This window comes from Gordionus sp. m RMFG-2023, chromosome 4 (assembly GCF_954871325.1).
Source record: "Gordionus sp. m RMFG-2023 chromosome 4, tfGorSpeb1-WG-v2, whole genome shotgun sequence".
Taxonomy (NCBI): Eukaryota; Metazoa; Nematomorpha; class Gordioida; order Chordodea; family Parachordodidae; genus Gordionus; species Gordionus sp. m RMFG-2023.
Window position 1 is genome coordinate 31,880,773 of NC_088778.1, and position 144,179 is coordinate 32,024,951.

A 144,179-nucleotide genomic window follows, 5' to 3' on the forward strand; every position below is an offset into this window, starting at 1 on the left:
TTTTCGCCAATTAACCCAGCCCTTTTCGTGTTATTATCTACCACTTTCGCTCAGCTTGTCTTTGTGATCGCTTTCTAGGTCTTGTTCCCTTTACCTCCTTGCCAATGGCATCTACCAATCTCCTTTTCCTTCTGTCCAACATGTCTTAAGGACTAAACTTAAGAATGTATACGTTAGAATTTAATTTCCTGCCTAACCCTGCATTCACAGTTAACTCGAATTCGTGGCTAATTATACAAAATAAATTTATGAACCACGGGAAGGGTTTGAAACTTTGAACCACTTTCCCTCCCCTTTAACAAAAATTTCTGGCTAAAGTCCTGACAACGGCGCTAAAAAGAAATTGGACATATATTTCGTAATATTAAAAACTAATGTGACTTCCTTTCATTTGTCTTTCTCAAAATTATATTGTTTATAAAAATAATATGCATCAAAAAAATGTATATATGCATACATATTTTAATTTGTTACCGAAGTCAATAAGTTAGAAGTCTGAAACTTATGCGTACCTTAAGAACCCCAAAATAATTTTTTTTATGATTTGTATTTAACTTTTTGAGTTTTGATATAAAAACTCTTCCAGGTTTAACAAAAAGAAGGGAGGATTAAAATATACCACTTTAGATATTACCTAAGCCAAGTGTATAAGTTATCATGACGATGCATTCATTAAAAGTGTACATCAATGAAAAACAGATGGGGATGTCATTTTGGTTGCCCATATCATTAAATTTTAAACGAGAGGCCAATTTTTTTCAAAGTCTGACGCAAACTTTATTAAAGAATTACCTGATCATCGAGAGATAACAAGGAAGCAAGTTATCAATTTAATAGCAGTTTTTAACATGACAATAATTTACTATATGGGGTTACCAAAATGGCGGGTCCAGCTGATTTGCATTCAACGACGCTTTCATTATGAATGCATCGTCATTCTAGGTATTATTGTGTGTCATTGCTTTACCCTTGCAATATTTAAGTTACGATAATCCGCGCGTCAGACCTGCATTATTTTTATATAAAAAATTTTTTTATAATAAAACGCGTCCAATGAATACGCAAAAAACCTGTTAATATTGGGATGGCAACTGTGGTTTATAGGGTCGGTACAAATGTACCATATTGTCCGGGGCAAAACGGTTAGCAGTTTTATTACCGATAAAATCCATTTTTTTTCTGAACTAATGTACTTACCTTGAATTCATAGTGTCGCGATTGCGTTAGCGATTTAACAGCTGACAGTTTTTTTTTAAAATCTGTTTACGTGATCAATTTTTATTTATTAATATCATTATTTCTTAGATTATTATTATTATTATGAATTTAATTAAAGGTAAAATTTGATCTTCATAAACAGTTTTTAAAAATCGATCAGCTGTTAAATCGCGTCACTATGAATTCAAGGTTAAGCTGGTATCTAAGAGTTATGGAGATGGTAGATAGATAGGTTAAATACGAAATACGGGTAAAAATATAAAATGGGGAGGGAGGGGGGGGGGGTGGTATGATAAAATATGGTTTTTGATAAATTGCGATACTATCATGCTGTTCGAAAAACGTGCCTTATCATTGGTCGTGATATTTGTAAATAAAATATAGCAGTCCACGATGAAGGCCCTCCTTGACGTGAAATAGGGAACATCTGTTATAATTTTTGAGATAAAAAAATAATAATTGTCGATCGCACTCGATCAGACGAATTTTTTTTAAATGGCGTTTAATCTTGAAAAGAATATGTTTAAAATTGCTAAGATCCGAACTCGACGTAAATTGTAATTTCTGCTCGAACGTTCCGAGAGTTCAGCCTGAACCTTAATCAGGTGCGGTTAGGGCTTTGATTTATTGGGTTGAGCCTATAAAAAAACCCGACCCGACACCCGAAATTTTAAAAAAATTTCAGACCCGACCCAACCGGAATCAAATATATTGGCCGGGATTAGCGCATCTCTTAATTAATCACTCTTTTCACCTGTCAAAAATACTGAGTTATCCTAAATACAGGTCAAAAATGGATCCCCTTTCCCCAGTAAATAACCATCCTACATTTCTACCTGGTGGAAGGAGATTTAGACGCGCGATCGAAATTGGAGGGGTAAAGAAAGTTGCGAACACGTTACTGCCATTATACGTAATCGGACAGTATGAGTTTATATCTTATAAATAATTGTCTGAAATTTATAAGGCTAGCTATTTTGCGTAGGCTACCAATATATTTGCCGGAAAGAGTCAAAATTTTATAAAAAGCAAAAGTTGATAGAAAGTAAAGTAAGGGAGAGATGTCAGATAAATAAATTATGATCCAAAATTTAAAAGTTATCAAAGAATTGGTTGAGCGCCTTTGTTTTAAAAAAAAATTTGAGGATTTGATTTAGCCTTAAATTGGGATTATGAGATAATTTTGTTCGCGAACATTTTGACCTATTATTTTTATTTTATATGAAATTAAAATTGCACGGATTAAGTCGCGATATATGCTGGGGGCGGAAAGCTTTATAAAAAATCTTAAGAAGCCAGGCTATGCTTATTTTCTATTAAGTATATCTCTGTTCAATGTGTTTTTTTGCAAGGAATCTGCTATCAGTTTTAGCTTTTAATCATTTTTTGAACGCGTTTTTAACAATTTTAAAATCTGATTTTAAGAAATGTGTTCCATCATGTTTGGAAATGAACTTTTAAAACTTAATACAATTTATATTAGAATTCTTCATATATTTTTTTTTATATAAGGGGCCATTCCACGTCAAATCGATCACGATTCGGCCGACCCCTTTTAAAATTGTTAAAACTTTCTGGAATTATTTAGATAGTTAAGAAAATGAGAAAGCCGTTTAATTTAGCTCGCTAGTACACCAGGTTCCCGAGATATAGGGGCTCAAAGGTGCAAAAAAAGGGCCACTTTGGAATCTGTAAAATTTTTAAAATGCTTATATCTCAAGACCTATTAATAGTAAAATAATATATCAGATTGTAGGTAAAGAAAATCTCTAAAGAGCTATCATAAAACAATAAAGATTGGCGCCAATTTGAGCCGTTAACTTACGGTTTACCTATTTTGCTTTATCTGTGTTTTTAAGCAAAAAAGGCAGTTTGTTTTCGATATTTTTTTATTGCTTTTTATTTAGACACCTTTGTTAAATATATATACGATATCAAAACCTTGGGCGACGCTATCAACTCCAAAAATTGAAGAAAAAAATAGATGACGCTTTAATGAAATTACCGATTAATGGTTAAAATTTTGCTGCTATAACTTATCAATAACCGGATATTTTCACTTTTTATATTAAAAAATTTTGAATTTCTATTAAATATACTAATTAAACTGAGGCTTTAATAATGTAACAAATTTCCAATAATAAATATCTTTCATAAATTTTTTTAATTTTTAAGGTACTAGAATTTCATCGAATTTTTCATCATTAGATGAAGATAATGGTATATTTTAGTCGTTAAAACTTTTTTTACTCTAGATAGTTTTTTCTTCGAATATTTCTTAACACATAAGCGTTTTCTTTTAATGAGAGATTCCCCATTTGATTGAAGGGATATATTAATGTTATCAATAGCCTCTTGATTAATTATATGAGGGGGAGAATCAATATCTACATTGTCATTTGAAGTATAAGGAATGTTTGCTAATTTTTGTCGGCATGAAGAGCATATTAACTTATCTAAATTGAATGGTAAATTTTTTTGGGTCATCCAGGGTAAAATCTTTCTTAGAATTCTCGCGATAATAAGCATATCTCTGTAGATTAAATGGGTTGCAACATTTTAATATATGGTACGTCCATCTGTGATATAGAATAAAATTTTAATATATCTGCACCTAGAATATATGATTTTGCACTCTCCAAATCCAGAATGTAGACAGACTAAATTAATAAGCTGCAGACGGGTTGTAATATTTAAAATTAATCTAACGGACAAGTTAAAAATATCACGCAGAAGTTTTAAACAGTTTATTTTGTAAAATATAATCGATAATATGCCTAATAAAATATTCGTTTTTACTGCAGCTGTTATACATTATCGAGCTAATAAGTCATTCGCTATAGTAGCAAAGTAAAGATCTAAAAAATGTAAAACATTTTAAGAATGGTGGGAGGGGGGGAGGACAGAACTGGAAAATTTAATCACATTTCTTATAAACGTATCAATATTTTCATTTTCCTTAAGAATAATATTTTACAACCATTAGCGCCATCTACTTTTTTCTTCAATTATTTATAAAAATGCATATTTCGGAAAAGTCGATAGCGTCGCCAAGTTGACATCGTATATATATTTATAAAAGGTGTCTAAATAAAAAAAAGAGAAAAAAATTTCGCAAACAAACTCTTTTTTGCTTAAAAATACAGGTGTTTATTTATTTATTTCTTTCTTTTCTTTCTTTCTTTCTTTCTTAGATAGGTAAACTGGAAGTTAAAAACTCAAATTGGCCCCAATCTTTATATTTTTTTTTGATAGCCCTTTGGAGATTTTTTTTTACATACATTATATATATTATACATTTTTTTTACTATAAATAGTTTTTGAGATATAAGCATTTTAAAAATCTTACAGATTCCAAAATGGCTCTTTTTTGCACTTTTGAACCTCTATATCTAGAGAACCAAGTATGCTAGCGAGCCAAAATAAATAGCTTTCTCATTTATATACTATCTAAATAATTCCAGAAATTATTAACAATTTTAAAAGGGGTCGGCCGAAAATGTGTTTCTTTTGATCGATTTGACATGGAATGACCCTTAAAATTGTAAATGATTTCAGCGATTAGCAACAGAATTGTCTACAATCATGATATTAGATATATTCCATAAATGATAAATTATATTTCCGGTAAAATCAGATTTTTAAATTTTTGAATTTTCAAAAAACGCGCTCAAAAAAATGATTTAAAGTTGTAAAAATAACGCATTAATGCTTAGCATATCTAAAAATAAGAGGAAATTTTATCTATATATACAAAGAATTATAAAACATAACGTATTAAGTCAAAAAAAGTATATTTATTAAACAACTAGTATGTAATAATAACTAATAATATAAACCACTATTTTTACGCTTGGCTTGAAATAGATGACAATATATATTAATCAATCAAAAGAGGTAGATTCCCCCATTTTTATAAATAATCAACTGAATTATGAAAAGTTTCAAATTGGTGACAATCGCTGGAACGTGTAGATAATCAAAAATATTAGATTTGTCAAATTTCTTCCTAATGAAAATAAATATTCATAAAAAACATGAGGAAAGAAAGATAAAAACTTGCTACGCTTATACAATATTATAAAAGTGTCTATCATTCGGGATCAAAATCAAGGAAGGATTAGCACTGGAATAAAAAAAAAATTTATATGAATCATCCAAGATTGTAATGAAATTATTAAGCAATCAAATCGTATATGCTTCAACGAGGGAAAATTATCGAGTCCCCAAAAAAGGAATTTGCCTGATTCTCACGTGATCTCGGTTAATCTCTTAGGATCCCAGATTGTGCTCCTATGATAGATTGATCGGTTATAGAAAGTTTGGCATGTGCGCTGGGTTTAGGGTCACGACTCACGACTAATTATTAGATTTAAAGAGATATGATGTTGGTGTCGGCCTTGACTGCGCAAACGCAAACAGATTAAGTCCACCCGCCCCCCCCCCCTCCTCCTTTTTTAAAGGTTGACAAATTTGTTACGATTTATATATACATCCTAGTCGCATAAACTTAGAGCAATCACGAATGTTTGCCTGCTAAGAGATTTGCCAAGGTTATATTGAAGATTAGTTTGTTTAATATATGTTATATATAATCGAAAGCAAAACAATAAATAATTATTACAAAAAATTTTTCATTTCTAGTTATTTTACATAGCATAACTTCAAGACACCAATTAAAGAATACCATTATGATGTGTATTCTAAACTAATATATAATGTAAATTTTGCGAAAAAATACATTATGTGTAGTATGACAAAAAGAAAAATAATTATGCTAATTTTTTACTTTTTAATTTTTCTTTTTATATCTTTTAATCTTTTTTGCTTGTGTTTTGCTGTTTTTCTAATTATAGATTTAAAATATTCTTTTTGTGGATTTTTAGATAAGGATAAAGGGATGGATGCCTTGTATAAATTATATATATGTAAATTCACGTATGAAGAAAGAAAGAAAGAAAGAAAGAAAGAAAGAAAGAAAGAAAGAAAGAAAGAAAGAAAGAAAGAAAGAAAGAAAGAAAGAAAGAAAGAAAGAAAGAAAGAAAGAAAGAAAGAAAGAAAGAAAGAAAGAAGATTATACAACGATTTAAAAAAAATATAATTAAATAAATTTCGATTTTATTATAGGTTTATGTTATAACATTTCTTTTAATAAGTTAAAGTAAATAACTTACAAATGATTGTCCATAACTTTGTCTTATATTTTTTTCTCGTTTTGACGTGAAAGGGGATAACTTTGTGTTATTATTACTTCCTTTTTTTTAGAAATTTACTGAATAGTGTTGTTAAACAGCTCGATTTGAGCTAAATTTTTTAAAAACGGTTCAACCTCAATACTTTGCAAGCTTGAAGATTTTGCTCAATTAGATGGCACAAAAGGTCTAGACATCTATCAGCGCAATCTCGAAGCTTAAGCGATATTTTTTTCTGGCTAAAAATATTGAGTTAAATATATCACCTCCTCTGATGATAAATAGGAGTGTTGTTAAATGGCGCCCGTTTTGAACCGATTTTTAAAAACGGCAAACTCAATATTTTCATCCAAAAAATATTAAGCAAGCCCGAAGATTTCGTTCCTAGAAGGAACAATTTAAACAGTTAACTCTTTTTTAAAAGGAGGTATATCATTAAAATTATTTTTTCTGGCATCCCTTTCCTTTAAGGCCTGGCGTAATTACCTTGCAAAAATTATAGCAAAACTGGTACTAGTTACTAAGCAACTAAAGTTTTCTATCAAAGTTTTCTATCAAAAAACTTACTATAGTGCCTTAAATTGTCTGGGAGATCTATCAGCGAAATCTAGAGGCTTAGGCAATATCTTTCTGAATGAAATATTGAGTTAGCCGTTTTTAAAAATCGGCTCATAAACGAGCCGTTTATCAAACACTAGTGTTACTAAAATCGTATATTGACCCGCTCCACGCTGGAAGGAAACTTGCGTAACCTAAGCTCAACGAAATATGAATATATTTTTTCTTTCTTTAAAAACTACTTTTTCTATTCATTTCATTTGAGAAGATAATATATCTTCTCCTGCCTCATCATAAATTTAGATTTATATATATATATAACCAATCTCATCACTATAAATTATATTATCCTTTTTTATGATAAATTAGAACCTAAAAATTTTTTCTTACAAAATAACAAAACAAGATAAAAGACAAACAATATCTCTATTTAATATAAAAATAATTTTATAAACCAAAACGACAGTTGAATTTTAAATCATTTTTTTTTGTCTAGAAAGAAAGAAAGAAAGAAAGAAAGAAAGAAAGAAAGAATAAAAAAAAATATATATCAAATTTTAAATTTTTTAAAAAAAATTTTATGCCGTTCAAAGGGCCCGTTATTTTTTTGGCATCTTTTGATAAATGTTATAACAATTTTTTTTTCTTTCTTCTTTTAAATGTTTTTTTAAATGATTTGTTCTGTTTAAAATTTTTACTTTCTTTCAAAAAAAAAATGAAATAAATATATTATATTACATATATATGTATCAGAAGAGGCCATAAAAAACTTATTGATTTTTCTATTTTTTTCCTATTTTTTGGCAAATATCAATTTAAATCAGAAATAATTTATTTTTTATTTTCCTGGAGGAGAGAAGTGGGGTAGGTGGTAGTGTTGTTAAACTGCTCGTTTTGAGCCGTTTTTTTAAAAAAAAACGTTTAAACTTAATATTTCATCCAGAAAAATATCACGCGAACCTGAAGATTTTGCTCATAAATGGAACAAAGGTCTATACATTATATTATCGAAATCTCGAGGCTTAGGCTATATTTTACTGGCTAAAAAATTGAGTTAGCCGTTTTGAAAATATCGGCCTCAAAACGAACCGTTTAACGACACTAATGATACTTTAAAAATATCTTGTATTTAAGATACTCTACGTTAGGCAAAAGATACGAGTATCTTTTATCTTGTATCTTTTTGATATTTTGGAAAAAGTTACTAGTATCTGTATCTAAGATTCATTTTTTCCACAAAGAATCTGTATCTGTATCTAGATTTTTTTTTCGGAGGACCTGCCCAACTCTGTCTAGTGGGTGTGGTACACCAAAAAATTATTTTGAAATAGTTATATTTTAACAATTATTTTCGCATTAATTTTAACTATTTAATTATATTATGAAATTCTGTTAAGAAAGTTTTTTTTAATTTCTGGGAAAAAGTATTACTGTTATAAGGGGGTGGGGTCAATAAGTAAACTTAAGCCATTTTAGTTTTGAGTTTTAGCTAATTACAATTTCAATCCTCACAAATAATTTAAAAGTACACGATGATGAATATTTAGAGCAATAGAGTCGTTACGATCAGAATATAACCGCCCTGTTTAACGCGTTAACATCTTGGGACACGCCAACAGATTCCGAAAATGATTGGAATAATACTCCATTTTTGATATAATTTATTAAAAAGTTGTTTATTATTTGACTTTAATCAAAATTTTCTTTATTATCATATATTATGCTCTCAATTAAACCGGTTTAAATTGAGCTCCATACTGTTAAATAAGATTTTGTTATAAAAAGTTCTGTTATAATTAAAAGTCGGTAGAGAGAGCTGAAGGCTAGTTTTATTTTACATCGATTTATTCAAGCTCCCTAGTACAAGTAATATTTCTTATCTTATTTAAAATACATCAGTAATTAATATAATTTAAGTTAGTTATATTTTTTTTATAAATAAAAAGGACACTTAATTAATACTACATCTAACAACGCTTCTTTTTTTCTTTCTTTCTCTTTTTCTCTTTTTTTCTTTCTTTCTTTCTCTTTTTCTCTTTTTTTCTATCTTTCTTTCTCTTTTTTTCTTTCTTTCTTTTTATTTTATTTAATTACAAACATAATTAATCTCGTATGAATACTTTCTTTTTAGGACATTTCACCGGGGATCCAAAGCGAACCTGAACCGAACCGTTAAACCGCTAAAACCGGTATTTTTTATCGAACCTGAACCGAATCTAAACCGCTAAAAAAATCTGGCCGAATGAACCGAACCGCTAAAATGCCTCCAACCGGTTCGAATCTCATGATTTTATGCTTATGTAAGTTATTATTAGATTTCAATAGTATTCGAATTATTTTATCATCAATCACATTTGATTGATAATTTTCGGTCATAATTTTTATAAACTTTAATATATCGTCATTTTACAAATTTTTTAAATATTTTACAAAATATTATTTAAAATGAATATAATATTGACAGTGCCGGCTACCCAAGTTAGTGTGGAAATATGTTTTTCAACAATTAAATTTATACTATCTGCTTATAGATGTAATTTGAGTGAGACGAATTTTGAAAATATATTAATTGTGCGCCTAATAAAAAAAATTTAAGTAAAAAAAGGAAAAAATTGTTTATGTTAAAATTAATCATTGATATATATTTTTTTATTTTTATATTTATAAATTAAATATTATTTTACAATGCTAAATTAAATAAAAATGTAGGTATTATACATGTGTTTTTTAAATTAATGATAAAATAAAAAAAATATTTTCCTTATACATAATTCTAATGTGGGTTTGGATACAAAACTGTTCAAACCGGTTCTTAGAGGTTCGAACCGAACCCATATTTTAATTTTTTGCGAACCGAACCTGAACCTTGAACCGTTATTCCGAATCTTAATTAGCTAATACACTATATTAGCTTAAAATTAAGTGAGCCACATTGGCCCTATATCAAAAAACATTTCACGGTTCTTAATCAATTCGTGTCTCTCTCTCACCATACCAGATAATATTCTTTATCAGGAGGTATTAGCAATATCTGACACCGCATCGGTTAGTGGAGGATCAAATCTCCTAGTAACTGTTGTTACTTCAATCGAATAGGTTACTCCAACTCTAACAACCATTTTGAAGAAAGCCTTTGTGTAATTTCAAATCCGCATCTACAGTTGATCATTATTTACACCCCTATGCTTGAAGATATTACAAAGCAAGTTAACGAAATAGCTCTTCAAAACCCTAAAAAAACACAATATATATATAACGCCTTCTCTAAAGTACCAAGATCATAATTAAACCATAGGCGAAGGTGGGATGGGGTGAGGGAGAATGCGCGTGGTAAATCGCAAAATTATTTTTTTGCATGATAAAAATAATAACTATATTGATTGCGATATAAATTATTTAAAGAGTAATTTGAAATATAAATCGTTACTTTTAAATTGTTATTTAACTGTAAAATTGTTACTTTCTAAAAGCTATTTTTGCACAAACGAAATATATAATTTTTTTCCACATTATTATTTATTAATGTATAAAATTTTTATAAATATTTTCTCTTCATTTGACAAATGATCCTATTAAATATACAACAACCTTGGAGTAATTATGGAAGGAAAAAAATATTGTCCTTAGACTAGTAATTTTATGTAATATTAATTTTATTTTTAGATAACATATAAATATATAATTATTATAGTATTAAGTATCTATAATTATTATAATATTGAATTATATAAAATTATTATAATATTAAGTATAAAATTTATATCTCAAATACAATTTGAATATCTATAAAGTGTGATATACGCCTAAGAGAAAGTATTAAAACAATAAGCTTAAAAAATTTACGAAAGGTGGTGGAAAAATTTGGAATAAAGTGGTAAGCAGAAAAGAAAACGCCATAATCTAAATTTGATCTGGTTACGGAGGAAAAGAATGTCACCTTAGAAGTAGGCCATTGTAAACTTTCACCCGATTGACTTTTGAAGAGTGATGACACATTAAATGGCGAATTTATTGGATTAACTAAATTTTCCTAGTAAAAGTGGAGAGATTACGTAAGAAAATCCTATAAGACAAAGGTATAAGTGGCATCACTAGGGAAGGGGGACCCTAGCCCCCTAGATAATACTAAAAACCTCTAAATATTTTGAAAATGTTAGCTTGAGAATAAGGTCATTTTTTTTTTAAAAGCTGAAAGGATAAAAAGAAATGCAACTTTGACCCCCTCTCCTTAGATTGCAAATGCTAATGATGCCCAGTGGCCCCTACAACGGGGGGGGGATTCGAAGCAACTGCTACAGTAAATTTGAGTGGGGGTACTTTTTTAAAAAAATTCTTTATTATTTAATTCTTTTACTGTTTTGTTACATCCATCATGATCTAGTGATTTCTGGTTTATAAATGTAATAATAACCCCCCCCCCCCCTAGATTACATTTACAGGTGCTTTTCAATCATAGTTGATGGCATATATGATGTTTCGAAATCAGAAGAAATAGCTTTGGTAGTAAGATATGTTGAAAATAGTGAGACGCCGAAGCCTGTTGAAAGACTGATTGACATATATTGTACGGGAAATACCACAGGTCTCGATATTAAGAATAATATAATATTCAAACTTGGCTCGATGAATTTACCCCTTGAATTTCTAGTTGGGCAAAGTTATGATGGCGCCTCAAACATGAGTGGAAGAATCAATGGTGTGCCGGCCTTGATTAGAGCAGAGGCGCCAAAGGCTGCTTTTATTTGATGTTATTGTCATCGATTAAATTTAATCATTGTTCAATTATGCCAATCAATTAAAGAACTTCGAAATGTTCTAGGAATACTAGACAAGATTTATATTTATTTTAATGGTGTAAAAAGATATGAGGTACTCAAAGAATGTCAGTGTAATAATCTGGAAAAATCGCAACGATTTCTACGCATCAATAATACTACTCGGTAATAGTTCCTAATTTATTTCGATTTAAAATGTTATTTTTATTTAGAAGCTGGCTATCATCATATAAAGCTATTGTAAATTTTTTTCTACTTTATGATGCCTTGAGGGCAGCTTTAACAAATTTAAAGGATTCTGAAGATCCTGTCACTTCCACTATGGCTAGTTCTATAGTCTTTAGAATAAAAAAATTTGATTTTATCTTATCACTTTGTGTTTGGATAAAATATTGTTGATAACAAGTTTGGCTTGTACAAAATTGCAAACCATATTGAAGGATATAGGGTTTGCAATAAATCAAATTCAATTGGCAAAAAATTTCTTGATTAATTTGAAAAGTATAATATATTGACTTTTTTATTTTTTAATCTAGTAGATAATATAACTGAATTTTTTAATATTTTTTCAAAGGCACAATATGATAAGGAGAGAAATCTACCTTTTGATTTTGAAAGTTCTAGACTTCAAACATTACAATCCAAAAAAAAAGAGGTATATATACTTTCGAAATTTTTTTAGCTTTAAAATAGGTGTATTTTATTCTGCACTCAATTTAATTATTATGTAGTTTAATGAAAGATTTAATGATGATTCGATGAAATTTTTACATCAAACATCTTTTTTTAAGCCAAAGGGTATGGCACAAAAATCAATTATTAAATAAGATATCGAGGATATCTGTGAATTTTACAATTTAATCAATTTTCGAAGAAATGTTGAAGTTTAGAAATATTTATAAGATGGCCAAAATGGGGAATGTAATTATTAGTCATGACCTAGAGATTCAAGAATCTAAAGATTTGTTAGATTCTGAGAATTGTAAATTTATTTAATTAAAATATTTTTACCAATACATTATTTAGCTTCTTCTGATGATGGTGATAATTCAGGGACTTACGATTCAGATAAAAATTATCCATTTATTTTACCTTATCATCTACTTTAAATTTTTCTGCTTTCCCTAATTTAACAATTTTATATAAATATTATTAACCATTCCTACAACCTCATGTACTGCCGAGAGAGTCATGAATAAAAATTAAATTAATTAAAACAAGACTTCGTAGTACCATGAAAGATTCATTTCTCAATAATTTAACCATATTATCAATTGAAAAAAAATTTATTTAAACAATTAAATATTGATAAAATTATAAATTCTTTCGCTTTCTTTTCCCCTAATTTATCTAAATTTATTAATTTATAAATAATATTTATAATGCATATATTTTATGCATTTTATTTATATTATAATATTAAAAATTGATGCAATAAAAATTATTTTTTGAAATTTATGGGTGTCATAAAATAATTATCATTTTTTCGAGAGGGGGGGCGACTTTTCAGGGGGTATTCTGCTTCATTCGCTCATAAAGTGTAGGGGCCACTGGCCACTTGAAAGGTATATGATTAGAACCTCGAGAACATTATATACTCGTCAGTGGTTTGTTAGTACAGCTTTATTAAATGGAGTTTACAGATGGACGCGTGCTGTCCACGTGACGATCATGCTGTTAAGTGTAAATTGATTTTGTTGAATGGTCATTGGGCTTGACAAACTTTTGCAGGAAAACCCCCAACGTTCAAAAATTTATCCGTGAATCGTGGAATGTTTTAAAAAGTAATAAATCATTTCCTTACACATTTTTGTAACAAGATATAAATTTTACCTTAAAACTAAATTCATTTTAATCGGGATAGAAATTTTTTCATAAATTTAAAAATTTTTTAAATTTATAAAATTTTTAAATTTCTAACATTTTTTTAAATATTTTTTTTTAATTTTATTAACCTTTTCGAATTTAACAACGTTTGAATCTACAAGAGACCAGGGTTAGTCTGCACAAGGGGCTTGTCGGTTCAGCCGATTTTATTTTTTAAAAACCAGTAATGATTATAAACTATTTTGTTCTAAAATAGGTAGATATCTATGATATCCATAATTTGGGGAAGAAAAAGATTTATATTATTTTTGCCATTTAAATTTTTATTTTTGTTAATGGCATGTTTTTGACCTGAAATTTACAATATTTTCACTTTACTACAATTTATTAGGTTGTATTTTTAAAAAAAAAAAATTAATTAAAAGTTTATTAAACATGACCAAAATTGATATTATATTAAAGTTGTTAAAACTCTAACTTTTAATATTTTAGGAAAGTTTTGGATTGGTATGTAAAGGCTTAAATATATGTTAAGATCATTAGTGTTCTTAAACGGCAACTCAATACTTGATCCAGAAAAATATTACGCAAGCCTGAAGATTATCCTCATAGAAGGAACAAAGTTTTAAAAACATATTATCGAAATATCCATGCTTAGGACTTTTTTTTCTGCTAAAATATTTAGTTAGTCGTTTAAAAACGGTTCAAAATGAGGAGCCGTTTAACAACACTAAAGATCATATTATTAATATTACCACTATTGGGGTTAGTAGAATCATCAATTAATTTTTATAATATTATTATTATGGTAAATTCCAAATATATAAAAATTTCAAAGAGGAAAATTTTCACCATAAATGATTATGAAGAAGCAATAAAATTGTATGAAAATGATATGGTCATCAATAAAAGTAACATCTTTATTACAGGTTAAAATATAATATTTTTAAAAAATTTAATATATACAAATGATAATTATGATATAAATTTATCCAGTGTAATTTTTTTAATAAAACCATTTCAATATTAATATAATATTAAGACCTAAATTAACATCTTGCAAACTAACATCTTCATATATATCTAATCTATATATACAGAGTTGTTAAAAGGTTGGAGATCAATGGATCAATTTACCCAGATTTATGATTCCCTCTTAAATTTACGATCGTGATTGAGATCATTTTTTTTAAATATCTGATCCTTCGATCTTTTTAAAAATATATTTATTTTATTTTTTTAATTAAAAAAGTGTTATAAATAAAAATAAAGAAAATTTATATATATAAAATAATTATCATTTTTTTTTATAGATCTATGATAGAAAATTTACATACATCCAGTTAGTGTACGGCCAACTCAATATTTTATCCAGAACAATATTACGCAAGCCTGAAGATTTTGCTCATAGAAGGAACACAGGTCTAGACATATGTTGTTGAAATCTCGCGGCTTAGACAATATTTTTCTGGCTAAAATATTGAGTTTGCCGTTTTTAAAAAAAGGCTCGTCACTACATACAGTTATTTGAAATGATAGATAGAAATGAGAACGTTATAGATTTCCTTCACGCTGTTGAGGATAGTACTACCATATTAGCAGCAATAATTCACCCATCATTTAAGTTTTAATTGGCCTCATATCAATCAGCCAAAAAAATTTTTGGTAGATTAATCGCACATTTTAGAAAACATGCAGGATGTACTATATGCAGATGCTTATTCAAATGATTGTACAGGGAAAAAAAATTAATACTTACTTTGGGAAAAATTTTGCGCAAATTGCACTTTCCTTTGATAATTTTTTTAAAAATTCAAATAATGATTTAATTGATATTTTGTGATATAAAATAAAAATATGTATAACAACACCTTTGCCAGGAGCGCTTGCTTAATAAAAGCTAAATATATTCTCAATAATTTATAAATTCTTTTATTATTTAGAGACTTATTTTGATCATAAATAAATTATTTATATTGTTATATTATTCTTATTACAATAAATTTACACTATATATTTAATTTATTTTTATATTAGAGCACATAAATTTTTTTATACATGTTAAATTGTTATTGACGACATATTATTTGATTAAATTCAATAATTATATACATTCAAATCATATATTAACATTTTTATCTACCATATATAAATATTAGCCAGATGGAATCCATTATTTAAAATAAATTTATATCTAGATTTATATAAATCTATTGTAATTGACAATATAATAAGATTTTCAAATCATTACATTTTAAATAGACAAAACGAAGGATATTTATTTTGGCCTGATAATAAGATCCAATTAAAGTTGTATATTTCAAATTTAGAATTAGATAAATATTGAGTGAATTTTATTATTTATTACTACAAATATTTTTAAGACATTATAAAAAAAAATATAAAATGGCTGCCACTATTGCCTAAGATAGGTTCTAGATAATAAACAAAAATATTTGATGATAAGGAGGAGAAATAAAAAAAATGGTTTAAATATCTAATATAAAGTAACTCTTTTAAGCTTCTATTAAAACAAGCAGAAATAAAAAATCAAAAAAGAAAACACATTATTAATATATAAACAGGAACTAGAAAATTTTTCATGATTCTGAAGATTGGTTTCGATGCAAAGTACGTAAAGGTTAGGCGCATGTGTTCCTGCGCCAGAAAAAAAAGATTGCTATTTGTTATAATTGTATAATATAGATATAATATAAATAAAGCATATATGAATATCTGCAGAAATTTTTTTTTGTGTCTCAATTCAACTAGCCACGTCAAATGATCCGAACTAACCACGGGTTTTGGGTTATATCTTCTACTATAAGACTATACTAATTATTAAATATTTAACTAAAAAAAATATTTTCAGCACATCCCGGACCGGCCCAGATTTCTTTGAAAAAAAATTTAGACCCAACCCGGCCCGGCTTGAATCTCTGATACTAAAATAAGAATAAAAATATATAATATTTGGTTATATAAAATTATTTTATTTATTTCGCATGGAGTTCGTTAATATCTTCTTTTTTTAAAGATTTTATGAATACTGTGAATAGTTCCTTTAGAAACATTAAATCTTTTAGAAAAATTCATTTTTTTAATATAATTTACTTTTAATAACCTCGATTTTATGTTTTAAATATAACGATAACTGCATTATATCTGTTCTCTTTATCCTAGGCATTACTCAATGCCCAAATTACTAAGAGCCAGAATGAGACAGGCTAACTGTAATATATATTTCAGAGACCTGCAGGCCCGGCCCTGTACCTATGCAGGCCTCTGATAAAGATTATTAAGGCGAAGTGCTGTAGTATTAATTAGTAGGGATTTCGTACATGGATTTGTTGTACAATTAGATGCCCGAATTTTTGTTTGACTTTTTTTAAAAAAAATTTATATAATTAACGCTATACGCTCTTGTTATTAATATATTATCTAATTTTATGGAAAAGTCACTGTCCATATAATGGCGTTGTTCCCCGCTTCGGTAGCGTAAAAATAAAAATTACTTCATAATTTTTTTTTTACGCAAAATTAAACTTTTATTTCAAAAAATAAAATATTGTTCGACAAATTATTTTAATTTATATTTCATTTAAAAAATTTTAACCCTTTTATAAATTAAAATAATCGACAAAAATTATTTGAAAAACAATTTCTTTTAAATATGAGAAATGTAATTAATTTTAAGATTATACGTTTTAAAAGAATCCTTATCTGATTATAACTCATTATATATCATCTTATTTTTTATCGTAAACCTTAAAAGAATTATTATAGGGGTGGTAATGATAAAGGAGCAAATATATTATATAATACACTGTTATGAATAATTATTTAATTCGCCAAAATTTCAAGTTTAGAAGAAATGATATAATATATTAATATATAATTAATATCGATTCATAATATATTTTAATAAAATAATAGAGATTAGGAGGAGCGTAGCGGGGTACGCATCATTATACAACGTATACATTTCCAGCAATAACAAAAATAAATTTAATTTTTCCATATATATATATATATAACAAATTTAATTAATTTTAATTTTTTTTTATTATTATAATATTAAAGGATTTTTGTTACAAGAATGATTGAATTATTATAATTAAAAAAAATTATATTAAGCCTTACATCCTAGCAAAGCAGGTAATTATATTGCCCGATTATATTCTGTAAAGAGTTATATATGTTAGCGCCAATGTGTTTTTTTTTTTCCAGCAATATGATATTTTTTCGATTATTAGTCATTTTTAAATCGGATGTTACAGGAAATGTGTTTCAGCATGTTTAGAATACCTATCTTATAAATTTAGGCAGTTATGCCGTTAATCTTTGAGTAATATATAATTTATATAAAAAATCTATGGAAAAACGAATATAAATTATATTAAGTTCGAAGGTTCATGACAAAATTATCTGAAAATTTACAAGGTTGGTATTCTAAATGGAAAAAAAAGCACTTAAGAAATGATTTAAAGTTGAAAAAAATAACACAATTGACTTTAACATATGTACATATATATATATATATAAAAGGTAAAGTATGTACAAGGGGCCAATCAAAATAATTGTGCTATTCCTTTATAGATCATCTCCATTTAGCGGCAGTGCTAATAAAATGGTCCGATTTTAGCTGCTTGCTAGGACGTAGCGTTATAATTAACTTCTATGGTTGTTCTAAGATGTTTTAAAAATGTAAAAAAAAATACCTTTGATATCAGAATTTATTTTGCTGGATAAAGTATCTATGCGGTACAAGCAAAATGGCGCGCAGAATTGGGTAACCCCCCCCCCCCACTCCTCTCCTTCGAGATGATATTAACTTCGTTTCATCACTTCCTTACCCTTCCAGGTGTGATGAGATCCTAGACATTAAGATCGCCACTGTTGTACTTACAAAAATATAGTAGGAGCCACTCCTTTCTCCACACTCCTTGAAACTCTTTCATCAAAAGATTCATCACTTTTTCCAGTGCATTATTATACCTTGAACCTCATCAAATTTTTGTGGGAAAATGTAGGGTCCTAGTATAAGATTTTACCTGCGTACATCTCTTCTTTATATCCTATATAAACATAGATATATTGTTAACTGCCTAAGCCGTGAAATGGCCTAGATATTTATTATATCTTACCCCCGTCTCTAATATTATTCCCGCCACTTTGGTACCCTTAGTATAAATTTAAGATTTGGAACTGCCAAAATAAATGAGAGAAACAAAGTGATTGGCTCTAACATAGGCAGAGCATCGCTACCCGGATGCTAAAAAGAATTTCTAATTAGTTCCGACTCGCGCCATTTTACTCTTCTATTTCTTCTTCCTTCTCCCCCTCCCCCCCCCCTCTCCAACTTACTTCCTAGTTCTATTTCATAATGCATATATTAAGATTTTCTTTTCTTGAAATACATTTTTTTAAATAATTGTTTAAAAAATGTGTAAATTTACAAACATTTATCTGTTTATCGATATCTTTTTAATTTTAAAATAGCTTTAATTTTATATGTTTTGCGCGGTTATTTATATACATATTTCCATTGCTTAAATTTTTTTAAACCGCCAACACACTCCACCCATCCATAGTTTAAATTTTTTAACGCGTCCCTTCTTAAAAAAATCTTGACCCGCCACCCGCCACCCGCCCACTCTCTTAGATAGGTGGACGTAGGTGGGCGGGAAAAACACCTCCCAATGCAGACCTCTATAATAAACTATAAATATTAATGAAGTGTCTATAATAATGGTTTTAAAAAGAAGGGACCAAAAAATTACTCTGAAATTGCGTTTTCAAAGAAAAGGGTAGATTATGCCTGGAGGGGTAGATGAAGAAGAAGACATCTCTAAATAGATAGATGCTCTTAGGATGTTCGGTGTTTGAATATTTTTCCCGGAGACTTTTCACTACCGGGAAGAACCTGATCCTCAAAGATTCCAAAGATGTTGATGAGTACTAAAACCAAAATTTCAAATTTGGAGGTTTGAATATTTAATTCAAAAAAAAAATCAACTATAAATTAATAGATCTTTATTTGCCCAGAACTAAATCTTTAAATATAAACCAAACTTAAAGGTCTGGCTAGAAGTTTATCTGAAATTCGGTTATATTAAACCCATGAGAATCCAGGGATATCCTTATAGAAGGAGAGTGGGGGGGGGGGAGGGTGTTTCCGCCATGGAGGTTTTTAGGTCCACTAATTGTAGGCCTTTGGCTATTTACATAATTTTTATAAAAATAAATTTGGGGTTTTTCCTATTTTTTTTTCTCTAAATATTTTGAATTTGAATCGTTATTTTTGGGAAAGAGAAGGTGGGAGGTTTGTAGGGGGAAATTAAGGGGATTTTTACTACCCCCTAGGTTACGCCCCTGAAATAAATCCTCTTAGTTAACTGTCCAATATTGTTAACTGTAGGAGTAGACAGGATTTTACTGGGGAAGGCGGAAGGGGGGGAACCACAAGGTACGTTTTTTTTCCTCATACATATTATTGGAGATCTTCTTTTTATTTATTAAATAAAAAAACGTGGGTGCCTCTACTGTTGGCAACGTCTTATTCATGATCTTTGGCGGGAGAAACGATTCTTCCTGATAATCATCTCAAAATTGGCCCAATTTCTGGCCGAGTGCTTAGGGAAGGCGGTAAACCGTCAACACTTGTGTAATCCGATACTAGAAGGAATCATGAGTGTGATCCGGCCGAATTTTCAATGCAATTTGATCCTGCAGGTTCCAAGGTTGGCCAGGTGTTAGCTGAAATACCGTTCAGATATGGTTTCCCATAGTTACCCAAATTTCAGATTCCCTAGGTTAACTCTATAGAGGTCAATTAAATAATATATACTATTATAAATTACGCATCATTATCTTAATTTTTAAAATACCAAAAATAAATAAATGATAATGACAAATTCGAGATAAAAGTTTACAACTTAAAATTTTTTTTTCATACAACAGGTATTAAATATTGCTTTTGAGTTTAACTATTTTAGTCTCCTGGCTTAGTAGTAATTTGTTTCTTTTGATATTAAATTTTATTTATCTTGAACCGCAATATGTTTAATCATTACTAGGTAGCCCTTGTTTAGGGCTATGACCCCCAAATAAGGGCTCAGAAAATTAAAATTGCTTGGGTTGACAACTCCAGACAAGGGGATAGATTTATGGGCAGACCGAATCCGGTGTAACATGGATCCACGGGGAAGATTCAGATCCCTTTTTGAATATTGACTATGATTAAGTTCCTGTCATCGAAATTTCCGCTAAATAGAGTCTGAACCCCATTTTGGGTTCGCAGCCTTGATTATTGTTTATAAAATCTTAAATATTTTGCAATAATTAAAATACAACCACAGTAAAAATTCGTTCAAATTTAGTCTAAAAAATTTTTGCTCCCAAAATATGACCAAAATTTTTGAGTGCCAATCATATTCCATTAAAGTCTTTGATAGGAAACTGTCTAAGTTGGGCATAAGATATAGACCCCAAAGTTTGCCAAAAATTAGACAGTTTTTTTTAAAAAAAAAACTTGTATATTGAAAATCAATTATTATTTTTATAAACTTTTGTTGGATCTTTAAAAAGATAAAAATAAATCATTTTTAAAAAATATTATTTTTTTTTCTTTTTCACTTTTTTTAATTCATTTTTTTACAAAATAAATGAATGGCATAATATATAGCTGATCACGTTTCACGTCTTAGGTCACGTGACGATTATAAACATATTACTTAACAGAGGAATCAATAGAGTAATATAAAATTAAGCTGATCACGTTAACGTCTTAGGTCACGTGACGGCCATGAACAATATCACTAAAAAAATAGGAACCAATAGAGTAAAATAAAATCTAGCTAATCACGTTAACGTCTTAGATGACGTGACGGTTATAAACAATATCACTAAAAATTTAGTTGATCACGTTAACGTTTTAGGTCACATGACGGCTATAAACAATTTTACTAAATATAAAAAAAGACGAACCGATTGAATAAAATAAAATGTAGACCAAAAATAATATTTGACCAATGGGATCATCAAACAAATTTTTTATATTTATTAAATGTTGTGGTATGATGAATTGTATGACATATTCCACATCCATTTTATAAATTTTGTAAAATGGAAATTATCATTCAAAAACATGATTTTTATATTTATATAAAAATAAATAAATATATATACATATACACATTACTGTGGTCAGATACAATGTTTAACCTATCGCTCTTGCGAAAGTTTTTTTTTGAAAAGAAATGGAAAAGAAAATCAATGGAAAAGAATATAAATAGAAAAGAAAATCAATGGAAAAGAAAATCAATGGAAAATAAAAGAAATGGAAATGAAGAGAAACGAGAAGAGAAGAGAAGAGAAGAGAAGAGAAGAGAAGAGAAGAGAAGAGAAAGAGTGAAAAAAAATTTGTCATCATGAGTTAAATGATAAAGTGACCTAACTTTCCTGTTTTTTTTTAAATTATCTTATGCTGCCGCGTAGTCTTTGTAGGGGAGGGAAGGAGGGGGGGGGGGTGACAATGCAATAAAAACGCGGATAATTAAAATTATCACTATCGACTTAATGTTGTTAAACGGTTCGATTTGAGCCGAATTTTCAATAAGTGCAAATGCTCTATTAAATCCTGGAATAGTTTTACGCGTAAGAATTTTCTCTTAGATGGGCACGAAAGTTTAGAAAAATCTTTTAGCGAAATTTCGACGCTCATGCCATATTTTTCCTGGCTAAAAGGAGCAGTTTGACAACAATATTATCCACTATCAAGTAATCACGTGTTTAATCAAGTTAAGGAATGCTAAGTGTTCTCAGTGAATGGCAGAATGGCCTGGATACTTCGGGAAGAAGATGCCTTACTAGATCTGGTGATAGAACCCAACGTTTCTTTGCATTTTAAATCCAAAAAAAATTATATAATTATACAAAGAATTTTATGCCATCTTCCTTCACAAAAATGACATTGATTTTAATTTGACATCATACGAAACTCGCGCATAAAGTATTTTATTAGAGCTTTAAAGAAGTTGGGTCAAGAGTTTATGATGAATATTTTTTTTAAATTATATGATTGGTTAACCCAAACTTTCAAATTGTATAAGACAATATTATAAAAATAATTCTCTTTAATCCCATCCCCATTTTTTTTTTAAGAAACATTCCTAAAATCAAGATATTTGTGAAAAAGACTTAACCGAATCTTCGAGATTTCTACTAAAGAGTGAGCCAAACCCTTCTGCCAACTTTTACCGAAATTCTTGAGACTTGAGGGTAATATAGTTTTTTTATTGGTTAAAATATTCATTTAAAAACAGTTTTTTTGAAAAATCGGCTGAATCTAATTCTCCTTAGAGGCACTTAATTCATCTAGAAATCTAAGATGATTTGTCAACATATTAAATCAATATCACGAATCACGATATCCAATAAGATGTGAACAAATGAAAGAACATTTTAGTATTTTTATTTAAAAGAAAAATCATAACTTGACACCAAATACATAGTGTTGCTAATTTAGCTATCTCGAAAAAATAAACAAACATTTATATCCTAAGCCTAAACCTTTTTCTGCCTAAGCTTCTAGATTTCGTTGCTTGGGCGCCTTAATTCCTGTAGATACGTGTTTATTAACTTTAGCCAATCTGGAAAATTACGCTGTTCTACACTTCCGGTTGGGCGGTCCGTTCACCGGGACCTAAGTATCTCCGGTACTCAGGGTAGGTAGCCCTAAAAAGGGCCGTTGTGTTATTGATGGCTCTTCTAGATTTCGTCAAAAGATGGCTAAACCTTACAAATAAACTTGCGTATATTTTTTAAAATGTTATACGCTTAATTTTTATATAAAAAAAATTCCTAATAATAGTTAATAGGGGGTTTCGATTGAGATACAAAAATTTTGGTTGAATCATTAAGTTATACCCGTTGAAAAAAAAATAATCGGATATTTCTAAATAAGTAATTCTGATAAATTTTTATTAAATTTTATAAATGCTCAACAATATATATATATTTTTTGTACAAATTTTTTTTTCCCGGCAAATATTTATTTTATAGTGATTCCAATGGCATATAATCAGGGACGGAGTGAACTGTAGCGAACCGTTAAAATTATAAACCGTTATAAATATCAGAACCATAACCGTAACCGAACCGATATAATAATTTTTTGAAGGGGCAAAAAGAACCTTTATAAAATAAGGTTACACCGGTTCAACCCGGTTCAGTTTTTATATTTTAGGAATCAAAAAAATTTGAATATCCAGAATTATATAAAGTTGCTCTTATAGTGCTGGCGGTTCCCGCAACACAAGTTTTTGTAGAAAGGGCATTTTCGGGGCTAAAATTTCAGTTATCGTCACAATAAACAAATATTAATCCATTTATATTAGAAAATATATTACTTATAAATATATATTTAAAAATCAATTATTTTAAATCTTATATATTTTTTTTATACATAATTCATAGATACTTATAATAAAAATCAATTAGACGATGGTGTTGCTTCAATAAAAAAAAAATTTCTAACCGTAATGAACCATTATGAACCTTTATAATTAGCTGAACTGAACCGAACCTTTGTAAGTTTTTTCTTAAGAACAGTACACCAAAACGTAACCGTTATAATTTTTTACATACTCATAAAATGCATTAGAAAGTGTCATTTGAATGCTAATCAGCTGGAGCCGCCATTTTGAGAACCCATATAGTAATTATTCTCTTGTTAAAAAAAAACCACTATTTAAATTGATAACTTGTTCCTTATTATCATCGATGATCAGGCAAATCTTTAGAAAAATTTGCGTAAGACATAGGAACTAAATTGGCCGCTCGTGTAAAATTTTTTAATAATGATATGCGCAATCAAAATGTCGTCCCCAGCCATTTTTTGTTGATGAATAATTTTAATGAATGAATCGGCAGTCTATCATTGAGTAATTCGTAAGTTCACTCCATTTTTATCCGTTTTAAGCGGATTTGGAAAAGCAGGGACGCCCAATTTTTGAGCCCTAGAATATCCACATCTTCTAGGTTTATATAACAGACATTTTAATCATTTATTAACAATTTATTAAACAGCCTTCTTTTTTTTTCCTTGGGGAAGCATAAAATAGTCCCAATAAAATTTACGAAATTTTAAAACGTCCAACGATAATAATAACTTCAAAAAATGAATTACAAAATTTTATTTTTGTATAAAAATTATCTCCCCCCCCCCCACACCTCCTCACTTAAAAGCAAACGTCAAGCTACGCGTCTGAATCTTATGCGATAAAATAAAACTATAAAATAGAAGAAACAAACTAAATATTAACATTTTATATATTCTACTCCCATATTCATAATAATTATTCTCTCTCTTTGATAATATAATATATATATATAATCGTTGCTCTATTAACGGAATACTTCAAACATTTTTTGATGGACACAAATATTTTAATCTTTGAACATAGAGAAGGAAGTTATTATCGATTTCAAACATATTTTTTTAATCGTTAAGTATTTTTAGTACAAATATATTATAATATGTCGGAGATAGAAAAAGAAAATGATGCTTAGAAAAAAAATAACTAAATAATAATAATAGTCAAGCAGGGCCTTCGTTTATAAAATTTTACTTATTTTTTAAAATTATTTCTACTAATCAGAGATCAGCAGAGGTACCATTTGTACACCCCGGATTTTTTTTAGTTGGCGATTTCAAATATTTGGTTTTAAAATATCCGGCCCGGCTGTTTAGGGCCGGGCCTGCAAACCTCTAACACTAATAAAGCTTCATTTAAAATTGTATATTATTAATTTTTTAAATATGTTAGCTAATTTTGAAAAAAAAAATTATTGTTGATATAGGATAAATTTTTTTTTATAAAAGTGACACAAATGGCAAATATAAGTGTAACTATAAATTGTATGCTAAGATATAATATTATAAAAATAATTAAAATTTATTGAAAGTCCAATTACGATTTTTATTATGAATATGATATATATATCAGTGACCTGCCCGGCTCTAAGCCTGGATACCCAGGCCGGGCCGTATATTTTAAAAACCAAATATTTCAAATCACCAATTATTTAGCTTATAAAAAATTGAAAAATAATATAATATAATTTTATCTGCATATCTCATTATTCCGATTCTCTTGATTTTAAATCTTTTCCCGAAAGTGATTTAAAAAAAATTTTAAAATAACGATTTAACCGGAAATGTATTCTAGCATGTGTCGAGTATTTACCTTATAAATTTCAGCCAATTTCAGTCATAGACATTTTGGTATTTTTTTTAATTTATATGAAAAATCCATTATAAAAAATTAATATAAATGATAACAGTGTGTCAGTATCTTAAGGGTTCGGTTCGTTATAAAATTTTCAGTTAGCCTATGTATCTATTTTTTTTTATGTTCTAATCAGGGACCCATAAAAAGAGCATTTTTGCGTTCCCGTTCCGTTCCAGATTTTGGAACGCTCCAGAAGGTTGCTAAGAAAAATCTAAATATATTTTTTGAATTCTACTTTTTAATTAATCTACAATTCTCTAAAAGATTATCATTTATATTAGTTCTTTATGGTAATTGTTAGTATAAATTTGAATAACAACGTTCAACACTTATATCAGGCAACATGGAGTCGATAATACGATTAGCCAATTCATATAGGATAGGATCCTTTTTTTTCAATTTGATTCCCAGTATTCTAGAGAATTTTTTTGATTTATCTAGACTAGTTGATAGAATATCATCCATTTTTGTAAGTGTTGTTAATATTCAGTTACAAATAGATGCAGTATTCAAATTATGATTAATATTCAAACAAAAATAATATTTTATTAAAATTATTACTTTATTATTTATGTCTTCTAATATACAAATGAGATGAAATCGCGTGATAATTGTAGATTTATCATACTTTAAGGGGTTACAATTGGAGTCATTTATACATTTATTTTTCGTTTTAAATTTCTTAATTTAAAATCTTTTTTTTTTATTTTCTTTTAATTTTTCTTTTAAATTTCATTTTTAACTTTATTTTTCTTAGGTTTGACTGTATAATTAATTATTATATTATTTGCAATGCAATAAAGTTATGGTTATAATATATTTAATTATTATATTTTATTTTTCCTTTAAGAGAACTTTCATTTGTTACAGTAAGTTTTGCTTATATTTTTTTTTGTTTTTTATCCCCTGGACCTTAGAAACATCCCTAATTCTCTCCTTCTTCAGGAATACTAGTATTATATAGTTTAATATGATATTAATGATTATTTTAATATATTATAAATAATAAAAAAAAATTAATGAATTAAATAATAAGAAACTTTAATATAGATATCGCACATGTTAGATTGGATTAAAAAAATTTAATTATAAAAATAAATAAGAAATTTAATTGTATCGTTAGGAACGTAACTAATGTTGTTAAACGGTTCTATTTGAGCCGATTTTTAAAAACGGCTAACTCAATATTTTATCTAGAATAATATTTCGCAAGCCTGAAGATTTTGCTCACAGAAGACTCAAAGATCTAGACATAAATTAGCTGAATCTCGAGGCTTAGGCAATATTTTTCTGGCTAAAATATTGAATTAGCCGTTCTTCAAAATCGGTTAAAAACGAGCCGTTTCACTCGTTTAGGTTTTCTTTCTTCCATATCCCTGATTCTAATAGAATTGTTTAGTAAATATATATATACATATATTTTTTCTCAGATTTTAATTTGTGTGTATAATTATTTTTTTTTCTTTCTCTATTATTTTAATTATATTCTATTACCACTGTAAAATTAGTAAATTACATTTTTCCTCTATTAAAAAATCATTATTTATAATTAATTATACATCTAAAGTTTAAGATTTTTGTTATAAAAAAATGTTATTATATAATTACCATAAAATGCCTGCCTAATTTTTTAAAATTGATCCAAAATTTATTAGCTTCTTTGTGATGTCATTTTTAAATTAAATTTAATCTTATTTTTAATTTATTTTTAATCAACTAAAGGTTTCTTTTACCACCCTAATATTGGATTAAAGTGAAATATAATTGTTAAATTATTAATTTTCTTTTATTATTGCTTTTACTATATTCAGTAATTTAATTTTAATGACTTGTTTAATAGCAACGAAAATTGAGATCTAAACTTAATTAATTGAATATATACATATAAATAAAATAATTTTCATCGAATTAGCTTTTTAAATGTATCTAGTCATGTATAGTTTTAGTCAAACATTTCTTTAATTTTATGCTTTTCTTCATCTATGTTTAAGCGTTTGTTACCACAAAATATTTTTAATTCTCAGAGCTTTCAAATCGATATCAGAAAATTTGCAAAAAGTTTATTGTTTTTCAGGACACTAAAAGCCAATTTCATTATTGGTTATTAAGGTATTTTTTGGTTTTTTATTACTGAACAAATTATATCATTTTATTTATTTTTTTTGACATCAAAAATATCAAAATATATTGAATAATAATGGCATTTAAAGATTAAATATTAATTTTATATACTGGTAAATATGGGGAAGGAAAAAAATATATATATAAATAAACTGGTTTAAATTTTATTCTCCCCTCATAAATAAATAATAATTAACAAATTAGACAACAAATTTATCTTAAATCAATATTAATTTATGGAATGATACAATGTACCATTAATTTGATAACCTCCTCATTTACTTGCGTGTCAATTTTCTCCATATCTATTTCTTAAAGTTCAAACCCAAGTTCGGAATAATTCAAGAGGTGTTGTTAAGATAGACTTTAGCCATGCTGCGTTACTTTAGCTTAGCGCGTTACTTTCTTTACGAAAATATGTTTTAAGGTCCAGCGCTACTTTTTTTTTTTGAAAAGTATCTTATGTTAAATTCGTCACCCTTAAATTAAATATAGTTGAATCTAAGATTATGAAATTTAATTTTATATTTTTAATTATCATTTTTTTTTATGTTTTGAAATTTATAAATCTAAAATTGCCCAATCTATTCGATAATAAATGCTAATCTATCTGAAAATACAATGGTTTGAGGCGAACTATGAGTGATAATGATGACGATGACGATAATACTAAGAGAAGATAATCTTGTGGTTGATAATATTGCTATGGGCATTTTTTGTGTCTCTTTTTCAAAAAATTTAAAATACATATTAAAGTAATAATGTTAATCGCAACGTATTGAACCGATTTCCAAAAAGCGGATAACTTAATATATGTATATCGTCAACGAAAACATTTGGCTAAGTCTCTAGATTTCCGATGATAGATCCCCACACCTACGTGCCTTCTATGACCAAAGTTTTCTAGGCTTGATCAATATTTTTCTGGAGATAAAATGTTGAGTCTCCAAACGATGCCATTTAACAACACTAAATTAAAATATTCTGACGTTTTAAAACAAATCTAGTAGTAATAATAGTAATCTTATTAAAAAATATAATACATTATATATATATATATATATCTAATATAATATACTTTTTTAAAAAATAATTAAAATTACAAATATATTAATTTTGGAAATAAAAAATTTTATTTTTACGTTATCTTTATAAAATTAGCATAACGCAAAATTGTGTTTTAAATATACTAAATTTTAATTATATTTTTGCCATTTTTTAAAAAAAATAGGAAATCGAAAATATTGATCAGTGAAATGCAAAATAATTCAATTTCATTTATTGGGCGATGTGTTTCCTTGAATTCATAGTGGCACGATTGCGATCGCGATTTAACAGCTGATTGATTTTTAAAATCTGTTTATGAGATCGATTTTTTTATTAATATTAATTTTATCTTTAATTCAAATTTTAAATAATAATCTAAGAAATAATGATTTTAATAAAGAATAATTGATCTCATAAACAGATTTTAAAAAACTGTCAGCTGTTAAATCGCGATCGCGCCACTATGAATTCAAGGAATAAAACTTAGGCTGGATTCATAGTGGAGATGGATCTGATTTCACGTCAAAACATCTAATTTGACGGCATCCGACAAGGCTTTCATAGTGATTTCTTTTTAACGTTCCGACTTAAAACAGATTAGACGTTATTTTTTTTTAAAATGAACCAATATTCTTTAGTTAAATTATATATGTTCTCAAAAATATAATTAATTATTTTAATAATATTGATATTTTGCCATGGCAAAATAATATTTTAAACTGATATTTATTTATTCAATATTTTGTATATAAAATTTATGTGTATTAATAAATTCCTCTATACTATATTGGTATATATTTTATTTTAATAAAAAAATATCATTAGTCATCCAAGAACTTGTTCATAAAATCAATGTTTGGTACCAATTAACCATGTTTATGATTTAAGAATTCTTAAAAAAATATATGCATATAAATAAATATTGTCTGCAATTGTATTCAAATTAATACTTGGTTAATGGGTAATAATAAGATTTATTAGAAATTGATACTCTGATTTATTAACCCTTCAATACTCCGGTGGGGTATATGAAACCCCAGGCATGCTAGAAATGATATTGCATAAAAACAGTTAAATATTATTGTCTGGATTTTTCAGTAGCTTCATCAAATATATCTTAGAATCTATATTCCAAATTTCATACATTTCGGTTGAGTAGTTTTTAAGATATAAGCATTTTGTGACTGATTGAGGTTTGTGAGACCCCACCAGAGTAAATTTGTATGTTCTATATTTTTTCATATTTGAATGTATTAGTGTAATTTTTTTTTTATATTGAAGAATAAAGATCCATGTTATGAATTATCATGATTATATGATATATAAGTTAATTTTTTCATTTAATATTTTAAATTTAAAAAAAGTTAGCTTTTTTTAGAAAATTTTGGGACAAATTATATTACTCCTCATCATTTTTATTTAAACTTAAGAAATATAAATAAATAATTATTTTATTAGGTTTAAGGTTAGTTCTATCTTATATCCAAATATTAAATCTAAATAATGAAATATATGCATTTAAAATTGGGGTCTATTAAACCCCACTCGAGTATTAACTTGATTTTTTTCACCGGAGTATTGAAGGGTTAATGTGTCATTTTTTAAAAATTAGTTTGTAGAAGAAAAGCATTTGCCTGAAATGGTACTTAAAATGATATAATTATAGGGATCATAATGCAAATATAAAATTTATTCATTTAGCAATTATAATAATAAGCAATGAAGGATTAGGTGAGGTACAATAAATATTATAATATTTTATTTTCATTATATGTAAAAGATACAATGCCTAATCTGACCATTAGACCCTTCCCCATCAGCTAAGACAGACAAAACAATTCTTCAACAATTGAATCTAGAATTTTAAGAGACAAATTAAAATTTTTTAAACTCTTAACTATTTTTTTATATATTATTGTTAACTATATCAAATATGTAATTGATTGTTATTATTTAAAATATTACCTAATAAATATATTTATATAATTAAATATAATTGTGTTTAAATTTTTAAATCTTAAATCCCAGAATTTATTTGACAAAAAATTTAATAAAAAAATGAATAGTTAATGAGTTCTTTATTAATGATATTAAAATTTCTATATTATTAGAAGCACTTTGTATTAGAAGGTATATATATTTTAATAAATCTAATTTTCTTTATATGTAAAAGATACATGGCCCAATCTGACCACTAGACCATTCTCTATTGGCAGAGACAGACAAAACAATTCATCAACACAAATAAAAATATTTATAGTCTTTTATTTTTTTATATATCATTGTTATAAATAATGAATTGTATCAAATATAAAAATGATTATTGTTATTATTTAGAATATTACCTAATAAATAAATTTATATAATAAAATAGAATTGCTGATTAAATTTTTAAATCTTTATTCTGATCACCTTATAATTTAAAATCTCAAAATTAGACAAAAAATTTTTTTAATGATATTATAATTTCTATTTTTATTATTTTTATTAGAACTAAGTATGTATATTTTAATAAATTTAATTTTTCAATCCTTTATAATAAATTAGGACACTATTTTAATAAATAAAAACTTCATGAATATTTATTTTAAATACTAAAAGATATCTAATAACAAATTTTGATATTAGAATTAATTTTATTGAGGAATAATAATACAATAAAATTATGTTATTTATAAATAATATATATACATAATTTATTCAATAATGCTTTTAAATATTTCAAGGGCAGTGTCGTCATTTTCCACTATTTGTTCCATTCGTATAAAATTATTTATGCTAAGTGAATACATGAGTTTCATAACCTCAGATTTTAAAATATACTGGCTATGTATACTAAGCTCATCAAGCCCTCCTTCCAATGATTGTAGTAACAACCTTGATAAAATATAAGCTTTTAAAGATAATTAAAATTTTTACCTATTTGGAGATAAAAATATATTATTTTTTTATTTGACTTTTATATTAAAAAAAAGCATTTGTATAATATTCATTTGACTTTAGATATAGTTAAATTTGATTGTTGTATGCGTGGTGTTAAAGTTATGTTCAAAATTGATAATGTTTCATTATAAGGCCATGTTGATTTATATGGTGGCCAAGCTGAACCACTTGGACTATCTATTGTTTTTTTGTATTCCTTATTCTGATAGTCTCTTAAATTATTCCATTTAGCTTTAATTAAATCGTCACCTAAAAAATATATAATAGATTTAATATCTATCTACATAATTATTGCAAATGTTAGTTTAATTAAAAAATTAAGATTTACCTGATTGACCATATTGCAATCCTCCAAAATTTGGTTTTTTATGTATATCTTTGTACATTTCGTCTGTTTTGTCGTAAATAAATCTTGAATCTTTTATATTAACAATAAAATCATATATATTCATATTCATTTTTAAAAAATTATATCAAAAATTCAAAATGTTTTAACTTCAAAATTTGCCGGATCCAAATCTTAAATCGGAAGGTAACGGAACGGAAGCACTATGTCTCCACTATGAATCCAACCTTAATTTGAGTTCGAATTTTTTAAATGTCATTCATTCATTCATCTCACTTCCGTTTCAATCTGTCGCGATAGGATCGAATTTACTTGGCGGACCAAGTCTTGAAGGTTTCGAATAACGAATTAATTTTTTAATACGATATTCCTGATGATACATTACAACAATAATAACTCACAATGATTTTAATCCGCCATATGTTAAAATTATGAGAATATAAAATTAAAATATATAAAAAGGATTTTAGTTCCTTACCAATGAAACTGGTGTAATTGGATTTATAAAATGGCAATGGAGAGCCTTTGTCTAAGCCTAAAAATCTTCCCTGGGGGTTCATCAGTGTGATTATATAAGAGAACCGAGTTCCTTGAAGAAGGTTAAAAAACGGTTACCAAATGTGGCTAATGTGGAGGAGATTATAAGGTAATTTATTAATTTTTATCATATATAATTTATAATATATTATTATAGTAGAATATATATAATATTTTATAACATATTAAATATAATAAAAAAAAATAATTTTCGCTATATAGTAAGTAGTAGTCTATAAATAATTTATATATCTATCTCGGTTATCAAGTGTTCATTTTGTGTTTAAATAAAGTCTTATTTCGTATTTATCATAGATAAGTTTGAGATAAATTATTTTATAAATATGATATGAAGCAAAAATTAGGCGTAAGATAATGAATTTTTACTTAATGTAAAGTTTTCCAAGTGTATAAAAACGAGGGAAAAATATAATATCATATAATTAGATTTTTATACATTACACGACCATGGATCTTGTGTTGGTTATTTGGGGCTTTGATTTCAAAAAAAAAAATACTCAAGCATAGAAATTTTACTAGTAGATGGCAGAAAGATTTGGAGATCTATTAGCGACATTTAGAAGTTTGCAAACATGATTTAAAATTTGTTAAATGGAGTTTAATAACACTGCGTGGATCACTAAGAATGTTAGCATTTTTCCTTTTTTTAAAAAAATCTATTATGGGAATAAAAAAATTACCAATAAAAAAACTCTGTAAATTGTATATTATACCCAATTGTATTATTTGATTTTTTTTGGATATAATTACTCCGGACACATGGGCATACAGAGCGGGAAGGGGGGACAGGGAGACAAATCCCCCCCTCCCATCCAAAAATTGCGGATGCCGGATATATTTTTAAAAATATTATTGTTTATATTAATTTATATTTGTTAATATTTATTCGTATCTAATTTAAATATATATTTAATTACATTAATTATTCACATTCATAAGTTATTTTATCAATTAATTTCGATTTCAGGTTTTCCGGCCTAATATTTACTTATTATTTTCAAATTTTTAGTGGCCTAATATTTATCTACCATTTTCAAATTTATAGTCAAATAATAATTATTTCTGAAACTCATGGTCCAACTGGGAAAAAGAAATTGCAACCTTGTTCAATGAGATAGAGTCTCTGCCATCAAGTAGTAACAGCTTTTAAGGAGTTAGAAGAGCCAATTATTTGCTATTACTGAAATATATTCAATGGCCTGAAAGTAATATTTCCTCAGAAGCAAGAAAATTATATTAAATGCTTATTCCAAATTTTATTTCTCATTAGAATATATTATTTAATTATACAACTATTTTAAGTATTACTTTTCAAAAACATGACACTGACTTAATTAAGAAGATGAGAATAGCGGAGAGCATTTTATCAGAACTCAAGGAAATTAGGGCCAATGTTGAAGAATAATTTCATATTTTATTGTTGAGTCAAAAGCAGAGATATACGTGTTTAATATTTGTCTCCCTCGACTTGTAGCAAAACAAGCTCATCGTTAAAACATTAATATAGGATCGGTAGAAGAGTATATCTTAGATACAGATACATTTATAACCCAAATAAATGAATTTATAATACATCATGCAGCACTTACTATTCTGCATATATTACTTCCACCAAAAACTTTCCCAAGCTTTTTCAGATGGTGATAGAAAAAAAAATATTTGTTAAATTTTTATTATGAAGATGTTAAAGTATCTTATGATGCCTTACTAGCTGAATAACTATGTTTATAAGATTAACTATGGTTGATATATCCAAAAATGCTATGGATGCTCTGCATTATTTTAAACACATTTTAGATTAAATTCCCAATGTATTAAAAGGGTTTATAAACTCTTCCCATTAGTAAACTAATGAGAGAACATTCTCTTTTTTCAGAAGAATAACAGAGGCCTGCAGGCAGGCAGGGCCCGGATTTTTTTTAAAGATTAATTAAGGTCCGGCTTGGGTATTTTTTTTTAAAAATTTAGGCCCAGCCGGGGTGTTTTTTAAAAAAAATTTCGGGTGCGGCCCGGGTATATTTAAATAAATTAAAATACAATCCGGCCTAGGGGCCGGGCCTGCAGGTCTCTGAAAAACATACCAAGAAGTACAACATCTGAAAGTAGATTGAAAGGTTTGGATCTTTTGAATATTCATACATAGGCATTTGACGACAAGCAAGGATGGGATAATTGAGCTCAATCCCAACGAAGATTGGATTTTACATTGTAAATATATAACATACAAAATAAAATTATTCCTAAGAAACATTTTGTGTAAAGGCTTAAAAAATAGAAATTTCTTTTTTAGGTCATTTAAGTGATTCTTTACACATAATTTTTTTTATAATTCACATTTATTTAATATTGTGTATTAGGAATAGTTATTAGTCCTAATAAATTTATGCTTGATATTTTAAAAAAACAATAATATTTCTTTAAAAATTTTATTACCCCCCCCCCCCCCTAGACCAAATTCCTGCGTAAGCGCCTGTCCCGACATATGAATTCAATTTTTGAACTGACACTAATTCTGTCTACACATATAAATTAAAAGTAAATAAATATGATTTCATCGAAAAACATGCGAAAACAACGAATCATTGAATTTATGGGAAAAACCTTTTAATGGAATTGGTATTTTTGTTATTGTTTTTTTGAAATCATGTTTTTATAGTTATCATTATCGCCCATTTTGTATTCGACATTTTTTTTAATTAGATAATGGTATATATATACATATTATTTTTTAAAATATATTTCCTAATATTTATGCAACACCATCCAATTTGTTACTGATGACGTAATAACTTTCTCTTCTTCTATGAATTTTTTTTTTCCATTTGTGAATTGCGATGCCTTCCTAATATAAATTTGGCGGTAATATTGCAATTTAGAAATTAATAGCCATCTAAATTTTGTAATAATGCGCACCGCCATCTTATCGGGAAGGGGGGGGGTGGGTGGTGATTAGGACATTAAAAGTTTTAAAAGAGATTTATAATTCGAATTATTTTATAATTTAGTCATTGTGTGGGAGTGCGGGACAGGGGGGTTAATGTATTTATAGCAATTTTTAAATTGATGAAAATTAAATGTATAACAATGACATATAATAATACCTAGACTGACGATTCATTCATTAAAAGGCATTTTTAAGCGTCGTTAAAAGCAAATCAGCTGGACCCGCCATTTTGGTAACCTTTATAATAATTATTTTCATGTTAAAAACTAATATTAAATTGATAACTTACTTTCTTATTATCTCGATGATCAGGCAATTCTTTAATAAAGTTTGCATCAGATATAATATAAAATTAGGCTCTCGTTTAAAATTTTAATATTTATTACAGTAACCAAGATGGCGTGTCTAGCTGATTTGTATTGATGTACACTTTTAATGAATGAATCGTCAGTCTAGGTATTATTATATGTCATTGATGTATAATATGAAATCCTAAAAATAAACAAAACAAAACAAAAAAAAATACATATATCGTCTACTTGAATAGCCGTAGTGTTCTATATTCATTTTAAAAGATTTTGGGGAAGTAATGGGTTAGCACAACACGATAATCGCAACTTGGGCTCCTGTCGTACGCGTTTTTTTTTTGAAAAAATAATTGTGTTCTTTACACTGCAAATGTTCCAAAGACTGATTCTCGAGGTATTCAAAAAATTTAATAACATGATCCCAAGACCCCTAAAATAATTAATATCCGAAATACCCTTTAGCCAAAACATTTATGCTAGCATCAGCAGAATACTCTATCTGGGGTTTTAGTTATTCTGAATTTTGCGTGCATTGATTTTTTTTTCAGCACGATTCTATAAAAATCCTACTGTCGAACAGCTCAACCCTAACTCTCGAAAAATAAATAAACATTGGAAAATTGCGAAATGTAATTTTGATCCCATTTGTCATCAAAACTCTAATTGTTCATGGTCAGAATTTATCGCACAATAGGCATTCTTATCTATGGTTCCATATAGCAAAGAAAATAGTTCCACAAGGAACGGGTCAAATAGTTACGAAATAATTTCAACACCTGTTTAAATGTCCAATTTAATTATTTTTTTAAAATAATATCTAACTCTAACTATATAAAGATTTAGTGATTCTAATTCCGTTATCCTTTTCTTCTTCTTAAGAATATAAAAAATAAAATATTTTTGTTTTATTTACCTCGGGGAATGTTCATGTCGTTTCGAGCTTCATTACTTAATAATTTAATTTCTCCACTCACTATCGAAAGTGTCGGGCCCTATTGGTCGTACAAAAAAATTTGGAGGCAGAGCAGACATGACAATAAAAGATGGCCGCGACGTAGAGATTTAATGTCTCCGAATAAAAATGTCGAAAGAAAACACGATCGACTTCTTTATAATATAATAAAAAGTCAGTTTTGAATTATAAGTATAATAAATCTAGGGTTGGATGAAATAAAAAAAAAGGATTAAAATGGTGCTTGTAAACATCGAAGCGTTTTTGTTACGCGAACATTTTTCCGCGTTAAATAAAAAGGTCGTAAACTTCAATTTTTTTTATAACGAAATATTTTATAGGAACCACTTCCTACTCAAATTTTTAAGCAAGTAATATGAGATATACAAGGAAAAACAATTAATTTTGTTAAGAGGTAGAGATGAAATTCGAACCCGCCCTAGAATTTAGCGTTTACCAATGTCTCTTTTCATGAATTTTCGAACTTTCTGGAAATATAGGTCGGGTTCGGGTTAAAGGTAGTGCTGTTAAACGGGCCAATTTACGGCCAATTTTTTTAAAAAACGACCCCGATTAAAATTTTTAGCCAGAATATTTTGCTAATAGAAGGCGGAAAGATTTGGGTTCCCATTTGCCCAAATCTCGAGGTTCTAAAATCTTAATCGTTCCTTTTTTTTAACAAGAGTATGTTAAGGAAATTTATAAGGGTTCAGGTTCTGTCATAGTTCATATTTTTTTTATGCAGGAATGATCCATTCATCTTTATCATCCAGAAAAATATAAGATAACATTTTTAAAATAAAAACTCTTATCAATATTATTGATTTTAAAAATTAAACAAAATTAAAATTCTAATCTTCAGATGGTAATCTTTTTATTATTTTATAATGATTAGGCAACAAAATGAGTAATTTTCTTGTTACCTTTTAAAAAAATAGTCATTATTTTTTAATTACATACCATTATTACCAATATATATCATATATCACTTTACTAACCAACTGATATTATATACTTATATTATATATAGAGAGAGAGGATGTCTATTTAAAATTCTTCTTTCTTTTCGACTCTTTTTTTGACTTAAAAACCCTTTAACCCTTCACAATTTATACTTTATTTATCCCTTTCCTTTCCTTTCCTTTCCTTTCCTTTCCTTTCCTTTCCTTTCCTTTCTCTTTCCTTTCCTTTCCTTCTCTCTTCTCTTCTCTTCTCTTCTCTTTCTCTTCTCTTCTCTTCTTCTTCTTCTTCTCTTCTCTCTCTCTTCTCTTCTCTTCTCTTCTCTTCTCTTCTCTTCTCTTCTTCTTCTCTTCCGTTTTCTTTTTTTTCTTCTTTCAAACCTTAGAAAATGTTATATTCTAAAAACTGATGTCGAATGTCATTATCCGATTACATTTCAAAGATTCGAGAATCCGGAATATAAATATTGGATTGTGTAAAAAGGGAAAACTGAAAAAAATTTGGTTATTCAAAAAGTTTGGAAAAAGGAATATCACGTGACTCCCTTTCAATTTTATGGCGGGTAAAATTTCCAGTTGTCAATTCTCTAAATAATAATATAGAAGTAGAGTGAATATCTCTCATTCCAGGGCTGGGATCTTATGAACGACAGTGTCGTGGATACAATTTTGAGGAAGCTCTTCTTTATTAATAATGATTCTTTCTTTCCTTATCGCATGAATACGTTCACTGCACTAGTATTAGGATATATGTCCCACCCTTTAGGATTAGGAGTACCGACCCAGCCTAATATTAATTACTGGTGAAACAAAGGGTCAATCACGGGGGTATTCTTTATAAGCCGGTGTTTATAGGCGCAAGTTTTATTTTGTTCCAAACAAAATATGTCGCTTGTATTTTATATCTTGTTATCCCTTTAGAAAATCAAAATAATCATTTAAAATTATATCTAGGTCGGATGATTCCTCCAGGCATACTTTAACGAGGTCTTGATAGATAAGATTGTTAGGGGGGCTTGTCTAAGGATATGGCGCGCTAAAACTCCATTCTCCTAAATTCTATCATGCTATACAAAAGAAGGGTATAGCACCTAGCCCATAGCATACTGTTGATTGTATTAGTAGGGAAGAAGGTTTTAGTGATATATTTTAGGCATCATATTGTATGAGAACAAAATATAAAAATGTTGTTCAACAACCTGTGCCTGATTATAGCCACCATGTATTTTTTTTGTTCCAAACAATGTATGTCACTTGTTTTGTACATTTTGTTACAAAAAAAAATTCATTTAGAAAATCAATAAACAATCATATAAAATTATATCTAAGTCCATTTCCTACCCAGTTTAGAATCGGCACACGCAATGCTCTAGATTTTTTATTTAGAAGCCTCCCTACTCATATAGTTTGCGCAAATCCGCCGGCATCTATAACTGTGAATGCAGGGTTTTAGAGGTAATATTAAATTTATGATTCATAATAACGTTGGTTTTTTTAAAAATATTTCTAAAAAAAAATGTAATTAAATTTATAAAAGGAAACAAGAGAAAAATTTTTTTTATTATTTTATGATTCCTTCAAAAAAAATAAAATTATAATTATATAAAAACTGAGCAAGGAAGATGTTGTTGAATGATATAAGGGAAATGAAATGAAAATCTGTTTTATTTTATTATTTATTCAAGAATATTTATGTTTATGTTTTTAATTTATATTTTTAAGAAGCTAAAGAAAAAAAAGTAAAATTCAAAAAAATATTTAAATAAAAAATATATATAAAATAATAATAAATATCAATTTCAAATTAATAAATATATTTAATTTCCTTAATAATTTTTCCCAAGCAAAAAAAGGAAGCAAATATTTGTTAAATTTTTTGGATTTCTTTTTTTAATTTTTTAATTTTTTAATTTTGAAATTAGTTAATTATTTTTAAAAATGAAATTATCCACACTATTACAGCATAGGAATGATGATGAATGATGACTTTAATTATAGTTATTTCTCATTATAAATTATTCGGAGTTGTCAGTGACATTTTGAAAATTTCTTTATGGCAAATGGTGACATATTTCTAAAGGTAAAAAAAAAATTTGTTTTAACGTGATATTTGATATTCAATTTCAACGTTGATTTGCCATAAAATAAAAATAAATTAATTATTTTTTTATATTTTTCGCCTTTATTTGCGCTATCTAAAATAATTTTAATGTTGTTAAAGAAGGCTGACTCAATATTTCATCTAGAAAAAAAATAACGCAAGCTTGAAGATTTTGCTCATAGAAAGGAACAAAGGTCTAAGGCATACATTTTCGAAATCTCCAGTCTTAGGTGGCTAAAATATTGAGCTAGCCGCTTTAAAAAATTTTAGAAAATTAGCTCAAAATGAGCCCGTTTAAACAAACACTGATTTCAAATGTCAATATTTCTACTTTATATTTGTTTTTTGAAAAATTTCAAATATATTCTCGAATCGGGAATTTCAAATATTGTCATAGTGGGATGTAGTGAGTGTTATTAATTGGCTCGTTTTGCTCAATAATTTAGCCAGAAAATTATTGTAAGCCTCAAGATATCGACAATATATATCTGGATCTTTGTCCCATCTATGAGAAAAATCTTCAGGCTTGGGTAATATTTGTCTGGATGAAGTAATGAGTTAGCCGTTTTTAAAAATCGTCTCAAAAGCCGTTTAACAACAACTAAGTGGATGATATGTTAAGTGTAGTATTTATTGGTCGAGGAATTGTAAAGAATATAATATAAAAGGGACGGAGCCAAGGAAGGAACGAAGTAATGTTTGCTAAGCGGTTCTATTTGAAGTCGATTTTTAGATTTTTAAACAAAACAGTTAACAAATCCATCAGGTTTGCGTAATAATCTTAAGAGATTAAATTTGAATCAGCCGTTTATATAAAAACCGACATAAAACGAGCCCTTTAACAACACTAGGAATGAGGGAAATGAAGGTAAGAGGTAGTGTTGTTAAACGGCTCGTTTTGAGCCGATTTTTAAAAACGGTTAACTCAATATTTTATCTAGAATAATATTACGCAAGCCTGAAGATTTTGTCTGCAGAAGGAACAAAGGTTTGAACATCAGCCAAATCTCGAGGCTTAGGTAATATTTTACTGGATAAAATATTAAGTTAGCCGTTTTTAAAAATCGAACACTAGCTAAGAGGTAAGGAAAAAGAAGGTAGAAGTGGGAGTAAGAGGGTAAAGTGAGGAATAAATTTATCAATTCTCGTATCAAAGAGAATTTAGACAAAACTAATCCTAAGTTTATGCCCGTTAAAATTAAATTTGTTAAATTTTAGACGTAGAAATCGAATTGAAAAAGAAAATATACTATATAAATTTCCACAAGGAATAATTTAAATACAACATAGGAATAATTTCCAGTATTTACGAAAAGTTTGGGTTTTGTGATTTAACCAATATAGAATTTTTCGATTAATATCAAAATTTTTTAATTAATATGAATAATTAATATTCGAATTTTTAAATCGAATAATTTTGTTATTCGTATTGTAATAAACAAATCAACCAATTCCAATATCAACTAACGAATATGAGAGCTTCTCTTTGCCCCCCCCCCCTCTTACATGTTTTTTATTATTTGTTTTTTTTTAAATCGTTTTTTACATTGGTTATTTTTTTAAATATGATTTTAAAATATTTATTCAAATTCCTTATTGTTTATTCTTAATATTATTTTTATTTGTTACCTTTTAATATTTTGAATATAAAAAGTTTGTTTTATTTTAAAAAAAAATAGATCAGTTATCATTTAAAATTAAAAATAAAATATTGAATTTTTAATTGAACTTGAAAGCTTTGTAATAATACTTATGTACAATTTTTTTTTAAATTGATCAAAAGTAAGCTAGTGTTGTTAAACGACTCGATTTTAGCCAATTTTTAAAAACGGCTGACTCAACATTATAGCCAGGAAAATATTGTCTCGTCGAGAGTTCGCTAATAGATGTTCAATCTTATGTGCCATCGATGAGAAAAATTTTTAGGGCCTGCATAATATTTTTCTGGATAAAATGTTGAGTTAGCCGTTTTTAAATAATCGGCTTAAATTGAGCGTTTAGAAATTAACAATAGGACAATACTTGAAAGAGGGGAAATAATAAATATCAATTTCCCTGACACAAAAAATCGTTGTTTTGACTTCATGAATATGAATTTAAATCGAACTTTGACAGGTAAATGACGTTGATAATAAATTTGATCTTATTAAATGTTTTTACATTTGTTAATTGTTAAAGATAAGATTGAAGAAGGAACAAAAAATGACGTAGGTTTTTTATGTATATCATGAGAATATAGTGAATGTAATTTTTTTCTTTCTTCTTCCTCGAAAAGAACATATGATTTTACCTTAATGACAATTCACTACCTTTATATATTTTTTCTAAAATTTGCATTTTAAATGCGTTAGAAAAAAAAATAAATTTCGCGGTCTGTCATGTGCCATCACTTTTGCGCGTGCGCTTCGAAAAACTAATGCCCAAATTTATAAAAAATAAATAAACTTATTTATTAATAATTAAATAAACCAATTAAAAACACTCGCTAATTATAATTATTTTATTAATATTTTAAAAATACGAATCATTTTACATATAAATTTATTTATACATTTCAAAGATCTTGCATAGGTACCATTTGTTCGGCCCTAAAAAAATTTCAGGCCCAGCCTGGATATATTTAAAAAATTTCCCATACATTGTAAGTCATTTTTTTTATTTAGTGACAATTTGAAATTTATGGCAAACTTTCAGAATTTATCAATACGACATATATATATAATTTATAAAAGTTTTACGAAAAACGTTCATTCAATTTCTTAACCGCAAAATAAAAATTGAATTAGGTAATTATGCCTGAAAATCAATAAGTATTTTTGGTTTTTTTTAAAAAATAAAACAGTTCATATGATATATATATACTATTTTATTTTTGAGAATGATTTTAATATAATATGGTTTTCCTTGATGTTTTAAATCTTAAAAGAATTATTAACGTCTAATTTATTCGTTTTTATTAACAATCTTGGTAATTTGTTTTTACCCCCTAAAAAAAATAAATAATTAAATTAACATAAATGAGTGAAATCTTTTATATATATACTCGAAAATAATCGATATATCATGACATAAAAAATTAGCGATCTCAAAGCGAAGGGGTGAAGACGGGAAAGGGATTAATGATTCTCAAGGGAAGGAATGAGAGGAAGGAAAGAAAGAAAGAAAGAAAGAAAGAAAGAAAGAAAGAAAGAAAGAAAGAAAGAAAGAAAGAAAGAAAGAAAGAAAGAAAGAAAGAAAGAAAGTTTAGATTTCACGACCTCATACATTTTTACTAATAACCATTCTTTTATATTATAAAATAAATCATCTTTTATAAAAATCACATGCTTTACACAAAACAGCTGTAAATGTTGATTTGTTAAAAAAAATAATTAAACATTTTAACCAATTTTTTTAAGAATTAAATGCTTTATCTCTTCTATAAAGATATTTTTTAAAAAAATAATTGTTTTCAAGTTATTTTTTAAAAAAATAATTGTTTTCAAGTTATTTTTTAAAAAAATAATTGTTTTCAAGTTATTTTTTAAAAAATTCATTTGATGAAAGATAGGGGACTATTTAATACAGGTCCACTTAAGGCCTTATATCCGATGGTGTCATTTTGCATCCGGCCGAATATAAAAACTCGAATAATTTAATTTCTGTGACTTTTGAACTTATTTTTTTGTGGATTTGTAATCTATTAAACTATTACGTATTTCACATTTTTCGAGGATAATTTTCTCTCCGCGACATCTCAATACAATATTGTATACGGATATTAATTCAGCTATGGACTCATGGGTTAGATAGTATTTTATTTTTACCTTATCGGTAAAGGCAATTACTATAGTATATATAGTATAAATGTAATTATCTTTAGGTTTGTTTCTTAGTTTTTATTCGAGCAGATTAATTACTTTTTGTTTCGCCTTTTCTTCGCCGTTATTCAACAATGAATTTAACCCCTCACCCACCCCCAACCACCTATTGTAGGTCACAAATAATATCGCTTTCACTTTTTTTGTTTTCCTTTCGTAAAGGGGTGGACACTCAAGTCGTAACGCCTTGGCTGGGCACCAGGAGTATACATTCCTGATTCACTTCTTAAGCCTGAAGAATAAAACAGTAAATGATTAACCCATTAGATTCAAAGATTATTCATAAGTTTTTACTGAGTTTAGATGTGTTATCACAAAAATATCATTTTCTTTTTTAATATTGGATGATTCATAAATGGAATCATTAGGCGAATAGTGATTAACATTGTAGTCATGGTAAAAAAAAATCATCTCCTCATTGACTGAAAGGTGCCCCTTGAATATCTAAATTGCTGTACATTTATGATCAAAGCTTACAAGGCTCAATTTCTATATTCAATCATTCGTACAATAAGTTGTGTTGTCACTGTCAATTTTATTTCAAATCTGGAGAGCGGCTTTTGGCACATTTTTTAGTATTGAATGAAACGACAATTTATTTGAGATCAATCACTCGATTATTCTGTCTAGTGTATAATTGCGTTTTTATGTATCGATAATTTGAAAGGAGTAAGGTACCTTAAAATAAGCCAAATAATTTAATAGGATAAGTCCTAAAATTGGTAGGATGAAATAAAACTTAAAAATTTTAAGTTACTCTAAACTATGCGTAACATAAGAAACGCTAACATTTTCCGTTTTTCGGTTATTTAACTAATGATTAAGTGTATTATTTTTTGTTGATGTTATTTACAAATAACCAAGGTAAACAAGGAAGGAAAGTTCATCAAAGTTTACTAAAGCAGCTGTCCCTACTCATAGAAGAACTAAGAGTACCCCTAACCCTAAGGGGTGAAAGATAACATACTAATTCTTATTCGATTGACATAATTACGAAGAGTAAACTATTCGATTCGTTCAAAAGGATTATTTTGAATAGGCCTAAATGTTCCCTTATAAATCGTTAATCTAGATTAGTATTAATATCATTGGTCACATCTATCTCTATTTCAATTTTTTTTTATGTCTTAAAATCAATATCTTAACTATATTATATTTAATGAAAAATATATATCAAATATAATTATCAATATTTATCAGAGACCTGCAGAGGTACCATTTGTACGGCCCGGCCTGATTTTATTTTTCAAAAATTTTTTCTGGCCCGGCCCAGGTTATTTTTAGCGGGCCGGATTTTTTTAAAATATTATATATTTATTTTTGATTTTTACAGCTAATAATGGCGATTTCAAATATTTTGTTTTAAAATATACGGCCCCCGGCCCGGATATTTTTTTAAAAAAAATTTCTAAGCGTTGATAGCACAGGTTAGACATTTCTATTTCCGCTTTTGTCGATGCCGTGACACGCCAAATGTAATGACATCATTTTGCGTTCACTCAAATCCGCAGGCATTCCATCTAGACCTGAACCAACGGGCATATTTAGAACCGACGGTAAATGTTTTGATGGAATATCCTCAATTCCTTGGTCAAGGGTTCAGCCTCCTGTTTAGGGACTTCACTCGTATTTTCAAATGCGCCATCCAATCACAACGTCGATGTCCCTCGCTCTCGCAGAAAACATTTCCATAAATTTTTCTTATTCGTTTATACCCATGGCCTGCTCCATTCTTACCATCTTCGGCAGCAAAGCTCAACAAAGAATTGTGGAAAGGATTTGCTAAAAGACTGATATCAGCCTATCACGACAAAGACTTGCTAATTCGTCTAGCTATCTAAGTTTTATCTCTTTCATCGAATAATTTTCCATGCCCCATTTATACTTTTCTTTCAGTCTCCTTCCTAGTTTCTCTCAACTATATTTCATTTTTTAGACACACTCTTTTTGAATTCCTTATTCTTTTTTCCTAAATTTAATTTTTATATCGCCTCTATTAATTATATCCTAGAAAAACAAATTTAGTTATACCCTATGCCATTACCTTTTCATTATATGATTATTAGCTATTATTCAAGTAAAGAAACCAAACCAAAGTTTAAACAAAAAATCGAGATTAAAAAAATAATATTTTTATTAAAAAACTTAAACTGCATGAATTAATTTTCTGTATCAAGAACCTGCAGAGGTACCATTTGCACTGCCCGGCCCAAAAAAAATTACCGGCCCGGAATTTTTTCCGGTTCAGCTCCGGTATATTTAAACCGGGCAGGTTGCATGTCATTGATTAATATAAAATTCGTAATTTAGATAATTTTTTATAAAAAACTTTAAAAATATAAAAAAAAAACTAAAATTTATTTTAATTACATAAGCAAAAAACAAAAATTGACTCTAAAATAGTGATTTTAATTTTAAAAAAAAATTTAAAAAATCATCGATTTTAATAAAGATTTAATTCTCGATTTAAATAAATTTTGAATAAATCGCATCACACAAACCCCTAAAAATCTCATTAAATTCAAAAAAAATTATATATATATAATGATAAATCTTAGAAATAAAATAAAATTTAATTTAATTGTCAAAATAAATTTTCACGTGATAAATTATCCGCTAAATTTCTAGTTTGTAATTGTATATTAAAATTTTTTTAAATTTAAATATTAATTAAGATGGTGGTAATAAATTTTAATTTAAAAAATGGCATCCAATCCATCCCTATAATCCATTTCAAAATTCAACTAATATAAAAGAAAGAAGAATGATAAGAAAGGAAGAAAAAAAATATAATAATGTCAAAAAAGAATTGGTAATAAAGAACTATAAAAGAGTATTAAATATAATTACTAATTAAGTAATAAAAAAAAATAAAAAAAAGTAATTTATTAAATAAAGATCAATTATTATTTAAATAAACATCCTTTTCTTTTACATAAATTAGTAAGAATGAGCTGAGGGAAGGAAGGGAGGGAGGGAGGAAGGAAGGAAGGAAGGAAGGAAGGAAGGAAGGAAGGAAGGAAGGAAGGAAGGAAGGAAGGAAGGAAGGATAAGAATGATTATAAAAATGAAATTAATAAGAGAAAGCTGATAGAAATTCGGGAATTTTTTTTAAACTCATTTCTCGTTCATGATTATTTAATTATTAATTGATTTATATTATTCTTGATATATTTTATAAAAAAAATAAAATTATTACCCAACAAAGTCCAAAAACTCAATGAAAATTTTCAGGCCCGGCTCGGATTTTTTTAAAATATATTATATTTATTTTAGATTTTTATAGCTAATAATGGCGATTTCAAATATTTGGTTTGGCCGGGCCTTCAGATCTCTGATATATATTTATATATATTATACCAAAGATACATTACAAAAATTAGCAAAAAAATTAACAATTTTGCGTACGTAAAAATAATAATTTTAAATTTTTATATCAACAAGAAAATAAATTAACTTTTATACAATTTAACGATTTTGATTTATAGCCGCAAAAAAACAATATACAAAAACAAGATAATATAAAAATTATAAGCAATATAGACCTTTAAAATATAAAGTAGAATAATATTACTACACACATTATTTTTAATCGACGTGCTAACCATAAGATGGTGCTACAGCTGACTTGAATGCGTAAATCGCCAATAGTATATATAATACACATTGTTGGAACTGACTTAAGGGATTGAAGAGTATTTATAATTATTTTTCTTAGCCTTTATTACCCCCTACCCCTCCCGTAAATTGAATTCGATATCGAATTAAAGTTCAAGAATTTTTAACTCTATTTACCGGAAATGTTAATAACAGAAACATATTGAGTGACTTTCTGAAAGGTATCCTATACCCGGTTCCTAAAATGCTCCTAAATCGTTTCCGGTTTGGTCTGTATTCTCTGTTTCTAAATGTCGGTTTGGGATTGACAGTCCTTATTTTTTTGGAAATATAATGGAAATTCGAATTGAATTTCAAGAATTTTTAACTCTATTTACCGGAAATGTTAATAACAGAAACATATTGAGTGACTTTCTGCAAGGTATCCTATACCCGGTTCCTAAAATACTCCTAAATCGTTTCCGGTTTGGTCTGTATTCTCAGTTTCTAAATGTCGGTTTGGGATTGACAGTCCTTATTTTTTTGGAAATATAATGGAAATATAAAACCAAACTGATCGAATCGTTCAAAAAAAAAAATAATACAATTTTAAATGTCCGAATCCAGGTCTGTTGAAACTGAAGAATGTAGTCAACATTTTGAACAAGTAAATCACGTATAACATGTCATTAATTGTTTGTTTAATATTTGAATTAGTGATCTGCATCTAATTTTTCAAGCCCGGCCCGGCCCGAAATTTTTTTTAAAAAAGTTTTGCCGGCCCGGCCCGAACCCGAATTATGTTTGGGAGCCGAAGGTACCAGGTTCAATCCTGGAGGAACTGTAAAATTTTCAGGTTTTTCTTCGATGAACTGATGTGAAAAGACATATAATAAGATGAATTTCTGAGCCTATAAATTCCACCTCGGCCAGACAGGCTTGAACAGCCGGGTTCTAGGATACTTGTCCCATTACCCATTTCTTCATATTGGCTCATAAAGTTAAAGCCAATATGAAGAAATATAAATTAGATAAAAGAGATAGCATGAATAACATAAAGTGGAGAGAGATATTGAAGGAGCTTAGCACTAGAAAAGGGTAAAAGCTAAAATGGGAAAAAAAATATCATTTATCAATTCATTGATTGATGCCAAACATTCAAGTTAGAGATCTGCAAAGTAAGGCCCAGCCCGTACCCGGCCCTTTTTAAAAAAGTTTTGCCGGCCCGGCCCGGCCCGAACCCGAATTTTTTTTTAAAAAAATTTACCCTACCGGCTCGAATTTATTTAAATATAGAAATTAATTTTTATAATTACTCAAAAAAAAAGACATATGTTATTATATGTCGTTTAATTTCAATAAATAAAATCAAATATTTTTATTTTACATAAAAAATTCAATTATAAAATTGATAAATTTAGGTATATTTAAAAAGATTTCCAAGGTCCGACCCGACCTAGCCCGAATTTTTTTTAAAAATATTAGGCCCGGCCAGAACCCGATTAGTTTAAATAGAATTAGCCGGGCCTAACTTTGCAGATCTTTAATTTGAATGTTGGGCATCAATCGATAAATTGATAAATGATATTTTTTTTCCCATTATAGCTTTTACCCTTTTCTAGTGGTAAGCTCCTTCAATATCTCTCTCCACTTTATGTTATTCATGCTATCTCTTTTATCTAATTTATATTTCTTCATATTGGCTTTAACTTTATGAGCCAATATGAAGAAATGGTTAACGGGACAAGTATCCTAGCACCCGGCTGTCCAAGCATGTCTGGCCGAGGTGGAATTTCTAAGCTCAGAAATTCATCTTATTATATGTCTTTACACATCAGTTCATCGAAGAAAAACCTGAAAATTTTACAGTTCCTCCAGGATTGAACCTGGTACCTTGGGCTTCCAAACATACATCATAAATAAATATCATACCAAATTCAAACTATTCATGCACTTAAGCTACTATTTCCTTCAATTCACACATAATAAAGATCACAAAGGATGCGTGCAAAGCAAACCTTCCTTTTTTTCCTCGCCAATAAAAAAAATGTCTTATTTTTATTATTGGCAATTCATCAAAAAATAGGTAATTTTATTTTTAAATAAAATAGAATCACTCTTATTATAATTGCACAATAAAATTTTAGTTATCCTCATTTAAGTTATATAATTTTTATTTATCGATATTGAGAAATATCTAAGTAAAGTTTGTAAAAAAAATTAATCAGATATGTTTTATATAAAGATAAAGGCATTTATTTATTTTTAAAAAAAATGATAAAACTACTAAAATATTAAAACGAGTATATAAAAATACGTAAAATTTCTAGTTGTTAAACGGCTCGTTTTGAGCCGATTTTTAAAAACGGCTAACTCAATATTTTAGCCATAAAAATATTGCCTAAGCCTTGAGATTTTGCTGATAGGTATCCAAACCTTTGTTTCCTTCTACAAACAAAATCTTCAGGCTTGCGTAACATTATCCTGGATGATATACTGAGTTAGCCGTTTAACAAACACTAAAAATTACTCCCGGTCTTTAAAAATGTTACTGCAAAAAAACTAATCTTATTTTTTTTTAAATATTTTTGAATACCTTAAATTTAACATGTAAAAAAAATTTTTTATTGGTAAAATTCTTATATAGTAAAAAAAAAATGTTTTACAAAATGTCATTATAAAAAAAATAAATTTATTTTGAAAACATGTTATATGTTTGAAACGCCATACTTTTTAATTTATCTGATGATGTGTTCGATAATAAAATCTATTTGGCTCGAATACTTGAAATTTTGGACCTTAAAATAGTGATAAAAAAAATTTAGATATCTTTTAACCAATAATACAGGATAAAAAAAAATTTGAATTAATAAATTTAATATATATTAATCAAAAAAAAATAGAAAAAATGTATTTTTAACTCTATAATATATGTTCAATTAAGTTTAATACAATAATTTAAAAATAATTTATAATAAAATATAATTCTATAATATTATATCCGCAAGTTGGCGTTTGTTGTTTTCAATATTATTTTAATATATTTTAGAGCCCTATAAGGCTTCGAATATCGTTGTTAACTGGACCGATTTGAGCCCATCTTTAAAAAGTGCTAACTCAATAAGCTGACTCTTATGTATGGCTATGGATAAGGAATCACCTATCTAGCAGTAGTATATATTCATTATTGCTTGGGGCTTAGATGCTTGAAAAATTTGTCTATTACTTTGATGGAAATAAATCATTAATTCGGGAAAATATTAAAGATATATATTTTTATATGCTTCGACTTTGACTGTCAGGTAAGAACACTTAACGAAGGTTTTGGTCATCATATCTTCTATTAATGCCAATAAGTTGATTATCATTATCTAATTCAAGTATTCGAGTTATTTTTTTTTAAAAAAATCATTTTATCCAATTGGCTACATAATGTAGATCATGCCAGCAAGATATGCTTCCACTAATTCATCGTATAGAATATATTTTTTAAATTGGCGAATATATAATAGAAAAAGTTTTAAAGTGCTAGAAGATTTGCTGTATCAAATGAAAACAATCTCGTAGGTACACACTTTATAAGATTTATTCATTCGACAACATGTGCATATCTATTAATAATTTTTTTTGACGTTCTTTACTTTATACATTAATATTCTGAATTTTAATGCATTTCATAGTTATTGATTCCATGCACTTTTATAGTGGTAGTTACAGTGTGCTGGCGGAAATGATTCTAACGCACTTTTTAACTGCAGTTACAACCTGCTGAAAGAAATAATTCGTTAATTTATTTAGACTCTGTTATTATGCCATAAATTTTACAAAATTTACCCTGGTAATAACTATCAGAAATTTGATAAAATATGAATATTTCCATAAAAAAAAATGAATTTTAAATTTATTAAAATTGACATCTTACAAAAATTTTATGTTTTTGACATTTTTATTGGGATTTTAAACATTTCGCGGGGATTCTAGTTCTCGTTTTTCGGCGGGACCTAAATTCATTTAGCGGGTCGGGCAACATAAAGCGGGAATGTGGCAGGGATCTACTCACAACCCACGCCTCTTCTTTCTATTTTGATAAAGAATTTTAGGTAAGTTATAGTGAGCACAAATTGAGCGCTTCAGCTACGGTGCGCACTATTAGATTAAAAACGAAATTTTAGGTCTTGATGATTTAAGATAATAGCGATTTAAGCAGCAGGTTTGCGCTTAGGGGGATGGGCAACCAATGCCAAAATAATTTTAATATTATTTTTTACAAAATAACCTCTTTTCCCAATCTTTAACATGTACTATATTACATGAAAACTGTTTAAATAACGGAATATAGTATAATAAGAGTAATCCAAATTAGGTTATCTTATTTTATTAGCGCAGATATAATCAAATAGTATGATCGGTTTTTATAAATTAAATTAAATACAAGATTATAAGAGAATTACATGTAATAAATGTGGTATATTAATAATGAAAATAAGTGATGATATATATTTTTTGCTAACGATAAATTAGAAAACTTTTTTTTATTTAAATTTAATTAGTTTCTTTATTATTCATGTTTATGATAAAATTTAAAAACGATTACAATTTACAATAAATTAAAATACTATAAAACACTATAGAAATACTAAAAAAATTAAAAAACTTAATTAAGTTCCCAAAAAGGAACCATAATTAAGTCTAAAAATTTCAATAAATTGGTATATCAAATATATGAATAATCATATATATATAATATCATCTTGTAATATTATTACCTGAGGGGTTGATATATAACATAATATAAGATGATATATTTATATATTCTATTATAATATTATAAAATATATATAAAATATAATATATACTTCATCATAATTTTTGTCCATTTCATATGTTAAAATATAAAATTAATCAAAATAACGTAAAAAGGATTTTTTAAAAAAAGCTGAGTTAGATCCTTAGGAAGGAGACTAATGAAATTGATGTAATTCGATTTATGATATGCTGCCTAAGGTAAAGAATCTTCCCTGGGGTTCATCAATAATTTTATGAATAGGAGATGCGAGAGCCTTGAAGAAGATTAAAGCACGGCTTTCAAATGTGGCTAATGCAGGGGAGATTATAGATATAAAAATGTGTTCATTGGATATTTCCAATTATTTATTAATTATGGATAGCTTCTGATGTCCAAGATGTTTGTGCTAAGATTTGTAGGGGCTAAGGGTTTTATAAATGGTGCCAAACTGAAATCGACCTCTCTTCCAAACAATTTGGGTAATGCCATCTGGACGTTTTCCATCAGATCTAGATAGATCACTTGGTTTTAGGATCTATGGAATCTGCTCATGTTTAAGGGCACGTTTAAATGGCACAATGATTATGTCTAGGAATACGTCCTTTAAATGTACGTCAGTGTAGTCTATGTCGTCTTAAAATCAACAGGAACATTACGTTCAGGAGCAAAAGTAAGATTGGGTAATTGACGATGGCATGAGTGACTTCATTTTTAGTGAGTTGTAATTGAAGATTAACAGAAGAAATAGCCTCGAGTAACTTGTGCCCAGAGCCATTTAGCAGTGACGAAAAGAGAGGACAATTTAGGGGGTTGCATGCTTGATAGTAGAGTTTCGACGCAGCAGGCAACAACCGGGATGTCTCATTCCTTTTGCTTGCAAGTGGCAGGTAAAAGGGTTTTAACAAGAGTTCGAGATATCCATAGATCTACTGCCTTAATGTACGGCGAATCGTCTACAAGGAGTGAACGGCAAGAATAGGAAGCAACTTGGGATAAAAGTTGTTAAAGTTGGATCAGAAGGAGATTTGTTGGAAGAGAAGCTTGAGACCAATCAATTTTTTCGAACTTAAGATTTAGGATCTCTTTGGTAGGTTCCTTCCCGTTTTATTTACATTCAAAGGACCAGGATTTTTAAAAACAGGAGTAGACTTTAGAGCCTAAAGGATGCGCGCTTTTCTAATAAATACTAATCAGAAAATATTACTAGAAAAATGAAGAATTGATATAAATTTTAATTGTAAATAAAAGGTTCATTTATTTTTTTTAAAAACCCATAAATTTTAGATAACATAGCATATGGGGTTGTTATATAAATATAGTAAATCTACAAAAACTTTTATTTTACAGTTTGGCGCCAAAAGATGTTTCAAAAATAACAAAAGAACTAAATATGATAGAGGCGATTTCCTTGTGTTAAGGAATTGATTATATTTTCCCAATTGTTTATGGTTACTCCGATTATTTAGTATGATGTTCTGACACATGTGAGTCTTGTAAGCAAGATGATATAGACAGCGACATTATCGACTTAAATGATTCAGTTATGCTTATAGAAAAGTATATGAAGCCGATGAGTTGAAGATGAGTTTGTGGGTAAAATATTTATCAGGAATAACGTCAATACAAACGGAAGAAAACTTGAAAACAGTTCTAACTATGAAGTTGAAAATGAACCTTACCCATGATCTTGGGAAAAAATGTGATATTGAAGTATCAAAATATAGGTACGTTTTCATTCTCCAGAAAGAGCAAATTTTTGAATTAACCCCATATCAGTCTTCAAATAAAGCCCAAATTTCCAATTAACCCATAATTCTTTGACGGGATATCTGCTAATAATAAACATATATATTATTTTTTTTAAAATATATTATTTTTTATTCTGGTCGCTATTTTTTTATTAGCTTAGAATAGCGAACGCTAATTTTGAATTATATTCATGATTAAGAGGAATATTTTAAAAAAAATAATATTATTATTTACTTTTGAAAGAAGCGTTTAAACAACACTGCTTATCCCTCAACTTGCCACGAATTTCAGGCAATTTTCGTCATGATGATTTTGCTATTTTTTATTGATTCTTTCTATAGATTTTAGGGTATTTTAGAACTGCTCCTTGTCTTAAATCTCAAGGTTGAGACTAGTGTTGTTAAACGGCTCGTTTTGTGCCGATTATCCAGAAAAATTATTAAGCAAGACTGAAGATTTTGTTCGTAAATGGCACAAAGGTTTAGGCATATATTAGCGTAATCTCGCGAGCCTTAGGCAATATTTTTTTTGTGTCAAAGTATTGAGTTTGCCCTTTTTTAAAAATCGACTCAAAACTAGCCATTTAACAAACTCTAGTTGAAGACTATTTTGGGGAATTTGAAGCCAAAACGCGTATTATTTTTTTTTAAGCTTAAACATTCAAGGATTTAAATCCATAAAAAAAACAAATGATTTTAACCTTGGCTTACAATTATATGTTTTCCATTTTGTTTGAAGAGAGAAATACATCTTGTTTTGGAAAATGCCATAATAAAAAGAAAAGCGTCTGGTTAAAATACATTTTTTTTAATTAGCTTAAATAAACCTTATCCCCCTTAAATTTTAATTGCTTAACTCAATCCCGAACATCATAATTTTTAAATAGCTAATTTATTTTATATAACTTTATTGGCAAAAAGTTGATTTTTTTATTAAAGATTTTAATTTCGAGTTTCAGGCCCAGATCTAATGTTTTAAGTCTGTTAATTTATAAAAAAATTTGAATTTTTTTAATCATTTTATACTTAACGCTCTCTTATTTTGTTCAAATAATTGGTTTTAATTAAACATAGCTTTTGAATTTTAAAAATTTATACTTAACGCTCTCTTATTTTGTTCAAATAATTGGTTTTAAATAAAACATAGCTTATAAGGAAATTATTTAGTAATCTCAGAGGACGCTAATGAAGGATTTTACCTTCATCAGCAGAATTCCCTGGAAATCTGCTGGTCCAATTTTTTTTTATCATTCACTCTTCTCTAGTGTGATTTATATCCTTTAAAAAAAAATTTTTTTTTCCTCAGTTCTTTTTTATACATATATATAGTTTTGTTAAATTACCTAATTTTGACCATCTCTATAGTGTTTTAGTCAAGATTTTAGACCAAAAAATTAAATTAAGCTTATAAAATGAGCCTCAACTTGAAGATTAATTAGAATATATCTGGATAAAAATATGGCTACGCTGTTTTATAGTTAACTAAAGATAAGGTAGTTTTAACAACACTACACATATATTTTTTTTAAATTCATTTTTTTTAATATTAATTATGTTTATTTTATTTTTTTTAAGATCTATATTTTTAATTATAATTTTATAAAAAAGAAAAATTTGTGAAAATTTGTTTTTAAATAAAGTATTATATATTTTTTTTAAAAAAAGATAAAAAAGTAATGAAGATTTTATAATTATAAAAGGCGGCTAAGCATAAACGATTATGTGATAGGCTGGTAACAGAATAGAAGTAGTGTACCATTTGTTCAAAATATTTTCAAAAAAGCAAATTTTATATTTTTTAAGAATATATTTTTGTATTTTTTTTTGTCAGCGCAGAAATAATTTAAAATTTTTAACAAAATTTTTAAAAAGTTTGAAAAATTGTGAGATCACAGGCACGCACGCAGGAATTTGGTCTAATGGTGAAAGGGGGGGGGGGATAATAAATTTTTTTAAGAAATATTATTGTTATTTAAAAATATTAAGCATAAATTTATTAGGACTAATAACTTTTTCCAATACACACGGCATTGAAAAACGATAAAATAAATGTGAATTATAAAATATAAAATGAATATAAACCACGATATGAATCAGAATAACTTAAAACCAAAATTGAAATTTGAATTTTTTGAGCCTTTAAAATTTATATATAAAAGTATAAAAGTAGTAGTATATAAATGTTGGAAATATAAATTAACACACAAATATTAGTTTCTTAGGAATAATTGTGTTTTGTATGTTTTGAGCTAATTTTTCAATTATCTATCCTTGCTTGGCGTTAAATGCCTATGAGTATTCAAATTACAAACCATTCAATCTACTTTCAGAAGTTGTATTTCATGGGCCGGACCGTATTTTAATTTTTTTAAACATACCCGGGCTGGGTCCGATTTTTTTAAAAAAAACAGCCGGGCTGGGCTATAAATTTTATTTTCAAAAAAGCCCACTGGGTACGTTTTGGAACACTTAATATGTGATAATTGGTCCACACATAAAATAGAGGTCTAAATTAGCGATCTGCATCGGGCCTAATTTTTAAGCCAGGCCCGAACCCGAAATATTTTTTAAAAAGTTTTGCCGGCCCGCAAAAAACCGGCCCGGCCCGCCCCGAATTTATTCAATTATAGAAATTAATTTTTATAATTACTCAAAATAAATGATATATTTATGTTATATGGCGTCCTAGTTTCTATAAATATAATAAAATATTTTTATTTTACATTTAAAATTCAACATTAAAATTGATAAATTTAGATATATTAAAAAAAAATTTCCAACGACTAGTAAAAAAAAAAATAAGCTCGTTTTCTAGTATAAATATAAAATTAAATTTTATTTACTGTTGTTATGTTACTAGAGGTTATAAAGTATAGTGATTTATTGATAAGATCACATCATATACGTTAATAATTTGGTAAAATTAAAATTGAATGTTTATGAGATTTTTTATAAAATTTTAGGAATTTTTATAGAAAAAAAAAATATAATATTTGTTTTAAGTATATTATATAAATTAATATTTTTAGATTAATAAATATTACGATGGTACATTCCTCAGATGAACCAGTTTATCTTATTTTGAAACACCGAGCTATTAAACAAAAATTGGGATCAAGTTGGTTAAGAGTAGTATTTACTGTTGTTATGTTACTAGAGGTTATAAAGTATAGTGATTTATTGATAAGATCACATCATATACGTTAATAATTAGGTTTAAAATTGAATATTTATGAGATTTTTGATAAAATTTTAGGAATTTTTATAGAAAAAAAAAATATAATATTTAATTTAATTATATTATATTAAAAATTAATATTTTTAGATTGATAAATATTACGATGGTACATTCCCCAGATTAACCAGTTTATCTTATTAGGAAACACCGAGCTATTAAACAAAAATTGGGATTAAGTTTGTTAAGAGTAGTATTTGCTGTTGTTATGTCGCATAACTTTAGCCAATTCCAATAAAGCTTAGCCATAAGTTCAACCTCAACTTAAATATTGGAACTAAATCTTTAGGATAAAAACTTTACAGAATCATTTTGGAATAGGTCAAAGTTAGGTGATTTAATAACACTAGTAGTATTATTGTTTTTTTTTGCAAAAATGATTAAAATTTGGCCCTTGTGTCTATAATTTTAGTCATTATCTCTGATCAAGGCCTAGAAAACACTAAAATTGCTAAAAAAAATCGCGAATAATTTTTTTTTTCTATAAAAAAAAGTATTCTTTATTTTTTTTTTGCCACAATAAATTTGTAACATCCAAAACCTTATTTATAACTATTTTTAATTATTACGGCATTTACACATTTAAAATTTATAATTCCACGGGGAAATTATGTTACAATTAAAACATTTAATTTATTAAGGTTGTTAACCATTTATCGACTAAAAAAAATACATTATAAAAAAAACAGAATTAGGCCAAAAAAATAAATAAATAAAATAATATTTTTATCAATTAAAATTTAGTAGTTTGTTTTTAGTTTATTCATTTTTTATAGGAATAATTATGCCATGTTTAGTTGGACTTGGAGATCGATATAGTTTGGTAATTAGCTGTTGTAATTAAAGAGATACATAAAAACATTTAAAAAAATATATATTTATATAGATATAGCTAGTGTTGTTGAATGACTCGTTTTGAGCCGATAGGGCGAACTCAATAATTTAGCCAGAAAAATATTGCCTAAACCATGAGATTTGGCCAATAAATGTCAAAATCTTTGTTTTCTAATACAAACAAAATCTTCGAGGCTTGCGTAATATTATTCTGGATGAAATATTGAGTTAGCCGTTTTTAAAAATCGGCTGAAAACGAGCCGTTTAACAACACTACATATAACCCTAACCATAATATATATATATAACCTTAGCCCTAACCCTAATATATATATAATATAACCCTAGCCCTAACCCTATATATATTATATATAACTCTAGCTCTAACCATTATATATATATATCGCAGAGGTATCATTTGTACGACCCGACCCGGATTTAAAAAAAATTTTCAGGCCCGGCCCGGTATTTTAAAAATAGATTTTATTTATTTTTGATTTTTACAGCTGATAATGGCGATTTTAAATATTTTGTTTTAAAATATACGGTTCGGCCCGGATATCCTTTTTTAAGAAAAACTCAGACCCGACCGGATATATTTAAAGGTCCCTGATATTTATATATATCCCTAACCATAATATATATATATCCCTAACCCTAATATATATATATATATATTAATTAAAACTTAAAAATGAATTTCTTTTAATGAAATTCGATTTCTTTTTCCATTTGCATTTCATATAAACAAATGATATAAGAATATATTTTATTTAAAATAATTAGTGACAATGACACATAATAATATCTATGCTGACTGTGCATTCATAATAAAGCAGTTGAAAGCGTCGTTGAATGCAAATCAGCTGGACCCGCCATTTTGGTAACTCATGTAGTTGATTATTCTCATGTTAAAAAACTGCTATTAAATTGGTAACTTGCTTCCTCATTATCTCGATGATCAGCCTATTCCTTAATAAAGTTTGTGTCAGACATAGGAATAAATTGGCCTCTTATTTAAATTTTTTTAGTAATTATATGGGTAATCAAAATGGAGTCCCCAGCTGTTTTTCATTGATGTACACTTTTAATGAATGCATCGTCAGTTCTAGGTATTATTATATGTCATTGAAATATATGTAAATATCAAAATTCGTCAAAATATAAAAGATGGCGAGATAAACGTCCCGAAATTATGGGTGTATTTGTTAGAAGTAGTCATGAACGAATCATGAAGCTGTGTAAGAAGGCAGGGTTCTAGACCTAAATTCGGGTTCAGGAATTTAAACTCTTATTTATCTGGAATTTCGATAAAAGGAAACTTAATCGAAAACCGATTTTCTAAAAGTGGTCCGAACCTCCCCGGGTCCATATTACCCCGATTTCAATGGGTTGCCCATAAATCGGTCTAAAAAATGCCCAACTAAACAATTTTAAATTTCTAAACCATTCGGATCCAGAACCCTGGAAGGAGGGATAGGTTCGGTGTGGTTATTGTTTATACATTATTCGATCATGATAAAAAATTAAATGTTATCAGCTGATTTATATTAAACGACGTTTCAAAATGCATTTTATATAATGAATAAAATATGGTATGGTGAAACTGAAAATCCTTTTATCTGAGTAATAAGAATAATTGTATCTCTAAGTCCAGCGCGGATTAGATCTAGTTCCCATATCCGGGCACTCCATTTTGGGAGCCTAGCTATGGGCGGAAAAATAAATCCGTCGGGTGGGGAGGGGAGAAAGCAAATTAAGATAAGACCTTATAGTATATACTAATTATAGGATCATCCGGAAATTAAATATTGCACATCTTCAACATCATTCTATAATCACGTGAGAGGTCTCTGATGATAATTTATGAAATCAATCCAAAAATAGCTACAAAAAAAACTCCCATTTCATTTATATTATATAATAATAAATTTTCATAATATTTTATGAATAAACTATCGAAAAAATAAATGAGGCCTTTGGCGTTGTTTTATATAAACATATTTATATATTAAAAAAAATATAGAAATCATAAAAAACTAATATTTATTTAATGCATATTTACGTAATATTAAAAAATAAATTTGTAATATTTTTATTAGTCAGTCAATATTTTTAAAAATTAAAATATATTTATTTTTTTTGCAATGAAAGTGATCAAGTTTTTTTAGGCTAAACCTATTTGTTGGTTATTTTCTAAATCACGTCATATTTTTTGGCGATTCAAAATGGAAGAATGGAAGGTAAATAATGAATTTTTATTTTCTTATATAATCTTCATATATATCATATCTAAATTAGTCTCGAACGATGGGGTTGTATATTGCTTAAAAAATTTGTTTTTGGCGGGGGCGGGAAAAGGGTTCATATTATATATGCTTATTTGTTTTTAATTGTAAATCATTTTTTTTGGGCGCGTTTTTTAAAAATTTAAAAAATCTGATTCAACCGGAAATGTATTTTAGCGTGTTTAGAACACCTATCCTACGAATTTTCAGTGCCATCAACTTTTAAACCTAATATTATTTATATTGTTTTTTTTTCCTTTTCCATATATTTTTTACGTAAATTGTAAATGAAAGGTTAATTTTACAATTAATAAGATAGGTATTCTAAACATGCTGTTTCCGGTAAAATTAGATTTTTAAAATTTAAAAAAAAACTCGCATAAAAGTATTATTCCTTCGACTATAAATCACATTATTTGAGCAGTTTTTTCCGGAAATGGATTCCATCATGTTTGGGATACCTAACCAAACCCAAATGAATTTCAGACATTTTTCCCATGAACCTTTTAACTTAATATGATTTATATTAGTTTTTTTCAATAGATTTTTCATATAAATTACGAATGACATAAAGGTTAACGGGAAAATTATCTACAATTCATAAGATAGGTTCTCTAAATATGCTGAACACGCTGAAAAAAATGGTTTAAAGTTGGAAAAATTTACACAATGCCGGGAAAAAAAGACCCATTCAGCTTCTGGCAAGGCCAAAGATTTCTAGGTAGCCAACAAAAAGGTTTTCTTTTGAGTGGGTTTTCGCATCAAACACGGTGTTAAAAAAATGAAGACAAAAAGATATAAGGTTTTAATGGATATATAAATATAAAACCCTCCATTATAATAATGAATAAATTCCTCTAGATCATAGAAATGAATGTCCAACAAATTTAATAATCATCGATATTAGTGTTGTTAAATGACTCTTAACTCAATATTTTAACCAGAAAAAATATTACCTAAAGCCTCGATATTTCGATAATATACGTCTAGACCTTTGTTCCTTCTATGAGCAAAATCTTCAGGCCTGCCTAATATTTTTTTCTGGATGAAATATTGATTTAGCCGTTTTTAAAAATCGGCTCAAAACGAGCCGTTTAACAACACTAAATTTGTGAATCGAGAGCGACATTCGTAAATAATCGCCTGACCACATGATATTTAAATATTTCAACATGTTCCTAGTGTTGTTAAATAATTCAATACTTTAGCCAGAAAAATATCGCCTAAACCCCAAAATTTCCACTAATATATGCCTGGACCTTTGTTCCTTCTATGAGCAAAATCTTCAGGCCTGCCTAATATTTTTTTCTGGATGAAATATTGATTTAGCCGTTTTTAAAAATCGGCTCAAAACGAGCCGTTTAACAACACTAAATTTGTGAATCGAGAGCGACATTCGTAAATAATCGCCTGACCACATGATATTTAAATATTTCAACATGTTCCTAGTGTTGTTAAATAATTCAATACTTTAGCCAGAAAAATATCGCCTAAACCTCAAAATTTCCACTAATATATGCCTAGACCTTTGTTCCTTCTATGAGCAACCTGTCTAATATTTTTTCTGGATGAAATATTGATTTAGCCGTTTTTAAAAATCGGCTCAAAACGAGCCGTTTAACAACTCTAAATTTGTGAATCGAGAGCGACATTCGTAAATAATCGCCTGACCACATGATATTTAAATATTTCAACATGTTCCTAGTGTTGTTAAATAATTCAATACTTTAGCCAGAAAAATATCGCCTAAACCTCAAAATTTCCACTAATATATGCCTAGACCTTTGTTCCTTCTATGAGCCAAATCTTCAGGCCTGCCTAATATTATTTCTGGAAGAAATATTGAGTTAGCCGTTTTTAAAAATCGGCATCGACACTAAATAGATATCTAAAACAATTAAAAAAATTTTTTTATATAGATATAAATCAGAGACCAGCAGGCCCGGCCCGGGTACACATGCAGTGCCGTATTTTATCGCTATCATTAGCTACAAAATTTAAAAATAAATTATAATATATTTTTTAAAAAAATCCAAGCCGGGCTTGAAAATATAAAACCCGACCTAGGCCTGTGTAAATGGTATTCCCCCCCCCCATTGCAGGTCTCTGATATAAATTTAATAGACAAGAAAAATTCTATGAATCTTTCATTTCTTCGTTTTCTTTCCGCCGTGTTGAAATTTTTTAAAAGATTTTGAAATCCATTCGACGATAGGGTTCAAATCAATATTTATGAACCACGAACTTGACAAATTTTTGTCCACTTTAAACTCGCCAGGTTATCTACACCACGATCAAATTCGTGTATAAGATGAAAGTTCTTTCAACACGTGACAAAACACCGCGTGATTCACGAGGAATTTTTCATTAGGAATATCTGCATCGATATATCGTACCGAAGCCCGGCAACGTTTCATATTTATTTAATTTGAATCGTCGGCAGATTCTTTATATTCTCGCGCCAAATAAGCGCAATCTAGATTTTTAGGACTAATGCCATGTAAATAATACCTATAGAACTGACGATGCATTCATAATAACGCATTTGAAAGCGTCGTCGAATGAAAATCAGCTGGACTCGCCATTTTGGTAACCCCATATATTAATTATTCTCATGTTAAAAAAAAAAAACTAGATCAGGCAATTCTTTAATCAAGTTCGCTTCAGACATAGGAATAAAATTTAGCCATCTCGTTTAAATTTTTTTAAAATAATGATTATGGGTAACCAAAATGGCGTCCACAGCTGTTTTTCATTGATGTGCACTTTTTTTTTAATGAATTGCATCGTCATTCTTAGGTATAATTTTTATTTTTTAGAATAAAGAATTATAAATGGAAAGAAATTTTTAAAATAAAAATAATAATTTTAATTAAAAAAAAAAATTTGTTCTTGCTAGATGAGATTTTATGATGCTTCCTAGAAAAAAAATTGTAAAATTGGCAAGTGTTTGTTAATAAATGATTCGAGTTTTCAAAACGCGGTTAAACCCCAATATTTTGGCTAAAAATGTTACGCAAGCCTGGATATTTTTCCTCGCGGAAGGTAGATAAGTTTGGATGTAGTGTTGTTAAACGGCACGATTTGAGTCGATTTTTTAAAAACGGCTAACTCAATATTTTAGCCAGAAAAAAATATTGTTCTAAGCCTCAAGATTTTGTTAGTAAATGTTCAAACCTAATCTTAAGACTTGCATAATATTTTTTCCTAATAAAATATTATGTTAGCCGTTTTTAAAAATGGGCTTCTTTCTTTCTTTCTTTCTTTCTTTCTTTCTTTCTTTCGTATTTTAATCGATTCTTAAACACTAGTTTAGACACATCTCTTCGGCCTACAATTGGAGTGCTCCACTTGCGCAAATGTTTAAAATGAGAAAATTACCATTAAAGTTTTCTAAAATTTGTTCAATTTTTGACAGAGCTACAACAACTTTGGAAAAAATTAATATTTTTTACATCTATTTTATATATATATATATATATATTGGGAATAAATAAGTTATTATCCACTTCTAACTCAAAAATTTGGAAAATGTCGGGTGGAGCACTCCAATTCTAGACCGACGATCTATTAACGAAATCTTCGAATCTCGCGTAATTATATTTTGGCTAAAATATTGTTTTTTTATAGCCGTTTTTTTTAAAAAAATTGAGCCATTTTAACAAACACCTAAGAAAATTGGTCCATTTTTTTTATAATATAACTTAATTTTGGATTTTATAATAGTATGTATCAAGAGACCTGCAGAGGTACCATTTGCACGACCCGGCCCGGCCCGATATTTTTAGAACCGGCCCGGTCCGGTTTTTAAAAAAATAACAATTATTTTAATTTGTGTAGTATGACATTTGTTCCTTCTATGAGCAAAATCTTCAGGCTTGCGTAATATTTTTCTGGATGAAATATTGAGTTAACCGTTTTTAAAAATCAGCTGAAAACGAACCGTTTAACAACACTAAATTTGTGAATCGAGAGCGACATTCGTAAATAATCGCCTGACCACGCAGATATTTAAATATTTCAACATGTTCCTAGTGTTGTTAAATAATTTAATACTTTAGCCAGAAAAATATCGCCTAAACCTCAAAATTTCACTTAATATATGCCTAGACCTGTGTGCCCTTCTAGGAACAAAATCTTCAGGCTTGCTTAATATTTTTTCTGGATAAAATGTTGAGTGTCGTTTAATAACATGTTCCTAAAATAATTGATTTTTTATTGTTAAATATCAGATCAAATAATGAATTTTTTTTTTAAAAAAAAGGGTACATCGGCAAAGAGAACCCAAGGAACTTCGATAAAATAAATAATCCTAATTTTGATTTATTTCAAAAGTTAACCGATTAATCTTAAATAGTTGGCAAACCCGATTACCATTACCGCTGAGCTGACCGATACCTAATCTAGTAAAGCTGCGCTCTCGGATTTGGTCGGGCGAATTAAAAAAGAGTTATAACGGCCAGATCGGTCAATATATACATAAAAAAAATTTCGGCCGCAACTCAAAATTTATGCATAACTGATGTTTTTCGTAAAATTTTGATTAGGCCACCTCGAGGCATTAAAATTTTTTGATATTATTTTTTTCGATAATTCTAAAGCCTTAATATTTTGATTATATTATTTAATTATACTATTTTGAAAATATATTTTAATATCTTATTTTCTATAATTATCATATCAATTGATATATATAAATGACTTGTTGTAATAAGAAATAGGTAGGATAGGCATAGGATTAAAATATAAAGAGAAGCCTTAATTAACATTGGAGAAAAAAAATTGATATAGTAAATTTAAAATGTAATAGCTGGAAAGTTCATATACAAAATATTAACAGGCTGTTACGGAGGTTTCTTAAAACTTTAACGGGCTGGGCCTGACTTTTCGTAAAATTTTAGCGGACCGGGTTACTTGGGCAAAAATAGCGGGTCGACTCTACAAGGTCTTTTCAGATTACATAGATATATATTCCCTTCTCATTTATTGTATATAGATTTATTAAAATAAATAAAATTAGTTTTATTTGTTTTTTTTTCATTTGGCTGTGTTCAGAATCATTATTTAAAAAAATTTTTCAAAAAATTCAAAAAGTTTCAAAACTTTCGCAAATTTAAAATTTTCTTAGTTTTATTTATTTATTTTCATTAAAAAGTTTCGAAACAAAATTTAATTTTTATCTTTAAAAAAATATTCAATTTGTCGCGATTTCGGTATGACACATTTATAACGTTATAAAATTTTAAAATAGTTGAGCCTGGCGGATTTCTGATCTAGGCATCGATTCTCTGAAGATTAGCATTTATAATTTTGTATCTCGGGAAAATGACTTTCAACACTTATGGTTAGGTAGTGTTGTTAAACTACCTATCTTTATAGTCAACTATAAAACAGCGTGGCCATATTTTTATCCAGAAATATTCTAATCAATCTTCAAGTCGAGGCTCAACTTAGAAGCTTAATTCAATTTTTTTTAGTCCAAAAGGCTTGACCAAGACACAATAAGAAATGGTCAAAGTTAGCTAATTTAACAATACTAATTCAACAAACGGCGTAGATTGTTATGTGAAGCGAATAGAAATTTTTATTCAAATAAAAAAACGAATATTTTTGATGACTATATATATAATAAATCAAGAAACTTTTTGAGTAGTGGTAAGGTGGAAAGAAAAATATCAAAATAAATTACAGCGATTTTAAAACTGTTAAATGCTAAAAAAAATATTTATATGAAAAGTGTCTAAAAATGGATATTTGAGATACTTAAATTTGTATTTAAATAATGATTTATTATTTTTTTCTCAAATGATTATGTACTCCAAAAAATTTTTCGATAAAAATTAATGTAAATTTCTACAGGTTTCTAGTGAACGGTAGATAGATAGAAAAAAAGGAAGGAAGGAAGGAAGGAAGGAAGAAATAAAGAAAAGAATTAAAAAATCTCTGGCATGTTGCTAAGCCCCTAGTATACCATTCAAGGGGAGTTCTTTCGTGAATTACAAAATATGATTAAAGTTCATTTTTTTTTCCTTCTTCATCCTTTCAAAATCGCAAAGTTTTCATAAGTGACTATTCGTCCTCTGCTCTAACCTATCTGTCCTCCTTAATTGGGGTTACAAAAATGCTGCTCAAAGGATTTACTATAACAAGAATCGAATTTCAATTTATAATATTACCTGAACCTGAAGATTTTGCTTAGTGTCGGTTAGCTCAATATTTTAGCCAGAAAAATATTGCCTAAACCTCAGGATTTCGCTAATGTTTCAAACCTTCGTTACTTCTACAAACAAAATCTTTAGGCTTGCATAATATTATTCTGGATAAAATATTGAGTTAGCCGTTTTTAAAAAATTGGCTCAAAACGAGCCGTTTAACAACACTAATTTTGCTCGTAGAAGGAAAACAAAGGTTCTAGACATATAATATCATCGAAATCCTGTGAGGCTTAGGAAATATTTCTCTGGCTAAAATATCGAGTTAGCCGTTTTTAAAAAAATAGGCTCAAAACTAGCCGTCTAACAAACATTAGTGTGTTGATCAACTAATTCCAAGATAAATAAATTATAAAATATTTTATTTAATATATCCTTTATTATCTTTAAAAATAAAATAAAATAAGAATGACAAATTTTTTGATATTTTAGACAAATATATATTTATTTTTTAAAAAAAAATGACCTTCTAAAAATATATAAATTTAGTTTTATTTTAATCGAAACAAATATTAATTTTTTTGTAATTTTTGGATTTTATTTTTTTTCTATCAAGATTAAGAAAGAATGATGGGAATAAATAAAAGTTGACGAGAATTTATGTTTTATAGTTATTTTAATTTATTATTTTAAAATGAGAAATGATTATTGATTTGATATGTTTTATAAATTTTTCGTTAGAGATCAGCGTATGTTGGCCCGACTGGTACCCGGCCCGATCCCGGCCCGGCTCGAACTAGCTTTAAAAAAATTGGGTTCGGGTTGGGTCGGGCCTAATATTTTTTAAGAAAATTCGGATTAGAAATTTATTTAAATATATCTAAATTTTATCAATTTTCATGTTGAATTTTTTATGTAAAATAAAAAATATTTGATTTTATTTATAGAGATTAGACGGTCATATAACACATATCCTTTATTTTGAGTTATTTATAAAAATTTATTTCTACATTTATAAATCCGGGCCGGGACCAATTTCGAGTTCGGGCCGGGCCGGTACGATTTTTTTAAAAATATTTCGGGTTCAGGCCGCGGGCTTGAAAAATTAAGCCCGATGCAGATCACTATTTAACGTATATTCAGATCCAAAAAAAAAGGTTTTCATAAAAGAAAATATTATTTCAAAAAAGCGAGCTTTTTACACAACATTTTTTAGACTTTACATAATTTATAAATTACTTGCACGTTACACCTTTGTTGGAACTGGCTCGGGAAAACTAGTGTTGTTAAATCATTTTTAGCCGATTTTTTAAAACGGCTAACTTAATATTTTATTAGGAAATATATTATGCAAACCTTAAAGATTTTGCTCATAGGACGACACAAAGGTTTAAACGTCCATTAACGAAATCTCAATTAGTCAATATTTTTCTGGCTAAAATATTGAGTTAGCCGTTTTTAAGAATCAGCTAAAATCGAGCCGTTTAACAACACTAGGGGAAACCTGACTCTGGAACTGGTTCTTGGAAATTCTAGGATGTGTTTCAGGTCCTCCGACTCTAGCCATCGAACGCGCATTACAGATGTTTCGCCGATCATTAACGGAATGTTCAAAAAATGAAAAGAAAGACATTTAAGGTTTAGGCTGTCCATTTTCACTCTTTTAAAATTTTAGCTCGCCCTAACCAATATTATCTCTCCGCGAATTCGGGTTCAGAAATTTAGAATATTTTGGTTGGGCATTTTGAGACCACAGACTAAATAGAAACCGATTTATGGAAAACCCATCAACCAGGGGTAATATGGACCAGGAGCTGGATCGGACATATTTTTTTTAGAAAATCTGTTTCGATGAAGTTCCCTGTTATCAAAATATCCTCTAAATTGAGTTTAAAAATTCTGAAAAACCAAATTCTGGTTCATAACATTATTTGTCATATTTACAAGTTACATCTTTTAAGGTAACCTGACACATTTCTTTCACTAATGATGTAACGAACTACTTTAAAACCAACACAAGGGGCTTTTCTTCATATTGTTTTTTTTTCTTCTTCTTGATTTTCTAAGACATACGATTTTTTTTTGACACAAATTGGTTCCTAACAGCTAAAATCTTTCACTCCCAGTTGACATGTACCTTATATTAATCCAATCCCTATCAGATTGACGGGTTATCGGTAGAAATGATTAATGATTTTAATCGAATAATTTGAATAATTCATTTTATTCGAAAATAATTTGTATTCTGTTGCACTATTTATTTCGACTCATATTTTGAACAGGTCTTCTCCATTATAACATATTATTCAATCGTCACGGAGTTTTTTTTTTTAATATAAAACTATAAAAAACAAAATCATTTTTAGATTTATGCTTCATAAATATTTATGAATTTACAGGAAAAATCTTGTAGAAAAAAAAATTAAATATATATTATTCAAAAGTATGAGATTATCTATTTTATTATAAATAAAAATTACTCTGACTTTAAGCTATATATATAATATGTACGAAATTTCTTTTTGAGATTTATAGATTTTATTTTATACTATAAAATATAATATAATATATATATTTTTTCTATATAATAATAATTTCATTTCTTCCTTTCCTTCACTTCCTTCCCTTTTTTCTTTCTTTCTTTCTTTCTTTCTTTCTTTCTTTCTTTCTTTCATTTATTTTCTTATTTTTTTATATTCCAACACATAAAAAATATATGGAATATTTAGATTTCCCATAAATTTTTTATATAAATTAAAAATGACTCAAGGGTTAACATGCAAAATTGTTTTATAATTTATAAGATAGGTATTCCAAACATGATGGAAAACATTTTCGGTAAAATCAGATTTTTAAATTTAATAATAAACGCAAAAAAAAATAATACATTGACGGAAAAAAATATATTGACGCTTACATATATATCTTATCATAATAATCCTCAAAAAACGTCAATCAAATTTAGCCAATAGTGTTTTTTAAAACGTATTTGTCCAATAAAAATGATTATAGCTGATTCCACGTCATTCTTGACGGGCTATCAGCTAGTATATATAATATATAATATAGTGAATTAAAATTAAGTATTTTACTAAAATTACAAATCGATTATAATTACGAAGTAGCCTAAAATAATTCCATTTTTAATATTCCAAAATTGCTGAACTTCAATGTCAATGGCATTCTAGCGCACTCAAAAATAAACAATTTTTTTAAAAAAAAAAGACGCAATGAGGTAGTGATCTGTAGGAACTAATTTTTCGAGGCCGGCCTGACCCGACCCGACTCGAAATAAAAATTATTTGTCCACCTGGGTCCGGCTCGAATAAATTTAAATATAGTAAAAGATGTCAAAAAAATTTTTTTTGATGACTTTGTCTCATTGCGAGAATCTTAAAATACATAAATTTATTTGAAAGAAAAAAAAATGTAATACTTATTTAGAAAATTTTAAGCCCGACCCGGCCCGGTCCGAAATTATTTTTTAAAAATAGACCCGGTTTCGTTCCGGGTACGGGCCGAGCCATGATTTACGGATCTACTATGAGGATCATTATTCGAAATTTATATGTGCAAAAATCAATAAATAACAAATTTAAATTTTTTGGCGTCACAGGAGCGGACCGAGATCTCCAATTTGAATGGATGAGTCATAAAATAAATAAAATAAAAAATTCACGTAAAAATTTATTATATATATATATATTATTTTTTTTTTGTTGACGAATAGATTTAGGGTAAACAATTTTTTTTTTTTTGTTGTGCTAAAAGTTAACGGAGATAAATTTATTATTTATTTTTTTATTTTTTGTCCCCCGCAAAATGTCTAACTTAGTTACTCAAACCTTTAACGGCACTGCATTTAGTCGATCCGCCTGACTTGCGTTTTTTATTTATTTTTAGGTCCAGGAATTTGTTTGAAGCTATTTATTTTTTTTTCGCCGATTTCTGCCCATATTTCCGTTTTAAAATACTTTGTTAAATTATATGAATTTGTCTCTAAATGAATATTTTTTAAACTTCCACGTATAAATTCTATAGTTATAACCCTTGATTTATCGCGACAAATATTCGTATGTTTTATACATCTATAATTTTAATCATTTAACACTAACACATACTCTAAAATTTTATACATCTATAATTTTAAACATTTAACACTAACACATACTCTAAAATATAGAAACAAATACAAATATATGCATCATAAAAATTTACTTTATTCACATTAATTTATATTAATCTTACAATCATAATCATAATATAAACATATTAAGTATAAACTCTTGAACAAAAGATCATCTGATTTTAACTACAACCCAACTCCTTCAAAAGATCACTTTTGATTGACATTTCATACATATCATAATATTGACATTTCATACATATCATAATATATATATATAAATATATAACAAAACTACAACAGAATGCATCTCAAAAACCGGGGTACTAGAACTTCAGAAATTCCTAGAACTTAACTTGTTTAAATCCCTAAATTATCTCCATAATTCCAAAATCGATTGAGACTACCAAAAACTATTTCCATAAATCTCTTAAAGATAGTTGAAAGAGAGAGATCTTCAAAAATCTTAGAATTTTCTCGAATTCATGAACAGGAATAGATTCAGTAAAATCGATAAAATTCTTCCCAACTTACTTATCCCAATTTTTCGCGATATCGTTATCGACGACTCCGTAAAGTAAACACTTTTGAAGAGAAAGATGTCGTTTTCCGAAAATGTCATTAAAACGTCGTTTTACGAAACTACTTCGACATTATCCGAATCGCCGATTATCCAAAATACTCCCGCTAAATTTCAGTCGACCGGGTTTACACCTGACAAAGATTACGTTCGTTACATTTACACCCCCGAGGTTTACAAGTACCCTTACAAATCTGAACTAGATTGCCTCAACAGCCAGCTTCCCCAAGCCTACCACTTGGAAAGTAAAAATTTTTCTATATTTAAAAAAAATATTCTTACTCTAATTTCCCCTCTTCTTAAAATATAATTAATTTCGAGCACGCCCAAGATTCTATTTTAGACCCCTTAGCGGGGTTCTCATTTTTTCCCCCCAGGATTTATATAAATTTTTTCAATTTTACAGCCTTTTGCCGGGGGGAATAAATTTGTCATTTTTCGATCATAAAAAGATTTTTCTTTTTTAAGCCATGAAAATCACAAAAGATTCGAAATTTTAAAATTTGATCAAAATTCCTTGCATTATTCTTTTTAGAAAAGTATTTCAAAATTTTCCCTTGACTTAAGAAGTATCGATAGAAAATCTTTTCTTTTTGGTAGATTTTGAGCTAGAAAAAAAAGAAGGAAAGATAGAAAGAAAGAAAAGAAAGAAAGATACCTCGCAAAAACATTTTTTTTTATAGAAAGAAAACTAATTTAAAACAATGAAAATTGATTTATTTATGATATATATATAAACGAAAGGGACATTTTTTATAATGATAAAAAAATAATAATTACATTTCAAAAAAATTCATTTAACATTTTATACATACATATTGAGTTGTAAGAAAGAACCAAAAAAAAAACTAATATATAATATATTATGGAAATACTTTGGACCATTTTCTTTTCCCCTGATTTTAGGTTTTTAAAAAACATGATAGTTTTTAATTAAAACTTTATTGGTTTTGGATGATAAAAGGAAAAAAAACACACAAACCACAAAATTATTATTTAATAATTGAATTTTACGAAAATAATTAAATTTCGCAATTGGTTTTTAATAAAAATAAAGAAAAAATTAGTGATTTTGAATCAGCCAACACTGACCAACCTCCAATCGTGGTCAAGATTACCCCCCTAAAAAAACTGACTAGAATTTCTAAGTTTAGCCTACTAAGCCGTTTTAGAAGCTGGCCGTTATAATAACATCACTAAATAAATAAAAAATGTTTCTTGTTTTAATAAAAAAAGAAAGCAAAGGTTTTTTTTTAAGAGTTAATTTTTTTTATAAAATAAAATGAAATTTTAGCAAAAAAAATATCTAATAAAATTCACTTTTCTATACCAAGCTTTTAAAAAATTTTAAATGGATGATTTCGTTTTTTATAAAAATATTTTGTATCGAAGCCAAAAATAGCCAAATTTTGATTTTTATATAAATTTAATAAAAAATATATATATTAGAGTTAATTAAAACTTGATTGGTTTTGAGTAAAGATGACCACAATTAATAATTGAATTATTAAAAAGTCGTAAAAATCGTAATTGTTATATATATATTATTAAAAATTTCTGTTTAACTGGAGGATAAAAAAAAAATAGACTGAGAGTTATTGTTACGCGAGGGGAAAGGGGAATCAGCATCCCCAGCCTACACCGCCCCTTATGATTTTAAAATGATTGACGTATGTCAGTTTTTTCCCCTTAACTAAGTTAAATATTTTTTTAAAAGAAATTATAAACCATATCGTCGGCCTATAATTGGAGTGTCCAACTCGACATTTTCTAAATTTTTGAGTATATAGAAGTGGATAATAATTTATTTATTCCCCAATATATATATATATATATATAAATAAAAACTTGATTTAAAAAAAATATTTAATTTTTGATAAAAGTTATATAACTGTCCAAAATTGACCAATAAGCTTTTCCTATATTTTGATTTAATGTTTGCGCAAGCGTGGAACACTCCAATTCTAGGACGGCGATATATTATACATTAGAGAAAGAAACAGAAATATATTGATCAAAAAACTTTATTGGTTTTGATGATAAAAACGATGAAAACAAATTTAATAATTAAAAACTGAACACAAAATCATAATTATTTAATTAAATAAATATTATAATTATATTAATTATATAATATTTATAATCTAAGTATAAGCCAAAAATTTGTGAATCCCTCATCTAAAAATTAGCATTTGGATTTGCTTTGGGTGTGGCCACTGATATTCTCGACTCCTGCGCATCCTTAATCGCGTTTTTTGTTTTTGTCATTAATTTTTGCTGTCTTTTTATCGCTTGAGATCCAAATATCTTAAAAATTTTAATGGTTTGCTCCTTTTTTTTTGAGGTAAGATGAAAAATATATTTTTTCATTTGATAATACTAGATCAAATCTTTTAACGTGAAACATAATCGGGACCGATTTTTCTTAAAGGGATCAACTCGCCCCGGTTTAAAAATACCATGGGGTTGAATGCTCCCCCACCCCCCTATCCTCTTGAAAAACTTTCCTTTATTCCTTGTAAAATTTTATTTACCTCCTCCAGATAAATACCCCCCCCCCCCTCCCTCTTCCAATTTTATTCAAATGGCGGTAACATCTTCACGAATGGCGGTGGCATCTTTATAACTACCATCCCTCCCTCCAATTTCAAATGACGATATTGCATATTATACCTCTCCTCCCTAGTAGAAAGCCTTGGTCACGTTCAGGGATGTGAACCCGAACTGATTAAGCATTTTTGATACCGCAGACCAAACAGGGACCGATTTATGGACAACACATCGAACCCGGGGTAAAACGGACCCGGGACGGATTCGAAACTCTCAGAAAATTGGTCTCGATTAACTTCCTGTTATCAAAATTTCCGCTAAATAGAGTTGATAATTCCCGGGTTCGGTTTCACATCCCTGGCCACCCTCTTCTTCCAAAAATGAACTAATTTTCCGCAAACTTTGAACACTGCTTTAAAAAAATATATATAGCTTTTTGTGATATATTTTATTCTTTTATTATTCATACTTCTAATCTTCCTAATAATCTTATAAATTATAAATAATCTTTAGAAAAATGTTTTTTCTATCTTTTCATATTAAAAAATGTCAACTTAATATTTTTTTTTTGGTTTTTTGTGAACTAAAAAATGACTTTTCTCTTGATTTGTTTCGATTGCAAGAAGTGACTTCAAACAAAGAATATTTTTATATATAAAATTATCACCGATTTATAAATTTTTAAGAATAATGTCTTCCTTTTTGATCTATACATTTTTTGCCTTACGCCATAATCAGAGTCACCCTGCAACCCCTCCTCCCCCCCCCTGCACGAAGATGGATACTTAATATTATAGTATTGACAAAGGGTGTAATTCCTTACCCTTCTTCAGTGTTAGGAATAAGGAACCCTTCGTCCAGATGAATTCTTCTAGAAATTTGCAAAAATGAAATTTCTTATTCTTTCTTTTTATTACTGTACAATCCATATCAAATCTTATCTTCGTTCTCAATCTATATATCGCATTGTACAATATTGCGATATATTTTAGGACTATGGATGGATGTTTAAAAAAAAACACATAAAAAAAACAATATTTAATAAAAAAAAAATTTATTCGCATTTTCTCCCCCCTATTTATTTTATCGATCATTCCTTAGATAAAAATCTAAGAATCGAGTCTGGCCCAAACCGAACAAAATTGTATAAATTATAAAACATGCCTATATATTTGTGCAAATATTTAAGAGAAAAAAAAAACTTTTTCACTAACGGGTCCGATTAAGATTTTAGCTAAAATAATATAATGTAAAGCATCAAGATTTGGCAAATAGATGTCCAAGCATTTCTGCTAGGTGTGAGCAAAATATTTAGGCTACTTACATAATGTTATTTTGGGTTATAATCTTAGTAAGGCCGTTTTTTCGAGTTTTTTATCAAAACTAACTTAACCCCTACACCCAAACCTTAATTCGGAAACTCTTCCTGTAATGCAAAGAATAGGAATTATATATATATATATAAATTGATATATATATATGGGTTATATATATATAAATTATATATATATATGGGTTATATATATATATATTTTTTTTGGTTTAGTTTATTTGTAATAGCTTGCCCAACTGTGTAACTAAAACGATTTATTCGTGATTCGATTAGTATTTTACGAATATAAATAATTGGATCTAATAAATCAATAATGGGGGGGGGGGCATAATTCAACTTTCTTTTCTTTTCTTTTCTTTTCTTTTCTCTTCTCTTCTTTTCTTTTCTTTTCTTTTCTTTTCTTTTCTTTTCTTTTCTTTTCTTTTTCTTTTCTTTTCTTTTCTTTTCTTTTCTTTTCTTTTCTTTTCTTTTTTTTTTTTTTCTTTTCTTTTCTTTTCTTTTCATAGAAATAAACGAACATGAAAAATTATAATATTTTGACATCAACAAGTAAAACATCATAAAATTTGAAAATTATTGCTTTATTATCTTGTAATTAGCTTTAAATAACATCCTTAATTAGTCTCAACCTAGTTGTAAACTTATTTAAAATTTGTTCCCATATTGTAAACATGAATAGAAATAACTCAGCTAATTATAATCAATAATTTCGTTTTTAGTATAGTTAATTATTATAAAATATAGCAATCAAAACCTATGTCTAATATTAAACATTCTATTGATTGCCACGCTACAATGTTATTAGTTTTTAAATCAATATTTATTCTTTCTTTGAACTAAATCGAAAAGTCTTATTTTTACAAAATTTAATTTAAAAAAAAATATCTATTATAATTAAAATATTCTTGGTTATGATGTTCATTAAGAGAAATATTGGGGTAAATGATAGTTTTCAGAATAATTTGTGGCGAATTCGGGTTTAGAAATTTAAAATTGTTTGTTTGGGCACTTTAAAACCACAGACGAAACAGAGATAGATTTAGGGGCAACATATAAAACCCGGGGTAGTATAAAATAGGGCCGGTTCGAACCTCTTTTAGAAAATCTGTTTTGATTAAGTTTCGGTTATCGATATATACGCTAAATAGAGTTTTAAAATTCCTGAACCCGAATTCAGGTTTAGAACCCTGGTTAAAAGGATTTTCCAATATTCTATTTCCATACATTATCTCCCTCCCTTCACCACCAAGTAATTGTACATAATGTCTTATTGGAATACGGCATCTATGGAGTGATCATGATTTCTCAATTCTAAATCATTTACTGAGGTCGATTTTGCAAATTTGACAGGATTTTCCAGTTAAGGGTAAGGCAAGATAGGGAAAGCAATATATATATAACCTTGCATGCTGCTATACATCTAACCACGGAAAGATTATATTATATTGCATAATTATTAGTTAAATGAACATAAGCATATTTAATGTAATATAATAATAAAAAAAATTATTAGTATAGTCGATGCAACTTAATAAAAAAATTTTTTTTATGTATATATTTAATTGGTTTGGCCTTATAAATTAAAGATATCATAATTTTTTAAAAGCTTTATAATTATATTTAAATAGCCCGCTAATTCGCCAAAAATGGCCAGCGATTCGGACATTTTTTAATTGGTTGATGACAAACGAATCAGAAAATTTGGCGCGTGAATCAGAAACATACCTTTTATTTTAATGTTCATATGATTCTCGAATTTTTCTATTACTCTTAAAATATGTTTAAAAATATATATATTACTAAACTTTCAAATATGAACAAACGATTGGTACATAAATGACCAAAATTGAATAAAGATGAATACTCCAATTCTGCCATTATTCTTGATGGGAAAATTAAATGATATAGAAAATAAAATAACTAATTGTTGTAATTATGTATTTTTATATATAATATTTAATGTCAATCAAATAATGTTATTCGTAGATTATATATATATATAGTCTTCCATAATATCTTAATGAAATCATATGTTATACACATGTCAAACATCAATAATGATGTCAATCACTATGGATTAATGAGATAAAAGTGATCATCTAACAACCAACTTCTTTGTCGTATAACAGTTACATCTAATATATATAATCATATATAATCTAATATAATATATATAATCTAATATATATAATCTAATATATATAATCTAATATATATAATCTCCATAATTAAAACATAATCGTTTTTGTGTCTCCTAATGTATTTTAAATTTAAGGAATTTTTTGCTCTTCCTTGAATCGAACACAAGCCTCCCGTTAGGCATATGCTTTATCGCATGCACCAACTTGAATATAAATATAATTAAAATATTAGTTATATATATATTAAAGTTTCAAAAGTACATGCTTTACGCATGCACTAACTTTAATATAATTATTTAATATATTAATTATTCATATAAAATTCTACCGTTTATTATTATTACTATACTAGCTGATTGGATTGGATTGAAGGGTAATTATTTAGTTTGTGTGTATGGTAATAAATATACTTTATTTATAAATTTTATAATTAAAATTTAAGAGAAAAAGAGGTAAAATTGTTGCAATGTATACAGTGAGCATGTATTAGAAATATCAAAATTTAAAAATGTGATGGAAATCATATTGGGTAAAATTTAAAATAGAGGTGCTCTAAGATTTTTGAATTTTAAATATGGGTTATAGATTGCTGAAATTTTTTTGCAGACATAGCCAGGCCTGATCAAAAAACCATGTCCCATGCAACTTTCATAAATTAATTAACAGTTGACATCTTTGCTTGTGCATTGAATGCACTGAATACACACCTAATATTATACATATTCCTGAATATTTAGAATAGAAATTTTTTAAATAAAACCTCATAGGATAGAAAAATTTTGTATATTTACTCATAACTTCATAATTGTCATAACTTATAACATTTTTCATTAAATGTATAACCTTTTTGTTTTACCTATATATAATTTGACTATGATTGAAGTTTACCTCCTATTATTTGTTAACTTAGACATATCTTTTTATTTTTTCTATTGTAATTTAATAACAATTCCTTAAATTTAATTTTATATTTTGTAACTTAGTAATAAATCATTTGGTTTGTTTAAAATTTAAATTAGGATGAACATATTTTCAGAATGATACTTTAATATGTATTCATGAATTTCATATAAATACCAGAGCTCACCAGTAGAATCATAGGTAAATCAGATATTTACCCTTCATTTGATGATAATTTTAAATTAGACAGATTTAATTCTTATAAACCCCTTACATCAGACCTATTTTTCTGGATCAAAATAAATTATTTGGGTTTTCCTTGGCTTGGGAAATATTTTTCACTATTAATATGGACTTGGACATAGCTTGACAAACATTTTTTATAATTATTATAGTCTAAGATTCCTGTAAATTTTTTAATTTTAAATAAGAGCTAGAAATTGGCCTGAAAATTTCTTTTGAAGACATGGCAAAGCCTGATCAAAAAACCAAGGCCCATGCAACTTTCATATTCTGATTGTATTTTTAAATGCATTGTGACTTTTTATATATTTTATTTCAGTCCTCAACTTTCAAAATTATTATGGTCTTTTGTGGGTTTGAGAAAACCAAGTGCGGACCTGCTTGGGAATTTTAATATTAGGCATAGGTGTAATATTTAACACAGAATATTTATATGGCCCTCAGATAAAATCTAATTTAAATATATTTTTATTCAAAAAAATAGTATTCACTCTTAGTCTTAATGGGTTGGCCTTGGTTGGGTTGAGCTGGGTTAAAATAGACTAAAAATAGATATGGTTTTTAGCAGTGACGAAGCGTCAAGTTTACTACTAGGGAAGCCATCAAAAATTTTTTTTTATTTTTTTAGTCAAACTCAAACCATAAAAACATTAAGATTTATAAATAAGTGGTATTCGTCTATAAAAGTTATCGCTAGATTTTAAATTTTTTAATAATTTTTTTTTCAATCGAAATCAAAGATAGATTTGATAATCGATTTTGGCTCATCCTGTTTCTGCTATATAATTTGATTCTTTTTAAAGATGAAAAACTCCGTTCTGCACTTGCTGTTGTTGAAGCCAAAGTTAAGATGAATTTGCATAATTTAAAAAACTCTTTAAAACTTTTCATCAAATCGGTGCATATTAAAAATTCAAGTATTTCATTAACATTTTCTTTCTTTCTAAATTCAATATCCCGAAACACTACATAATTCGGTTTCCAGCTTGTGTAAGTCAAAAAAATTGAGAATAAGTGTCGTTTAAATTAACTAATAAATATTTGGGAAATCGATTATTTGGAATTTACTAATAGTAATTTATTTTTTGGTGTAAGACATATGAAATAGAATTAATCAAATCATTTTGAATATTGCTTGATAGTACAATAAAAACTGCACTATTTCTAAATGATGTTTCAATAATAAATTTTCTTCCGCGATCAAATTAATACAATATAATTTCCTCTATTTACTGAATTAGAAGATTCATAAAATATCGTGAAATTAGGTGATATGTAGATTTTAAGAAACTAAGATATTAAAAAAAATAATTAGCACTAGGAAAGTTCGCCACGGTTCATTTAGGACAGACCGAAGCAGACCCGTTGGGTATAAATGAACGAATGTTGTAGGAAGGGATCCCTACGTCTTTCTTTCTTTCTTTCTTTCTTTCTTTCTTTCTTTCTTTCTTTCTTTCTTTCTTTCTTTCTTTCTTTCTTTCTTTCTTTCTTTCTTTCTTTCTTTCTTTCTTTCTTTCTTTCTTTCTTTCTTTCTTTCTTTCTTTCTTTCTTTCTTTCTTTCTTTCTTTCTTTCTTTCTTTCTTTCTTTCTTTTTTATTTCTTTCTTTCTTTTTTCTCTCTTTTTTTCTTTCTTTTATTTCTGATTTGGCGACTTACCCTATAATATTATATAACAAATAAATTTATTATATATATATATATACTTATATAAGAACCATATTGCAACGCCTCTTACGATTCTATCCTATGCTGGCCTCCCACCAAAGCGGGCGTTTTGATTATGCAGTCCTGTCCCCCTCTCAAGGGCATTGACCAATCAAGTAAAATTTATATTTTCAATTTTGTCACTCAAATAATCAATTATCACATATCCTCCCCCTTCCATTTTTTTTGTTTACTTCGCAGTTTTTTTTTCTCTAAATATATTGTTTTTTGATAAAATTTCAAACTGATTACATCAATTTGAACGAAATTTTTTTTTGACAGCATTCCGACAGCTTAAATTCCTCTTTATAATTTTAGGAATCGCTGAAAATGAATAGAATATATGATAATAATTCTCGCCCTCTTTTTGGGTACGGCTGTTTTATAACTTTTTTTTCTAAAAAATTTGAAAAGTTATATAGGACCGGACAATTTTTTTAAAAAAAGCGATAACTTTCCTCTGGAAAGACCTCTAATTTATAGATCGAGAGCGGCGTGTATCGATGCAACTAAATAAATTAGCGTGAATATGTTTTAACCAACCCCCCCCCCCCCCCCCACCTCCTCTAAATCAGTGATTCCGGGATCTCTCTGATGACTAAGCATAAAATGATATTTTCAATTATAAAATGGAGGGTCTCCTTCCCCCTTTAGAAAAAAAATATCTAAGTGAACCAATTGTTTCGTAATCGTACCAAACCTACCCCATGTTAGAAAGCCCTTGGAAGGGCTTTAAAATAATCTTTGATTCCGTATTTTCTTTCTTTCTATTCTATTGTTTCTTTCTATTCTTTCTTTCTTTCTTTCTAGGGGAGACTGGAGTTAGATAAATCCCCGGGGCTTGGCGAACCTCTTAAATCTCATTTTGAAAATTTAATATATTATGTTTTAAATTTTATCCTAATATAGCTTTTTTTATTTAGTATGCATCTTATAAGGCTAAAAAAAAAATCTTTTATAAAAATAAAATATGGTAACTACTATTTGTCGTGTTCGTAAACAAAGTCGTAGAGGAAGAAGAAAAATGGAATTCTATTTTATATTCAAGGTTTAATATAAAGGTTTTGCAACATTTTGGCCATTTTTGCCTACTAAAAAAAAATAATATTTTGACAAATTAGAGTTATTATAAAATATTGTCATTTTTTTTTGTTCAAAATTTGTTGACATTCACCACAAGTTAATCATTATTCTTTAATATAATAACCTTGCAAAAAAAAATTGAAATTTTCAAATATTTAGCTTTTTCTAATTTCTAACCCGATTATGTCACATTTTTCTTATCTCATTTTTGATTACGTAACAAACAAACACATCAATTAATCGTTACAAAAAAATAAAATAACGTAGGGGGGTTATATCACTTTTTAGGGTTCGGTTAACTAAATTATTAAACTCGGTCTCTTATTTGGATATCAAATCTAAAATGGGCGCCATTGTTTTTGAAACTTACCACACGGGAAATAAAGAAGTTGTAATAAAAAAACATCCTACCTTCAAAATATCGTAACACGCAACACGCCAAGATAAGTCCTCGAATTATTTGTTTCCCACCTATCGATCTTATTTTTACAGAAAGGGAAGAAATTCTACTTGAGGTGAATTGACCGTAATTTTTTGTCAACCACCAGATTAGAAGACTTGGCACTACGCTCCTGAGACATGGCCTCTGTTTCTGTACCGATTATATGATCCAATATTCTTTTAGCCAATCATAAAACCCAAAATTCAGGCGGGAACGTTATGTGTGTTTTGTATTTTATCGACCAATCCTGTGTCTAAGAACTGTATCAACCTCCTCAGCTATATACAAATATAAAAGTGTTAGAAAATTTCGATTATTAAAAATAAGAAGCCTTTGTTTAGTCAAAAAAATGATAGTTGATTGCTTGGTTTATCGCTTTCGTATTTTTTATATGGTAAGTTAATAGAGATAACAAAAAGAAAAGATTGGGGGGAGGGAGTAAATTTTTTTTGAACATTTTGGTCATAGATGGCACCAGGGTTTGGATATCAATTAGCGAAATCTAGAGACTTGGAACATTCATTTCTGGCTAAAATATTGAGCTAACCGTTTCAGAAAATCGGCTTAAATAGAAAGAAAGAAAGAAAGAAACGTTTAACAACACCATTGACGGGTTTACCTGCTAGTAAATAAAATAATTATTGTAATTTGTTTTTTTTTTTGAAACCAGTCACGAAAGATGATGTATTTTTTTTTTTAAATATAATTTTTTAGTTTTTACAAATTTATCTGACCAAAAATAAAAAAAAATTATTTATTTAATATTTTTCCATTTCTCTTCTCTTATCTAATCTAATCATAATCTTTTTTAAAAATGAAATGTTATACCATCTATCTTCCCTTCATCCTTCTTCTACATTCAAGAAAAAAATGTTAGAAATAAATAAATAGCAGAAGAAAAAAAAACCTTACATATTTAATCTAATTAAGTGTAGCTGAAAATCGCAAAAATTTATTTTTTTAATAAAAATGTATATTATATTATTTAATGTTGTTGTATCGATTTTTTTTCTTTCCCCTTCTTTGTTATCTTTTCTTCTTTTATTTTTGGGGAAATGAAAATCAGATAAAATATAAAATTAATATTCCTTAAAAAAAAGTAAAATCTTTTCTTGGAGTGGTTAGGGAAAAAGATAAGGATTTCTCTTGGAAATTCTAGGGAGTCCGCTAATTCGGATCCATCTTCAGGCGCTTTCCAGAGAAAATCCGGTCACATTCCAAATTTGAGCAGCTGTCTTTTTTTAAACCCCCCTCCCCCCCTAGCCTAGCTAAAAATTGACTTAACGGCTGGCCGGGTCGGGTCTTAGAAATTTTTTTTTAAAATATTATATCTTAAATTAATTTATCAATTTTATATTGAATTTTTTTATCTAAAATAAAAAATATTTGATTTTATTTATAGAAACTAGACGACATATAACATATAATCGTTTATTTTGAGTAATTCATAAAAATTAATTTCTATTATTTAAATAAATTCGGGCCGGGCCGGGCCGGTTAATTTTTTCAAAAAAAATTACGTGTTCGGGCCGGGCTGGGCTTGAAAAAACTGATTACCCAAACTATATCTGCAAGAGACATTTTTGGTATTTACGGTACCTATCCTTCTGATAACTTAGAAGCAGGAGAAATGCTTTTGAGAATTTTTCTGCAGAAAAAAAACGTTCATAGAAATTTTCTGCAAGCAAAAATAAAATAAATAAAAGTTTTCTATGAACTTTCGACAAGTTCTTAAATATTTTTTTTGGCATTGGTCTTTTGGAATTATTATGTTGGTTAGGCCTATTCAAAAAACGAAATATTCTTTATTTCTTGAATTTAGACGGGGCCCAGAGAAAACTAAATTTCTTAGCTGGCCCGAAAATTGACCGAGCGGTAATAAACCAAATTTCTTAACTTGCCCGAAAATCTTGGCATTCTGTGGACCTCTAATAAGGAGGATACTTCACTTAACCACAAATTATTAATTTTTTTCTTTCGAAAATTCAAAGGAATAAATCAATTTTTTTATTACTTCTTGACAAGGAGGGAAAATACCAAAAAATAAATTATTTTTACGATAGGTTTTTTTTTTGGACAAAAATTATAAATTATATATAGTATATATTTAATATATGTACAAAATTTAATAGTTTTTAAAGTGCAGTGCAAGAATATGTGAAAATATATATATATAAAATATTAATATTAATGCATTAATTATTATATATAAAAACTTTAATGTCGCAATAATTACATATAATTATTGTTAATAAATTAAACGAGAATTAATGATAGTTTTTTTTTTGGTTAGTTAAGTTATATTTAAATCTAACTGCATAAGGAGATTTATATATATGTATATATATATATATATATAAAACAAATTATTAAACTAACTATTAAAAAATTATTGATCGATTATGGTTTTTATTATAATACGCTAATATATCCATTTTATACATATATATATATATAAAACAGAAATTGTTTGTTTTAGAAAATAAACTATTGATTTATATATATATTTATGTAAATAAGAGAGAGAAGTGAAAAGTTTTGCTATATAAAACTCAGATATCTCCTGGCCGGGCCTGCCTTATATTTCAAAACCAAATATTTGAAATCGCCATTATTAGCTATAAAAATCAATAATAAATAAAATATATTTTAAAAAAACCCGGGCCGGGTCTGAAAATTTTTTTATAAAAAAATCCGGGCTTCGGTCAGTACCGGGCCGTACAAATGGTAGCGGGTATCCGATAAAATTATTATTTACTGGTTTACTTTTCATGGGTTTTTTTTTAAAGTTTTTTAAGATGGATAAACTAAGTATTGTTAAACTACTCCCGTTTCCGCCGATTTTTTTAAAAATGGCTATAACTCTTTATTTTATCCAGGAAAATTATTACGCAAGCCTGAAGATTGACGCTAAGGCCATAGTGTTGTTAAACGGCTAACTTCAATATATTAGCCAGAATAATATTGCCTTAAGCCTCAAAATTTCGATAATATATGTCTTGTACTTTGTTCCTTTCTATGAGCAAAATCTTCAGGCTGGCCTAATATTTTTCTGGATGAAGGCTCAAAATGAGCCGTTTAACAACACTAACATAGATGGACCAAAGATAACTTTTATTTCTCAAATTTTTTTAAAAAAAATGGGGGAAAAAAACAGCCAAAAAAAAACATGCATGTTTTATAAAAAAATCTATTCGAAATTCTGATATTATATTTTAAAAAAAACAAATTTATTTTATAGGTTAACTCTGACAACAGAAGGAAGTTATAGAATGATTGTGAGGTGACAAAATTTTAAAAAATTTTAAAATTATTCGTAGATTTAATATCTAAGATAAATTGTGAATTAGTGTTGTTTAACGGGTCGTTTTGAGCCCATTTTTAAAAATGGCTAACACAGTATTTTATCCAGAAAAATATTACGCAAGCCTAAAAATTTTGCTCACAGAAGGAAACAAAGGTTCTGACATATAGTATCGAAATTTCAAAATCGGCTGTCGAGATAAAATTTGCAGCAAAATATTGAATTAGCTTACTAGATTCCACTATAAAAATTTTATTTTTAATAACAAATTTTTTTAAAAAAGGAGATAAAAATTACGTAATTTTTTTTTTCTCCCCCTTTACAAAGATGAATTAATCTTTTAGAAGATTTGTATCTAGATTTGTCACGGCTAACTCAATTCCAATACGACAATAATATTATAAAATCGAATTTTGTCATATTTTTTTTATATACCACTTATATTACAGATAGAATGCTGACAAAAGCCATATTTCTTTCTTTCTTTCTTTCTTTCTTTCTTTCTTTCTTTCTTTCTTTCTTTCTTTCTTTCTTTCTTTCTTTCTTTCTTTCTTTCTTTCTTTCTTTTCTTTCTTTCTTTCAATGAATAATTTGTAACTAACAAAAAAAAAATTCTGACAAACCCGACCTTTCATTTATCATTTCCCTTATGAAGATTTAAATGTCAACTTTTTATTTTTTTTAATATTATCTATAAATATATTATTTTAAAAGAAACAAAAATTTAATTTTTAAGAAAAACGTAATTTTGAGGTTACTAAAAATAGAAAAAATGTAGTTAAATTTTGAAAGTATTGATTTGTATGTTTCTGTCTGAGGAATTAGGGAATTAGGAATTCCCTATCTGAGGAATTAAGAATTAATTCTCTTGGTTTCTGATTGTTTGTGATTTGATTTTGATGCGCTAAATTTTTTTTTATTAAAAGCTAAATGTCCGCTTAAAAAAAATACGGGTAAATTAAACGAAAGCGGGGAAATATAAAAAAAAATGGATGGATTGCCTACTTTGAAAAAAATAAATAATTTAATAATCAGATGGAACATTCCAATTTTCGAACCCAAAAAATGGATTATAAATCTAAATTAAACTTTCATTTCTTTTCTATTTATTTAAAAAAAATAAATTCTGCGCCGTTCTTTGGAATTTGAAAACTTTTCATCTCTGACGCCATTTTAATTTAAGGCGCTCACAATAAAAAATGATTAAAAATTTCAAAAAAGCGGATTCGGGCTGAGTCAGGCCTAATATTTTATAATTTCGGGTTCTGGCCGGGCCGGGTATTTATTTAAAAAATTTTCGGGTCGGGCTTGAAAAATTAGGCCCGACGCAGATCACTAATTCTCATTTCCTTTTTTAAAATTATTATTTTTTTAAACTTAAACGACAAAGAATATGCATTTCGTAAGTGTTCGTTCACCGGAACTTGGATAGATAAATACCCTACTAGCACGTCGACGAAGGGTTGGACGAATTACACCCTTTGCTTGAAACCGGAGGCGAGCGAGCTCCTCAACAAAGTTAAACCACGATTGGATGTACGTATTGCTTTAACACTATGATTATGTGTACTAACTAACCTGACCCGTGACCCGGTCGAACCCACCCAATCCATGGGGTCTGGTCGGGAGGGTTGGGTTTTTCGGGGATGAGTGAGATCTCTACCATACACTTATACTATGTCACGTTTTATTTATAAATTAATATACAATGTTTCTTCGAATCTTATAGCTATTCTCGAGCGTTACTCACGGAGCCAGGATCATGGAAATGGTTGGATTAAGCCTGTCGCTCATATCCCTAATAGCGGCCATCACGATTTTCTTCAGTTTCAGGTTGTGTGTTTTTATTTCTTTGGAAGGGGAGAGACCGAGTTTAAACCAAAGTTTGGAAACTTGAAAATGTCCACCGGATATCGAAATATAATTTATGAGCGTTTTTCAATCGCGTAACTTCTTTAAACCTATTTGAAACACTTTTTTTAAGTGCTAGTCTTGATAAAGGTTTATTTTATAAAAAAAATGTTTTATAGCCAATTAGATAAGGAGAACATTTTAAGGTGCGTTGAAAAAAATCTATAATTTGTTTTGGATGGTAAGGCGTTCATTGGATGATCTATAAATATAAATATGCTCATTGGACCGTATGTTTATTTCTTAAATAAAAATATACCGCTACTGGTCATTCAAGCCACAAGAACCAAAAAAATAATCTCTTTTACGACGCTAGAGAAAGAATCGCGACGAAGTATATAAAAATACAAAATACAGCGTATTAGCTTTTGTATACGCCGCAACTCAGCGCGGTTCTTGGCGAAGAATACAAAAAATATCGCGTATTTTGTATACCTTGCCCACAACTAAGCGCGAATCCGTGGCGGAGAATACAAAAAATAGCGCGTATTTAATATACCTTGCCCAATTTCGTGGCAGAGAATACAAAAAAATGCAGCGTATTTTGTATAATACCCCGCGTATTTGCGCTATTTACTATTGGGGGTGGGGGGGGGGGTTTAAGAATACTATTTTTTTGCATACTTCTTATAAGATCGTGAGAAAAGTATTATTGATAAATAATAATTATTTTTTTAAAATTAGGAATTTGAGGAATGACCGAACAAAGATTCACAGGCACCTTTTCATAGCCATGATAATACAAGTATTAATTCGATTGATTCTATATTCCGACCAATACGCCACTAAATCTATCTACATGAGCGACGTTACTGTTAAATCTTCCGGACATAAAGGCATAGATAATACGGTATATTGCCAATTATAGAGGGTGCTAAACCAGAGGCCTTCAATGGGCCTTAATTTTTAGACCGAGCCCAGCCCAGACCCCCGGCCCATATTTATTATTAAAAGAGAAATTTCCAAACCCATGATATGTTTCAAAAAGATTTCCCACAAGACCATATCCATAAATTTATTTATTTTTTTCATTTATTTAATGAAAATCAAACAATATTTAAGTGTATTTAGGTAATCATTTTGTTATACAAAGCTAAAAATTTATATTATCATTAGAAGAAAAATAAAAAATTTAATTATTAATAATTTTAAGCCAAAGCCCAGGTCGAGCCCATTAAAAACAAATTTTTAACCCAGGCCCGGTCCATGGGTCGGGGGCCGTTCTGGTTTATGTAGGTCTCTTGCTACTAACCCTCCCCTCCAATTTTGATAATATATATCTTCTATATATTATATATTTGATAAAAAAAAATTATTAATTTTATCTTAAAATTTACATGTTGTGATAAATTATATTTAAATGTTCATATGTTTACTGTTCTGAAGCGATATTTTCGTATTACAATTAGTTCAATTGACCCTTAAAGTTTTATTTATTTTTTTACTATTCTGAGGGGATATTTTGTTATATCTTTCTTTCTTTCTTAAAGAGAGAGAAGAGAAGAGAAGAAGAGAAGAGAAGAGAAGAGAAGAGAAGAGAAGAGAAGAGAAGAGAAGAGAAGAGAAGAGAAGAGAAGAGAAGAGAAGAAAGATGAGAAGGAAGAAAAATAAAAAGTTATCTTTGACCTCTATATTAACAAAGAGAAACAAAAATTACCTATATATACTATACAGTTCAATAATATCAATAATTTATACATTATTTCAGACTTCGGTTATTTTTTTGTTTATTCGCTTAAATATAATATTTATTTTACGAAATTAGTTATAAAAAATAAAATTCACCAACCAAACCTTGTTAATTCTATTCTATCAAATACGAACTCTTAACCTTCCTCAATCTCTATCACTAGTGTTGTTAAACGACTCGTTAAGCCAAATTAGTAAAAAGAGCTAAAAACAATATTTTAGCCAGAAAGATATTGCCCTAGATCTCGAGATTTAGCTAATAAGATGTTCAATCCTTTGTGTCATCAATGAGCAAAATCTTCAGGGGTTGTATAGTATTTTTTTTTTCTGGATAAAAATAAGTGAAATTAGAAAGTTTTTTAAAATCGGCCCAAAACAGAGCCGGTTAATGACACTATCTACAACAACGAATTTTTAAAAAAATATATTATATAGTTGATATTGTCTTTAAAAAAAAACATTTATTTTGATTTGACCATAATGCTGCTACAAAGGGTGTAATATGATTATTATTATAAACACAATTCACATAATTTAACTATTTGTTGTTTTTTTTAAAACAAAAACCAATTCATCATAAGGAGATATTATGCGAAACGTTTTACATATTTCTCGAATACGCTAAAACCGTTCTTTTCATGTGGATGTTGGTGGAAGGGTTCCATCTGCACAACATAATCGTTGCCTCCGTCTTCGAATCCAAACCCAACATGTGGATATTTAACTCGATTGGCTGGGGTAATATAAATATAGTCTTTTTTCCCAATTCTGATATATTTAAATAATATTTATATATTATGTCGTAACGCGATTCGGAATCCATGGGGATTCTTAATCTCTTGATTTTAAATCCTTTATTTAAAAAAATTTAAAATCCGATTTAGCCGGAAATGTATTTTATAGCATGTGTAGAGTATTTACCCTATAAATTTCAGTCAATTTTGTCATGAACTTTAGAACTACTTCTAATTTATATTAATTTTTATATAGATTTTTCATATAAATTTTAAAAAAATACTAAAATGTCTAGCTGAAATTGGCTGAATTTATATGGTAAATACTCTACACATGCTAGAATACATTTCCGGTTAAATCGGATTTTAAAATTTTTTAAACGCCCTCGGCAAAGGATTTAAAATCAAGAGATTCGAATTCCCATATGCGACACATATATATATATACATATTTTGAAAATAAAGCATTAGAAATAGATGAGATTTATTATACTTTTCTTTTGTATTTTGTGAAAAAGATGTTTTTCTGCACTCTATTATTAATAATAATTGCCACACCCGGTCCCATAGATTATAATATCGCTAATAACGAGATATAACAAAACAGGTTTTACTTTAGGATAATCCATAAATGGGTAGCTATTGAGCCCTTATTTTTAATATTATATTAATTCTAACCTAGTTGTCTATGGTTTATTAACCATAACTTCACCCAGGAGGCTTGTTTTACTAGGGAATCTAATAATAGAAAGAAAGAAAAATATAGTAAAATATAAGATGGCTCAATGGTAGCTTACATACCAAGCATTATTACGAGGGGTTTTAAACAGTATAATAACAAAACCATTTTTTCAATCAGTTTAGCCCTAAAATATATATTTTTTTGTAAATCTATCAATTCAAATACAATTACTTTTACTTATTTTTTTATTGTTAAAAAGGTGTTCCACTGATCTTGACTGGCGTTTGGGCCGGAATATTTTCTAGAGTCCAAAATAAATCCAGGTAACAACTCTCAATCATTTTATAATTGATAACTTTAACAATAAAAACGGGGCCTCTAAATTCAAGTTTAGGCAAAATATTGTTTTCTAAATATCGAAAATTTTGCCAAACAGATGTTCCAAACATTATCTTCCATCTACTTGGCGGGCCAAATATTCTAAGCTCGTTTTCCGTGTTTTTTTTTAAAAAAAATATCGATTAATTCAAGCCCATTTTAACAAACATTAGATTTCTTTAAATCACTCTATATATTTTTTTTTTAATTTTTAGCTGTTGGTACCTATATTCGTTTTCCAAATACTATTGGATCCTGGAAGGTCCAAGATTAGCAGTTATCATAGTAATAATTAAAAAAGAATATATATATTTTGTGAGCCTCCTATAAATTAGCAGAGTTGTTAAAAGATACTTTTTAAATGGATCTAGATACAGATACATCGTCTAAAATAATATCTAGATACAGTTACAGATACCACATTTTTATATCTAGATACAGGATCTAGATACTTGTATCTAGATCCTTTAACAACTCTGGTAATTAGTGTTCTTAAAAAGCCCCGGTTTGGGATCCATTTTTAAAAAACTGGCCGATTCAAGATTTTAGCTAAAATAATATTTTGTGAGCCTCGTATAAATTAGTGTAGTTAAACGGTTCAATTTACCGTTTAGCAACCTAGTTTGCTATATGCACTAGGGGGGGGGGGATTAAATATCTATTGGCGACATCCTCGACGCTTTAAGTAATATTTTCCATGACTATAATGTTGCTGGCCGTTTAACAAAACCAGTATAAATAGACATCCAACAAACCTTTCTGCCCATCTCGTGAGCTAAATCACCCAGGCTTAGATCATATGATTTTGGCTAAAATCTTAATCGCGGGTCCCTTCTTATAATCATTAACTTTTTAAATTTAAAAAAAAAACGTAACGCGTCCCCCTTGTTTAAATTGACGTTGCCTTTTTTTATTAATTATTCCGTCGATTTCAAAAATTATAAATAAGTTTTCTAAAAATAAAAAGGATTTGTCTTTTAAAATTATATTATCGTCTGCCTTCTTATTTTCTTTAATTTTGGAAAATATTCCGTTTTTGAGATAATAAGTAAGTTATATTTATATAACATTTTTAATTTACATAGCGAAGAATCAAAAAAGTATTTGCGCTTTTTTAAATGGTTGATAACGCCAAACGGTAATTTTGCCAATATGCCTCGAGGCCATTTAAAATGCATTATTTACGCTTACAACGCATGCGTTTGAAAGGCACAATTTGTGCGCACTAGTTAATCACCTGTTTTCTTCAAGATTTTCAAAGCGCATTTTCATTTTATATACGGACTCGGGTGATATAAATTTATGGTTCTAATTAATTACCATAATTATTTCGATTTTAATATATTTTAAAATAAATATGAAATAAATTATTAAAAAAAAATATATATATTGTAAATAATAAGATCATGATGGTTCATGTCGCCTATTAGCCACCAAAATTTTTAGAAAGATAACATGCTAACTTGGGGCTATTTGAACACCCTAAATAAACGATAAACATTATTCAAATTTTATTATTTAAAATAAATGGTAAACCATGTTTAAACTTAGACCCAAAAACTTCCCCACCATGTGTACAGAGTTTGCAGGACACTTTGAAATCTAAAAAATTTCTCTTTATTATGTAAATATCTTTAATATAGTAATTCATAAGTTCGACTTACAAAAATGTCTGAAATTCGCAGTAAGGATATTCTCGAGGTATGCAGGAATGCATTATATTTAAAAATTTCCCCTTCCGTCTATGATTTAAAATTGAGAGAATACGATTCGCCCATGAATTCCATCTCCCAGCGACATGTGTCATTTTTTATTATATTTTGACTTAGGTTAATCTTATCTTTTTGCTCAACATAATACGAGTTCTCGTTTCAAAACTTAGGGATACGCGTTCTACGGAGGCGGAACAGGCTAAGTATAGTATATATATATATATTATTATTTTTTTGATAATCTTTCTATATGTCTAAAATATTAAAAAATAAAATTTCTCATTGGAACCTCCATTTTTATAATATACATATTTTTTAAAAATACTAGTGAGGTTAAATTGCTTGGTTGGGGCGAATTTGCATTTGTTGTCGGGGTTTTGGTCCAGATAATGAACCAGAATCAACCCTATCATATGGGTCCCTCTGGTCGACCAAATCCATAGACCCGAGCACCGATCCTAAGAGTTGCTAAGTTAGAAGTAAAACAGAAGAACAATTTTTTTTTTTTTAAAAATAGATATTATTATAAGGAGGATAATTATTTCTACGCTAATAATTGAAATATTCGTCCTCTATCCATAAAATAAATACGTTTAGGGTAAAAATTCACAAATAAAATATAATAATAAGTTTTTTGGGTAGGCACTCGGGTTGTTTGGGGTCGATGCTTGGGTCTATGGATTTGGTCGACCAGATTGACCCATTTGATTAGGTGGGTTCAAGTTCATTTTCCCGAACAAAAACCAGGGTTCATTGTCATGCAAAAACAACCATTTAAACACACCATAAAAAAATGTATACATACTATAATTTCAAAACTCTTTTAATAGAACTATTAAAATAATCATTTATTTTTTAAATGGGTACCTATTATTTTCTAAGGATCAACCACTTTCATGGCAGGGAAGTTTTGAGACAACCATAGAAATAGTCATCAGTTAAATTACCTCAATATCCAATATGTCGCATCAGATATACACCTTTCCTCCTTACCTTTAAAATTATTCATTTTCACAACCAAGGAAAGCCGTGAAAGCCGCCATTGTCTTGCTACCCCTCTTGGGTATAACCAACAGCTTGAACCTGGTTCCGACCCCATGGAATACTGCACTTTTCATCATTTGGACATATGGAGCTTATTTCTTGATTTCCTTCCAAGGATTCTTCGTTTCACTCATATACTGCTTTTGCAATCAAGAAGTAAAAAACATACACAATTCTTTGTAGCGGTTTTTTATGGATGTTTTAGATTAAAATTTTATATTTTCTTGCAAATCCCAATAATCATTTATATAGTAGCACATAACCCTAACATCTTTCTTTCTTTCTTTCTTTATATATATCTTTCTTTATTTCTTTCTTTCTTTCTATCAAGTTTAAAATTGCTCTAATTCATACCCATAATATATTTTGTTTTTGACACAAAATATTTCTTTTAAAAAACATGTGATTTTAATTACATTTTAAAAGAACAGAAATATTATAATATCATTTTATTGAAATGTGATCTATTTTATATAGGATTTTTAAATTAAAGAAAATATTAACAATTTTTCCGGTATGTAAATATTGTTTATTTTTGAAAATAATTAGATTTCGAAATTATTTTATTTATTTATTTACGGAATAAATTATTAAATGTAACGTCAAACAAAATGGGTTTTGAGGCCACGGAAATGGTTGACAAATTAGAAAGATATTAATTTAAAAAATAAAATCCCTAATAATTTTTATGAAATATTTATATTTGCACAAGTTGCAGATTAGTATGCTTATATTATACTCATAGAGCTCAACTCGGGGTCTTCTGGCCTAGCAATTTTTACTCGATCCGGTCCGAAAAATATTTTTTATACGGGTTGTCCGACCCGACCCGAAAATGGCGTTTCATGATTTTTTTAAAATAAAAAAAAATGGAAAAAATGCGTTATAATTTGCGTATAACATAAATATTGTTATAAAATTGGTATAATTATTATAAAATCTTCCTCGAAATTTAATTATCGCGAATCTCGATAACCAATCAATAACATTGTCTTCCGCGAAATATAATTACCTCGAAAACTTAACCACGAATATTACCGCGAATGATTTACCTCCACTATAAAAAAATAAATCTAACGAATTCAACGATAATAAATATAAGCCATTTTTATGTATAAAATTAAAATATTGGCCTAAATAATGATCTTTTCTATTTCACGAATGTTTTGTGATTCTTTAAAAGTTTTACGAATCGTGAAATTTTATATAAAATATAGAAATAATAAATTATTCACGTCAAAACATTTTGAATATTTTAAATGGAAAATTTAACAATACTCTTGAAAATTTAATGGAAAATTCAGGACATGTTTCGTATCTCTTCAAAACTTACAAAATTTATGCAATTTTTAAAACTTTTGAATAGTTTATTTTTTTTTATATATAGGACTTATCTAAAAACTTAAGGTTTTCTTAACCTTTATCCTAGTTTAGAATAATCAAACCCAATAGCCAATATAATAAAATCTTTGGGTTACATTCTGGCTTTAGAGCCCGTACTTAATTTCGATAAATTTAGTGTTAGGCATCGGATAATGGACGCTAAAAAGAAATTGATGTATTAATATATCTAGATGGAGGAGACATAGAAAAGGGAAATTATTTCACGAATAACGCGGGGCTAGGTGATATTGAGAAGTCTGACGGTTATTTTTATTTCCATTTTAGCCTTCCCTCTTCGGGAGGTACGGTTTTTATTAATTTAACCCAAACCAATCTCGTATGGCGCATCAGCAGTTTAGGTTGGAATACGAAATGGTGTTTGTTACCGTTTTCGCTTACGGAATTAGACTTTCGCGGTAATCAACATCCGGGTAAATACCTCGATGGGATAACTATCATGATTATTTAATAATTTTAAAAAAGGTTACTAAAATTTTTATCCGTTACATAAAATAAAAAAAAAAGGTTGGGGATACTCTACGCGCAGCTTGGAAAAGACGGTCTTTCAACAAGAATCATCAAAACGCAAGTAAAAGCAACATATGCTTTACTTCGACTTCGAACGTCGAAGTAAATTTATTTTTAACCAAAAGGTTCACTAGGGGGGAATAACTTTTGTTAGATATGTGTAATGTAATGTATATATGTTTGTCTTTTTTTTTGTAATGCGATATATATTCCGGGTCGCTTCCTGATTGGTGAAATTGATCCCTTCCCTATACGTCATAATTTATCATATATACTATATTTATTTAGAGGAGAACCAGAAATATATCCTTCTTTTATTTAAGTGACAATTACAATTCATTTTTTTTTTTAAATTTATAACCAAAGATAGATAGATTTCGTTTTGCGGGTATTGTGATTGAATCAGGAAATAGGAAAAAGTTATGAATCGGAGGATTATTAATTCGCAGAATACGTAGTGCCCGATATAACAAACTGTTAATATTATAAAGACAAGTCTATTATTATAAAAGAAATCCAAAGGAGAATGGCTTAGCCATGACTAGCATCTGAGAAGTGATCCTACTAGCTAGGATATCCGAAAGATTTGCCTTTATAATATAATCAATACAAGTCTTTTCAGGGCTATTAAACACCAAATAGTCATTTTTGGGGTCAATCCTTACGTCCCGATTAACTAATAATACTCTCAGAAAAGAATGTATGAAGCACACTAAACATCTAGAAAAGACTACCACGTGTTCTATGATAACCGATACAATATTAACTTTCTCACAGCCATATGGTATCCAAATTTCAAAGCAAAATGGATAAATAGTAGTTGATCCTTGCGAATAAGCCAATATTGGTTATCAATATCTTTGGTTGGAGTGCGATAACGATCTCAAATGTCAATCTCCTTCTAGATGTCCTATTAGGTGAGATTATCAAACCAAAAACACAGAACTCATATACGATAAAAAGATCGATGTAGCATTTTAATCTACTTCTTGTGACAGGGACCTACCAGGTGTCGTCCCACAAATGGTACACGAAAAAATTATAAAAACTTTATTACGCGGTACGACCAAGAGCCAATTGAATACTTCGACGTGGTCCCCAACTGCGGGCGAAAGATTAAAATGACCTATAGTAAATGAAAGAATTGAGACATTCGATGACGTCACAATTTATTTGGGGTATTGTAGTTTGTGAATATCCAATCTCACACGATTTGACTCGATTAATAAATATCGAGTAAGTCGAGAAATATTTTTACAGTTCTCAAAATCCGTTAGGCTCGACCCGGCTAATCAGTAATACTACTCACGTGACAAGTGATGTGATATAGGGAATATATAAGAATTTTCATCTATCGCGGGGTCGGAAATCGATTCAAGTTATCGATCCCCCTCCAACGATATGATTATATCCGGGGATTCATTAAAAGAATCTGTTTCAGAGTTACAACTGAACATCGAAAAGAGAGCCAAGTGGACCCCATTGAGGTCGAATATATCCCATATGTATAGAGACCCCCTAGCGCAGAAATTGAGGGATGACACTCGTTAGCCACATTATATGCGCAATCATTTAAAATTTACCCAAACGAAAATCAATCTATTTTTTTTACAGGGAAATTAGCACGAGATGACTATTTACCAGTAAAATTAGCTTGAAACTGTAAAAACGATGACCAACTACGTAGAGATAAAATGTTCATCAAAATCCTTTATTATAAAGCAAATGATGCACGTTGACAATATGGAATAGTAGGAAGTAGATGATCCTGGTCTCAAAATTTGTAGTATGACTGATTTTTGATCTTGTCAGATTAGCTATCGGATGTCAAAGTGTCTTAGTAATCCTTCTATTTTTCGATCTTTTCATTTCCTGATTCTACCAGAATCTCCTCCCAGAAACAAGTCTTATATAGAATTATACCCTTGATTATAATTTGAATTATGAATAATAACTTTAAATAAAAGCTCGATGGCTGGTTCTCCCCTCCTAAAAACATATTTATAATACAATGTTCGCGCATGCGCTCCAATTAGGTACTCAGCCTGATTATATGCATGTGCAGGCTAAGTATATTTATATTAAATATTCAAATTCGTCTTCTCCGCGTTCTGTATTCTGATTATGATAGTAATAATGAATGCTTCAAAGTTTATCATAATAAAGCTATAAAACATTCAATATTAGGTAAGTCTTCCTAAAAAAGAACGTTGCAATTTGGTATGTATTATTAGTATATAACATGGACAAGCATCAGTGAAAATAATTTCTCTTTTAAAATATAAATATTGATAATCCAGTGAAAATTATCTAAAAAATGGTATTGGGTACGGGCTAGATTCTAAAACTTTGACTACAGATAATGATTCTAAGCTCAAGCTAAAAGAAATTCTATTTTACTTAGTAATTTATGAAATAATCATCAGTCTTTTCATATTTGAGCATTTACTAGATGTTTTTTAAAATCGCTTCCCCCAAAAATTCTGACTTCTGTCTCAACGTGGTGGGGAGTGGCAACATCTATCTTTAATGAGGCATAACTCAACCCCAGTTTAAAAACTGTCATGTGATATCTCACTCAAAATTATTTATTCGAACTTTGATATTTTCCACATTTATTATAAATTTGGGGATCTTGGCCTCCAAAAAATGTTCATACATCTTTAAAATTATTCAATAAAAATGCATAAAACTTTGTGGAAACATAATTTGTCATTAAAATAAGAGGTTACTTGAAAACCCCAGAGTCAAAATATCCAAAGATTTTGTTTTTGTAGAGTAGAAATTTTAAAGATTCCTGGAGTGTTGTTATACTCCTAGCATACCATTTCAGGGGTTAAATATAAAATATCGAAGTCTATTGATAAATATCAATTTAAGTATTACGTAGAATATTTTAAAACAAGGTTAAATATAAAATATCGAAGTCTATTGATAAATATCAATTTAAGTATTATATAGAGTATTTTAAAACAAAATATGTTTTCTTATTGGATAAAAAAAGAAATTAATCCGAACCGCTATCCGGTTCCGGTGAATTGAGCCGCCATGACTTGCCCACTAACATAACGGATATTTAAAAAAACAAAACAATATTCTCTCTAAGAGTTATGCCCCCGCCCGCTATGGGCTAATATTGATTATAAGCCCATGATGGCGTTGTCAAACGGCTAACCCTTTACCCCCCCCCCCAAATATTACGCCATCCTCAAGATTTCGTTAATGGATGCCCAAACCTTTCTGCCATCTATCAGCTAGAGACCCGGTAGGCTGGGTTTTGGCGCCTAAAATTATTAAATTTAAATTTCACTCATTTAAAACAGTTGCTAACTTTTAGAAATTATTGCCATTCTTTTTTTCTTCCCAAATAATAATAAATATTTTCGATATTGTAAACAAAATGATTTCCTCAAATGCACACTTAAATATTGATTTGAGCCGCGCTTGGGAATTTTTGAAACTTATTTTGGGCTCGGGAATTTTTTCTTCTGATATTAGATATGAACCGAGTCTAACTCCTAAGAATAATTTTTTACTGAGGGTCTGGACCGGGCTTGGTCAGAATATTAAGGCCCACCAAGGTTTCAGCTATGAGCAAAATCTCAAGGCTCGCCTAATTCATTTTGGCCAACATGTTGGGTTAACGGTTTTTAAAACTCGAGACTAATATTGTTAAACGGTTCGTTTTGAGTCGATTTTTCAAAACGGCTAACTCAATATTTTAATCAGAAAAATATTGCCTAAGCCTTGAGATTTTGATAATATATGTCTAAACCTTTGTTCCTTCTATGAGCAAATTCTTCAGGGTTGCGTAATATTTTTCTGGATGAAATATTGAGTTAGCCGTTTTTAAAAATCGCCTCAAAACGAGCCGTTTAACAACACTACTCGAGACGTTTAACAACACGAGTCCGTGGTTAAAAAGCCCATTCATGCATAATTTATAATTATATTTTATTTTTTTTTGTTTAAATTTCTTTTTTAGGAGGAAGTGAAGGCTCCGTTGTATCGAGACATTCGATCGTTGTAAATATTTTTAAAAAAAATTTACGCTTCCGCTCCTTTCGGCTTATTTTTTTTTTCTTAATAAAATAAATACTAACATCTTCCGCCAGCGTGAGGATTACTTCCGCCCGTGGAAATGGTGGGGGAGGAGGAGGGGGGGAATCAATATAAAATTCGTGTATTAATGTCGTCATATTTAACGTTTAATGTGTGAGTTCAAGTGTCATTTTTTGAAGTCAGTTATATTAGATTGGCAGCTTGGTATTTTAGTTGATGTTATTTATAGAACTATAAGTGCAAGTTGTTCTAATGCTTTAACAAGTTTTTTTGTAAAAAAAAAATTTTGTCATTATACACTCAACTCTATAATTCTCGGAGAGCGCAGACCCTCCCGCCCCGCCTCTCCCAACTCATGAAATATTAGGACCTCCCCCGCTTTCTGCTAAATATTTCAGATTTTGCGTTTTTGACCATTTTCATACACTCAGAAGGTAAATTGTTAATAATAATAAAATTAATATTTATATAAATTAAAATTAATGTTTTTTTTAAACTAATTAGCTTATTTCCCCAATTATTTATATTGCTATCTATGATTGCATATATTTTTTGTTCATTAAGCTAAGTCGAGTTCTAGTCTCCATAATTCACCATAAATGGATGATTAAAAAGTGATTTAAATATGAAATTTTAGGTCTAATCAGAACGATACATGCAATTTCTGAACGAAATACGCGAAAAATATATCCCCCGCCACTTCCCCTCCCTTCTAGTTCTCCTTAAGAAAAAAAAATTTCTAGTTAGGACCCTGGGAATACTTTTCTTGTGTAGTCTTCAATTATAGATTGAAATGTGCAATGCCCTAAACTTTCTAAAAAAAAAATTTCTCGCTACAATTATTTCACAATTTATGCTATCGATTTAATGGCACGGCTTTTCTTAAAACAACATTATAATATAACGCAATAATATGTAACCATAGATTCTTGTATATATTTAATATATGATTTGATTCGTAAATTTTTAACAATTGAGACCATTTATGTTTTATAGTAAAAAGAAAAATAATAATATAAGCATTATAATAAATGTGGCACAATACTAATTCATTCATCATAAAATTTTTTTGGCATCCCTTTAAAATAATTTATTTATTTATTTTTTCTTTAAATTTATAAATATAAAAATATTTTATAAAAAATAAAAAAGGGAAGCGATCATCCGAGTGGACAACATCGATTCGAGAGTATAACTATCCCTTTAAGAGGATTAAACAGTGCCATTCGGACATCATCCAATCCATCGGCTCTCAAAGGAAGTTTTTGCTCGGGAAAATGGGGAGGTGGGATAAACACGACCTCCCGTTCGATAAGGAAGGCCCTATCCCTCCCAGATCAGCGTCGGTCTACAATAGCCGGTACATTGATTTCGAGATTACGCAAGCTTCGTCCCTCACAAGACCACATAAGGGGCACCAAAATGGGAACCTTATTTCCGGACCTGGTCACAACGACGGTAAAAACGGGCTCGAAGAAGCGAGCAGTCGCTTCTGCAGGGCTAGGTCCGAGCCCCTCGATATTTACCAGGTTAAAGCGAATAGTAACGGGACAAACAAACTTATCCAGCCGAAAAAATCGCAACTCCCCACCTTTTATTGAAGGAGGAGGAAGAGGAAGTAGTCTTAATTTTGACGCCGCGTCTTGTACTAGGCCTCTACTAATTAGGGGCGGAAGTATCGCCTATGGGAATAAAATCGATGTTTCAGAACCAGATTCAGGTGATATGGTAGATTATAATATATTCGAGGAGATGAATGACAAGGAGCCTCGAGAAAGCGATTGTATCGTAACACAACATCCTTTGGATGAAGGCGGAAAGCGTTTCATTGAAGGGGGTCCTTCGCCACTAAATTATATAAAATCCCAACAATCCCATTTACCGAGATCTAACTTATCAGATGAAAGTAATAAATTGGTAACTAAAGATCGTCCGTGCAAGTCATCACCGATATTTAACGTCATCGCGCGAAAAATAAAAAACGGGAACGATTCGCTTATTCGTAAAATTTATAATCTACAACTACCGGAAGCTAACAGAAAGAAGAAAATCTGGATTCGGCCATGTAATAATGCGTGTGACAAGGCCGATCTCATAAACGATGATAAAGAAACTCTTTCAACCAGCTCAATCACGGGTGATACCATTCCTCCTCAATCTCCCGGCCTTCCCCATGGGTCGTCAAATTTTAACAGACCTTCGCATAACAATGATTACGCTACAAAAGACATCTTAAACGCTGATAGATCCTCCATGGTTTCCCTGCCTACTTTTTATTTTTCGTCTTGTCCCTTGGTGGCTAACATTTTAAAAAACCCGGTTAAATTTTCTCGGCACAATGCCCATAGCTCTTTGCCCAATTTGAAACGGAAGGTGCACAAACCATGTGATTTGAATAATAAATTCGATTGCTCGATAAAAAACCGAAATACCTCGGAGAACAAACAGGGAACCACCTACCAGGGCGTCCGGGTTTACGAGATGCCTGGGTGGACAGGTTATTACAGGGGTGTCGGGGAAACTACTCTCTATTTCGAAGAAGACCTCAAAAAGATAAAAAATGGCGGTTCTGCCGAGACCGCTTTCACTTATATATCTAACACCCCTACACCTAGTCCACAATGATTACATTTCTACAACCCCCCCCCCCCCTCCCCAAATAGTATTCTATTATTTTGAAGAAATAAAAACTCAACATTTAAATGTTTCCTCATCATTACAATTACCGATTTTGTATTTATTTATTGTCATATTTATAAAGTCTGAATTTTGTGTTAATAAACCCGATGGAATTTTAATATATAATGTCGAAAAATTAAATAAAATTGTACATTTTTTATTTTAATAATTAATTTAAATTTTATTTTATTTTTTTAAATCGTGATCTATTTGTATTTATATTTTTTTTTTTATAAAAAAATAATAAATGTAATTATTTACAAAATACCACACACCTTAAAGCATGGGATTAAAAAGAAAATTCCCTCTAGTATCGTTGTACCTAGAAACTAGTGTTGTTAGATGGCTCGATTTGAGCTCGATTTTCTTTCTACCTTTCTCTTCTCTTCTCTTCTCTTCTCTTCTCTTCTCTTCTTCTTCTTCTCTCTCTCTTCTTCTTCTCTTCTCTCTCTTCTCTTCTCTTCTCTTCTCTGAAAATGGCTGACTCAATATTTTAGCCTGAAAAATATTGTCCTGAGCCTTGATATTTCGTTAATAGATGTTCAATCAAACCTTTGTGTCACCTATGATGAGCAAAATCTTAAGGCTTGCTGCATAATATTTTTCTAGAATATAATGAGTTTACCGTTTTTATAAATCGGACTCAGAATGAGCCGTTTAATAACACTACTAGAAACTTAAAAGACATCACTTTATTTTCCGGATTAAAACTTCATTTAAACTTGCTTTTAATTACCGTAGTAATATAACTTTTCAGTGTAATAGATTTCTCTTATAATTTATTTGAGCTAAATATTATATAAAAAAGCAGCAAAAAAAACATTCTTAAAAATCATTTTGACGAAATTTTGAAAAATACTAAAAGATTTATATATATTTATAAAATTAATTAATCTTATTTTTTTTTTAAAAAAAATTATCAATCTGGATTGTGAAAAATAACAAAATATTTATTAAAAAATTTGCATTAAAATAATTGATAGATAATAATTTCCGGAAGATTTTAAGCGGAAATAAAAATACGCGGGGAAAAAAAATCAGTTTATTTTCATCTTCAGTTATCGTTTTGACTCCAGGAGTCTTTTTTTTAAATATTAGGTATTTTGACGAGTGAATAGTGATTGATAACTGTCTTAATAATTCTCCATCATATTCAGCCTTATAATGCTATCCCTTGATCTTTAAAGTTTTAAGTTTCCATTTGTTTTTTTTTAAGTCACCCTATAATGAATATATCTAACGCTGCCAATCTATTTAGATCCTTTTTCTCTTCTTAACAGTTAGACCTATATTTCAGCGTACGATATTTAATAAACTTTAGATATACATATTTATAGAGTTCCATCTCGTTTCTATTTCTTGCTAAATGGTAGTGTTGTTAAACGTTACGATTTGAGCCGATTTTTAAAACCGACTAACTCAATATTTTATCCAGAATAATATTATGCAAGGCTAAAGATTTTGCTCAAAGATGCTCACAACGATTTGAATATCTATTAGCGAAATCGCGAGGCTTGAGGCAATATTTTTCAGGCTAAAATAATGAGTTAGCCGTTTTTAAAATTTGGGTTCAAAGCGAGCCTTTTAACAACACTACTAATAGGAATGGCTCAACTTGTTGTTTGCAGTAGATTGATGATGTACTACTTTCATATAAAATTAAAGAATGTCAGATAAGGCACTCACCATATAGATAATTATATGATTTAGTTCAAAGAAATATCAGATAGGTTTCAAATAGAAAATTGTATGATTTTAATTTAATGAACAAGAATTTAGTGTCGAGTTTAAGAAAAATATATTGATTGCCAATCACGTATGGCGATTTTTTTTTTGAAAAAGATCGTTACGCCCAATGATGGCTCGAAATTCAAAACTTATTTATATTTAGGCTATGAGTCACAATTTATTCATCCTAATCCTATCTATCTAGTTTCAAGTTATGTAGCGATTAATAGGATTGGTACTTTTTGTTTGGCCAAGCATAGGTTTTTACAATAGTATCATTTTGTTAGATTTCCATTTCAATGATACTACTCTAAAGAAATTGAAAATCTATATACTTTTCATCTTCCTCGTTAAAAAAAAATATAGACTAATATTATTAGTGAATGACTGTTGTTCTTAGTTGTCGCAAGAGATTTAATTATTTAAAAAAATATTAATAAACAATAATATATTTTTTTTAACTGGTTATTTTGGTTTTTTTTATTTGACTAAGTGGCTGATATAATATATTGACATTATGAGCACCCAAGTAAAGGGATTGGAAATTATCTTGTATTTACCAAGAAAAAAAACTCAATGAATGTGATTGGATTATATTGTGATAATTACCTCAGGAAATGAATTGGGGATCATTTCGCAGTTCACGCTACCTTGTGGATAATCTAATTTGATTGAAATGAATCAACAAATATTTATAATTATAAATTAATTTCCCTTGATTTTAATATCTAATTTGATTATAAATTACCGCATCCATCCCACGATAAAAACATCTGGTGACTGAAGTATTTCCAGTAGTATTAAACAGTGTGTGCATTAAAAAATAACAATTTAGATATCCAAACCGAAGCCACCCGACTCTAGAAGCCTAAAAATATTTTTATCCCATATACCTTTAAAATATAACCTTTACATAGGCCGGGCCTTATTTTAATTTTTCTAAATATACCCGGGCGGGGCTAAAAAAAATGGTTTATATATTGAATAATTAATTTCGAATAAATGATAAAATATTAATATTTTCAGTTCTACGCTTCGCAATTATCCAGTTTTGTCTATATTCATTTTATTATAAAATTATTAAGAGGAATCTATAGATAGACGGTCTGATAGTGGATGGCATTTGGTATAACACACCGCATATAAAGAAGTGCAAAACCAAAGTTGTTTTTAAATTATGCAATATAGGCATATGCCTTTAAAAATGTGATTAAAACATTCTAACATGTCAAATGCCTTTAAAAATGGATCTATAACATTCTAATAATAATATTGGTAAAAGGTAAGATCTCGCCCCCACCCCTTCCTACCTATATGAAAATCCTGGATATGCCTTTGTATTATTCGAGACCATGTGGTTCTATCATAATGGCGGCGTGGCGCAAGATCGTCAATATAAATAGGAGTGGGATGATAGTACGCGAATCAGAATCAACCGGACAGAAAATATATTGAAGGAGAACCGTTCTCCAAACCCTATCTATACCCAGTGTCTACATTATAAGATATTCACTAAATTCAAACCACCTTAAAAACCTATAACCCACCTAAAAAAAAATTTAGCGCCTTCGGCGGTTATATATAAAGATAAAAATGATCACACCTTTTAATTATAATGATACTCCTTTCATAAATTTCAAAAAGAATAAATTTAATTATTAATGACAACTATCAAAATATTATGAACGTAAAATATCATTTTTTAGAAAATGAATTCAATTAAAAACTTCCATCTTTACAATGTGTTGAATATGTTGATCGATGTTATTTTATTATTTATTTTGGCAATTGATTTATTTTATATTATATCAATTTGTATTTAAATTTAATAGCTGAAAATTAGATATTAACATTTTTTTTTATACATCAAATTTGTATTAGTTATTTTTTTATTATTGTTTAAAAAAAAGGATATATAAAGGGATAAAAAAATGTAATTTAGGATTGAAAAATAAAAATGTAATTTATCATATAATAAAATTTAAATTATGATTAAAAATAAAATGTGATATCCTATCAAATAATAAATGTGGATATTAATTCAATTCCAACACAATGAATGCATTATTTGGTATGAATGATTTTTAGATAGAATCTCTAACCATTAAAAATTTAAATAAAAATTATAGGAGAAAGTGATCCAGAAATTGTTTTATTTGGAAAATAATATCTATGATTGTCTGCAATATATAAATTTATCGATGTTTAGCAATACCACTGTATTATAATATTATTTGATAAAAGAATTTTACAGCAATACATTTTGCCATATTTCATCTGAAAATTTATTAGATAACCCCCCAATAAATTTAACCTACCCCTAGTCTACTTCATTAAATGCTTACCCCCTATCTCCCTCAGAAATATTTGATGCAAACTGTATCTAACCCCACCACTCATGCATACGCTTTCTATACCACCTGTATTTAAATTTAGAATTTGGCTGCGATACTTCCAAGAGATGGATGTACAGACTTACATATCATCTTTTATTAAAAAAAATACATAATATAATATTGATTTTAAAAAAAAGCGTAATTAAAAATAAATATAAAATGATATATTATAAAAAACGCGGAATTAAAAAATAAATTATATTATGAAATCTATTTATAAAACGCAAAATTAAGAAACGTAAAACGCTATTATCTAAAACGCAATATATATAATATTAAAAATAAATAAAAATAAAACGCGACCAATTATTTATTTTATTTCTATTCAATATTTGATAAATTTATTCTGATTCAATTATTCTTAATCAAATTTGTTATTCGTTAAATTACTTCTATTTCGTTTACTCGACGAATCTTATTCCATAACGACGTTATTCAATAATATCTGCCCTCACAGCAGGCCAAATTACTGCCACATAATTTTGGTTATTGCACTGTTATGTCCATGGGTGTATGAGTGAATCATTTTATGAAATTGTCTTCATAAAGTGTGATGAGATACTATAATATCCAACAGGTAGTTATGTTAAATTATTTTTTATATTATTGATTTTTTTGTGGGTAGTGGGCAATATTGCCACGCACGGGGGTGGGTTAAACCGCCTCCTTGCGGTGTTGTAACTTCACTCAGAATTTCAGAATTCAGATAATAAAATTTAATTTTCTGCCAATTAATAATATATTCGCTGAGAAATCAACATAACTATTAATTTTCTCAAAGATAATTATCATTTGTTTTTATTTATAATTTTTCAAATATATATTTTATAAATTTAAATACAAGACCTTGTTGCCTTCGAATTTGCTTTGTTTAAGTTTTAGCATGTATAATACTTATATTAATTTATAGATAAATAAAGTTGTTAATCGATATTTAAAAAAAAGTTTGAAATAATTCATAGTAACCGATTTTTAAATATTATAAAAACTGAATAATATAAATATAAATTAATGATAAATTATTTACAATATGAGTAAATAAATATGAAATGCAGTAAACGTAGTAACAATAATGACATATTAATGTCATCGATTGAGTTAATATGTCATTGTGTAGCAACTAAAATTCTTTTTTTATTTTATTCGAGGATTGTTTAAAAACATATGATTCGATTTATAACAAAATAACCTAATCGTGCCTTTGAACATGAAATCCCAGATTATCAAGACAAAACCATTTACTGGTCAAAAGCCAGGCACAAGTGGTCTGAGAAAGCCTGTTGATATATTTATGGAAGAGCATTACACTGAAAATTTTATACAGAGTATATTAAGTGGCGTTTTTGGAGATGATATTACAGGCAAAACATTAGTGGTAGGTGGAGATGGTAGATATTACAACAAAGAAGCCCTACAAAAAATTATTCAGATGTCTGCAGCAAATCAAGTATGCTTAAATATAAAAGAAAACAATTTATTGAAATAGTCAATAGAGATTTCATATTTCTCTTTGGTTTAACTTAGACCTCAACTATTCTGAAAATTAATTCTTAAAAAAATATGTATTTTAATAATTAGATTGAAAAGCTAATTATTGGCCAAAATGGAATATTATCAACACCAGCAGTTTCATGTGTCATAAGAAAATATCATACAGATGGTGGTATAATACTTACTGCTAGCCACAATCCTGGTGGCCCTCACAAAGATTTTGGGATTAAATTTAATACATCAAATGGAGGTTTTGTTTTTAATAAAATTATTCTTATATACATATTTTTAGAAGAGGGAGGGGGGAGTAGAATTGGTTTGACGTAGAATTAAAATTATATTATCATAATGATGAGCTCAAAACAGGGGCAAGATAAACTTAAGATCAAAGCCTATATCTGACCAAGTCCAAAAACATCTGTGGGATCTACTAGACATCCAGTCCTTGTTTGCTAACCCAATATTTTAGCCAAAAATATCACGGAAGCTTTGAGATTTCATTAATATATGTACAAAATCTTTCCTTCTACGAGGAAAATCTCTTAGGTATTTTCATGAAAATTGAACCGATTAACAACACTACCCAATAGCTAAAAATTTTCAATTGGGAGGGGGAGTGGGTCAAGAGCTTATTTTGGAGTGATCAATATAAAACAACTATGCAAATGCCAATAGGTTCACTAGGGACTTGAGCTCCCCAAAAAATTTGAATTTTTTTATACCACTAAAAAAAAGCTAAGTAAGCTTTTAAAAAAGAGGTAATTTTCAAAATACTTTTAAAAAATTTTGAGCCCCCTGAGATTGTAAAAGCCAAATACGCATAGAAAATATTTTTGATAAAATTTTTTCAAATTAATAATATTTAAATAAGAAAAGATTATTAACATTCAAAAATAACCATTTTAATACATCGATTACAGTTAAATAGCAGAGTTGTCTAGATACTACAAGTATCTAGATACTAGAAGTATCTAGACCCAGTATCTAGATATAAAAATGTGGTATCTGTATCTAGATATTATTTTAGACAATGTATCTGTATCCTGATCCATTTAAAAAGTATCTTTTAACAACTCTGTTAAATAGTGATAAGTGTTATTAAACGGTTCGATTTGAGCCGATTTTTAAAAACAGCTGACTCAATATTTCGTTCAAAAAAAAATAATGTAAGCCTGAAGATTTTGCTCACAGATGGCACAAAGGCTTACATCTGTTAGCTAAATCTCAAGACTTTGGAAATATTTTTCTGGTTAAAATGCTAAGGTAGCCGTTTCTAAAAATAGGCTCAAATCGAGAACCCTCGTCGTGATAATGATGTATGATGTTGGTCGGCATATTGCAACTTGCTAAACGAAGAACAAAAAATATTAAAATGCGATAAGATCTATTTATTTTTTAACGAAATCACGTGGTCGGCTATCACCCCTTCCCCACCCACCCATGACGGAACCACCTAGTTGGCTTTAGAAAAGGCATAGTAAATAAATCACGTGGTCTGGTTCGATCTACTACAAATATTATCCTCCCAAGGACGGAACCACCTAGTTGGTTTTAGAAAAAAAACAGTCTTTGCTGGACTCGAACTCAGTAGTATCGGAATCTGATATCCGCGCTGAACCGAATAGGTCACAGACGCTACTCGAAAATATCGAATTTATTTGTATATAATAAAGGATAAAAGTATTATTTTTATTTTATCATTTAACTAAATTTTGTCTTTTAGTTCATCATTTCTTATCAATTATCTACGCCTTACTTAAAGATGTATACTCCTATGACGAGCGCCGCCTAACATTTAAATAAATACGTGTAAACTTTAGGAGATGGGGCAAAGTATCCATATAAAATTTATTATACAATTTACTTGAGATATTTCCAGAGGCGGCGTACGCGCCACTGCGGGCCTCCATAGCTCAAAAATAAGATTTTTTTAGTGGTTCTTATCTAGGGGGTGGAAATTTGTTTAGCAAATTTTATTTCTTAAAGATGTATACTCCTATGACGAGCGCCGCCTAACATTTAAATAAATACGTGTAAACTTTAGGAGATGGGGCAAAGTATCCATATAAAATTTATTATACAATTTACTTGAGATATTTCCAGAGGCGGCGTACGCGCCACTGCGGGCCTCCATAGCTCAAAAATAAGATTTTTTTAGTGGTTCTTATCTAGGGGGTGGAAATTTGTTTAGCAAATTTTATTTTAGTCAAAATTAAAATCCCTTCCCCCCCCCCCCGTCCTCTTCCACTCACCGGAAAAAGCTAATAATTTTTATATAATAAATTAACAATTCAAAAATAAAAAATCTATTTTAATAAAAAATGTAACATAAGCCAAAGGTCTGCAACCTTAAAGATCTCCTATAGAATTTGTAGAGTAAAAAAAACCAATTTAATAGTCCCCCCCCCCCTATTCCATTCCCCTTAGCAAAAAATCTGTGCTCTAAAAATTGATTTTTTTTAAAAAAAAATAAACATCAAATTATCTAATAATATGATAAGATTAATTCCAAAATATTACAACTTATTGATGTTGGCTTGCGGAGCTATAAGCCTTATGGCCTCCTTTTATCAACTAATTTATTTAAGTTTATCTTTTTAATTATTTTTATAAATTCATATTTTGGAGAAGAAAATTTTTTTTTATTTTAATCACTATTTTACTTTTAAAAATAATTAACTGATTAATAAAAAAAATTTTGGCACTAAAAAAAATATACATTTTTTTAAAGTATGATTAAGTGTCAATTCAATCACAACTCGATATTGATTATGTATCTTCTGAGAGTTGGTGGGAGAACGAGGTCGTCTCTAAGTGTTACTCTGATGACTCTGAAACCAATTTTTTTTTAAAAAAAAATAAAAATATTTTGCCAAAATTTGAATGCTGAATAGAATTTATCGACAATTATCTCTAACCTATATCCATATTTTGCAGAGACCTTGCAAGCCCGGTTTTAAATACCCGGGCCGGACCTTATATTTTAAAACCAAATATTTTATTCGGACCGGGTCGAAAATATTTTTAAGAAAATAAAGTACCTCTACCGATCTCTGATATTTTTAACATTCAACCCATCAAAAAAAATTTTATTTTTGGGGGCTAAAATATTTTTCTAGTACATTCCACGAAATACAAAAAAATATATATGAACCAAAATTCTATTTTAAAATTTATTTTCAAAATATTCAATATTTTTATTTGAATTTCAAAAACAAAATTATTTTTATTACTTGTTATCTATATTAATTATTATTAATTTGGCGCGGAAAGCGGGAAAATTATATATGCTCTAGGAAACTAAAAAATTTACGAGCCGCTATGCACCGTTTTTTACGGTTCCACGTCGATTCAGCTAAACTTTTATCCCGAATCCTCAGCGAATACTGTTCCGCCAAGACAATATCGCGAAACCTTTATATTAAATACATTACAGCTAAAAAAATTTATCGCGAAAATTTTATGGAGAAGTCATTATCGCGAAGACAATATAGCGAAAACTATTATCGCTAAGATATTAGAGCGAATTTAATATCGCGATGCTTTTATTGGTGACCATTTTTTTTATTGAAAATTATTTATATGATCATATTAATTGAAATATATATTTTAAAAAATTTTTCTATCTTGCACAATGAAACTCAGGGCTTTTATTGATATGTTAATCATTGAGTTCATTTATTTGAACCTTGATCCTTATTGGCGAAATTGATATTCGGGTTGCGCCAATATCTTTTGTCCGTGAAGTATACTTAATATTTATAAAAAATTCGACCAATCAGTTTTGCCACTCACTAACTAATAACAGAGTTAACAAGTTTAAGTTGAAACAAGGGATTTCCCTAATTCAAATGATTTTACCATTCTTTATAGATATTATTTTTTTTTTGTAAAATTTTTTCTGTTTTACTTAAAAAATACTAATTATTAGTTCAAAAAATTTTGATAGGAATCTTAATCTAATGATATCAGAGACCTGTAGGGGTATCATTTACACGGCCCGGCTCGGATATTTTTTTTTAAAAAAAATTTTTCAGCCCGACCCCGGTTTTATATTTAAAGCCCGGCCCGGATTTTTTTTAAAATATATTATAATTTATTTTTAATGTTTATAGCTAATGATTGCGATGAAATACGGCACTGCCCGTGTACCCGGGCCGGGCCTGCAGGTCTCTGAATAATATTAAGACGCAGGCTTAAGTAGTGTTGTTAAACGGCTCGTTTCGAGCCGATTTTTAAGAACGGTTAGCTCATTACTTGATCTAGAAAATTATTATACCCATGCTCATAGAAGGAACAAAGGTCCAGACTTATATTATCGAAATCATGAGGCTTAGGCCATATTTTTCTGGCTAAAATATTGAGTTAGCCATTTTTAAAAATCGGCTCAAAACGAGCCGTTTAATAACACCAGGCTTAAGTATGAAGTTTGCCAAACTTTGGAAAATATTTTGATGCTGAAGCTTAAGCCAATATGTAACGCTTAATTACTATACAAGTAGGTTAGTTCTGCAACGTATATTTTTTTTCTCCCTTACTTGCTCAGAATTAGAACTACTTAAAGTAATTTTTACTGAATTCCCTCCAAAAAAGATGATTTTTGCTAAATTTTTTGAAATTGTAAATATAGTTTTATTGGTATTGGGTAAAATATATAAAAGTTACTATTTTATATATATTTAAATTTTTTTAAAAAAATGAACGTTATTCCTCACTAATATGAATAGAAATATCACATAAATAAGACATTATTTATATTAAAAAAAATATTCATAAATCCCCATTTTCAAAGCATTGGTCATATAACATCCAAATTATTATTTTGTTTTATAAAAATCTGATTTAAATGTTAAAAAAAAGTCCGGTTTATATATCGAAAAAATTCGATTTTTATCAAAAATCAATGATTTTAAAATAACACCCTTTGCTATATAATTTTGAACACTATTGCGTAGTATATACGCAGAAATGACCTGCACCTTTGTTTTTCAAAATGTGGGGGGGGGGGGTCCTTTTCCTATTTTGTCCCTGTCAAAAACATATAACCAAACTTTTTTTAAAAAATATATTTTCTTAGTATATTAATTATGGTATAATAATTGATGATACGTTTAATACTAACTATACGATTTATCATATTTATCAAAGACCTGCAGAGGTACCTAAGGCACGGGTCTGGACCAGACACGGCTTGGGTATTTCTTAATAACATTCTTCAGGCCCGGTCTGGCCCGGCCCAGGTATTTGAAAAGAATTTTTTAGGTCATAGCCGGGTATATTTAAAAAGGTTGCTCTGCAGGTCTCTTGTATTTATATTAGAATAATTCTTTAGTTATGGCGGGTAGATCATTTTTTTTTAAATTACGTTTATTTAAAAAAAATAAATTAATCTAACCTCGCAGTATCGCTAAAATCGCCTTAAACCTAACTAGTGTGATATTAAATCACCTAACTTTGACCAACTCCATTTTGGGGTGTTCAAGAGAATCGCCCTAAAAAACTGACTTAAACGTCCAAGTTTAGCCTCAACCAATGACATATATAATACCTAGACTGACGATTCATTCATTAAAATGCATTTTTAAGCGTCGTTAAAAGCAAATCAGCTGGACCCGCCATTTTGGTAACACATATAGTAATTATTCTCGTGTTAAAAACTACTATTAAATTGATAACTTGCTTCCTTATTATCTCGATGATCCGGTTAATTCTTTAATAAAGTTTGTATTCAGATATCGGAATAAATTAGGCTCTCGTTTTAAAATTTTAATAGTGATTAGTGTAACCAAGATGGCGTCTCCAACTGATTTGCATTGATGTACACTTTTAACAATGAATCGTCAGTCTAGGTATTATACATGTCATTGGCCTCAACTTAATGATGGAGACAATTTTTTTTAGACTAAAAACTTGGCTAAGCCATTTTAGAGCTGGCCCTAGTTAGATAGTTTAACAACACTGAACCTAATTTTTAAATACTCCCAAACGGCTTAGCCTGTCCATTTATCCGGAAATCGAAATATTCTCAATCTTCAAATCTATGCTCGATTATGCTAAAAATCTTGAACGAAAACTTATTTAGAGAGTTGGTCAAAGAGATGATTTTTAACGACATTAGAAATTCTGATGATATTGTAATACTCATTTTTTTTAAAAAAAATAAAATAATTTATAATATTTAGGACCAGCGCCGGAACAAATAACTAATGAGATTCACCTCTTCTCGGAACATATCAGGGAATACATCACTGTTCCATCCTTGAAAGTGGACCTGAGTAAATTGGGCGTCCAGAGATTTCAAGTGGATGGTCACGGGTTTACAGTCGAAGTCATAGGTTCTTCCATTATTTATTTTTTTTAAATTTTGTATTTCTTTAATTTCTTCTTTTTTTTTCTCCCTTTTCTGTACTCAATTTTTAAGTAGAAATTTTTTTTTTTACTACTGCATTACCGTCTACCTAAAGAGAAAAAAAAATCATTTAAAGGCAACCATGCTTCCATTCCCTTATATATGTTTATTCCGTACACCCGTAATAGCCATCTTACCCCCCCCCCCCCCCCACTCCCGACCGTCAAAGATCTATTGACTTTCCCCAAGTCAATGCTACTAACCCCCCCCCCCCCCCACATCTCCCATGATCATTCAGATATGTATATTGAGGTACACCTTGAGCGATTTTATTGACGCCATCAATCCGACCCCTCTTTTCTCCCCTCTTGTTAGTGGGCTTTGCCACCCCTCCTTTAAAATATATGGCGGCAAATTAATCCTACCCCCTCACCCCCCCACCCCCATTCGTATAATATAATCACTGCTTACCTTTCTATATTATTGTCGCCAATAAAATGTAGATTCTGTCAGGGATTACATCGAGATGTGCGAAAAAATATTCGACTTCGAACTCATCAAATCATTCATTGGATCAAAGGAGAAGCCTTTCACTCCATTGTTCAACGCCATGCATGGAGGTTACATTTAAAAAATAATAATATTTTCCTAATGTATCATGGATTATTATCGTTAATGGTAAAATAAAAGTGGTGGGCCCATATGTCCGGGGTATTATGGTGGATATTTTTGGCGTGCCGAAAGAACTGGCCATCAACTGCGAGCCCAAGGAAGATTTTGGCGGACACCACCCAGACCCTAACTTGACGTACGCCAGTGATATGGTAAACATCATGAAGACCCATTCTATACCCAATCACCCGCATTACGATTTTGGTGCTGCCTTCGATGGTGACGGGGTACGTCTTATATTTCCATACAATTATTGGAAAGAAAAGGGAGTCACGTGAAAGATAAATTAAATAAATTACGGAAAAATAAAATTAGGAAATAGGAATATAATTTATTTTTTGAAAAAAATTAAAATCCCTCCTCTTCCCAACTTCCTCGCTCATGTAGGATCGTAATATGATCTTGGGTGAGGACGGGCTGTTCGTGACCCCCTCGGACAGCGTCGCCATTTTGGCCGATAACCTTTCCGCGTCAATGCCTTACTTCAACTCCGCGAAAGGTGGACATCCAATCAAAGGATTGGCCAGATCTATGCCAACCTCTATGGCTCTCGACAGGTTTTTTTTTTACTCATTCGCCATATTTCATTCGTATTTTTTTGAAAAAACATTAAAATTCTTTTCTTTATTTCTTTTTTAATTCTTTTTATTTCTTCATTTTATTTTCATTCTTTTATTTATTTATTTTTTTCATTTTTTTAAAAACAATTTCCTCATTATCTAACTTAATTTTTTTTTTTTCAAAAATAAAAATGCGAGACAATTACAAGGTTTTAACAAAAATCTTCAAATGAGCAATTTGAAGAAATTTTCCCTCCAAAATTTTGAGTAAAAAAATCTTCACATTTTTTTGATCTTCAAAAGAGCAAGGATCTTTGAAGATTTTTTGAATTTTGAGCAAATGTTAAACCCTGGCAAATTATTATTTCCTCTAAACATCCAAAATAAATTAAAACTTTTATCGACGGTCCTATAAAGCCCATGTCGGTATCCGGCCAAAAGACAGGTTAGTAGAATACAGGCTCTTAATATATTTTATGTAGGGTAGCCAAAGCTTTGAACGTCCCGTTTTTCGAGGTACCCACCGGATGGAAATTTTTCGGTAATCTCATGGACAAGGGCACTCTTTCATTGTGCGGCGAGGAAAGTTTTGGAACGGGTTGCGATATTATTAGGTAATTTTATTTTGTGTTTCTTTCCTTATTCCAGTTAAATGAATTTTCTAAACTCATAATGAATGTGTAAGGTACTAAAGTTATAACATTTGCCCATCCACTCTTTATAAAAAAAACGCAAAGGAGGTGGTTCATAGATTTAACGGATAAGCGTAAGTTTAATAAGAAATGTTAAGGTAAGTAGTGTGGGGGGGGGCGTATCAACTAGGTAACAAAACAAATATGCATTTTTTTCCCCCACTTTGATTGACGTTAAACGGATGATGATGGAATAAATATGCAAAGGAATTGGTAGGGAAATAAAGGAAGGAAAGAAAGAACGGAATAAGAACTCAAGGTGCATATCTAATACTCGATTTAATGATATCGATTATCAATTTCCAACGAATAAATATCGAAAATAGCATTTAAAATCAAAATAAACCTTTAAATTTTAATATATTTATATAGGGAAAAAGATGGGTTATGGGCTTGTTTAGCCTGGCTATCTGTTCTGGCTCAAACCAAACTACCCGTTTCTCAGATACAAATGAAGCATTGGACTAAATACGGGCGCAACTTTTTCGCTAGGTATTTTTTAATTATAATAGCCGTTTGCTAAATTGATAAGGCAAAATTGTGGCGCTAAGAAACTTTAGTTCCCCGCGCATAACACAGGACCGACCATACTCGATCGACCCGTCCTGCCTGAATCTGATTAAAGTCGGTTTTATACTATTCGGTCCATTTTTCTTCGTAAAGATCAGTTTCTTACATTTTTATAGTCTATATTTTACTTATATTTAAATCCTTTTTTCTAAAAAAAATACCTTACCAGGTTAGTTTATTATTTTTATATATGTTGGAGTTAAAAAAATAATATTATAATCAGAATTGTTAACGCTCTTTTTTAAAAGTAGCTAGCTCTCGCAGCTGCTCTTACCCAAAAGGAGCTAGCTTCCGCTACCGCTACTACATTTTTAAAAGGAGCTAGCTTCCGCTGCCGCCACTACATTTTTAAAAGGTGCTAGCTCCTGCTCCAAGTAATGGAGTGCCACTCCATAACCGCTCCTTTGATTTTCATTTTTTAGAGGGTATACGAAATAAAATCTTATTTTTTTTTATCAAAAAGCTTTATTAATATTAGATTATATATCAAAATATTTATAACCTTTTATTAGCTTTTAAAAGTAATAAATTTTAAATTAGAATCTATCAAACATCCACGCCTCTCCCCTAAGACCTGTTTTGCAATACTTGCATGTGTGCCTTGACTATATGTGCAATAATGACCATGTCCCCCTTTAGAATCAACTAATATATTACATTTTATGTATGTAATATGTATATGGTTGAACTATGTCGCATCCAATTCGATGGTCTATGGCAACTCTTAATTATTCATCTGATGTGAATTTACTTAGGTTACGACTTGTTAATGCTTCCAGCCATTCATAATCACTAATGCATTCAGCATTTTTGTAATAGTTTAATATATTCAAGGGGGGTTTAATGAGAGTATTTAAAAATTTTTTTAATTAAAGGTTCAAAAATTGATTGGTGTGTTAAAATTGTGGGTAAAACAGCTTCAGGTGGAGCTAAAGATATCCAAGCTGTCAAGACCGAATTTAAAAAAGGTTATCTTTAGGAGTGATAAAAGAAGATATCATGGCGTTGTTCATCAAACGCGTTGCCAAAAATTAAGAAAGAGGTACTATAAGATTTAATGTATATAAATCTAAGCCACCCATTTTCGAAAATAATTGTGAGAAGCCCCAGTTAAAATCTTCCATGTTGGAAAAACTGCTTATAGGTGAACCAAGAAAATTAATTTCACTTTCCTTAATGATTTTAAACCCCTGTTGAGGACTTTTGAATTTAAAAAGCATATTTCAGATTTAGCATTATTTTAAGTAAGACTTATGTTTAGAGAATTCTGCTCTATATAATCTATCTTTGCTGAAATATTTTTAGAAGATCCGCAGATGGTGTCATCATCCAGATACCATATGATTATGTCTAAGTTAAGATAGTTTTTAAAGAATGAATTAGGTTATATATGCCTAAGCTTTTGATGAACAACGCCATGATATCTCCTTTTATCACTCCTAAAGATAACCTTTTAAATTCTGCCTTAACAGCTTAGATATCTTTAGCTCTACCTGAAGTTGTTTTACCCACAGTTTTAACACATCAATATATTTGAACCTTTAAATAAAAAATTTTTTTTTAAATACTCTCATCAAACCCCCCTTTAGAATACATTCAACTATTACAAAATGCTAATTGTATTGGTGATTATGAATGGTTGGAAAACATTACCAAGTCGTAACCTAGATAACCTTTTATCAGATGAACAATCAAGAGTTGCCATAGGCCACCGAATTGGATGTAATATGGTTCAACCAAATACATGCATCAAATTTAAAATATTAGTTGATTCCAAAGGGAGACATAGTGGTAAATTGTATATATAGCAAGGCACATTAGCAAGACACGCAGCGATTAATTCAGTAATTAGCCCTTCTCTTATGTGGGTCCGAATACCAAACATCCTGGATCCTGCTAATTTATCATTAGATGATGGCCTGAGGCCAGAGAGTTTCACTTCTGTGCCTTGGTCTTTAGGTAAATCCTTAATTTGGGACTTTACATGCGTTCTCCTCATTTCCAAAAAAAAATGTAAATTCTGTCAATTAAATATTCGAAATTAACAAATTATATTATTTTGTCAATCGTTATCTCTTTCCCTTGGACACAATGTCATGCGAAACTTTAAAATTTTAAAAAAATATATAGGCGGCAAAATAAGAGCCCTTAACATCAGAAACCCAAAGAATTTTTTTTTTTTTAAAAAAACAAAATATAAAAATTACCATTTAAAAAATATATAATTATTCATGTTTTTTGGGAGGAAATTGCAGTCTCACCTCCGTTTTTTATAGAATGAGTTTTTTATAAAATATTTTTAAGGAATTATATGTGTATCATATCATATCATTTCAGGAAGGAGAAAAAAAAATTATTTCACATTCAATCGTTAACATTTAAAATTATCTTCTTTTTTATGTCAGATAAATGCAAATTTTATCGTTTTAATGATTTATTCTGGTTAAATCATCCAAGGAAAGTACATTTCTTATAGGCCTTTCAACAATTTATATGGTTTATCCAAATTACGCCAATTTCAGGAACGAAGTATAAATTACATACAATAATAGCCCCTTCCCACACAGACCTTTATATAATATTTTTATTTAAATCAGAGGTCTGCAGGTCTAACCCTAAGCTCGAGTACGGCCGTGCCATGGTTTAATTTTTTTTTTAAATATATACCTGGGCCAAGCCTATAATTCCTTTCTTAAAAATATCCGGGTCGGGCCGAATATTTTAAATCTCAATAAATATTATACATTTGTTTAAAAAAATTCAGGCCGGGTAACCGAATACTCCTTATTTTAATAGGGACCCCGCTAGTAGTATGGATCCTGATGTCGACGCATCCACGTGGGCCCTAGGTAGCCAAAGATAACGTAGAGTAGACAGGAAGCTTCTAGGATAATAAGTGCTATTATCCCCGAACACCAACCTCTTAAATTGTCAGATATCCTTAATTCCGATCATGATGATAGTTTGAGGATTGTGGTTCAGGGATAATAAATGTAATTTATTTCAAAAAAAAGGCAAACGGTACCCTCTGCAGGTGTCCGATTTAGATACATAAAATATTTAAAAGATTTTAGCTTTTAAATAATATTTCAACAATTAATGTGAATTTGTCACATATTTATTACGCCAATTTTTACGATTGACTAATGATTAAAATGCCATTATCTTCCTATACCCTTGATCGGTTCAACTTGAAAATTTTTGCGCGTTTATTAATTAATTCTGCTGCTATTCATAAAAAAAAATACCGATTTGATTTTATGACCATTTTCGGGTTTTTGACATTTAAAAACAATATTTAACGTTATATATCTTTAAAAGGCCTACAGGTTATATAAAAGAAATTTAAATGACCGATATTTTTGCCCAAAATGCCCCATTTTCTTTTACCTTTAGAGGCCCGCATCTCGGTCGCTGTTTGGGAGGCTAAAATTTTATTCCCCCCCCCCTTAGCTATAATATATGCAAAATATAGTGTAAAAATTTCAGAAAAAACTGAAGGGGGTCGGTTAGAAATCCATGTCGATTTGTCATGGAATTCACCATATTTATATATGTGTTTATTTCTCTACACCTCTAATTAATTTTAACCACTCTTCCAATTTTTTTTTTTTAAACTCTTCCAGCAAAGTAGGGGATATAACTGTGTTATGTATAAAAGTTTAAATAAATTACAAGTTAGACAGACAACCCGTCAAAGAATGATGGTAATTCGGAAGCTTCCACTTTATTTTTACGGTGAGTGCATCCGAAATTTGCTCTTTTCTTGTGAGGATTGATCCAGAAAATTTAACACTATTTGTATGAATAGGTTGATCCATAAAATTTGACACTATTTGTATGAAGAGGTTGGTTGATTCAAATTTTCCATTATTTTAATCAAAATATACTGTAGTGAAGTATAATATTTATTATCTTCAAAATTAGTGTTGTTTAAAGGTCGCTCGTTTTTGAACCGATTTTTAAAAAGGGCTAACTCAAAATTTCATCCAGTAAAAATATTACGCAACCTTGAAGATTTTTCTCGTAGAAGGAACTTTGTAGACATATTATTATCGAAATCTCGAGACTTGGGCAATATCACTTCTGGCTAAAATACTACTGAGTTAGCCTTTTTAAAAAATCGGCTCAAAATGAGCCGTTAAACTAGTGTTAAACTATCTTATCTTTAGTCAACTATAAAACAGCTTAGCCATATTTTTATCCAGATACATTCTAATTAATCTTCAAGTTGAGGCTCACTTATAAGCTTAATTTAATTTTATAGTTTAAAAGCTTGACTAAAACACTATAGAGGCAAAGTTAGGTAATTTAACAACACTACGTTTAACAACACTATCTTTCAATTATGAAAATATTTGTGTAATAACTATTTTTCTAACATATCGATTTTCATAAATAACTCGAAAAAGTGTCATTTTTATGCAAAACCTTAAATAAATCTTTCTTGGCTACGTTTTTTTAAATATAAATTTAGTATTTGCAATTTACGATCCCCCCCCCCCTCTCCAAAAAAAATAACTTTACTGCTAAGGCTAGAGTTTTGCGTACACTATCTTCCAATTGCCATCGTATAAAAGCACTTCACCTTGCAAAATTAGACTAAAACTTAATATTCATAATCGAAAAATTTGACTAGAAAAAAACTTTGAGCCAATTTGTCGACCTCGACTATAAAATTATTAATTTTATTACATTTATTTTATTGTAAAGTTTTGTTAAAACATAAAACATTAATTCTTACTTACCTAATTTTTTTTTTAAAAAAAATAAATATATATACAAAATATTAGATTTTTGCGCCAGCCAGGCGCTCAAAATAAACCAATAAAAAAAAATTAAAATAAATTAATAATCAAAATATAAATTAAATTAGAGACGACTAATTTGGGCGCTAAAGTTTTTAGCCGATTTCCTTAAGACCCTATATAGTCTTTGTCGGAAAAACTAGACTAATTAACCGCACTACTTATATGGGACAAAAAAATTTTTTTTTGAGAGATGTACGAAATGGATAACTTAAAATTAAGTATATTCAAAACTTCGTTAAAATATTTCAGTCAAAATAAGGGAAAATTTATTGAATTCAAAGTGTCTCATCAAAATAAAGATTGATTTCTTATTTATAGTTCATTATAAAATAATAATATGTAAATTTCTATCATGTCATACACTGGGGAGACATCCCACAATTAAGTGGGCACTCCACCACCCTATAGAGGGCGTCTCTAGTGCAGTGAATTTGCATTCACTATTTGGCAGTAATTTACCCTACTGTCAGGGCCCGTTTAATTTAAGAGAACTTACGGTATCTTGTGGATAAAGCTGGTATCCACTAAATTGATAAAGATATATCTTAATAGTAGGGTAAGAATTAGAAATAACTAATAATGATATAGGTAATATAGAAGTGTAGACTAAAAGGAAAAAAAATTATATGTAAATTTCTATCCCCCATCATCAAATAAAAGCAGAAAATTTAGAATAACCTGCCATTCTTATTCGTGACATATGTTTGGCATGTGGAATCCATAGTGATTTGGAATTTCTTTTATTTTAATCATTTAACTGAGTGGGAGAAAATTTGAAAAATCTGGTTGAACCAGAATCGTATTCTAGCATGCGTAGAGTAGAAAACAATTTTGCCGTAAACTTGTGGAATTACTTTTTATGATATTGAGTAAAAAATTTTAAATATAAATAAGAGGAACACCCGAAATCTCTTGGCGCCAAAATTTGTGCGAAATATATGGACGACACTATATATAGCATTATAATAATTTCCTTGAATCCTTTTTTTTAAAATAAGATACGATTACGAAAATTGCGATAGCGAATCCTGCCACAAAATGATGGAACAGTATGAAAAGGTTATAACCGACCCCGGTTTCGTGGGTAAAACCATAGCGGCCAAAAAGGTTACTTTGAGCGATAATTTTTCTTACAAGGACATGACCGATGGTACGATCACGGCTCGTCAGGTATTGAAAAATTTTTTTTTTTAAAAAAAACCTTGTCTCTTTATTTTTCCTCTTTTTTCTTCTATTTATTTCTTTTATAAATCTTTCTTTTATAGCTTTTATTTATTTTTTTTCTTTTCTAAGTTTTTTAAAAGAATGCTAAGAAGAAGATTAAGCGAGGCTATGTGGTTATACACTGAATAAACATATTTTTGGGAAATATATATTCATATGTGCGAAAAAAAAACTAAAACAAGGGTTTGCGCGTGATTTTCGATGACGGGTCCAGAATCATTCTGAGGCTGAGTGGAACCGGAAGTACCGGTGCCACTGTTAGGCTTTACGTGGAATCCTACGTTAACGACAAATCAAAATATCACGTGGATGCTCAAGTTAGTAATAATTTATCCTAGCTCTGTACAAATGGCCATATTTTTTTTAAAAAAAGAAGTTTTGCCTCGATCTTAAACGATCGTGATGTTATTTAACGTTTTTTTCCGGAGTTCTCATATGTCGTTTATTTTTAAAAAGTCTTGACCCAACCCTAAGAGCTTGTTTTCTTCTTTTTTTTTCCCAATGCATCGTATATTATAAACGGATTTTCCATGGAGATTATAGTTGGGAAATTTCTATTTTTATTTTGCTATTCAAGAATATACAAAGAAATTTATTTTTGTTATAAGCTAATTCGGCAATAAGATATTTTCATATTTATTAATGGTTAGTAAATTAGAAATAGAATCATAATCGTGCTTAATCCTTTATATCACACCATTTGGTTTGGCTTAAAATAAATGTGCCTTCAAAATCATATTTAAAAAAAAAGAATAATTCATGCAAATCATAAAATATAGACCCCCCTTTTGGGAGGAGGGTGGGCTATAAGAGTTATACCACTATGACAGTATGTATAAATAAAAACGATTTTGAATTTTTATTAGGTGACATCACATGCCATGCCATACATTTCCACTCAGAACGGACAAAGATGTTGAGGTGCCATTCAGTTATGACACGTTTCCCATCTAACTGATAAGACGCCTTTCCCTTCCTAGTAGTGTTGTTAAACGGCTCGTTTTGAACCGATTTTTAAAAACGGCTAGCTCAATATTTCATTCAGAATAATTATTACGCAAGCCCTGAAGATTTTGTTTGTAGAAGGAACAAAGGTTTGGACATCTATTAAGAAAATCTCGATATTTAGGCAAAATTTTTCTGGCGTTAATATTGAGTTCACTACTTCCTAGGTTTATTTAAGCTGTGCCCCCATCTACAGAACATCACATCCTTTTTTTTTTACCCCACAAGGGACATCAAATAATAACGATAAGTAGGATCCACAACAGTGACATTTATCGTTAATGTGTTATTTTTTCAACTTTAAATCATTTTCTTGACTTGAGCGCGTTTTTTTTATATCTCTTTGATAACGGTTAGGAAAAAAAATTGAAATTTAATAATTTTTACCCTGTTTATGAATTATGGGCAAAGAACTAATCCGACGATCAAATGACGAAAAATGGTTATTCGTTTTTTTATCAAATAATATATTATTATAAAAATAGAAAAATAAACATTTGTAACCCCTTTCCCCCCATACCTTAAAAAAGTTATACCCGTTTGTACCGCTATGAATATCGAAACTGATTTTCGAACGCAACCGCTATAACCGCTGTGATATAAAGGGTTGACCCGGAAAATAAGGGACATTAAAAAAATTACCGCGACAGCGGTCTTAATCCTTTTTCGTTTAACCTTTTGTTTTTTTTTGCAGGAAGCTCTCAAACCTCTGGTTCAAGCAGCCTTGGAGTTGTCACAGTTGAAACAATTTACTGGACGGGACAAGCCAGATGTCATTACGTAAGATGCACCCTTATCCAATAATATTCGCGATTTCTGTTATTATTTTTTTCATCCGCTGTCCGTAGACCTGAACTTAGATAGAATTTAACTATACTGATTATATTGCGTTTGAATTATACTCTATTTATACCCATTTTCGCATTAGTTCATTTTTTTAATTAATCGTTTTCTTTATAAGCAGTAAAGCACAAAACCCAGATAATATCATGTTTATGGCAATAATAATGTATATAAATATTTAAAATCTATTATAAATTTGCAATTGAGAATCATTTCTTAATGCCCGCAATTAAAGAATAATCATATATATATAATATCTTTTCTTCGTAATTGTAAAAAAAAAAAAAACAATATGACTTATATTATTTAAATAAATTCCTTATGGTTTTGATGTTAAAGTCATATTATACAAATTATTTTGGATATTCAATATTAGAAAAATTGAAAATTTATTTAATATATTAAAAATTATAATAGTAAAATTAAATATATATTATGTATACGAATTTTAATTGGAAATAGATTGTATATTACAAATTGTTTATTTATCGCACAAATTAAAATATTTTTTTAGAGAAAAATCTAAATGCAAATAAAATCGACTGTATTATAGTGTTCTTTCTGGCCTTTTATTTGAATATATGATGAGACACAAATTTTGGAATAAAATAATCAAAAAAAATGATGAATAATTAATATCTATTTAATTTTTGTTTTATGAATAATTTTATCTTTTTTGACATTTTTACATAACCTTTTTTTTTTCTATAAAATTTAATCTTTATCTTATCAATATCTTTTATGAAATTAAATTTTTTTTAATGGACAATTTTATTTTTGATATTAATAAAAAAAATCATCTAAGAAGCTGAAATTTCCGAAAAATATATAGATAATTTATTATAATATATTAAACGCATCGTTGTGATAATTGATTTATTAACAAACAGGTAAGGTCTTGCCCTGTAAATTGTTATATCACTCTATTAGTCAGTATTCGGGATGATAATGCTTCTAAAGTCGTCGATATTGGGGAGAATTCGTCTGTGTAGAATATTGAATTATAATATTTCTTTATACTAAGATGTGTAACTTTTTTTTATTAAGATATTAAACTTCTATGATAAATTTCTATTTTTCTCTCAATTAATATGTATATATATATATATATATATATATATTATCATATAAATTACGTTTAATATATTCAATTTACATTATATCAAAGTTTAATTTAATATATCACACGATCGCCTTTAACAGTCATTATCTAAAATGGAAAATTATATTAAGGCTTTAAAAAATAAAAAAAATAAGTCGTTACGAATATGTAACATGATTGATACTAAGGATTAAAAATGAAGAATTAATGAAATAAAATGTTTAATTAATAATAAATATATATATACATATATATTAAGTAATTTTATGTATATACATGGTGTATTTGTCATTATGATTCATAATTTTGGCAGGTGAAGGTTGTATTTAATATCTGGGATTTTATAATCCTTTGCAAATATAGGTTAGTCTGCTAAAAATATAAATATAATAAGGTATATTTTATCCTATTTTTCTAAGAACGTTCCAGAGCCTCGAGCGAACCACTTTTTAGCCGGAACAGAAACGCAAATTCTGTTATTCCAGGTCCCTTCTTTAAAGGAATAACAATTAATCATTATTTTTATTTTAATCGTTTATAATAATTATGTACATAATGTGTATATATTATAATTTTAACAAATAAAAGTCTACACCAAGTGGAATTGTGAACATTTCCCTTGACGAAAGCGATGATTCACTAGATGAGAGGTTGGAAATTCCCTTTTTCAACGGAATGCCCGTGTTATGGGCATATCTCACCCTTTTTCTTCAAAACGACTAACCGATAGGCTAAAAAAAGGGGCCCAATACTTCAAGGAGTTAAGTCCATTTTCGGCGCTCAGTTTTGAGGCGCGAACCAAGTAAGACGAGACGATGTTCAAATTTGGTACACCTATTTCTTTTAACAATGCAAACTAACCCAAGCTCAGCGTCCTCAGAAGATGGAAAAAAATTGGAGGCAACTTGCCCCAGATTGATTTTCCCTTACTCCTTTCCAAAAAAAACACATTTAAAAAAAATTGACACGATATTTTTCCCCCAAACATAGGATCCACCCAAAAGTGTTAAATCGTCAAAATGCATAAAATAAAATATTTTAATTCAAAACATGTCTAAACTGATTCTAAAAACGTTCTGACAGAGGAACTTTGTCAGGGAAAAAATGTAAAGTGAATATTCTGAAACTAATTTACCACTTATAAACTTTTTCGTACAGCTCCAAAAAACATCTGATTAAATAACAATCATTTAACGTAGAATATTCTAATCTTCGATATTCGATTTCTGTTTTAATTAACTCGCGTTGTTTAGTTCTTAACCTGATTAGCAAAATTAACTCAAAATTTATTTAGTTACTTTTTAATAAAAAAATAAATAAATAAAATGATTCATTTTGCCTAATCAGATTTTTATTAACTAGACTGACGATGCATTCATAATAATGCATTTCAAAGCGTCATTGAATGCAGATCAGCTGAACCCGCCATTTTGATAGCCCATAAAGTAATTATTCTCATGTTAATAGCTACTATTAAATTGATAACTTGCTTCCTCATTATCTCGATGATCAAGAAATTCTTTAATAAAGTTTGCGTCAGACATAGGGAATAAATTGGCCTCTCGTTTTAAATTTTTAATAATGATATATGGATAATCAAAATGGCGTCCCCAGCTGTTTTCATTGATGTACACTATTAATGAACGCATATTCATTATAGGTATTATTATATGTTATTGGGAGAGGGTAATAATCTCATTTTGTGGACTTTTCTCCCGGGCAAACTTATCTTTGTCTTTTAAAATAAATAATGGGCAATATTAACCTAATAGACTTATATAAATTTAGTTTTAAGGGTGCGCTTTTGGTTCAACTTATTACTAAACAGCTGGCTACATAATTTCGGCTAAATTACGTTAAATAGTTAAAGAAGAGAGGAAAAAAACTAATAAAACAAAAAAAACAAACAATAAAACGAGAAAAAAACTACTTCACCAAACACTTAAAACAAACTACATTGTCCTAGTTTAAACTCTGTTTAGTAAAAATATCGAACGGGTAGTGCCTAATTTCTTCTTTTTTTTTGACTGAATTTTAAAAGATTTGTAGTTTTTAGTAACTTTGATTTATATATTTTTTTTGGGAGGATAGATAGGAAGAAGGTCATTCATTTTTTATATATTTGTTTAAGGGGGTTATAGATGATATTAAAAAACCTCTTCTTTATTTATTTTCCCTAAAAATGTGCCTTAAATTTTGATAAAATATCCTTTTAAAAGCTCTATATATAAAAAGAAAAAAAATTTAAAAAAAATTAAACAGGCCAAAATTTAATTTTAGAATATACTTTTGATAATTTATATAAATATTAGATTTATATATTATTTATTTTTTTAAAAATAGGAAGTTAACTATTAGATATTAAGCTTATACTTTTAAAATGCGTATAAAAGTTACGATATACACTATCTTTCAGTTGGCAACCTTATTGATATACTATAACGAAAATGTTATTCCAGCCGTTCTAGGTATAATATTGATTTTAGTTATATATATATGTCGTATGTGGATATGGAATCTGAGGGAGATTTAGAAAATTTTAAAATCAGATTTAAACAGAAATGTATTCTAGCATGTGTAAGAGTATTTACCCTATAAATTTCAGCCAATTTCGGCCATAAACATTTTGGTATTTTTTTTAATTTATATGAAAAATCCATTATAAAAATTATTATAAATTAGGAGTATAGTTTCTAAAGTTCATTGTATAATTGTTTGACACATGCCGAAATACAATTCCTGTAAAATCAGATTTTTCAAAATCTAAAAATCTCTCTTAGTAAATGATTAATCAAGAGATTCCGAATCCCCACGGATTACATATCCCCTTTCGATATACATATTTATATTTTAAATAAAACATATTGTAAATAACATTATATAAGAACAATAAAAATATTCCATTTTTTTTGGGCGTATAATAAATTATAGAAATCGTAGGGCTTTTTTTTAAAACCCTTAAAAAAATTTCAACTCTCCTTCTTTGATATCGTAGGATCATGCCCGGAAACTAAGGATAATCAGGATAAAACTTGCGGAAGGAGTCTTAGGAGACCCCTGAATCCTAGATGCCATCTTATATATCAACATATCGTCAAGGGACTAGTGTCACGTGCTGATTCCTGGCCTTGGATGGTAAAATAAATTAATAACTTTATTTTATATCACTCAGCATCGATGTGTAATCTTTTCCGGTATTGTGTTATTTTTGCAAACTTTGAATCATTCATTTTAAAAATAGGATTTCACCCCGAATATATTCTACCAGATTTTGAAATGCCCATCTTTATGAATTTCGGACAATTTTGCCGTTAACCTTTGAGTCATTTATTATTAATATAAAAAAATAATGTATGGAAAATATGATATAAATTATATTAGGCTTAATGATTTATGAAAAAATTGTCTGAAATTTATTAGTGTTAGGTATTCCAAACAAACATGACGGCATAAGCCCGCTCAAAAAAATGATTTTAGAGTTGAACAAAAAATAACACATTGTAGCTAACATATATATTAACTAATGGAATATGACAAAGTATTTAAAATTTTCGATAAGTGGCTAACAACGCCCTAATCATGTAAAATGAGCGTAATTCGCAGAGGTCGAATTTCGCCGCGGAAATTCGCGCTAACTGTCAAGGCGGGGTTTATTTGATCAAATACATTTAAAAAAATTTTATTCTGAAAATAAAATGGAAAAAGGTAACGATCATAACCATTTCCTGGCATAATGGCAGTTACTATAAAGGACTGTGTGGTGGGGTTATAATCAGCCCATTTTATGTATTAACCGCTGCCCATTGTTTCGATAAAAAGTAACATTTCGCATTTTATTTTCTATTATATCGAACCCTTTTACCTTTCGTCATCTCTCCACTATTCTTTCCTTTTATAATTTTGAATTACCATCTGATTATACGATTACATTTAGTCCCAAGTTTGACGGCGTGACCGTCAGAAGCGAGCGCCGTATAACGAATGACAAATTCAAGACAAAGAGCGTTTACAATTACACTAGACATCCTTTATACGCGAAAAGATTACCCAATCACGATTTGGCTCTGATAAGGATCCACGAGGAATTCCAAATTGCGGAAGATCACTCCATCAACAGAGTCTGTTTGCCTAGCACTAAAGATGAAAGCGTATACGCCAATTCCAACTGTTATGTTATGGGATGGGGGCAATACGAAGGTGAAAGAATGTTAGATTTCGTTTATTTTTACAAAAAAAAAAAAACTAATTTATATAGAATATTATTTAATATTTTTGTTTTAAAAACTGGTTATTTAAATTATAATCCCTGCCTCCACCCCCACCCGCCTAAAATGCTAATTACAATTTACAATGAAATCACCCATATTAGTTACTATGTTGTTAATTTTGAAAAATTAATTTAAAATATAATTAAACTATTATTATATCTCATTTAACAACACACAAATTGGCCATTTTTCTGAGCGTTCGAACGCTTTTTTTTGTATATTTCACAGAGAACTGCAGATAATCATTAGCGCGGCACAACCCGACCCGGGTTTCATTCTCAAGCCCGAATCCGGGTCGAGTTTAGGACCGGTCCTGCAGGCCTCTGATATTCCATTATGGGGTGATATCAATTTAAATTATTTGGAAATATTTATTTTACTTTATTTTTATTTATTTTGCAAAAGCGACTAAGGCAGAAACATCGGTCACCCTAAGGGAAACGTGCATGAAGTACGTGGACAGGGGAAAATGCTCCGAGATCGAAACTCTTAGTAAAAATATGAAGAATATTATCAAGAGGTCGCCCATATTTTGCGGAATGCCCGTTAATGATCAGGACGGCTTTAACGGTCTTTGCGGTGAAGTAAAGAAAAACAATTTTTTTTCCGTCTGACTTTTAGAGAAACAAGAGATGAGTTTAGTTTTTTTATTTTTTGACACAAGTTTATATTATTTATTTATCTTTATTCAGTGTTGTTGGAAAGGTATTTTATAATTAAAATGTAACTGGTTACATTTCCAGTTACTTTGTAAATTTCTATTAATGAATATTCAAATTTTAAAGTATTAGGCAAACGGATTCGTGAAAAAAACCGACCAGTTTAAGGAATCCATTTTCTTACGACAAAAGACTTACTACCGCCATTATTCGCTCTAACTATCTAAGTTTTAGCTCTTTATATTTTATTCTTTCCTTCTCTTTCATAGTTTCCATTTTATTTTATTTCCCTTATCCTTTTCGAAAATTCTATTTCTTATATTTGTTTCCACCTTTACAAATTTTATCTTAGAAAAAACAAATTATATTTATATGCGCTTATTACCTTTTGATAACATATTATATCAGCAAGAGATCTGTAAATGTAGTCACGGCCCGGATAAAAAATTCGGGCCGGGTCGGGTTGGGCTTTGGAATTTTTTTAAAAATATATCTAAATTTATCAATGTTATGTTGAATTTTTTATGTAAAATATAAATATTTGATTTTATTTACAAAAACCTAGACGCCATATAACATATATCTTTTATTTTGAGTAATTATAAAGATTAATTTCTATATTTAAATAAATTAGGGCCGTTTTCTTTCTTTCTTTCTTTCTTTCTTTCTTTCTTTCTTTCTTTCTTTCTTTCTTTCTTTCTTTCTTTCTTTCTTTCTTTCTTTCTTTCCTTCTTGGGCCTAAAAAATTAAGCTCTATGCAGATCACTATTATCAGCTACTATCAAATAAGGTAACCCAACGACCGTTAAATTTTTTTTTGATGTTTTTATAATGCAAAATAGATTTTGTTGTTATCTAACAAGCTTTAAATCGAAGGGAATTGAAAATTTTACAAATTTAAAGAAAGAATCAATTTCACCTAAAAAAAAATACTATTAAACAATATATTATTTTTAAAATGTTGCTTATATTTACCATTTTTTTGTTACATTTTTTAAAATTATTTTGTAATTACTAAATTTTGTTTAGTTATCCTTTTTAAATTAGCTATAAATAGATTTTTTTAAATTAAATAAATTTTAGTATTTTTATATTAAAAATTAAAAATTAATGATCAACAAAAATCAAAAAAAATCTTTCAACTATTAAATAAGGTTTGTTTTTTTTAAAAAAAACGGTGTATTCAATTTAAGTGTTTTTTTTAAAAAAAAAACGATTCTCCTGAAAATATTTTGCACAGCCTTGGATTGTAAATCTAACAAACAAAAGATACAGTAAATCGAAGATCTGTAGGATGCAAGCACATCCTTCAACTAGTCCCGGAACGGGCCAAAAATTAGCGAGATTTTTTATTCTGACTGGAGTAAAAAGAAATTATAAAATACGGAGCTTATGTGAGACCGGAGCCATTTTGATATTTTATATTTGTAAATTATATCAATTAATCAGTTGGAAAATCAAATGTAGAGCGTAGTTCATCTTTAGCTCCTATTGCGCAGATTTATCAATCGGAAATTTGCAGAAGAACCTATTTCTAGGTTCTGAACCTGTATTTTTTTTTATAAAAATCCGCTACAATTTTGTCAATTTATATTTTCTAACCGGGTAGGCTCTCGGTTTTTAAATGGTTTACGGGTTAAATTGAAAACATATGGCATTCATTTTGGTTCTTTGGGGTTTTGTTTGTGGGCGTTCTAGGTCTGCGAAATATATATATCGAATGATAGATTTATGAATTTCCTAACATACCCTATTCAAACCCCCTATCTTTAACAACGCCAAATCCATATCCTCTAAGAAAATTAAAATAAAGCTAATTTTTCATATTGTGAATCATTTCATATATTTGCATACGATACACTATTCGAATACATGGAAATGGATTATCGGGTTTAGCATACCACAACAAATAATTGAGCACCCCCCCCTCCAAAAAAATGATATTATTTAATTAAAGGAAGAAAGAAAAAAAAAGAAAGAAAGAAAGAAAAAAAAGAAAGAAAGAAAAAGAAAGAAAAAAGAAAGAAAGAAAGAAAGAAAGAAAAAAAAAGAAAGAATATTAATAAATATAAAAATATTTTATAGGGTGATTCTGGAGGTCCAATGGTTTGTGAAAAAAATCATACCTACACTCTATATGGAATCATATCGAAAGGGATCTCGGACATTTGCATCTTTTGTGATGTTAGGCGAAATTTGGATTGGATTACATCATCCACATTGGCACAGGGTTAAAGAAAATTGTTAGCGTAAAAGTGGAACTAAATGATTAGAAATGTCAAAAATTAAAAAAAAAATATGTCATTCATCACTCATTATATTCTGAACCACAATTCGCGGAGTTATTTAATAAATCGCATGTTGTAACATAGCATTAAGAGTTAATATATTATAATAGAATTCATATTTGTAAGTATATTTTTTGATTTTTTATCTGAAGTTCAATTTTTGAAATTTTTGTAATTATATTAAATTTTATAAGAGAAAAAATTATGTAATTTGGTTATCATGACTAATTATATTTAAATAAATATTGATTATTGAAATTATATTTATGTATATTGGTTATAAGTAACTCCCCTCCAAAAAAATATTAAATAAGGATCGAAATATATTATAAATTACCTTTCAAATATATTTCATATACATTTTATATAAGACAGATCCTTATCACCATCCAATCATTCATTTTTTGAAACCGCTCCTAGTCTAATCCAATCAAAATCATCTTCGTTTTTTATTAGACCATTGAAAAAATGTACTATTTCAAACTAAAAAATAAAAATAATATATAGGCACCGATGAATAATAAACAAACAAAATAATTTAAAATTTAATGTTTCCAGGTTCGAAAATAGATCTCGATTTCAAGATCCGAAACCGACTGTACCATAAAATGTTTATCCGGTAAACTGGTACCCGATTTCGGGTCGGTTAGTGCGTTTAATTATTAACAACATTTCCTGAGGTGATTTACTTTTGGTGACCAATTACGAGACCCAGGACAGTTATACCGAAATACATTATTGACGATGCTGTATATCGGCCCTTTGGAGGTCAGGGATGGATTGGAGTTGCTGTGGTCTCGCGTGATAAATATTCCTAGCGGTATTATTCCCATGGGAGAAATTCGCCCTAATACTTCCCACTTCCGTTTTTTGCCTGGGGCTAATGATAACACGATATAGATCACGTGTTATATTTTATTATATAAGAGATTAATGCGCGCGCACATAAAATTTTCAATATTTCACAATATAAAATTAGACTTATTACAAACGTATTAAATATCGGAATTGCAATTTGGAAGAAATTTTTTTTGTTGCGACTATAGGCCTTATGCCCTCGACAAATTCTGTAGATAGAAACCCTAAAATCCCTGCTTCCCAACCTTATAGGATTTTTTATCTTATGCTTATCATTTTTCCCCTCTTGAGACAAAATGATCCATTAGATCTTATGGTCAGTCCTTCACTGTTGGGTGGGAGTATCATTAAAAAAAAGTAAAATAATATCATTTATTTAGATTTATTACTAAAATAAATGAATGGTATGCATGATATATATATATACATATATTATTCGGATGAAGATGTATTAAACGTTCCTTCCTTTTTTTTCTCGTCGGCTAGAATCTATTCTTAGGAGGCTAATATTTGATTCATAAATTCAAGGTTCTGAACCCGATAGAAGAACACTTCAAGGATTAGAATCGAATCCTGTTCAAAGGCAAAAAAAAATGTGGGATCGGATTAAAAATATTTTTTCACAGACCCGGGATCGCTTTTCTAGGTCCGGTTTGAAGCCCTGAATATATGTGAATTGTAATCTGTATATTTTTTATATATTAATGAATGAATACTTAGTCTTAACTATGCTCTGGCTTTGTATCTACTAATATCCATACTTCGCCTAGGTATTCTTATCCTGAAGAGTGGGTGTGGGTTACGACCCAACATTGTAATTGAAATTAAAGGGTGGGAGGGTAGATAGTAATGACGGTCCTCTCTTCATATGAATAAAATTGGAGGCGAGTATTTTTGATTTGGATTTCTTGTGTAGAAGTCCGTGGCAAACCGTGAATAACAAGAATTTTCTTCAGAAAAAAAAGATCAGTCCCATCTGAATTCTACTTGAAACTTAGGTCCTTGAGCTACCTAAGTTACACTAAAACAATAATTGCTTTGTAAAATAATAATTTCATAAAAAACCAACAAATTGCCTATGTATATTTTTAAAATATTTATTTTAAAAGCACTTATAAAAAAAGTGCACTGCGGCTGCGCGTTGACATTACTAGCTTTTAAAATCGTCTGCTCAACTAAATGTGATAAAAATAAAATTCCGGAGGTCACGCACAGGAAAAAAAAGAAGGATAATATTACAAAAGCTAAATTTGGAGAAAAATGTCAAATAAGGATTTGTTTGTTTTATTAATCAAATAATTTAAAAGAAAATTTTATCATTTAAAATAAATGATGAAACATTCTAGAAATTTATGGATTTGTCTCACAATTTTTGGATTGATTCTGGCAATAAACCCGGGTAAATAGTATATAATATATTATTTCAAATGTATTTAACTTTAATATTATTAACAAAAGTGTCTTGTTAGCTTATAAAGTAAATTTTAGCATAAAAAAGATACAAAAATAGTATCCGTTTAAATTTATTTGAACTCTGAAGTATCTTATTAACTTCTTTTTTTTAAAAAAATGTCATTCTGTATAAAAAAAATGCCATTATAGTTTCGTAGTAATATATTTTTTATATTCATGAGAAACATTTGTTGAATGAAAGAAAAAAAGAAAAAGAATGAAAGAAAGAAACATTTATCCTTCTAAACCTAAAAAGCAATCCTTTAAAATTAAACATATTTCATTATATTAACTCGCTCCCTCTTTTAACTAAAGAGGAAACAAACTGTGGAAGAACTTTAGGACTTCCGACGCTAAGGAATTGCCGGAATTCAAAGACCATGAAAATCTGGAACGGCTTAGAATCAAAAAAAGGCAATTGGCCTTGGATGGTTTGAATTTCCTTCAAATTTATTTATATAAAACAGAAGGGAGAAGTCCTATTTATCTATAAATATTTATTTCTATTTTTAATAATATAGAAAAACTTAACGCGTCCCTTGTAAATTGAGCTTGTCTTTTTATTAATATCCGTCGATTCAAAATTTTAAATAAGTTTGAAAATTATATTCTTGTATGCCTTCTTATTTCTTTAATTCCTAAATATTCCTTTTTAGGATATTAAATAAGTTTATTTATATTACATTTTTAAACATAGCGAAGAATCAAAAAAGTAGTGAAAAAGCAAACTACTTGTTTTTTTTTAAATGTTTGCTAACGCCAAACGGTATTTTGCCAATATGCACGAGGCCATTTGAAATGGCATTATTTTCGCTTGAAACGCGGCGGAAAATCTCAATTTGCTCGCACTATTAGGTTATAGTAATATAAGAGATAATAACCGTTTTCTTACAATTTCCGTTATTTTAGAAAGAGAGAGAGAGGGAAAAAAATTTCGTCAAGTTTTAATTTTACATTTAAATAAGTAAATAAACATTCATTCTAAATGAACCATTTTAATAAGAAGCGATAATTTACTAAATTTCGATTATAACGGCTAGCATAGGATTACTAGGTTAATAACTTGGTTTGCTTTTCCTTCTTTTCCCTTGAGATTTTTAGATAAAGCCATGACTATCTGTAAATACTTGCATAAAATCTAGTTTTCGCATCTTATCGCCTGCCTATTTTAAAATATAAATTATTTATGAATTTGAAAAAAGAATAAGAAAAATATATATTATGATGGCGTTAAGGCAGAATACCTAAACAAACCAAACAAACATAAACTTTGATATGTTTATTTTCACAAGGTTCGAATAGAAATGTCATATATGGATATAAATAACGCATCTAGAATTGGCGTTTGTGGTGGAGTCATAGTGAGCCAACATCACGTGTTAACTGCCGCCCATTGCTTCAATATCAAGTTTTAAAAAAAATCTAGATTTATGTCACCTTGTGTTCCTAACGAATATCCGCTATTCCAATATTCTAAATTTATTATATTCGAATCAAATAATTTTTTATAACCGATATCGAATAGTAAAAAAAATATTCGAATAACAATATTTGATGTCCGTAAATATTATTATTTAATATGAGAGATTCCATAAAACAGGAGCTCAATATATCATATCTCAAATTTTTATAATAAAATTACTATTCTTTTTTTGCATTTCAAAAAAAGACCGAACCTACAAAATGTTACCCTAATGGTAGGGAGTCATGTCAATATAGCGGAAAAAATAGACAAAGACACGAAGTTGAAAAGTCTGAAAAACTGCACTATCCACCCTTCTTATATAAAGGGCAGACCGGGAAATGATTTAGCAATTTTGAAGATTGAAGGGAGTTTTAATCTAAATGAGGAACCCTGGCTAGACAAAATTTGCTTGCCACAACCTGAAACGATGATCGAGAAATTGGGACCTAACTGTTACACGTTGGGATGGGGACTATACGATGGTAAGTAAAATCATATTGGCAAGGAAAGGAATTAATATTTTGTCACTTGGGTTATGATTCAATTTCCGTTTCATAAAATTTTATTATAAGTTCATTGATTTTACACGGTCTTCATGTCATAGTTTCTCTCTAAAATGAGTCACATAATATTTTAGACAGCATATAGGGCTACACTTTTGTTCGAACCGGTTCCTACTTTAGTTTTCCTAAATTTTAATAGATTGTTTTCGTTTATGGTTGCAGGATTTATCTTATTTCCTAGAGTCCCTGCTTCTGGTCTCTAGCTTTTTTTCGATTTCTAAGATTCTGATGTACCATTAAAAACCGACTATGTTTAAAATTGATTATTGTCATTTTTTTTTCATGGGGAAGTCATTACGTAACATATGCTAACTATATATAATGACGTGTAAGACGACCGTTGTCATATATTTCCCGCTTCGAAAACATAAAATCGATACTGTGAATTGCCGTAATTCCAAAAAAATTGAACGCGTTTATGTTTAACGCTCAACTTCACAAAAAAAAACGCGTTTACGTTCGTTTCTTTTTTAAATTTCATTTTGTATAATATAATATAATATAAATAAACACCATATATTATTTTTACATATTTTTTAGTAAATATTTGAAGAATTCACCTTAAATGATAGTAATTTGTAAATTATTAAAATATCAATACACATTTTTTTTTCTGATTTGAACTTCTTGATAATTTGAAGACCAATCATCAAATTTTGTATTATTATATCTTTTCGTATGATATAAACTCTAGTATTTATTTATATTAGTTATAAGAACCGTGTAGCTATTAAGGTTAAGCATTCTAAATTTATTTGGAACAGCTATATATTATAGTATAAATATTCAGAATAAAATCATTATTAGGTTATATATTATTCAATAGTGATCTACGACTCGGCCATTAATTTTTATAATTACTCAAAATAAAAGACATATGTTATGTGTTGTTTAGTTTGAATAAATAAAATCAAATATTTTTAATCAATATAAAAATGTTAAATTTAGATATATTTAAAAAAATTTCTAAGGTCCGAACCGACCCGGCCCCGAGTTTTTTAGGGCCGGTTACGGGCCGGGCCTAACTTTGCAGATCTCTTCTACTCGGTATACTTTATATTCTATCTCTTAAGCCTCAAAAAACCAACCCAAAGGTGAACATAGAAGCCCAGTTCGTTTAGGGCCGGCGGCCATTATATGTTAAATGTAATATTTATTTAAATTTATGGTATTGACAAAAAAATTTTTTAATTTATCGGTGAAACTTGAATAGATAACGCTACGATTTCAAATATTTTGCGGGAGACCTGCATGAGACCGATAGAAAAGGCGGGATGTCTTAGGGAGAAGGATTTGTCGATGAGAGAAGTAAGGATGATTAAAACGGAAAATGTTTTTTGCGGAATATCAAATCATTATTATAGCGCGGGGTATTGTGGACCGGTATAGATATATTATAAGATTTCTATTTAATATCTTAAATTACAAAAAATTCATCGGCACTTAGAACCGAACCATTATAATAAAAATATTTCTGTAATAATAATAATAATGAATGTTTAAAGACTCTTAAAATAATATAATATTTATTTTAATTATTGTTTTAAAAATAAATTGTAGTTATGGGAACGGCTTTGGAAGAAGAGTAGTTCCACTAAATAAGAATGATTTAGGCAGTGTTGTTAGGGTCGATTTTTCAAAACGACTCATAAGATGTTAGTTGTGCAAGAAACATCTAGATTTTGAGATTTGGCAAATAGGGTTCCAAGAATTCAGCCAGCTTTATTTGAAAAATCTTTAGGCATACATAATGTCATTTTTATAATCTTAATCAGGTCGGTTTTTAACATCGACCCGAATCGGACTCCTTAACAACCTAAATTTGAGATTGATCAGCTGTTAAATTGTAAAACTCATTTGTTTTTTTGTAACAAATAAAAAAAATGAACTCAATTTTATATCTATTGCATCTTAATTAAAATTTTGAAACAATAAAAAAGGGCGATTCGGGGGGACCTTTAGTTTGCTCTGACAACGGTATCTTCACGTTACACGGCATAATTTCGAAGGGAATTTCTAATATGAGTATTTGTATTTTGACGGATGTAAAAATGCGCTTTGATTGGTTAAATCAAACTATCAACAATTAGTGTCAAACGTGGAAAATTATGAAAAATAAATTATTCATATCTTTTATAAATAAAAATCGGATTGCAATCAGCTGATATGTCAAATTATTTGTATATGTATATATATTTTTTTTTTACAAAATGAAATAATAAATCTAGACTTAAAAATTTGAATTGACAATAACGCGCCAACACTTGTTTTTTCTTTTCGGTGAAATGAGTTTTTTTTTGTAATGTAACATTTCTCATAACTAATATTGGAAATATAATTAAAATATTTTATTCTGAGAAATTTTGGGTGACAAAATGGAGAAAAAAAATACGTTTATAAATAATCAAGAGCAGGGATGTAATAAATATAGACTTAAAAATTTGAATTGACAATAACGCGCCAACACTTGTTTTTTCTTTTCGGTGAAATGAATTTTTTTTTGTAATGTAACATTTCTCAGAACTAATATTGGAAATATAATTAAAATATTTTATTCTGAGAAATTTTGGGTAACAAAATGGAGGAAAAAAATACGTTTATAAATAATCAAGATGAGGGATGCGAACCCAACGAAGTTTTTGACCAATTTCGGTTAGGGTTCATTTTAAGGTTAAAAAAATAGGTTATCTCGGCGGTATAGATAAATATTTTCGAACCCTGGTTTGGTTTCGGGTTCAGCTCATGTTTAAGAATTTTCTGAATTGACAAAAAAAAATTCTATTATAAATGATAATTTAAAAAAATTTAGACATAAATTTGGTGTAAAAAATAAATTTTTTGTTTTATTTATAGGCTAAGTATAGTTGAAAATACAAAAGTTTATAAAAACTGCCCTACATCTTTGTTTAACAATTTTTAAGGATTTTAAGATTCCTTGAATTAACAATATTCAATATAATAATTTTTACTTTGACTTGTTTTCACCTTCATTAAAAATTAATGGTGCAAATGAATTAAGTTGTTTAAAATTTATTAACACTTCACTTTATTGGAAATTTGTAAAATTTCAATTAAATTAATTATTAATATTTGTATTTACTATTATACAAAAATCTCAATATATGATTTTAAACAATACACTGAACCCAGTTGCGATGTAAAATAAAATTTACGGGTTCGGGTCGAGGTTTTGAAAATTTTATAAACAGGTTCGGTTCGGGTTCATATTTTTTTCAAAAACTCGGTTTTCTTCTCCGGGTTCGGGTTAGGTTTGAATCCATGGTCAAGAAGATATATCAACTAATCCTATCGCAAATTTTTCTTCCATTTTGAGCTTGAGCATATGCCAACAATCTGAGAGATGTATACTCTTCCTTAAAAAATAACGAGAAAGAATAGGGACATGTTTTATTGGCGAATAAAATAAAAATTATAAATATTGGAACATATACTTACTTGTTTATTAACATAGACTTCTCAACGATTTAAAAAGATTACCTCATTTATAATGATCTCCATATTGAACATTTGCAACCCCTTTATTTTAATAAGTCTATGTTTTTTACAAGGTTTAACAAAAATCTATTACTAAATAAACATATTTTAAAAAAGATATAAAACTATCATTTAATAATATTTTTGAAATTATATGCCGAAAATTGATATTGAAATATATTAAATATATTGAGAGAAATAGAACTAGGGTTGTTTTAAAAACGGCTAACTCAATATTTCATCCAGAAAAATATATTACGCATTCCTGATGATTTTGTTCATGGAAGGAACAAAGGTCTAGACATATATTATCGAAATCTTGAGGCTTAGGCCATATTTTCTGCTAAAATATGTTGGCCAATGTATATATATAATAGAACTTATTTAATCCATTTTAATATATAATATTTGCTATAATCCTGCTAAATTTTGAAATAAATTTGAAAAATGTTATGAAAATATATTTAGACGATTATGCAAACTTTTCAAATTTCAAGTAGCGAAGAAAACAATTAAATAAAAAAGGATATCCAAATTTGTATTGATATTGATAAGCTTATATATATTTCATGTTCATGTGGCTAATGTATATAAAATATACATTTAGCATGAATGGCTAAAATTCCTATTCCTTGAATATAATACCTTCAGAGTGCCTGACAAAAATTCACCTAAATCCCTTACTCAGCAAATCAAGGATGCTGCCTCGATTAGACTCCCCATCTTCATGAATACAAAATGACACAGCCTGTCTTAAATAAAAGAAAACACCCACAAATAGAGATGAAGGCCAATCTGATTTGCAAAAAAATTGACAATCTCAATATTAAAGGAGCGCTCAGATTGGTGTCCACACATGACTCTCTGGCTGAGCCTTCCATGTCCACTTATATATTAGTCAAAAACACTCCACTGCTAACATTATCCCAATTTCCCCTCAACCTCACTCAACTTGTGCTTCTCTTTTTACTTAAGAAGAAGAAAGCTCTTCTTCCTCTCTTCTTCCTGCCCCATTTTTCTCCAGGACATCACTCCCCCCCCCCCCTACATGCTCAATTCTTTCTAAATTATCAAACTTCTGAAACAGAATTTTAAACGGTGATGTTCCAAATTTTGTTTCTCCTATCCTCTTTGGTGCTAGGCTAATGCACTTCAAAAGCCCAATAATGATATCAGACTAATAGCTATTGAGTTACGATTTAAATAGCTAATCAATCCCAAATTTAGTGTTTGTTAAAAAGCAAATTGGGTCATATGTTTAAAGATTTTGCGCATAGCTGGAAAAAATGCTTAGACCCTATTTACCGAATCTCGATGCATCATGCATAATATTATTTTAGCTAAAATCCGGGCTGTTTTTATATGTTAGTTTATCTTACTAGAAACTCCCTAAATTTTATATCGTAATTACATTTACTTATTGTTTGAATAAATATATAAATCTCTGGATAAATAATATTTTTTACAGGTTTCTAATTATTAATAGAATCCATTATGAAATGTTAGCAAGATTAGTGTTGTAAATTATTTAAAAATAATAAGAATTTTGTCAGATGTCTGGTCCAAAAATTGTGCCAAAATAATTTATTTATTTTTCTAACGTGGTCAATTATTTAAAAAAAAATTTATATAATGTTTTTCCTACTCCTTCTTAAGGAATGTCATTACTTATGACGATACCTTCTACCCAGGGACCCGAGCCGTTATTTATAGCGGTGCAGTTTGGTTATAGTTCAGTATGTAAAAAATTATAATGGTTACATTTTGGTTACGGTACTTAAGAAGATATAGATTCGGTGCAGCGAATAATAAAGGTTTATAAAGGTTCTTTACGGTTAGAATTTTTTTTGAAGCAACATCATCTTCTAATTTATTTTTATTATATTCATGTATGAATTATATATAAAAAAATATATAAGATTCAAAATAACTCATTTTTAAATATATTATTTAAACGTATAAGTAATCTATTATCTTATAAATGGATTCCTTTTAGTTCGTTGTTACGATAACACAAATTTTAACCCGAAGGAGCCCTTTTTACAGAAACTTGTGTTGCGGGAACCGCCGGTACTATAAGAGAAAGTTTATATAATTCAAGATATTCAAACTACTTCCATTTCTAAAATATAAAAACACCGGTTTCACCGTTTTTATAAAGGTTCTTTTTACTCCTTCAAAAAATAATCATATCGGTTCGGTTACGGTTGTGGTTCAGATATTTATAACGGTTTATAATGGTTTAACGATTCGTTACGGTTCACTTGTTCCTGCTTCTAACAAAGATTGACTCATGTCATGTACAAATTATATTTAGGGACCGACAGCTTAAATTTATTCTTATTATACATAAAATTCTGATATGCTAATTATAGGATCTGATTGACATATATTTTACTGACTAACCTATTGCCCTTTTAGCCATCCCATAAATTTTATGATAATATTTAATTTATTAAATAGATATTCAACACATTGTTATAATAATATTTCCGAATCAGAAATCATTGGAGAATAAAGTCAATATTCATCCCCATCAAATTCTCTACAATCGGGAGGACGAAGAAAAATGCAGAGTTTAAAACCCCTCATCTAGTGTCACAGCCAAATTACATATTTTTGTTTGTGTGCCTATTTTTTCCAGATTTGGCAGTTTATCTAAATTAAGAATTATGATCTCTTAATCATTTCCAAATATTAATTAAACTCATAGTAACGTATAAAAATAATTTTATTTTATCATTTTGAGAGTAAAGAATGGTTTAAATTTAAAATTAAAAATATTATATTTTTACGCCAATAATTTTTTTTTAATGATATAAAATAAATTTTCATATTTTTTATAAACTTTTATGCTTTCGTGAATTATATTTTATTTTATAATTTTTTTGTAATATATCAATTAATTTATTCTTCCAGAAAATTAAAAAAAAAACTTTTACATCATTTTTAAATTTATGTTCTTTACATATAATCAAAAATAAAAAATTTTTTTTATTTATATTTTGTTGTTAAACAATCGCTTAATTTATGTTAAAAAATTATTTTTATAAAGGCTCCATCTTGCGGTAATTATTTTATCACTTTATTTTCTAATTATATATTATTATTATAAAAATGTTTAATATATAAAATAATTTATCTCACGCATTCATTAAAATATGAATTTATAAACAATATTTACTTATAGGATATATTAATTCACGTATCTTAGAAACTTCCGAAATAAATATTTTATCTAAATTATTTTTATTCATTACTCGAATAAATATTTGAGGATAAAAAATATTTATTTACCTTATCTAATGATTAATGAGGATATGTTAGTCACTTTTCTTACTAGAAACTTCCTAAATAATTTTTTTTTATAGTGAATATATTTGCTTTATTCTTGAAATATGTAAATATCTGGATAAATAACATTTTTTTAACGGTTTCTAATTACTAAGATTAGGAATGAGATAGAGATATAAAATATATTAAATTGCTAATAATGGCGATTTAATATATTTGGTTTTAAAATATACGACCCGGGTAAAAATTTTGTTATGTCCGGCCCAGATATATTTAACAAAAATTAAAACATGGACTGGGCTTAGGGCTAGTTTGCAGGTTTCTGATAAATGAATAAGCTGTTTTTATTAATAATAACATTCTGAAACATTTAACAAGCTTTATATACTGAAAAATAAGTTAAATCACTGTTATAATGTATAAAATATGAGTAATAAAATAATTCTATAATTTTTTTAAAATATACTTTCTATTTTTTCTATAGAGATTTTTTTTTAAACTAGACAAATACTTGTCTCTGTATTGAATATTTTTCAAAAGA

The 144,179-nt window shown here is 28.6% G+C and overlaps 4 protein-coding genes across 7 annotated transcripts; all 4 read left to right on the forward strand.

Moving 5' to 3' along the window:
* Positions 1 to 39,970: 39,970 nt before the first annotated feature.
* On the forward strand, positions 39,971 to 102,054 carry LOC135928415 (uncharacterized). 3 transcript variants are annotated; one of them, XM_065464874.1, is made up of 14 exons: positions 39,971 to 40,124; positions 71,075 to 71,596; positions 80,231 to 80,338; positions 86,442 to 86,587; positions 86,781 to 86,884; positions 87,647 to 87,812; positions 89,233 to 89,389; positions 90,327 to 90,390; positions 90,661 to 90,730; positions 92,275 to 92,360; positions 93,180 to 93,357; positions 95,110 to 95,173; positions 99,098 to 99,138; positions 100,327 to 102,053. In XM_065464874.1, exons 2-14 carry the CDS (start codon positions 71,371 to 71,373, stop codon positions 101,797 to 101,799), a joined length of 2,883 nt encoding a protein of 960 aa, XP_065320946.1. In that variant the 5' UTR covers positions 39,971 to 40,124; positions 71,075 to 71,370; the 3' UTR covers positions 101,800 to 102,053. The 3 variants fall into 3 exon arrangements, with proteins under 3 accessions (XP_065320946.1, XP_065320945.1, XP_065320947.1); XM_065464873.1 differs by lacking the exon at positions 39,971 to 40,124 and adding an exon at positions 60,303 to 60,448; XM_065464875.1 differs by lacking the exons at positions 39,971 to 40,124; positions 99,098 to 99,138 and adding an exon at positions 60,303 to 60,448 and having other exon boundaries at positions 95,110 to 95,214; positions 100,327 to 102,054.
* Positions 102,055 to 107,115: 5,061 nt separating this feature from the next.
* LOC135928958 (phosphoglucomutase-1-like) lies at positions 107,116 to 124,403 on the forward strand. Of its 2 annotated transcripts, XM_065465415.1 has the most exons (11): positions 107,116 to 107,424; positions 107,556 to 107,718; positions 113,651 to 113,803; positions 114,321 to 114,437; positions 114,508 to 114,716; positions 114,877 to 115,046; positions 115,532 to 115,663; positions 116,114 to 116,233; positions 122,121 to 122,292; positions 122,529 to 122,663; positions 124,046 to 124,403. In XM_065465415.1, the coding sequence occupies exons 1-11, from the start codon at positions 107,185 to 107,187 to the stop codon at positions 124,133 to 124,135; spliced, it is 1,701 nt and encodes a 566-aa protein (XP_065321487.1). In that variant the 5' UTR covers positions 107,116 to 107,184; the 3' UTR covers positions 124,136 to 124,403. The 2 variants fall into 2 exon arrangements, with proteins under 2 accessions (XP_065321487.1, XP_065321488.1); XM_065465416.1 differs by lacking the exons at positions 107,116 to 107,424; positions 107,556 to 107,718 and adding an exon at positions 109,489 to 109,525 and having other exon boundaries at positions 124,046 to 124,401.
* Positions 124,404 to 127,676: 3,273 nt separating this feature from the next.
* Positions 127,677 to 132,458, forward strand: LOC135928838 (chymotrypsin-like protease CTRL-1). Its single transcript, XM_065465302.1, has 6 exons — positions 127,677 to 127,764; positions 128,292 to 128,431; positions 129,002 to 129,114; positions 129,231 to 129,493; positions 129,970 to 130,148; positions 132,309 to 132,458. The coding sequence occupies exons 1-6, from the start codon at positions 127,677 to 127,679 to the stop codon at positions 132,456 to 132,458; spliced, it is 933 nt and encodes a 310-aa protein (XP_065321374.1).
* A 2,263-nt stretch (positions 132,459 to 134,721) lies between these two features.
* On the forward strand, positions 134,722 to 138,438 carry LOC135928839 (prostasin-like). Its single transcript, XM_065465303.1, has 6 exons — positions 134,722 to 134,768; positions 135,137 to 135,252; positions 135,343 to 135,362; positions 136,114 to 136,229; positions 136,491 to 136,768; positions 138,410 to 138,438. Exons 1-6 carry the CDS (start codon positions 134,722 to 134,724, stop codon positions 138,436 to 138,438), a joined length of 606 nt encoding a protein of 201 aa, XP_065321375.1.
* The last annotated feature ends 5,741 nt before the right edge of the window (positions 138,439 to 144,179 follow it).

What these genes read in the sequence shown, in the direction of transcription:
- LOC135928415 (XM_065464874.1), top strand. Translation starts at nt 71,371, where the DNA reads ATGTCGTTTTCCGAAAATGTCATTAAAACGTCGTTTTACGAAACTACT. An exon ending in CCAAGCCTACCACTTGGAAA is followed by an intron (nt 71,597 to 80,230) that starts GTAAAAATTTTT and finishes TACTTATATAAG; the next exon opens with AACCATATTGCAACGCCTCT. An exon ending in CAAGGGCATTGACCAATCAA is followed by an intron (nt 80,339 to 86,441) that starts GTAAAATTTATA and finishes TAAACGACAAAG; the next exon opens with AATATGCATTTCGTAAGTGT.
- LOC135928958 (XM_065465415.1), top strand. Translation starts at nt 107,185, where the DNA reads ATGAAATCCCAGATTATCAAGACAAAACCATTTACTGGTCAAAAGCCA. An exon ending in AGATGTCTGCAGCAAATCAA is followed by an intron (nt 107,425 to 107,555) that starts GTATGCTTAAAT and finishes TTTAATAATTAG; the next exon opens with ATTGAAAAGCTAATTATTGG. An exon ending in AATATCACGTGGATGCTCAA is followed by an intron (nt 122,664 to 124,045) that starts GTTAGTAATAAT and finishes TTTTTTTTGCAG; the next exon opens with GAAGCTCTCAAACCTCTGGT.
- LOC135928839 (XM_065465303.1), top strand. Translation starts at nt 134,722, where the DNA reads ATGGATTTGTCTCACAATTTTTGGATTGATTCTGGCAATAAACCCGG. An exon ending in GATTCTGGCAATAAACCCGG is followed by an intron (nt 134,769 to 135,136) that starts GTAAATAGTATA and finishes TTTTAACTAAAG; the next exon opens with AGGAAACAAACTGTGGAAGA. An exon ending in AAGGCAATTGGCCTTGGATG is followed by an intron (nt 135,253 to 135,342) that starts GTTTGAATTTCC and finishes TTAATAATATAG; the next exon opens with AAAAACTTAACGCGTCCCTT.
- LOC135928838 (XM_065465302.1), top strand. Translation starts at nt 127,677, where the DNA reads ATGCGTATAAAAGTTACGATATACACTATCTTTCAGTTGGCAACCTTA. An exon ending in GCCCATTGTTTCGATAAAAA is followed by an intron (nt 129,115 to 129,230) that starts GTAACATTTCGC and finishes GATTACATTTAG; the next exon opens with TCCCAAGTTTGACGGCGTGA. An exon ending in GGGATGGGGGCAATACGAAG is followed by an intron (nt 129,494 to 129,969) that starts GTGAAAGAATGT and finishes ATTTTGCAAAAG; the next exon opens with CGACTAAGGCAGAAACATCG.